Consider the following 143799-nt stretch of genomic DNA (forward strand, 5'->3'; position numbering starts at 1 on the left):
AGAGAAAGAGGGCAAATCCAGAAAGGCTGCCTGCCAGGGCTCTGGAGGCAAGGCCCTGCCAGGGCACTTATGCGTGAAGCTTGGCAGGGCGGAGGGGGGGCAGCCAGCGGGCGCTCGGAAAGGCTGCGCTTCAACTCCCAGCGGAGGCAGTCAAGGGCTTCAGGATGGAGATTTATTAGCGGAGCTGTGCTCCAAACCGCGGCATCCTGGCCCTGCAGACGGTTCTAAGCGAGGCCTGGGGGCTGCGGAGGCTGCCGCTTGCCCTTGGCGAGAACTGTACCGGTTTCCAGGGGACTCTGTCCGAATGGGGGTGTCAGAGAGTCCACGCCTGACCGCGGCTGCCCAGGCCGGCTGGTTTGGTGAGGGGCCCAGAGCAGAGCACCCCAAATCTTCACATCCTGGGTCCTTGGCCCCTGGGCCTTACCTCCCTGCTGGTGGAGGGCTTTTCTGGGCCCCTCTGTGTGCTGGGCCTCAGGACAGGGTTTTGCACCCTGTGTGGGACCTGCTTGGGCCGGGTCCTCCGTGGAGAGAGGGGTCCTGCTAACCTGGTGCCACAGGGCAGGAGGAGGGATGAGGAAAGGCTCAGACCCTGGGGCCAGGTGAGGCGTGAGTCCTCAGCGGAAGGGTCTCTTGTTCTCATAGCACTTGAAAGCCAGCCATGACAGGAACCGTGTGCCTGCACACACAGGTGTTGTATGGGGTTTTCTGGCAGGGAAGAGAGAGGAAACAGGTGTCATTCTCTGGATAAGCTGCGAAAACAACTGCAGCCCCTCCCTCAGAGGTCTCTCAGCCCGGTCTTCAGGGAGTACAGAGAAGGCATGCCCTTCCTCCAGAAGCTCCTCACAGGGTCAAAGGAAAGGAACGAGGAGGCCAAGCCTTGCAGGCAGCGAGGCCCAGGAATTCTGAGAAGTGAGAATTCAGAAGCAAGCTGTGCCTCTGCCTCCCAGGCCTTTGGCTTCTTAGGGCCCTTCCCATTTTGTTGATGGGAACAAGAGTCACAGTTTCTGTGGAGCCTGTGGGTGGATGCAAGGCAGCTCTGAGGACCCACACAGGTAGCATTTCCTATTCTGACCATCACCTCCTCCTCTCACACCCAGTCCCCTGGCGGGGAAAATGTTTCCCCAGGAATTTGTTTAGCTCAGCCTGGGATTAGAGCCTGAAGCTTGTAAGAGCTGGAACCGAGTCATCTTTCCATTTCTTCTTCAGGCTTCCCTTCCCCCTGCCGTGCGCCCCCCCCCCCCCCCCCCCCCATCGCTACCACCAACGTTGCAGAGACAAGGGCACCTCAGCATCCAGATGGGTCCTGTTTCCCTCAAGGATGGGCTTGTTCCAACTTCATTTCACTCCCTCCCCTGAGGGTTGTATAAACATTTCCAGAAGGATGCAGATAAGGAAAAAAAAAAAAGACCTTATATAAACACTAGATGGCTAGGGACCGGGAGATATTATTAGTTTCTTAGGACTTTGAAAATACCCAAAAGCTCAACTAAAGGCAAGTACAAATTTGCTTTCATTGTAACCTCTGTTATTGTTGCTAGGGTCAGTAATATGATAGAAGCAGGCATCTCAGGAGACACATGATACCGTCAAGATCACAGGGGGGCAGAGAGGGAAGTTGCAGAAATTTGACTGTGGTGACCTTACTGGCCAGTGAAGAATGGCAAGGGGTGGTGGTGGGGGTCAGGGTGAGGAGCTGTCTTTTCTCTAAATTAAGGAAGGCCAAAGGGTGATACAGATCAGAGAGTATCTCCCCACTGTGCCTTAAAGGATCTTACCCGGCTCCCCAGCCTCTTCTCCATGCCTTTCCCCCCCTCATGATCCTGTTTTTAACCAACCATTGCTTTGTGTTCCTAGGGGGCGCAGCAAACTCTTTCCCACAGCAGGGATCTCTCAGTGCTGTTCCTTCAATTTGGAAAGCTTCTCCCAGGCTGAGCTGACTCCTCCCCGTCAATTCAGGTTTTAGCTTAAATATTACCTCCTCAGAGGCCTTTTCTGACCACCCAGTTAGTGGGAGTGACCTTAGTGATTTTTTAAAGGGAGTTCTAAAGAGATATATTGTATTAGATTTCAGATTCATTAGATTTCATTATGGTAAGTGTTGTTGACTCTAAAATTAGACAGTTTTATGTAATTACTGCAAATCCTATAACATCAGTAATAAAGAGCCGTGTTTTGCAAATACAAACTCAAGTAACACAAATATTACACCTTCAATGTCTAGTAATTTTCCATCAGAGCCATCGGTTTATTGCTTTTACATAACCAGTCCTTATTCTATGTGTTTGGCTATTTGCTTTCTGTCCCCTTCACTGGAGTGTAAGCTCCAAGAGCTTATAGAATCAGGAAGTACTCAAAAACATTTCCTGAGTAAATGATTGAACCAAATTTCCTTTCCAGGGTGAATACAGCCTCAGGATGGGGGGGGGGGGGTGGCAAATTTGTCTTGTGGAGTCTCCCATTTATGTGTATGTGGGAAGTTCATAGTACAGCTTCTCCCTCCTCCTTCCCTGGGACCTGGTACTGCCTAGAGGTGAACTCAACCTCCTAATTTAGCTTTCCCTGGCCAAAGTCTAGTTTGCTTTGAATCCAATAACCCATCGTTGAAAAGATCCCTGACCATTTTGGGAGGCCAGGCTACTTTGCCTTTCTCTGAGACCAGAGGTTCTTAAACTTGAAAGTGTCCCAGAACCCCCTGGAAGGGCTGTTAAAACACAGGATCCCTAGGCCCTCGTCCCAGAGGGTTTTAGTCAGTAGATCTGGAGTGGAGCCCAAGAATGTACAACTCTGACAAGTTCCCAAGTGATGCTAATCCGCTGGTCCACACTTTGAGGAGCAGTGTCACAGACCTTAAAATCAGCACAGATGTTGACAAGCTAATGTTTGACCAGGAAGAAGCAGAGAAGAGTCAAAAGTTGCAGGGGATTGGCAATATCTTGGGGGTGGGGGTGGGGGTTGACAGGGATCATAGTCTTGGAACTTTACTGGGCAAGCCTTTGAGTTAAAGTAGCCGACCTGTCCAGGTAGCCCATTCCCCATCCCCATCTTTCACTTTATAAAAAGCCAGCCAATCGACCTACTAACTCCATAAGAAGTGTTTAGAAACATTGTCCTAGGAGAATGACCAACCATCCTGGTTTGGCTGGGATTGAGAGGTTTCCAGGGACATAAGATTTTCAGTACTAACACCTGGGGAAGACTTGGGCAAACTGGGATGCTTTGGTCATGCTCAATCCAAGTCTCTTTGTCTCCGATAAAAAATACGCAGAAAAATATCTCTGGTATAATGTTTATTTAAATAGCAATCTTAAAAAGGCTTTATACAAATCATATAAACACAGTTTGACCTTGTCGTTTATTTTTTACATTGAAGAATCACAGTAAAAGCTCTCAAGTTCCCATGATCTGGCTCAGCCAGCGAATGGTCGAATACCTTTAGCTGCAAACTCTGGAAAAGTTAATCTTCTGTGTGACAGCTTAACCTTTCCCCTTGTGTTCTTGTATTCATGCTCATTCCTCGGACCCTCAACCCTGTCAACTCCCCATCCCCGCCCAAGAGAGAAAGCAACCCTGTGGCCCTGTTGACTGCCTAGTCCGGGAGAGCGTGGAGGTAATGTGTCATTCAGTACAAGGCAAAAAAGGTCAATACTGTGAGTTGGGTTTCCCCAAGGGAACGATTCAAGGAGACGGGTCAGCTAGCCTACCTGCAGATAGAGAAAAAAAACGCACCAGGGTGCCCCCTGGCCGAGTTAGAATCAGGCCCCACTGTCTTTCTGTCTTAGGACAGCCCAGCCTCCGGTGTTGGTGAGGTATCTACATGCAGCCCCGGATGGCCAGCTTTCCTTTAGCAGGGCCCACCCAGGGCCTCAAACCAGCCAATGGTGAGTATGGTTCGAGGACTGGGAGAGGGATGCAGGTTGGCTTGTGGGTAACTTAGAGGCGAACTGCAGGCCGAAGACAGGGCTGGTCTTTGGGGAACTGTACAATGGCCCGCTGAGCATGAGCGGGCCAGGACCCCCAGGGTAGGCTTTTGAACTTCCCTTCTTCTGCAGGCAACTTCTGGAAATCCCTAGGACTCGCTAGCTTCCTGAACACTGAGCTACGTGGGAAGGTGAAGAGGAGGGTGGGCTAATGAAAAACTTGCTTCTGCTGCATGCCCAGCTCGGGGTGGGGGTGGGGGGGGTCCTAAAGCTAAGCCCTTGGGCTTGACAGCTTTACTTTTCACCTCTAACTACCACTGTGCCAACGAGTGCGAGATCAGCGGTGACACTCGGGCCCTAGGTCAAAGTCACAACAACATCACTGAGTCCCACATGACCATTCACATACACAGTAGATACAGAGAACTCAAAGGCTCGCAAAGACACACATATATGAATAAATAGCTGTCGGTTTGGACTCTCCCTCTCTGCATACAAAACACTGTGACATTACCATTTGAACTAGTATTTCTGTAAGTTAACATGTAAGGGAACCAGCCAGTCCCATTCACCCTTTCCCTTTCACCTGGGTAGGAGACAAATGAACTTGTGGGTGACCATAGCAGCAAAAATGGTCTGACGGTTAGTTTACCACTGATAAGCAATGGGCTGGGCATACTGGTGGGGTTTCAAAGGTATTTCCAGCACACAGGCAATCTTTAGGCATTACTACAAAATCAAGATTTGGATCTTGACGCGGACAATCTTATCCTTCACACGGTTTTTCTGATGCCTCCCCTTCTAGAGTAGCTGAGAGTCATCGAGGGCTATGACTGCGCCTCGGGAAGCAGGGCTCAATCCATTAGTAGGATCAGCGGTGAGTTGGGGGAGCTGGCAGTGGGGCCACAGGGGTTAGGGAAGAAGGGATGCCTTACTTAGAGGATACTCACTGATTTCTACATAGAGGGAAAATACAGTTTTCTTCATTGTTTCAAGGCACTTAATAAAAAATACATAAAGTGTGTGTGTGTTTGTGACCTAAGATAGACCTAAGAACATAGGTCTCTCTGGGGTTGAAGCAGTGTTGTTAGTGTTTTGGTCCGCAGTCCTTGCATACTTCTGGCTCAAATCAGCTCGCGTACATCCTACCTGCCTCTCCTGAAATGCTGTAAACCCCGAGGAGTAGTCAATGTTTACTAGCCTATAGGAGAGACTGATTCATCAAAACGTCTCTGTACAGTCTGCTTAGCCTTGGCTATGACATGATCACAGAGGTTGGATTTCCTTTTCCCTCTCCACTGTTCTCCTTTCCGTCCAGTGGTCTCCAGTTACATTTCACTGGGGGAAAAACATACTAACAGCCTGTATTTACCACCCCATCTCTGAGAGTATCAAACAATGCTATGCCTTGGGGACGAGACGCCCGACAAATGGGCGCACGTGCGTGTGTGTGTGTGTGTGTGTGTGTATGTTTTAGAAGAGCAAGGAGGAGGGTAAAGAAAAAGTAAAACCACCACCAGAGGCCCCACGAAGTAGCCTCACAGCCACAAATTCTAGGTCTAGATGTAATGAATGGCTCCTAGTCGCAAAGCACGTTAAGGCTTGTCCGCTTCTAACATGGAGGTGCTTCTGTGGATTTCTGACGTGTGAAGTTTCCTTTCTGGTTTGTTTTAAATCGCATATAAGAAAGAGCTATTCATGCTGACCCTAAAATGGCAATTTTCCCCTGGATAAAAAAAGTTAAAGGCAACAACATCCTACTTAAATGCTAGGACTGGAAACGGCAGCTTGTAGGGTTGGCTGGCACGAACCTACACAGCAAATCCCGTAAAGTCGTAAAACGATCAGAGGACAGGATAAGTTGGACGGCTTTTTTTTTTTTTAAGCTTTTTTTTTTTTTTCCTAAAGATGAAAAGTCTGAAAAGACCTTTTGCTTTTCAAGTGTTGATTAGAAAGAGGAAGCAGAGTACCATGACCGCCACTCTGCTTCTATCCTGGAAAAGTCATTCTCCTCTTCTGCCTCTTTGAGTTGCTCACAGACCAAAGAAATAAAATATAATAACAACAAACTCACAAACGAAATAGAACTGTGACCCCCAAAGAGATGCGCTCCCGTCTTAGTCCCAGCAACAACTCAGCCACTGCGCTTCTAGGTGGGTTGTAACCCCCTTCGCAGCTGCATCGCCCTGCCTCCCTCTACTCGTCTGTCTGTTCTGTCCACACCTGCGGTATTCTGGATCGGTTTGATCGACATTATGGCATTCAGTTTCCAAAGGGGAAAAAAAAAACAACGTAATCTTCACTAGCCCCTCTTGCTGGAATGAAGCGTCAGATGTGATTTGGGTGCAATCCATCATGCCTCGGAGCAGCACTTCTGGTGGTTCATCTTGACCTTGTGCTTGAGGCCGTCGTAGAGCTCAAAGTTGTAGTTCTCCAGCGTGGTGCAGCTGCGGGAGCTCAGCCCTGAGTAGGAGCAGGTGCAGTAGAGCAGGAGCCCCGCACACGTGGCCCCCAGGAGGACGCCCAGGGAGCTCATGGCGATAATGGTGATGAGGATGGGATCCAACGTGTAGAGCCAGCTCTTTTCTTTGTCGGCCGAAGGGGCACCAGACCCTGAGATCGGGGAAGAAGAGTTGCTCCAGTCCACCTCATACTCATCTGTGACACAAAGCATATGAGAATTGTGGGCACTGCCTCTTTCGAGGTGAAGTGACTGACACCCACCCCCCCGCCCCAGCCCGGTGTAGAGGTTCTTCAGGGCACAAGGACAAGCAGGGGGACCCTGGAAGTGCACTGGCTGGCGTCAAAGCCCAGCCTCACCAGGTCTTTGCTGTGTGACTTTGGGCAAGTTGCTTAACCTCTCTGCCTGTGTCTTCCCATCTATAAAACAGGGATACTGTTAAGGCTGCCTTTACTGGGTTGCTAGGAGGATTAAATGAATTAATAATTACATGTAAAGTGCTTGGTGTCCAGCACATAGCTAGTACTAAGTATTTGATATTTAAATAATTTGACTCCGACTAGGTAAGCTCAGATTTTGATGAAAGCTTCAGGGTGCCTTTGGGACACTGGGGTGGTCCCGTGATCTGGGCACGCTTCTTTCTTTGCCTCCTCACCCCCCACGTCCACTTGCTTCAAGTTCAACCAAAGGATAGACAGGCTGAGACTATTTTCACATGACAAGTTTCCCAATTTAGTATTGCTGGCCATCTGAGCAGCAGACTTTTTTCAAGCCACCACACTCACTTGACATACACCTTACCTTACTGTTACGGGTTGAATTGTGTCCCCCATATGTTCATATGTTGAAGTTCTAACCCCTAGTACCTCCGAATGTGACTTTATTTGTAGATGAGGACCTTGAATTTTTTTAAAGTAGGCTTTACACCCCGCGTGGAGCCCAACCCAGGGCTTAAACTCATGGCCCCGAGACCAAGACCTGAGCTGAGATTAAGAGTTGGACGCTTAACCGACTGATCCACTGAGGCACCCCTGGAGATAAGGTCTTTATAGAAACAATCAACTTTAAATGAGGTCTTTAGGGTGGGCCCTAATCTAATACGGATAGTGTCCTTATAAAAGGGGGAAATTTGGGGGCAGACACAGGTGGGACATTGCCTTGAAAACATGGAGATGACCATCTACAAGCCAGTGAGAAAGGCCTGGAACAGATCCTTCCTTCCCTCATGGTCCTCAGAAGGAACCGGCCCTGCTGACCCCTTGATCTTGGGACTACTAGCCTCCAGAAAGGTGAGAAAATAAATTTCTGTTGTTTAAGACCCCCAGTTTGTGGTACTTTGTTACAGCAGCCCTAGAAGACTAATACACTTATTATTTCCATAGTGTGGCCAAGGCATGACCACATCCACAGCTCATTTTGTAAGATTTCCTAATAATTCCACGAAGAAGACAGGGTACTATTATAATTTTTTAACAGGTGAAGAAACTCAGGGGCACCTAGGTGGCTCAGTTGGTTAAGTGTCCGACTCTTGATCTCAGCGCAGGTCATGATCTCACAATTCATGAAATCAAGCCCCGTGACCAGCTCCATGCTGACAGGCAGTGCCTGCTTGGGATTCTCTCTCTCTCTCTCTCTCTGCCTCTCCTCCCCACCTCCCATTCTCAAAAAAGAAAAAAAGAAAAAGAAAAAGAAAAAGAAAAAAGAAAGATGAAGAAACTCAGGTTTTTAAGAAATTAGGTGACCAGATAACTCACTTGAGGTTCCAGACTTAGCAAGCAGTTAAACCAGGAATAGGAATCTGGCTTTCTGTATCCTTATCCCCTGCTCTCTGTACCCATCATAGTGCCTCTTGCTGCTACACCTACTGTGGCCTCTCCTTTTAAGCCAGTTCCACAGCTTTGCCCATAAAAGGAGCGTTAGACGGGGTTTCGCAGGGAGAGTCTGCATTGAGTTAACAAGGTGCTGTTTGGGTTAGTCACTCTGTTTCTATAACTACACTTGAAGTGTTTGATTAAGGTCGGGTTAAAAGCAGCTGTTCTATAAACAGCTCTTCTTAAATGCATCAATCTTGGTCTAAAGTTGTTCTTTGAGAGGAACTGTGGTGATCTCTCTTGCAGATCAACTCTGGCACTCAGAGAAGCCCAGACAGACATGTGCTGCTCTGAGTCGAGGGGAGAAATTATATCTACATGTTTGCTCGGCGGCCCTCGAGTCAGGGCTCTTGCTTTATCCTCTTGAAGTATGTGTATCTGAAGTGGGAGAATAGAACTTGGACTAAATACAAGATGGGCATTGTAGAAAAGAAACCTAAATCTGGCAATGGGCCCCAACTTGGAGTCTTGGATAGTGTGAGAAAGGCTCCCCCCCAAGCCAGGGAACAGGAAACCACAGAAAGCCTAGGAGAATATTCACATTTATACTCATTTACTCAGGTCCTTTTTGGGAAGAGGTCAATGGGTTCAAGCAGCAACACATTTAGAAGAGCCTTGCTTTTACTTCTAAAGGGTTTATCCAGATTTGAAGTCCATCAATGTCGAAAGTTGCCTGAAGTAGGGGACCTGTTTCAGATTAGGCAGAAGGAACTCAATATACTTTCCAAATTTCTAAATTTGACCTTGACAAAGCAATTGATGGTTTCTTCACTGCTCTCTGGATTCTTTTCCCTTCTATTTCTGATTGGTAGTTCTAAATTTTGGCCTTCTCATACACCAGGCATTATTTTTGTTGACATCTTTATAACCAAACCTGAATTTCATGATGATCTGCTAAATCATAGCAATACTCACCATCAATTTCATCTTCATAGCCCTCTCTTCCATGTATTTCTGGAATGTCTACTATAATGAAAAAGAAAACAAACAAATCAAGTTATAACAAGTTCTATTGCCATGGCTAACAGGCAGAGATGCAGCCTTTCTGAGAGTGACTCCCCAGTACAGTGGGCAGCTAAAGAATCACATCTGCTTCTAGATCATTTAGTATGTACATTATTGGATTCTTTCCCCTTCAAATGATTTGTCTTTATTGCCAACAGCAACCAGAAGAACAGAAACAAAAAAGGTCTTTAGCTCCAAATAACTCCTCACTTGTGTTGTGGTAATGACTGTAGTTCATTGCCATTATAGGTCTGCATTTATCCAAGGCAACTTGGATGGCATGCCCATCATCAGTTGCTACAAATGTGAGGTTTATTTAGTGTAATGGACCCTCCTCATATGCATGCATGTAAGTAGACATATCCTATAAGGGTCTTTCTCCTCTGGCTTTCAAATAAACGTATGGTAATTCAACAAAGTCACATTTCATCATTATATGCTTTCATGTAGAAGTAGGACTGGAAAGAATGTCATAAGGCCTGTCCAGCTCCACGTATCTGTGCTAATATCTCTTGTCTTTCCTTCTCAGTTTACTTTTCCACTGGTTTTCTTTATGGCTTAGAATAGGTCAAACGTGGGCATCTCATCTGACTAGCCCAGGCTTGAAAAGAGCTAAATTAATTTATTGTGGATTTTCTCCAGTATTATCACTGTCTATCCTTTTCTTTTTTTATGATAATTTGGGGGGGTTGGGATGTGGGAAAGACAGTCTCTCTATTCACTATGCTGTCCATCTTACAGAAATCAGAGCCAATGAAAATTACTGGTCTAAAATGGCAAAACATCAACAAAGAGAATCAAATATGTGGTGATTTATCATTTCTTTGTTTCTCACAGGTTAATTATGCCTGCCCTGGCTGTCAGCTCAAGATGGCGTTAGCAAGTGTATGGACACGTTAGGAGTTATATTGAACCCTAAGTCAGGTGCATAACCTTGAGGTCAGCACTATAAACCGATACCCCAAAATTCAGGCTTAAGCAAAACCAAATCCCAAACAGCTAATACTATCAAACAAGAGGAAGAGAAGAACTTCACACTGGCCTGAACTTTCCCTCATCAGCACATCTCAGGGAAGATCTACTTGACCATGACATGAACTGAGGATTGATCTATCACCGCCACACTTGAAATTCAGTCTTTTCCTGGAAGCAGTGATTTTAGTCATGTTAGATAGAAGTCTTCCTCATCCTGGCCAGAGTGCTAAAGCACATTTTGATCCCCCTGGTTGTTAGTAAGGGATGCAACAAAACAACTTGCCAGGACCCCACTTGAAAGGATCAATGCCATGTGGCACTAATTTGCCATAAATCCAGCCTGTTTCTGGCATGTTTATAGCACAGCAACTGGCACCTGCAGGTCACAACAGCTTCCCCACCTCAATGCCCATCCCCTGCATTATTCTCCAGGACCCTACAATCCAGGCTGTTTCCTTGGAATCAAGATGTGACTATGAATCAACAAGAGGCAGGAGGTGTCTGTCATAGGGATCAAACTGAGCTTGTGAAAGTCAATCTGGAGATTTTTTTTAACCTTGTGAAAAAACAAACAAACAAACAAACATGGAAGAAAAGCATCACATTTCCATCCACTAATCGTTTTGATGGGATGCTCATATGTCTTAACACCTTCACGGTTAAGAGATGCAGAACATTGGATAAGAATATGCGAATCAGCCTAGTACAAAAACTGTGGGGCTCTTGCCAGTGACTTTTGGGCCAAATCCTGTTCTTGCTTTTAGGGATTTGGTCTCTGCCAAGGATGTGACAGATTCTTGGAGGCTAGAATGCCATTTTGCTCCATCTCACACCCTCAGGGAAGAACTCTTAGGACACTATTGACCGTGGCTGGAAAGGAGTAGATGTGCCATTGATCTTAAAGGAAAAGGGGTAAAAGGATGGTAATGAGTGTGAGTACATTTTGTCCCAGGAGATCACAGCCTCTTGCCTCTGGAGGTGGAGGACTGGATGAGATGACCTCCCAAGAATTGGTCCATTTCTAAGGTTCTATGTAATTGATTGCTTAGATGGGCCGAGATTTCTGCACCTGGTGAATCAAAGGCTACCTAAGGTGAAGAAGAACACTTTAGAGGCTTGACTTGGCTTTTTGTGTAATCACTGCTCCCAGGAGTTTGGGTGAGTGGGAAGGGTCAACAAAAGGATAAGTTAATCAACATTTTCAAAAGCGCATCTGTTCATCAAGGCTTAAAGAAAGAATGGCACACTAGGGAAAACCCAAATAAAGGGAACATTTGTACAAAAAAGCAATTTGCTTTGAGAGCAATTTTCTCTAGTCCCCTTGTTAATATTCTTGATATCTGTGATTAAGAGCTTTCTTTCTTAAAAGCCCCATTGCTCTTCATGGGCCGCCTTCCTTTTCTGTTAAGCCCAATAGGTAAACCTCACCTTGTTTCCTCAGGATGCTGGTAGGAAGGAGTGTGGCTCTCCCACCAGGTGCCTGTAGTTCTAGCAAGACAAGGCAAGGGTGGAAGGGAGGGAGAAATGATGAGCTCGAGGCACAGAGTAGAGGTAGCACCTCCCTGATAGCAAAAGATAGCACAAGCATGTAGGGACCAGGGACTCTGAACCGAATTGAATTTCTCTTTTTTTGTCATGAGGACAAACTTGGAGAAGACCTTCCAGGACCCTGGTTTAGTGAGTGGGTGTGTCTATGACTAATGGACGGACAAGGGCGAGTGGAATGGGCCACACCTCTAGGATCACACAGATCTGGAAAGGATCTTACCACCCACATGACTTCCACTTTCACCCTTTGTGCTCACATGACCCTATTTCCTCCGGGGCCCTGTATGGACTCAGTCTCAGCCAGTTTGACTCCAAAGCCTGAATTCTGACTCTTCAGTACTGTGTGAGGGCCAGAGGTGACCTCTCACCTCCACCCAGGTCTGCCTCCAAGTTCTCTGGGTATAGGCAGGACACTGCATCTATCAGCGTATAATTACTACCTTATTCTAACAGTAAAAACAGGCCTGCCTTGTCTCGGATCCTAGTTGACTGGATATACACTCTCTGGCTCTTTGCCTGCATCGCTCTCCAGACACTTTGATGGGAACTCAGGAGGACTTCTCATGAATGGGAAAATATGGTCTGAAATTTGAAGCTCATGTTTTCTGTGATAGGCATGACTCAGGGGGGAAGGCTGATTTGCCTTCTTCTTCCAAGGGTAGTCTTCATTACCCAACCAGTCAACCAATCCTCACTTATGAAAGAGGTTTACAAAGTGCCCAGGAGCCACACTGGGTTTTTGGAAAAATGAAGATGGATGGGACCAGGTGTCTACAGTCAAGGCCCCTCAGCATGGTTGGGAAGCAAAGACTTGTCCATGACAAAACAGTATAAAAGAACGTGGGGGCTTGTAGACAGGACGCTAAATGCTGCTGGCATCCAGGGTAAGGATTGGGCACATGAAGCCAGGCCACTGCCAGGAAGGAAAGCATTCGAGTGGGGAGGAGGGTGCTTCAGAAGAGAGGCTGCTGCACTGTGGCGGTTGGTGAGTTCGAGCTCCTTTATCTGTTTGATGGACAGGAATGGCTTCGAACGTGGCACCTGAGCCTTTTTACTCATATACTGATCCCTTGGTTTTTGGCTTGAATTCGCTTTTGTCTGCTCCATCAAGGAATTCAAAGAGATGGCCAGGCCTGGCCACGTATCTTCCACCTGGATTTCCCTACATGAGAGTCAGGTTTCTGCGCCTCTCCTCCACCAGCTGCTGTGAACCAGCACAGTGAAAGGAAGAAGTAAACTCATGAAGGACCGGAACGGAGTTTACTAGAGTTTAAGTAATCAAGTGAGCAGACTCACTACTACTTAAAAAGCAAACAACCTAATTCAACAAAACCTGGTTATTTTCATATTGTCATCAAAGCCTCAGGCTGCAAAGTCCCGTTTCCCCAGGAATCCTTTCCCTTAGCACCGTCAAGAGGTCGGTGAGGTACACAGTGGAGAGTGATTCAAAGTCTTAGTCCATCTCCTATAGTCCTGATTTTTCAGGGCAAGAGGCCCAGAGGGGCTAGTTATTAAAACACTCACTGACTGTTCCAGAACTCCTTCCACCCTAGAAGAGTCACGTATTTTCAAGTGTCTTTGTCAGTAAATTGCAACACTATGGCACAAAAGGTTAATGGCCATACCCAGTCATAAACCGAACCTACTCTAAGGAGCTATGTTTTGCCCTGTGGGGTCTGGAACACTGCCTGGTGGTGTCAGACCACACATGTTATGCAGGAGAAACACCCCCAGACACTCAACGTGCAGCTGGGGGATTCCCCACCGAGCATGATTTACGTCTCAAAGAGGAATGCTCTCTCCCAGTCTTGGCTTCCCATTCTCTCCTTCCCCACCTTACATGCACCTGCCTGTGCGCACGCACCCCCCCTTTATCTATCTTCCTCTCTCCTTCATTTTCTTCCATTTTTTTCCCCTCTTAAATTAAGATCCTTTGGTGTTAAACTGCTTTTCTGCAATTACTCTTAGAAAAATTTCGACCTTCCCTTTCACCACTACTGCTATGCTGTGGTCTACCGCGAGTGTATCAGCGCGGGTGTTGTTCTGTTTACTTTCTGCATCGTAAAAGGAGCTTCACAAGACTGCTGGGAAGTGAAAAGCCTGCCCCAAACCACTGGCTACTTTCAGATAAATCATTGAGGACAGTCCATTCCCGGGCTATTTGCATGGAGATCATCTCAGGACACCAAAATACACTGGTTTTCTTTGAAAAGTCCCTTCCACGTGAACTCTGAGCAGTGGAGTAAGAAGCCTGGTTGAAGCTGATGACAGATTTGTGAGCCAGAGGGTGTAGCAGAGACCCTCTAGGAACCGTGTAGTGTCCGCCCTGCTCTCTGTCTGAAGGAAAGGAGCATGGGATTTGGAGGAGCACTGCACTGGGAACAGGTTGCCTACTTCTCATCTGAGCTCTGCTATCCACCGCGGGTATGAGAGTCTGGGTGAGTCATTGACCCTCTGAGTCTCAGTTTGCTCCTCTGAAAGTAACCACTCATGTTCTTCCCTGCTCTAGTCTTCTATGTCTTACGGGAAGAAAATGAGAAAGGTCTGAGGGCCCTTCTGATGAGGGCACTCTCAAGAGGCTGCTGGTTGAGGTAGACAAGGTGACTCCCGTAGAAAAGAACCCCACTCTGCTCACCACTCCAGTCTTCACCCCAGGTCTGTCTTCTCCTAGGTTGTTGCTCCCTGAAGACAGCCGCCTTAAGGTGTGTGTGCAAAGAGAAGACCACGAAACAGACAGGTAAAGGGAAGCTGTGAGATCCCATGTTTCCAATACTGGTTCATTTGCCTTAGAAATCAGCCCTGCGAACTGGTAATTTAAAAAGTGGTGGGTAAATTGTGCCCCGAGTTTTAAACTTCCACCTTAACGGAAGCCAGGCTGATAAAACCAACCTTAACGTGGCCACTTAACCCACCAAAGTGCAACCGGCCTTCAAAGCAAGGATTGAAGAGTCTCTCACACCCAGAAAATCATTGAAATCATTCATTTTCACAGGCACAGGTGTCACCGCTTCTATTTTAAAGAGAATGAAATTGAAGAAGGAGGGTAGAAAAATGCAGTAAGTCATTGAACAAATCAGTGCTAAGGCGAGTAAGCCACATTTTCGACACCTAGTTTGGGGCTGTGATTTATGTGGGATAAGCTCTTGGCTACTTAGAACCCTTGCTGAATTTGATTCCAAGTTCTTGAAACCCCTGAGCCAGCTAAATCACCGGACTGTTCAGATGGGAGTAGTCTTTAGAAAATTCTCTCAGCCATTTCATTTTGATCCCAGCAGGAGATGTAACCCTGAGACTGAAATAAATGAGAAATAACGAAGGACTAGGAGATATTTCTTGGCCTTTTGCAGTGTTTAATTCAGTTTAACATTTAGTTTTGGCTGAGGGCCCCCCCCCCCCCCGCCCCACCCCACCACCTTAATTTCCCTAATTCAGTTTGTTCATCCCCAGTTGCTACAGGAGCCAAAAGTTCAGATGTTGATGAAAGCTATGCCAAGCTCCTCCATTAGAGAGTCAGGGTACTTGAGAGCCATTTATCCCTTGCTGGGTTTGGCTTGAGTTGAGAAACACCACCAGAAGATCCTTTATCATGGGTTTTTATCTCTTGGGCTTATAGCCAAATATATGCAAAGTCATGGAAAAAAATATTTTTTGGAGTTTTCAAATGGTTTCGAGCTGGAAAGCACAGGTTTGAGATATCTGGAGTCTGAACTTGAATTTAGCCATTATTTCCTATTATTTTTAGTTGAATAACTAGATGGAAACACTAAAAAGGGTTGGAAATACCAACTGCAAATGAGAAAGCTGTGAAATGACCTAATAATATTTTCAAGTGTGGAGGCGGATGAGCAGCTGAGGCCAGAATGGCTCCACTGAGCCCCAACGATGATGTGAAAATAAGAAAAACGCAGCCAGAGAAATATTTAGCTATAAAGATGGGATTCAGAACTGTGCAGGTTGGAAACACCCAGCAATGATGATGGAGGAACATTCTGGAATCTCTCCTCCACCCTAGGTCTTTGAAAAATCAGAGATTTTCTTCATAAGTACCAGTAGATATGTCAACAACAAGAAATAGATACGTGAACAAAAAGAAATTCTTCTTTTGTTGGCTACCTTCTCAGAGTATGAAGGTGCGAAAACCCTAAAATTTCAGGGAAATTCTCACATGTTCACATTTCAGAGAGCTCGCCCAGCGGGCTTTGACATTTCTTCTCTCCTCCAATCCTGATACTCGGGAAGTGTGCATGATGGGAACACCACTCAGGTGGAGTAGTTTCCTACCTCTTGGGTGAGTGAAAGAATGGCATCAAAGAAACAAAACCACATTCGCTTCCACTGTGAAAAAGAGATGTCTTGTCAAAGCCTCCCCTCATATTCTGTAAGGCCCTGAAAAAATGCCCTACGTAGCTCACCAAGTAAGCTTGCTCTACTTAAAAGGTGGGCTCTACTTCAGAACACAAGAATGAACAACACTGTGGTAAGAGGTTCGGGGTTCCAAAAAGGAACCTGTCTCTACCCACTCAAGAGGTGATTTTCCCCAGAAGCTTGCTGTTATCCCAGGACTGTAATTATAACATAAGAGAATAATTTGGTCTCTAGTAAGAACACAACTACTTGGAGGAAAGTAACCAATTGAGCTTTCGTTTGAGGGAATCCGCCTCCCCCCCCAACTTCTCTGGGAAAGAGTTTGATGAAGGGGTGGGGGTGGGGAGCAAGTATGAGAATGACAGAGGAGAGGAGAAGGGGCCACTAGGAGAGGGGGTTGGTGCAGAAAGGGGAGGCTGGAAGTTGAAGACGAACGATATCTGGCACAAAGGCAGAGGGGTGGAGACAGGTCCTCCTTGGGGAAAGAGGAGGGGATGGAGGCCCCGTGGCGAATTGCAGAGCGAGACAGAGGACGGCGTCGTGGGTCTGGACTTCCTATGAATGCCATTATTGAGCTTACACCCTTGGTCTGCAGTTGGCCGAGGCTAATGAGGTGCTCTGGGTGGCTGCTTTTACCATCCATGTCGGCCCCCACCTCGGTCCTAAGGCCCATCTTCCCACCTCAGTGCCAACTGTTGGGAACTGCCCAGGAGAAGCGACGGGGAAGTCCACGCGGGCCTCCTTCTCCCAGCCCCTCGGTGGCGGTAAGGAAACACAAAGGGACGAAATCGTTCTTTCACGGACTGTGCTAAAAGGCAGCCTCAGTAACTAGCAGGCTGGCTGAGAACAGGACTTCGGTCAAGGCCTCCTCCAGCTCAAAGCTTTCTCTGCACTGCCATCATTACTGGAGCCAGCCGCTCTCTGGCAAGTCAGAGAACTCTAGTCCAGGCCCTGTGTTAATGAGTCCTGCTGCCCGACAAAGAACGCTCTACTGCCGAAAGCCAAGACTTGGTATGCTACCACTCCGGTTCTGGATCAGCGCCCTCGCTTAGGGGTATGTTAGTTCATGATCTCTAAAGAGTTCAATTTTGCACAATTACACACAGAAGACAAAACAAGGCGTGTGCGTGTGCGTGCGCGCGCGTGTGTGGGTGTGTTTGCAGTGACATATTCGAGCTCATCCATATGTCATGCTCATGCTGCTTTCTTTCCTGAACTTCCCCCCAATTATCCACCTGAACCCCATGCCCAAGAGGCAGAAGTCCTGGGTTTTTGGCAGGGCGGAGAAAAAAGCCCACAAAGCCCACAAATGGCGGTAGACACTGTCCGTTACGCTCGGAGTCCAACTCCCATTACCAAGATCCCTTTGTCTTAGTGCACAGTAGAAGTCAGAGGAGCGCTCTTGGAGGAAAAGATGTTTTGACCAAACAGGCCCCTTGGCTTCTCTTCCACTCGCCACTCCTTGCTGGAGCCACTTGGGGCCGGCAGCTTTGCCTACGCACACACACACCTCCCACTAGAAAACAACCTCGCCTCCTGGTCACTTTCCTTGGGTCCCAGCAGCCCTGGACCTCCTCGGAAGAAAGCCCGACGCCACCTTTTGGCCCGGAAAGCCTGCTGTCCTGGGGACCGAGGCGGGCGCTTTGGTCCTAAGGCCCCAAGGATTGGAGACTTTCTGTCGACACGTGGGCCCTCCTCGTGGCTGCCGGAATATTTTAGTCTGCAGCACAATACTGTGCACTGACCTTAAAGGATGTTTTTTACATGAATTTTTTAGTAGGAAACATAAATAAATAACAGCAAGGCACAGTGCAGTCATTCTTTGAGGAAACCAAGTGGAACTCATTAATCATGGAGAACAGGGCTCTGCCTACAGAACCCAGGGATGGAATTAACCCCTGTACCACAGCTGCCACAGCTCTGGTGAGCTGCCACTTACAGTCAGGCCACATTCGCCACAAATTGACAGTTAAAAAAAAAAAAAAGTCCCTGCAATTAAAATTCCCTTCAGCTAAAACTATATAAAGTCTTCTCTTACAAGTGCTCCACCCACTCCAGGAGAGAGAGATAGCCCCAGAGATTACGTGGCCTGTGGCGATGTGGGAGGGGATAGAATCCAGGACGTCCACTAGTTTGTGACTCTCTCAAATGGGGACAGGTTCACTGTAAAAGGTTAACCTCAGCCACTTGAAGCATCTGGTAAAATGAATCGAGGCACACCATTTGGCCGACTCGTTCTATCGCAGAGAAACATGTGCGCAAAGATGCAGCCTCAAAGATGTTCATTGCAGTATTGTTTATAACAGAAAAAAAAAAAGCGGAATTAAATGCAACCTGAATGCCCACCAGTAGGGGAGCAGTTAATAAACTAGGGTACAATATGGAATGCGATGCAAGAGCTAAACACGATGGGGTAATCTGGCAGTGGGTACTGACGTATTGTCAAGATTTTGTGAAACGAAAAGGAGAAAGTTGTCTGACAACGGAGCAACTGTTGTGATACCATTTATGCAAACAAAACCGAATCCAACCAAACAGATCACATAACCGGACACAGACATACAGGTTTGTAAAGGTCTAAAACAAGGCCTGGAAATATATACCTCAAGCTGTTTCTCGTGATTACTCTCTTTGGGGAAGAGAGTGGGACTGGTTAGCAATGAAATGGACTTCTGCTTCTTCTGTATTACGTACACATTTCCAGGATGTCGTTGTGTATAACTTGTAAGTTAAAAAAAAAAAAAAAGCGAGAGAAACATCCAGCCAGTTATTATCCTAAAATTTCCCCCAACAACCTCTTTCAGGATCACTGACCACTCTGGTCCTAAGCCTCCAGAACAAGACATTTGCCCCCTTCCGCCCCCAGGGTGACGCTAGAATGTCAGTTGCTGATTTTTCAAACAGCCTTTCCTATTTCTTGGTGCAGTGCCTGTGGGCAGTCTTTTTGGGCTCTTGGAGGTCGGTGACGGCAAAGCCTAAGGACAATTAGAGTAGAATGATTCTGGGTCTTCTGCCCACTGGGCTGTGGGGGGAAGGAGGAATGGTTTCTGCTGGCTGCCCGCAAGCACCTAGATTCTCCATTGAGCCACACTATGCTAAAAGGGGTTTTGTTCCTTGGCCATTCTTCACATCTTGCGTCTCTACTGCGCTTAGGTCTGGGGCCAAACGGACTCCTCCACACGGTTACTGCAAGTGTATTCTGGCTGAGGCATGTGGCCTGACGCCTTTTGAGGGTGTAGGTTCCTGATTATATCTAACCTCTAGACATACTCCAGTGCACCTGATCTATGTCAGGCTTAATTAAGTCGCACACTATTCTTAGATTTTAATTTATTTACATAAGGCGATTCTTTGCTGACTCTAAGACCATCAGCTGGTGTTCCTCTCTCCCCTCCTTTTTCTCCGGTTGGATTGGTTTTGTGTTTTCTTTGGGCCATCACCGAAGGGGATGAAAGGCAAAGGACAGCTGGCAGAGCCCCAGTGATGTGCACAATTAAAGAGCGAAAGCAAGCCGCACCTACACCTTGGCTCAGATGTGTAGCCCACAGCATGGACAAACCACAACTTAAAAATGAAGCTCTTTTCACCAAAGATTACAGAAAGGCCACAATGTTTGTGCAAAACAACTGCAAAGTCAGTGAAGAGGGGTGATGGACGCAGACGCCGTGCCGCAGCAGATCGGCTGGGCTTGGGTTATCTGGGCTGGGAGGGTGGTGTCTTGCTTCAACAGCAAGAACACACATTTAAACCATCATAAAGGGCCAGGTGGGAGCCAAGGAAGACACACGGGGCCTTGACATCTGGTATTTATGATCCATGGAAACACAATGTCTGTAACATTTATGCTTGGGCTCGTTCTGAAATACCACACTGATAACAGTGCTGCACTTGATGCCTAAGATTAGAGTCCTAACAGTCGTTGCCCTTTTGGGGAAGAGAGAATGCTTCTAGAATTAGCCCTGGGACTAGAACCAAAGCAGGAAGAGCAACGATGAAATTCTCAACCATGGCTCTAAAAACAGGAACGCTAATGAAGCATAAGTGATGGCTGGTTTAATTTAGTCTGGCAAATTTGGCCCCAGGCCAGCTCAGGGAAGTGTTGACTGAGCCTGGGTATTTGCCTGAAATAAATACTTTTGAGAGGCTTTCATTTTATCCTTTACTAATGGGAACAAATGGCTTTAAGGAAAGCCAAAGATCATTTACACAAAATGGGTAATTATACTTGTCATTAGAGGCACAAACAATGCTCTCATCATGGACATTCTACTCTATTCTCTGGCATAGGACAGACAGTGACATCTATACTGAGCCATCTGTACTAACAGAGTTTCCTGTAGGATCTGAAAACCAAAAATCCTATTTCCTTTTAGCACCCCTTAGACAGGTTTTACGGATGTAAAAAGTATTCCTTCCTGGATCTGGGTTTAGAGGGGAAAAGTAGGACTCTGGTGGAAATAGTCTCTCTGGACAGTCCCTTTTCTTAGAACCTTTAAGGATGGTTCTTGGACCCCTGAGGAAGTCTCCTGGGCTGATGGAATGCTCTTAATACACCCCAGGAATAGGGGGTGGTGGAAAATCCTTCCCCAACTTCTTCTTGACCACCATTTCACTGCCACGTTGTACTGCCTACGTTTCCCTGCCAATCCCCCACTGATAGAAATATTTTATGTATTTGATATAACTAATCACTAATGACCCAAACGGGAGAACCAAAGAAAAATATGTGTCCACAAGATCTGGCTTTTAGGGTAAGTTTCCCCAAGCCTCTCGAAGTTTTTATGGAATATTCCTTTTATAAACTTCTCTAGCTGGACAGTTCCAGGTACATAGTCATCGTAGAATTATCTTCATTACTTGCTCCAAAATGAAGTCTGGAATATTTTGGAGCCTTGAACACGCCATAAGTTCCCATTTTGTCTGGGAAAGTGCTCATAAAGAGATCAATGTCCCCATGGAAGAAATGATTTGGTAGGCGAGGGGCATATCATGTCGCCGCTTCTTCTCCAAAGGAAGCTATCTGTCTCTGTAGAGCCAAGTACATGATTCAACTCCACTGGTCCCATTCCCCCTGGGGCCCCATGAAAGGCAGAGTCCAATCTCCAGGGATTTGCCATCAAGAGAAATTTTGTGGAATCACACTGAGCAATTTAGCACTTAGCAACTTTTGCAAAATCCCACACCAATCATAAAAGTTGGCTCAGCTGCACAAATTGGATAAAACTCCTAACAAGCAGTAATAAAAATAAAAGAAGAAAAAACTGGCATCCAGCCTCAAGGAGAAAACCCACCTACCTCCCACAGCAATGCCCTGTAGCTCAGAAGGCAGTGGTCAAACTTTGGAAACATCAATTTGTTCAAAGCCTACATTTCAACTTTGTTCTCATAGGCAAACAGGAAAAAAAACCCCAGATGTTTGTATAAAAATATCATCATTTTATTACATTCCACACAATACATTTTCAAATAGTTTCCAATGTCCACAAGTTATTTAGACACACAGGCAACTGAGCAATGCAAGAGATGTCACAGTTATAGGAAGAGGGATAAGAATAGGAAGTAAAAATCTTTAAGTTTTCTTGTTTTGTTGTTTTTCTTTGGTAATTATCGATTATTTTAGGTGTTTGCTTGCCTGCTATTTTTAGTTTAAAGACAAGATCTTTTTAAAGATGGGGTGTCAACGTCAGAAATATTACTGGATTTCCTATCCTATTCTGGCTTTAATCCCAAAACTGTGGGGTGAGGGAAAAGACAATTTCACTTTATTTTCAGGGTCCTGTTTTGTCAATGGCAATGCTATAATTTTTTTTTCTTTTTTCTGCCTTCACCAGCCATTAGGGGAGAGCAATTGTTAGAATAATATCAAGGAAGGGATTTTTTTTTTTTTTTTAAACCCCAGAGATAAGGGTTGCCCTCCTGGAGCTGTTAATATGAAACCTCTACTAAGGCAAAAACTTTACCAGCCCGAGCTAGACCTTCAATTCTTCATTCATTCATTCATTCATTCATTTATATTTTAGTAGTTGCTATCACCTTTTTGTCTTCTGAGAAGCAACTCTAAACACATGCATGCATGCATTCACCTGTCCAGTCTATTTTTCTTAGAAGAGAGTGATCCTTCCCTCCCTCCATGAAATACAGAATTTTGCTTTCTAAAGCTGCAAAGCATGATTTTATAGAACAGCTGCCCTTTTAGCATAGTACCTAGATAATACTATGAAAGTTGCTGGGCCAGAGGGGGGGAGAGAGAGAGAGAGAGAGAGAAGGAGAAAGTGTGACATCCCCAGCTGAAGTTCATCATGGGATTCACAAAGATTTGAGCAGTCTCATATTCTCAACTATGGCATGTACATAAAGATGATGCCACATGGGGCACCAGATAAAGACACAGCAAATGCACAAAGTTGTTGTCATCTTCTTGTAAAGAAGGGAAATCCTCAAGGGTAGATAGTTAAGTAACTCAGACAGTTGATACACTGGCTGGATTTTCCAGGTGTAATTTCCCGACACCATACCTCCACGGGGTGCCTACGGGGATGTCAATCATTTCGAGGGAATGCCTGGCCCCAAATGCACAGCTGGATGTGGACACCTGAGATAAAAAGCCCGTAGTGACTGGCATGGAATTCATCACACGGTATGTTGGGCTTGTGCCCCTCCTCCCTCTCGCAGCTTTGTTTTCCATCTTCAGCTGGGGTAGGACACTTGAAATCTCAAGGTAGCTCATGCTCTAGCCTTTCATCTTTTCTTTTCTTGGCAGAGCTTCTGTGGTTGAGCCAGAGTAGCTCTTTGAAATAGAATAAGAGTGGGAGAGCACCTTTCTTTCAGAAGGATGAAACAAACCAGATGCGAAAGTGAGCGTGTGTTGGAGGGACCTGCGAATATATTCTGAAAGAATGCTAAAAGTCTCTCTCTCCCAAGCAGCCAAAAAAAAAAAAAAAAAAAAATTAATATTTTGTTCTCAGAAGGTACCTGGAGGCTTTCAGCCCAGGCAACCATCTTTGGAGAGAATCTCACACTTCCCTGGTGGATTCCTAGCAGGAAGTGGAGAAATCAACACCCCCAAGGCTGAGCCCCAAGTCACTGAGCGTCTCGTTAAAATACGCATTTTCTATCAATGAAATTGACTTCATTATTGAATCTATCCTTTGTACAATATCATTAGGCAATTTATCTCTAACATCCCTCTCCCTGCGTTGCTTAGAGAGGACACACGGGCAGCAACAGATTTATCTTCATTATACCCTCTCCTGATGCAGCAACATCTGGAAATGCCAGGCCAGCCTAAGAAGGTGTATTTGCCAGATGCCATGAATGCTTTAAGGGGTAGCATTTTAAGGGTTGGCAGTTGACATTTAAAAAAAATGGTTACTTCTGAATAGCCTCAGAATATTTAAATAAGTCAGGTGAACAGTCTTATGTTTTAGTGGCTATAGATTCAGGCACACATTAACACCACGAAAGGAAACGATCCCTTTCCCCCCATATTTTACAAATGCTATTACAATGACCAATAGAATACCAAAGATTACAATTTTTAAGCTTCTTACTCAACTCCATCCCAAGTCGGGCACAGTAAACCCCCCAAGTGAGGAGACTTTGAAAAGACCACATTCAGTCCTCCCTGCTCCTCCCTTCTCTCCTCCACCTCTCACTCCCACCTTAAACAGGCTACTGCTTTTCCTAAGCCAGTCTCAGACTTGTTATTCTTTATGACGTATTCCAAGATTGGACTTAACTGATAAAAGCTACACATTCATTACGAGCTTCCCTTTCATAAGGCAACACGAAACAGATTTGCTTCAGGGCCGGAAGTAGAGATGATTCTGCACGCACTCAATGGCTGCCATCTTGCTACTTCCAAGACTCCAGGAGACATGACAAGGGGTCATGTCTGAGTGCGCTGGGGGAACTTTCCTCTTGGGTCAGGTGGATCGGGAATGGGATAGGGATGGGAGGGGCCACATTTCATTTCATGCGGCCTCGAGTTTTTTTGGGTACCTGGAGATGACAGTGGTAGCCAACAGAAACCCAGCCAGAGCTAGATAAGGCAACAAAAAGCTTCAATCTCTTCTCCAAGTAAACAAAACTAGTACAGCATATTATTTTTTTTGGAGAATGTACCCCCGGAGAAGTAACACAAGGGTTAAAGGGGGTCCTCTCTCAACACATCCACACACACTACCCCCCACCCCCACAATGAACCAGTCTCTCTCTCACGTCCACACACACACACACACACACACACACACACATACACACACACCCGACACAGAGCGATTCACACGCACATGTATATACTATGTACAAACGCACAGATCCAGGTTTCCTCTCCGGTCTCCTGGCAGACTGCCCACCGGGAGGAGGTATGGGATAAGGCAAGGGGAAGAAACAGGGAACCAGTCTCTGAAAGAAAACCAGCTGAGCCTTCAGTTGTGAAGTGCTGAGGGGCGTATCTCTTCTCATATTCCAAGATGCAGCATTAGAGGTGGGGGTGGTTGGTTTGGAATCAACAAAGGATAAAAACAAACCAAAAGAGAGAGAACCCAAGGACAATGGTCAGGATGAATAAAAGCACACAGGGTTTGGGCCCCCGGGGGGAGAGAGAGAGAGAGAGAGAGAGAGAGAGGAGAGACAGACAGAGATGTCTTGAGAGTCCACACAGAGACTAGGCGAGGAGAAAAAAGTGCAAAATCGAGGCAACGTGTTGGTAGTCTTTCTCGTTTGTTTTGGGTGCCGTCCTTGGCTTCGGCCCTCAGCAGTGCGAGCCGCGGTCTTGCTCTAGTTTAATGGTTAGGGTGGGCTCCACCGCCAGAGGGGCCCCGTTGGTGTAGTGGGAGGTTTTGTAGGTGATGGAGTGATCGGTCTTCTTGGCCGCATAGCGGAACCGGTGGTAGTGGAGCACCAGGGCCAGCGCGACGGAGACGAGCACCAGCACGGCGCCCCCGGCGGCCATTACGTAATACCAGTAGGCTGGGATGGGCTGCACGGGCACCGTGTCCACTGTGGGCTCGGTCCCTGGTAGGAGGGTGCCCCCTGGTGGAGAGACACAGAAGAGTGTTGCTAGGCTGAGAGCATGCAGACTACTCCAAAAATTAATTAAAAAAAAAGAAAAAGGAAAACACATACATGCTTTGGAGCGGATAGGGAAGGGGCAGGGGAATAAGAAGGTACTGAGTACTTCGCTCGTGAAAAGCACTGTTAAACGACTGACATCATTTCCTACTCGCAACCTGATGAGATAGGCACTGTTGGGCCCATTTCACAGATGGAGGTCTAAACAGAGGCTCAGAGAGGTTAAGTGACGGGGGTTATACAGCAAGCGATGGTAAATATGGGATTCAACCAAGAGCTGTATGATTACAAGGCTCTTTCCTTCTTTCTGTTAAACCGCAGTTACCCTACCGTAGACAGAAGCGTCATAATTCACACACGTACGGACACTCACAGATGCGCACAAGCAAGTAAATGATGCTGGAACGACTTCCGGGATTCGGGCAGGCTGATTCTCGGAAGGGGTGGAAATAGAGTATTTGGTCCGGTTGGCCAGCATTCGTAAACAAATGTATTAATTAGGCTGGCTAGACTTAAAGGTGAATTCCACTTTGGCTTGCCAAGGCTTCCATGCCCATCGAAATCAGCCTGGTCTTGTCTAGACAGGCCAGTTATCACTGTCAAGCCATGACTAACGCATCTTCATTTTTTTTTTTTTTTTTAATTGGATGGAGGATTTCGAAAGCTGATTGGAAAGACGTTGCAACAGAAAAAAAAATGTGGGCACACATGATATGGGTATGTTAAGAGAGAGAGTGAGTAAGTGAGAGCCAAGGGAGGGAGATCATTCTTAATCTCAGAAAAGACAGAGGAGGGAAAGAGAAGCTAGCAGAGGATTTCGAAGGCAACCACATTCGCTGGCCAGCCTCTGGTTGCCATGGAGATGATATAGCAGATTTAAGCCCAGGGAAACTCTGGGGAAAGACTGGCCGGAGTCCCACTTGATGCAAAACAGTGCTACAACTTGATTCTCCCAAAGATTTACATCAGATGAGAATCTGGCCCAGAATGGGACTAGGAGCTTTGGAGCTTGCCAAAACCAGACATGATCTTTACTTCTGAAAAATGATGTATGCTTAACCTATGAAAGCTTCCATCCCTAGCTGCTTCCATCAAGTGGTGGTGGCCAGAAAGACCCATCCTCTCTGTCCCTGGGATCCCTCAGGGGGACGCACGGCTGGGAGGGGCCGCTGCCTTCTTCATCCATCCTTGGTCCTACACTGTGGGTGCATCTCTACTCAAGATGTAGCCAGGGTGCATTTAGATTTTCATGCCCCCCCTGCCCCCCCCTACCCCCACAAGGCTTGGAGACCCTCAAGTGGAAGAAGTCCCTCTCCTGTTGATGTCTCCCTCAGGGGATGGACAAAGAAAGCGCTCCACAAATGCTCTTGACTGAAGGGCTTCTGAGGTGAAGCCTCCTATCTGTGGGTCAGTGTTGGCCAACTCCTCAGCCTGAACACCACAACGCCTCTCTTTGATTTGGGGAATAGCTGGGGGGTGGGTCAGACCTTCTGATGTGTCTCAGAAGTGGAAGCAAAATGAGAGCATTTTGCTGGAACTATCTTCTAGAGCCTGTCCACCTGCCCAGCCTTTAATCACTGGTTCCTCTAGTTTTAGGGATCCCCTTCTGCTAAAGTGCAGGGTTTGTTGGTGCCTCTTGGGCCACCAGGAGGGTGCAGTATCGGAAGAGCTTTGATAAGGATGTGTCACACAGCATATACACTGGCAGCCACGTCCAGAGCCCCACCGTCCCCGTTCTACCTCGTCCCCTTCGTTATCACCTCCTCTATTTTCCTTTATTCCCAAATCACTTGTCTTTTAATAATTTCATTTCTGTAGCTGAGAAAGCTCTTTATCTCCCTCTCCCCCTTCTGCCTCCCCTCCCTTTCCCTCTCTCTCTCTCTCTCTCTGTCAATCTTTGTGACCATATTGAAAATTACGCATAGAAACGGAAAGAGAAAGCAAGGCGCTGAAAACAGCTCCTTGAAAATGGCCAGCTTTTGAGTCACAGTGAACTGGTGGCAACTCATTATTCAGGTCACTAAGAGTATCTGCTGCCTGGCAACCACCCTGCCGTTGGATTTTCATGTGGGCTCAGAAGAATGCACGAGAAGCAACAAAGTGCATGGGGACGGGCTGAAGTTCCCCAGTGCCAACCCCCTCTTCCCAAAGGGCATCCTTGGGTTTGCTTCTGATTTCGATTTGGTGCCACAGTGAGAGCCCTCCTCTAATGAGAAGAAAGGAAGGTGATACATCCACAGGGATTCGCTCCCCATCTGAAGCACCTGATCATACACCACAAAGGGAGCAGCACAAATTTTTGTCAAGCCAAAAATGGTCACAACTGCTCACATTCCCTCCAAACCACATAGTTTCAGTTCAAAGGCTTGCTTTCCTTCAGTCAAAATGCTGGTTTTCAACATTAAATAACCCCCCCCCCCCCCCCCCCCCCAGAGCTCAGAGTGCTAGGGCTGGGCCTCAGTGCTACTTCTGAAGTGTTTCTTGTGATAGAGACAACATTGGGCCACGGCGGGGAGGATGTCAGGGCCCAGAAGAAGGGGAGATGGCAATACACGGGTTACACGTTCAGAGTCACAGCGAGACCCCTGGTCTCAGAGTTCTGTTCCGCTTTGGAAGACACACTCCACTTTAGGTATGAGACCCCTTCCCCTTTCCTACCAATGCTCCCCTCCCCCAAGTTATCAACATGAAGAAAATTTTCGTGACAAAAGCCATCTTATGGACAGTGAAGGACAGTACGTCAGCTCCTCAAACATTTTCCTTGGACATTTGTTTTGAGAAATGAGGAAGCATGCTATGTGAGTTTGTGCTTTTAATATGAAGGGAGTTAGAAAAGAGAGGATCCACCTACCAATTCTTCTCTCCTCCCCCCACAGGCAATTTTGGGTGACGCACAGTTGGGGCCAGAGTTTCTCAGAACATTCTCCAGCTAAAGAGACTTAACTCCCACAGACAGGTGGATTGCTGGTTTGGAATCTGGCTTTGTGGCAGCCTTCAGGGGCTATATACTAAGGCTCTGGTTTGCCAGACAGAGAAAAGAAAGGTGATAGATCAACAGGGGTTACATGCCCTTCCAAAGAGCCTTCCCAGACAATAGCAGCAATCCAATGGATGTCAGAGGGATGGATGGATGGATGGATGGATGGATGAACAAATGGATGAGAGAATGTATTTGAAACAACATCCAGAGTCCCTGGAAAACATTGACGACCCACTGGTACTTCACATAACAGTTATTCTTGGAAAGTGCTAGCAATTTTGCTGGCTCATATTGTGCCTCTTAGGTGAAGTTGCACAAAAGGTACCCCCCTCAGATAGATGTCACCTGCACCAGGTGCCCAGGTTTGTGAGTGCCTCTGTTTTGGCCCCACTTATCCCCTCAGTCATATGGGGTGGCTGGGCCATTGCTTTGTAACAAAGGAGCCTGGGCTGGTTCCCCGATATGGGAGAAAGAGGGTGGGTAAGACCTCAGCCTTGTCTAGAGCTAGCAATGTGCTGGACTGGAATGTTCCTTTTGATTGCAGTAACGTCTATCACTTATTCACATCCCTCCTCCCCCCCCCCTTTTTTTTACCCAATTGGAAAATGCCTTCAACTCTTGAACTATTTTTCTTTAATTACCATCCTCTAATTCTCCACAAAGTTTTCTCATTGTGTGAGATAATGAGAAACAGATATTTAAATAGTCAATAATTTCAAGTGTATTTGCAAGGTTGAGCAGGCTTCCATCTGTAAAAGTTCTGGGCCCCCTGGAGAAAGGGGCAATGCAAAGCCATAAGAATTTGAATTCTGGCAAACCATAAATTCTAAGAAGCCATGCATAGGAGGAGACTGAGGGAAAAGAAGACACCCAGGTAGTGCTCCTTCCATTCCTCTCGTGCACACAGGGTCACTGAATTAATAAACCCCTGGGAAATGTGGCCATAACAACAGCTACAACGAGCGGTCACTTTCCATGGGAAGGGTATTGGGCGACAGGCTTCGCACGAATCACCCTGTTTGCTCCTCGTGACCCTCAGACGGGAGACCCGAGAATCTGAGAGGATGAGTGATTTCCTCCTGGTTTTACCTGGAGGAACATTGAGGAAGAGGGCAGCGCAGCACAAAGCAAAACCCTAGCGATGGCTTGGAGCCCTCAGGAAGCCGTTGGAAAGTAGCAGCGTCAGGACCAGAAGCACGTGCACCCGATCCCCGGCCTGTGCCAGGGCCCCGGGGTCGGATGACCGCTCTGGCCCGCTGCCCAGTTTTGTCCATTCTGGAACACAGCCACCCTCTTCACATATTGCTTACGGCTGCTTCTGTGCTACAGCGGCAGAGCTGAGTACTTGCGACCCAGAGTCTTATAAAGCCCGACATGCTCTCTGTCCTTTTCCAGAAGAAGTGTGCAGACCCCCGTTCTAACCAAGCTGGGATGGGACAGGAAGTCACCCTCTCTCTTTCTGCCTCCAGCCTCCGTCTGAACCTGTCTGAGGACCATCCCGGTCAAGTTCTCTCTGAACCACTGTATAGAGAAAGCACGTCCTACAGCCAAGTTTACCCCATGTCCTCTGGACCTGGAGGAGTCACCCAGGTTTCCAAAAGAAATGCTCTGAAAGACCCCGGTGCCAGGCGGGCCATCTCTCCCAGAGGAAGGGATCAAGGCTCGCTGCAAGTAAGAGGTGGCCTCGCTGTGGGGAGACTTGGCCTGTCGGCCGCGTCCTAGCTGCACAGCTTGGAAATGAGGTGCAGGCGAAGGAGTATTTCAGACAAAAAGGCTTGTTGAATTTGTGAGATTAGACAAACAAACGAAAAAGGTTGGCGCCTCTGGAGAAGTTTACGAAAGACAGTAGACGAACGCGGCCACGTCCCCTGGCCTGTTCGGAAGAAGATTGTAAAAGTACAACGTCTCCCTGAGAAATGACTCTTTAATTGGCCTTACAAGCAGTGTCCAGAGGGGCCTTGGAAGGGTGCCACTAGGCTCGCAGAAGCTGCACTGATCCCCCACATCTATCCCAAGTGCCTCTGAATTCAGAGCTGTGGCTGGCTGGAGTTTCGGACACTTCTCTCTGGTGGCACTCTCTTCCTGGAGAGAGGAGGCGTCGGTGAAAAAAATGTCCTTCTCCCCTTAGAGAAACTGACTTTGGCAGCTGTTTAGATGAATGGCGAGCTTGCGAGGAGGGGCGCGTCGGGCCTCTGTGACGGGGGAGGCAGCTTGCACAAGCAAACCTCACAAAGAATGCCTCAGTGTCCCCTTAGGCAAGCTGTGGCAGCCAAGCAGTTATGCGGTTTATGCACATCTGATCTCCATGCTTCCTCGCTCAGCAACACCTAGCCTCAATCCGGCAGCTGGAGACGTAAGGGGAGGGGGGCCAAGGAGAAGGAATTGCACACCACAGCCGCCTTTCCGGAACCCTGGCAGGGCGTAGGAATGCTTCTCTGCCTTTCAGCCACGTAACCCTCACCGCCTCTTGGAAGTGCTTCTAGGAGAAAAGAGCTCAAGGGGAAGCCAAGGAGAGAGGGCACTGGGGGGGGGGGGGCAACCCCAGGTCCTGCGCCCTGGGATGGGGGGACGCTGCACTGATGGGCAATGCCTCTGGGAGATGGCCAGTGGGGAATAAGGTGGGGGGGGGGGTGGATAAAAAGGGAGAGGTAGTGGGAATTGGTCCAAATTGGTTTGGACCAGCTGGCACCAAACAAACAGAACTTAAAACGTGAGGCACACCCCGGCCAGCTCTGTCACTACCTGGGAATGGGTCTCTCTTAAGACTGCTCCCCTCTGTGCCCAGGAGACTGACTGAGATGTTCACTTTCTCCTGGTGTAATTGAGCAGGGCTGCAGAAAGTGAACCCTGAGCGAGACCCACGGCTCTCAGAACTGGTCTGAGAGCCCAAGCTCACAGCCGTTAGTTAGCAAGAGACACTGATGTCCCTTTTAGCATCCATCAGTGGCAGACCCAGTGCTTCTGAATCCTTTACTGTAACAACCACCTTCCCTGAGAGCCCCCGTGCCTGGGATTTCCACGGGCCTCTAATGGGTAGGGTACCAGACCCGGTGTCCCTGCTCCTGCGTTGTTCAAAGTCCTCAGCCTCTAACATGAACAAAACCTCTTGCATCTACTGTGAGCTCCTAAAAATAACTACTTGGTCAACAGCTACAGAGCTCTGATCATGGGCCCTCCACATTTTTACTGGCTTCTTTATTATTCTTTTTTCTTTTATGGAAAAAAGAAAGTATTGGTTAAGGGGAAATAATCCATCACCTTAATTATACCACTTTTCGGGGTTTTTTGTCCTTTTCCTTTGTATGGGTTTTCATTTGTTAAAGCTCACATTCTAGAAAAAGATACATGACGGCACTGTGCTTATAGCCGATGCTTAAAAAAAAAAAAAGAAAGAAAGAAAGAAAGAAAAAAAAATGCACACCAACCCGGGCTACATTGTTTAAGACGTGACTCATAACAACAACAACAAAAGTCTTTTTACAAATCACATGACAACGCAGCTTATTCACGTTCTCTTTTCCTTGTTCCTTCCCTCTATGGCTTGTTTCTCTTCATTACTGACTCATACCCTGGTTTACAATCAAAGTATACACACAAAGCAGAAAACACAAGGTGATTGGAATAAAAAAAATGTTTCATGGTGAGAAATGAGTAAGAGGCAGAAAAATGAAAGACACTTGCCAATATAACAGATCAAGAATACCTAATAAGACCCAGCCCAGAGGCTACTTCTATTGCATTTCCTTAAAGATTGACCTAGTCCACACTGGGCTCTCCCAAAGAATGAGACTGCGTCTGTCACATGGTTAATTTATAATGGAAAAGAAAAATAACCCAGATTAAAAAAAAAAAACAAAAAACCAACCACACTAACAATGTAACCATCTATGGTTATTAGGGTTGAACCACCAACTCTCTGCATCCTGCCTGCCCAAACCTGAGTTCTCTTTGTTCCCCTTTTTGAGAGAAAAGTCCAATTTAATCCCAGGACACCCAGGCTCCCACCAGGGCCAGCGGTGCCCTGACCAGGAGAGGAGCAGTGCACCAGTCACCAGGTTAGGCAGGGCAGATGGTCCTCCTTCCTTTAGCCAGTGGAAGGCTTTGCTTGAGTCAAAACACAGATTGCATGCTGAGGCCAGAGGGGTCTCGGCCCAAAAGAAGACCCGTCCTGGGTTCATCCGGCTACCGACTCTGAGTGCCACGTACAGCTTGACAATGTGATAGAAACTGTCCATGTTCAATTTCAATCCTGCTCTTGACTCTATGTTCCTTGGCCCAGTCTCTGCCCCCCAAGCCTCGGTTTCCTTCTTCCAAAGTGCTCGTTACCTCCAGAGACAACAGTCATGGGCCAATGCACACCCCCCGTGCGCTGCTTTTGCTTAACGCCCCAGATCAGCCCTTCGTGAGAGCGCTGGAGACGCTTACCTTCAAGTCACTAAGCCCTGTGTTTATTTTGGCTAAATGAGCACTGCGGCTCCGATGATATTTTATTTATATATTTTTTACAAGAGAACATGACTGGACTGTAAAGCCTCACGGTAAACACAACCTCAAGGAAGCACATGTGCCCCGGTTTGTTTATTCTCTTACAGAAGCAGAGCACTTAGCCCCCGTTCTTGTCAGTCATGGACCCAGACACGCGTGCTCACTCACAACCATGTCTGTGGTCATAGCTGCAAGCCTTCAGCCAGCCTTCCCGGGAGCTTTGAGTCTTAATCAGCAGGTTTCACTTCCCCAACATAAACATTACCTTGGGTCCTAGAGGTTAGAGCTTGAATTCAACTGTGATCCAAGTGATTCAGTTCGGATCTCAGCTTCCCTCCCAATGCTCAGATCCGCATTAGCATAAATCTCACGCCCAGAGAGCACCAACATGCACACGAATACTCTCCACCCTTTACAATGTGCAGCGGGGAGCGGGATGCCGTTCGGGAGGCAAGGAAGGGCGAGAAAGAAAGAAATTGTATTCTGTGTCCGTCTTGCATGCTCTGTTCTGCCGCTTTCTTCCCCACCTATTTGCTTAGAGGGTGAGGAGTGGAAAATGAGGCCAGATGATTTGGAGGCAACGGCGCATCTAGGTGGCAAACCGGGAATTCATCTCTTTCTAGCCAAGGAGCTGGACAGATTCATGAGAGCGAAGGTAACGAGTCTAGACTTCAGATGTAAAAATGACTTCCCTTACCGCTGGAACGCTGTCACCTCTGGGGTTAAGGCCAGCCAGTGCAAACAGGGCACAGGAAGCCTCACAACTGTTTGCATAAACCAGGGTATGAAAAACCCCTGTCCTCGGGTGAGGGCGAGTGTCTGAATGAGCTTTGCCGCCCCGGCCAACGGAAAGGAAGAACTTAGGAGTGGCTTCTAAACACTCAGCGTGGGGACCGTGGGCGGAAACGTGATCGGTACGAACTCACTGGAGCACAAGGAGGGCAGAGTGTGGGACCCACTGCACCCCCACAGGACAGGCGTTACCACCACCCAGGCTCTGAGGGTACGGCCATCATCCCCAGTTCCCCTCTCTTTACTGTGCTCTCTCCTTTAGTAGGGAGAACAATGGCCTGAGCTGGGTTTCAGTCCCCTATTTAAATGCTCTAACTCCAGTCAGCATATGTGCCTCCATCTTCCCTTTACCAGACACCAGCTCCAGATTTCTGCACCTTTTTCCCCTTAGGATTATCCTTCCTTGTGTCTTTTCCCTAACTTTCTGCCCTCGTAAAGCGGCCTGCCACCGTACCTCCCTGAGGGTTCATTGAAGCCACTGCCTTGGTGCCCTACAGCTGGAAAGAAACCATCTTCAGGCGAAAATAAATCATTGCCACCTCATTTCACTTTTAATTTACTACTGATTTTTTTTTTGTTGTTCACTCTCCCCCACAGCCTCTCCTTTCTCACCACTCATGCATTTTCAGCCTCATTGCTCCCCGTTGGACAATGCAAGGCTGAAAGGTTTATCTGTAACCTATTTGTCTCTATTATAGGTTTCTAAACTTTAATTAAACAGGAGACAGTGAAGATCTCAATCCTCTTTCCTGGAAGCTACAGGTGTGGTTGGTGCCATCTAGTGGCGGGAAGGTGTGGTGTCTCTTTTCTCGTGAGAGCTTTGTCAAATTTGGAGGTTTCTTCCCCATACCAAATTCACATCACATGGGGGGAAGAAAAAGACATGCAAAAAAAAAAAAAAAAAAAAAAACGTAATTTTTTTTACCTTTAAAATTCTCACCTGCAAAAGCCGATATGGGTTCTGGGGGAAAAAAGAGAAAAAATATTGAGTTAGACAAGGGGAAGAAACAATCGGGCAGGTAGAGGGTATGATGTAGATGACTTCCAATAATTTTTTTGGTAATACCCCATGGAAAGTGTCCTGTGTCCTCCTCATGCTCTAGACTGTGTCTAACATATCAGTATCACGGGGGCTGGGTGGGTGGGGAGAGATTCCCAGAGTTGCTTTGGAACAAAAAGTCCTTTATAGAGCAATGGGTCCCCAAAGCATTGTAATCAGTCACTTACCACTGATTACTTTCTCAGAGCCTGGATTATGCGTAGATGCCCAGGCCCGAGAGCTGCCTGAAGGGACTGGGGTGGTCCCAGGCGCTCCTGACATCATCAGGCACATACACATCGGGACCCACGTGCCAAGAAAAGCACTCGGTGAGTGATTACAGTTACTCTGCCAAGTAAAAGCAGGTCCGTTCCTTCTGGGGATTCCCTCTTGTTTTGGAAATGCCCATGGCTCTCATGGGAGATGGTCAGGATGCCCCTGGGGTGGCCTGGGTAAAATGTGTGCATCTTCCTTGGGCTGGTCGCTCAGCACTTCTGTCCAAAGGGACACTCATGGTGTCCTTCTTGTGCTGGTCACCTGGCATGTGATGTTTAATCTTACAACTCTGGGATCTTGGGCACTGAAGGTGTCAGCTTCAAAGCAAACTCTAAAATCTTACTTCACCTGCCATAGTTTGCCCTGTAATTCATTCATGTAAGAGAACAACTTGGGTAATTGTGTTATCACTCTGATATAACATATGTACTATTTTCGTTCACCAGTGAAGGCTTCCATTAAAAACATCAAACCTTTGCAGCATGTAATTCTGACTGGCAGTTGCTCTCAGCCTCTAGCATTTTCTTTGCTAAAAGCTGGAGTCTGACGATGGGGTCTTGGCACCCTGAGTCTCCATATACTTAATGCATGTCTATTTCTGAATGGGAACAGGAGATAGAAGACTTCATCCCATTTATACCCCTCCCATCCTGAATGCAGCCTAAGATACAACTACATTCATACCTCACCTCCTGCACAGACTGTTGCTGTTCTACCCCCTGGGTATCACTGGGTTTGAAAATGGTGTGATGCTTCCTCTTGTATATCCCAGCCCTTGGTATCTTATTTGGAAGAGCCACAAAGAGACAGCTATTCACGTACCCATACAGTTCTCCAGTGGGACATCAGTGCTTATCCGAATGTCATCAATGGCAATTTCTCCTGAACGTCCTTTTCCTATGACTCCTTCAAACACAACCTAGAAGCCAGAAGAACAAGAGCCATGGTTAACTGAGCTGCTTGGAAATAGTGCAAAGATTTCCAATTCTCTGTTAACTGCAGCTTAAAGCGTGTGCGTGCGTGCGTGCGTGTGTGCGTTACTGTACCTGGTACACACATCTGTTGACCACATGACTATGGTGCTTGAAATCTTAATTTAAAGAGTGGTTCAAATCAAACGTATATCTGAGAGGATTAAAAATATATATAACAAGGTGATGGACACTGTTGTCTAGTAATCAGAATGTAGAGATTAAAAGGACGAGAATCAGGACATGTTTACAGGAGGGTTGAAATGTCTCTAGCAATCTTGGAGGTTCCTTTCTCATGAATCTTTTAAATGCCCAATGCAGGTACTGTATTCGGAAACTCAGAGCACATAACAGGTGGGGGTAAGGTGAGAAATACAGCACTGGGCTTTGCCTTGGGGGCAAATTATTACACTATTACAACTAGGAGGGGAAGGATCTCTTCCTTCACCAATAGTTTACTGAACACCTACTATGTGCCAGGCACAAGGACAGTCACAAAATCTAATAACCCAGACCCTCTGCCCAGAGAATCTCACCATCTGGCGGGGGAGACAAAAATGCAACCAGGCACTTACAACACGAAGCATTCAGGTTTCTAAACGGGAATGCAGTTAGGAGTGCGGCGGAACTGGGGATAGCTTGCAACCTCCAGGGCGACTGCAGGCGGCACACAGAGGCCCCTCTGCTCTGTGGTCTTCAATCCTCCCTCATTCCACCCTCCCGGGTTCTTTCTGCAAACTAGCACATGTCCTCTGGCAAGCCGAGCGAGCAGTTGGCTGCCTCACCAGCCATCTGTTGCTGCTTCTCGTCTGGGGAGGAGCAGGTTAATGCTTTGGCTGGTTCTCAGTCACCTCTTCCACAGTGTGTCTACTCCTACCCAAGCCTCAGCCACAGCTGTGCAGACCCATCTGTGACTCAGTCTTTTGCTCCGTGGGGCAGAGATAATAGAACTCCACTCCTGGAGCCACTGGGAGAGAAACTACTCATTTGGGAGTCTTTCTGGTCGGCTGGCCACTGAGTGCAAACAGCAATCCTCCCCTTCCCACGTTCACTCTGGGACAGGTCTGGCAGGATTTTCCCCTCTCCTTGGAGTGCGAGAGGGCTGGGCAGTCTCCTTCCCGTGCGTGTAGAGGTTGGTTCGTGTTGATTTCCCTGGCTTCTGTGTCCCTTTGTCAGCCTACCTGATAGCAATCTAAACTAAAATGGAGAGAAGAAACATTTGTTGGGAAGATTTTGGCAATATAAAAGGCAATAGGAGGAACAAAGAACCAAGTCTGGATGTGGAGATAGGCACGTTTTGAATAACAAATAAGAGTGTCATTCAGTTGCCATGGCAATGTGAGAAACACAATGAAAACAGCAGTGCTTAACCACGTTCCCTAATGATGAATGGGCACGGCCCTTTGAAAGCCTGAAATACACATCACAAAGATTCCCTTGGATCTCTGCACCCACCTCCTGTCACCACCCTACCTGATACTCCATGTCATAGCTGGGCAAGATGATGCGCCCGTGTTTCCACTCGTTGCCCTGGTCCTCTCGGATAACCCAGAGGAGCTTGCTCTCCTGGCTGGCTTCGCGCACCACCTGCAGCGCCACCCCGCGGCCGCCCGTGGCTTGGTACTGGAACTCCATGCACACGGGGCTCCGGGGCAGGTGCACCGGAGGGCTGATGAGCCGCGCGTACTGGCCCTCTCTCCGGCCATCGCTCTGCAGCCGCAAGAAATTCCTGTCATCTGAGGGAAACAAACCCAGAGGTTCTTGGTAAACGCTTGGGAAAGAGACCAGTTTGCGGCTGTGGCCCCTCCTGGGGAAGCTGGGACCAGAGTTTAGGTGTTTTGTCGATTCATGCCTTTGTCCTCCAGGCCCCGTGTTTCTTTCTCAAGGTGCTTTCGGGGCTTGGCTGAGACGCCGCTTCCTTTCGAAGCCCCTTCTGGAGGCTCTATGTCAGGTTGGTCCTTCCTGCCTATTTCTCTGCGTCACCTTCTTTGCGCCTCTTTCGCATACGGCACTCGGGGCGGTTGGCCTTGTGTCTTGGCTGGTGGCATCTGCTCTAAGTCTCGTCTTCCTGAATTCTAAGATGCCAGGCCCATGTCTGATTCACCAGGGGCTTGCCCAAAGGGCCAGTGCAGCCCAATGAACTACATTATAAGGGGCCGAGGTGGCTGCTAGGCTGGAAGATGATTCTTGCAGGTGGTTTATGCTTGAAGCCTTTGTCATCTTGGCTGGGCACTGTCCAAATGGAAGACATTGAAAACCGTCTGTCTCCACCAGGGCTACTAGACGGTGCCCGGACTCTAGGGAGTATTCGGAAGCCCAGTGTCAACTTTAAGCACAAGAAGGGCTGGATGGCGGCTGCACAGGGATGAGTCAGGGACTCGACCCCCTACTCCCTTCCCTGTTGGGCTTGGGGAGGCCAGAGGTGGCCTTTTTCAGAGAGCCTGGCAAACAGAGCTCCAGCGAGAACAGGCACTGTCATCACTAATAAAGGCTATGTGTTTAATAGAGAAGATACGCATGATGGGAAATTAAGGTTTGTTTCGCCTGCGCAAATGTTTGGGGAAAGGGCCTTTCGGCGGATTAGTTTTCAACCACATCAGACACTGTGCAGAAGACTAAGTTCTTGTTGCCATTTGCAGACCTCACGCCCTGCAGATACAGGTGTGGGGGCCTGTATCTGCAAACCCACCTGGCACAGAAGCATTCTGGCCACTTGCACAGAAAACAGGCTGCGATTTGAGGAGACAGGCTCACTGCCTCCTTTTGGCCCTGAAACATCTTATGCTGAACACTTCTGCAAGATGGCAAGGGCACTTTCACACCACACAGCCAGCACACCAGACACTTCAGGATCATGTTAATCTGAGACATGTGAACCCAGCTTTTCTATTCACCAGAGACTGTGAATATCCCAGGCTTGTCAGCAGAGGACAGGAGAGGACTCCAGAGCCTTGTATCAACAGGTTAGTCTCTGGACCGCTGGTTTGCTGTTACTACTCCTGCTGACATCGCGACTCTAGCAAGAATGAGCCTGTGACAGTCTTCTTATCCATGGCCCCAAACCAGCTCCTTCATTTGCCCCCCTAGCCATTTCCCTTCCTCCTTCCTGGCTCCCCTAAGTCCCCTCCAGTTAGATTCTCTGGGATTATTGCTCCAGAAGCTACTCTCCCCGGGGAAGTCAAATCAGACCAGTTTAGGATGCATAGTTGGGATTCCAGTTTGTCTCCTTAACCATCCAGAACCATGTCTGTCTAATACCCTCACAACATGAGACTTCTGCAAGGTCAAAGTCAGCGCAGATGGCTAGGCAGCTGCCTACACCAGAGAATTTTAAAGCTGGTGATCTGCCAAGGGAGGAGACGTGGGCACTGCAAGCAGACACTCAAAGACCTTCCAAACCTAAGCTTCTCCTATCGGATCTCATTACGACCGCTATTAATGATGATAATTACAAGTCATACCTGCAGAATGCTTTGTGGATTCCAAAGCACGTCACATGCATTATTTCATCTAACCCCATGCTAGATACTTGTGAGCCAGATCTTCTTAATCTCGCTTCGGACAGGATGATGCAAATGAGGCTCAGGAAGGTTCAAGTGACGTGTCCAAAGTAGGGGGTAGCAGAGCTGAACCTGACGTTAGGTTTTCCACCTGCTTGTGGCAGGTTCTTCTCTTCAGCTGCGCCCCAGGTACCTGCCCCGAGGCTGGGCAAACAGGCACACTCTATTCAAGCCGGACTGGCTTCCCCACCCTGCACCCTGCTCCTGGACCTCCTTAGTGTCCCCTCTCACTCCCCTAACACCCCACTTTTGCTAGTTCTTCTCCTAACTCTTCTGGCACATTTCAACGAATGCTGCTTTTCTCTCCACAACTTGAGCGTTTGCTGACTGCACCGCTAATCTTATCTTGTTTTTATTTTTTTATTACTTACTTATTAAAATTTTTTTTTAATGTTTGTCTTGGGTGGGGGGGAAGGGCATAAAGAGGGAGACACAGAATCGGAAGCAGGCTCCAGGCTCTGAGCTGTCAGCACAGAGCCCGACATGGGGCTCGAACCTACAAACCTCGAGATCATGACTTGAACTGAAGTCGGAAGCTTAACCGACTGAGCCCCCCAAGTGCCCCGTTACCTTGTTTTTAAAAAGACTTGAGGCCATTATTCATGCATTTCAGCAGGGAACCGCCCACTACCTTGTGCTGTAATTTAACTGATTCATGTGTGTCTTTCTCATCGCTCCGGTTAGATGATTAAGTCCCGGTCTTACACATATGAGGGTTAATACTGCTCCTTCTCCCTGACATACATATGCCACTACTCAAGAAAAGTTTGCTCCCATGGATGAATGACAAGCACAGATAAAGAATGATACGAGTCTCTATATTCTCACGAGAGAAGCAAGAAAATCCCACAGACCCAGACAACGTCTTCACAATTCCCTCCCACTCTCCCGAGCCAACAGCCCCTTTCAAAGGTGAGGTGCACTGACAATAATGGGGTGACCTGTGGACACACCCTGGAGCCACCTGCGAGAAGCCCTCAAATGCTGCCATGCTCCAGTAATTTCCAAGCCCTGACTGTTTCTACCTCATATATAAAGAAAACCAGATTTCAGAGACTTATTATTCAGCCTTCTTCCTTCACAGTTTCACAAATAAGACCCACTTGCTGCTTGAAAATTGCTTGGCAGAAATACTGTCACTTGTGTGAATTTACATTCTTAAGCGGCAGGGGATTCATAGCATAATGGTTAGAATTTAGTAAGTAAAATGTGTGTGGAGGTGGAAAGAGCCGTGCTGGCTGGATTTGATCTGGGTCTGTTCTATTTACCCATCCTGTTGCTAAAACTTCAGGCACAATCAGGCCAAAGGTCTCACAGACTGCCGCACCCGGGACAGGGACGGAGCTAGCCCCCTCCTCCCCTCCTCTCCCCCCCACCCCCTCTCCCTCCACAATAAGACGATAATCGCTTCGCATGATTTAAAGGACCATTGGAAGACCAGGGAGTTAATGCTGGTGGCGTGCTAAGCACGAGCAGCTGAAGGATCATAATTCAGCGCTGACATCTAAGCTAATCCACTAGTTTGCAGAATCTCAAGACAAGCAGGCCTCTGAATTTCACTTAGTTAAATCATTTGTGCCCCACTTGTCTGTTAAGTGCTGTGAGCTTGAGGGAAGAAAGATGATATGTAAATTTAAGGAATTAGCAGTAGACATCAGTCAGAGGGACACGGAGCTGCAAAACGTCCCTGCCTGTCACTGAGAGAGGGCTGATTAGAAGCAGGACATCACGAAGGAATAGCTCAGACCAGGAAGAGCCCAGGGAGGGGATAAGAAACGCAGGGGCAAGAGAACTGACGTTCCCTGGGCACCTACTATGTGCCAGATGGTGCAGCGGAAGCCTTGTCTGCCTTTTCTTATGTGGTCTTCCCTGTGCAGTCTAGGTCTGTGAAACAAGTATTGTTTCCTCCATTTTCACCAGAAAGGAAACGGAAGCTCAGAGAATTGAAGCGATGTGTCCGAGACCACTGCTGGAGAGTGAAGTACTACATGAGCCCCGACTGGAGTGAGTAGAATTGCCAGGGCATGGCCTCTCATCTGGCTTGGAATCCTGGTCTAATGCTCACTAGTCTTTTAAAGCCTCAGCCTCCCCATCTGTAAAATGGATATAATAACAGCATTACTGGATAGGGTTGTGAGGAGGAGGAAATGGAACAAGCCATGCAAATGCCTTGCACAGTAACAGGGATATAGTAAGTGCTCAATAAATGTTAGGATCTTTGTCTCATGACACATACTGCCTGCTATACTTGCCCCCCATTTTTTTTCTTAAGAAAGAAAAAGGTCACAAGAGCACCAATAACCTGGAAAGACTACTCCTAGACTCACAAGGAAGTATGGTTTGGCCCGAGGGCAGTGAAGATGCTCTCTGGATTGGCTGATCCATCCAACCCCGGCAACCAGCCAGCTCCTACTTGTGCATCATGTGCTGTTTACCGATGTCTTTCCTGTCAAGATATAGTAGATGAAATAAAGTACTACATGATTCTGGAATGAGAGTGGGACCTCAAGAGACGGTTTAGATTGGGTCAGCCTGGCTGCCCAGAGGAACCATGCTGTAAACATCCCTAGAACAGCTGTCCACCCTCTGCTTGAAATTCTCCAGAGAAGGAGATTCCATAGGCCACATCGGCAATGTGTTTTCTGGGTCACAACCCTAACTGTCAGGGACTTCTTAAATTCAGTTTTAGGTTTTCCTGCTGTCATTGAGACACATGTCCCCCTTCGATCCCTGATGGAGCACGGCCAATTTCTGTCCTCTAACTTGGAAACATTTTCACCCGTGAAGAATTCAGACCCCTAGTGTTCGCTTTCTCGGGAAACTCAATCCTTGCCTCTTTACATGTCCACTTTCCAAGCCTTTACTTATGGTGGTAGGTCTATACCAACCCTCCTCTAAGCTAAGTGCGCTTTTAAGCCACGGCACCCGTATATATGTTCTTCTAGAACATTCTAATTTATGGCCTGCCACTGACAAACACGGAGGAAGTTTTAAGCACACAGTGGCCGTTGATGACTGGATATAGCAAGGGCTTGGCATGGTACGGGTGGGCCACTTTAGCGATTTACTTGGACTTCAAGGAAGAGCCCTGTGGATTGTAAAGAGGTCCCCAAACATGACAACTGACCAGCTAAGGACCAGCTCTGCCTCCTGGAGGCCGTCTTCTTGTTCTTGTAGCTGATGGCAGTGCTGTCGGCAATGGATAGCTTCCAACAAAAAGACAATGGAAAGGAAATATGTTCACTCGCTGAAAGAGAGTGAAGAAATAATGTCCCAGAGACCCAATCCCTCTCCTCCTGGACCTGACATATTTGGGAGGCATTTTGCTAAGTTCTTGACTCAAAACATCTGTTGTTGTCCGTGATACAGGGGAAAATAATCACACGGGAATGAACAACAGGAGTGCAAAAGGGCAGAGAGGAAGTGCAGAGGACAGGGCCATTCAGGCATTTTAACCTGCTGCTGTCTCTCGAAAGGGTCTCCTGACGTTTCACCTGGCGATTTATGGCCGCATCTGGCTTCAGCTGCATAAGTGCTGGGTGAACATGTGACTGTGTTTGGCCCGACAGCAATGGTAACGGTTGTGTCCACACCTTACCAAACCCTGAAGTAAGTCGCCAGTCTGATCCTCCTGGCTATGGCAAAGCCAAACACACCATCTGTCCAACACACACATCTCCTGGCTAGCTAGCATCTTGCCCTCCTACCAGAACAACCATCTGAAAGAATATTTAGTGCTGCAGGAGATGTAATCTCTCTGTATAGGTCATGCTTAAAACATGAGTCAGCCCCTCAGCTGGCCTCCCAAGGTCTGTCTATCTCTGCTAAGGTCCTCAAATTAACAGCCAGTTAAGGGAAACATTGACTTTGCATGAACTCAGCAGGGTATCTTCAAGGTTTACAATTGACCATTTTGTGGACATTTGGGGTTTTAGGTCTGGTCTTTGCAAGAGTCTTCTTAGAGCTGGTTTTTTGTTTGTGTGTTTTTTAGTGTGTCAGCTTTCATGAAGGCTTTTCAATTGAGGCAGTCTTGTTATCATTCTGCCCTTCATTATCAATCTGCACACTGCTGCGGAACTCAACCAATCAGGACTTTCAAAAAAAAAGGAATAACAGCTTCTCTTTACTGCTGTCTTTTCTATAAAGTCAGAGATACTTTTCTTCCTATTTTTCTTAAAGAAGCACCGCTATGCTTTCCTTTTCCAGTTGAAGTTATTCCTCGAATATTGGCTTTCTTTCAGCCAAGTTCTTCCTGGTCTTTAATTATCCATTGCAGTCTAAGCCTGAGAAGGTCCTGTGTCTGTATTTGCAGTGGCTGTGCCCCAGCCGAGCCCCATCAACCTTTTTTTGAAGGCAACTCAAGGTAATGCCAATGCAGCTTCTGGATTCTTTGCTACCATCGGTCCCACCTACCGGGGAGGTCTTTTGAGTTCAGGGAGAGTTGCTTTTTAATTCAGAGTCACTATTAGTTCCCTGTCAAATATCAAGCCCATCATGGTCAAGTTCAGTCATCAATTCTTTCCCATAATTTCTTTGCAACCATCTACTCCCCCACACTTAATCTTCTCGTGTACATGTTCCCCAGGGAACCATAGTTCTGGTCCTCTGCTCTCATGGAGTTTATAAATGGCCCAATCTGCATCAACACAGCCCCATGATACGTTAACAACTTTACCCCTGACATTTGATGGAATAGCTACCATTAATAAAATTTGAATATTTCAGAACACTGTATTCCTTATTCTGTCTTGAGCTTATTTTTGAATCCAAAGTAAAGGTTCTGTTTTCTCAATCCAATAAACATATAAATGCGAGGCAGCCAAAGCTCTGTCTTACCATAATGGTGTACTGGTACAAATAGGCATGGCCTGTTTTCTTCCTCCCTCCCTCTCTTCCTTCCTTCCTCCCTCTCTCCCTCCCTCCCTTCCTTCCTCCCTCCCTCCCTTCCTTCCTTCCTTCCTTCCTTCCTTCCTTTCTTCCTTCCTTCCTCCCTCCCCTCTTCCTTCCCTCCCTTCCTCCCTTCCTTCCTTTCTTCCTTCCTTCCCTCCCTCCTTCCCTTTCCTTCCTTCCTTTCCCTTCCCTTTCCTTGATTTTGCATAAGCTCCACACCCAGTGCAGCACCTGAACCCACAACCCTGAGACCGAGAGTCTCATGCTCCACCAACTGAGCCAGCCAGGCTCTCCTGCATATTTTCATTATATCACTTCCATGATTTGAAGCTATTGAAATAAAGAAATACTGTAACCATACTTCATGAGGTCAACAAATGCATAGAAGAACACACACTTAGGGAGACCAGACATTTAATACTTAAGGATTCTGAAGCTAACATGGTACCCTCTTTCTCTAGTCTTCTTGTCCCATTCCTGACAATAATGGTGATAATAGTAATAATAACAACTATTATTACTATTATCGGCATTCCTTAGTATTTACTTTTTTTGGTCCAATGAAATAGTTCCCACACTATCTAATGCTAAGCTATCTGCTTGCTTTCACTACTATGGTTGTTCACTGAGGTCGAATGGCTCAGTGAATAGCTGCCACTGGACACTGTCACTAAGGGACCGTAGAGAAGCCACGTCCACCTAATTACTTGCTTCCTGGTTTACGATGTGATCGGTTCCCCTCATGGGGAAGCAGGGTCAGCAAGGACCCCAGAGGTTACACATACGTCAATGCCAAAAGATGCCTGAGCTGTCTAACCAAGACAATTCTGCGATGATGGCCACGTTTTACATCTGTGCTGTTCAGTATATCATGGCCACCAGGTCCCTGAAATGAGGAACTGAAATTTCAGCTGTATATAACTGTAATTAACTAAAATGGAAATAGCTACTTGCAGCTCTAGACACGTGAGCTCACCATATCGTCTCAGAGTTTTTACCTTGTTCCTTAAAGACCTGATCATTCTCGACACTGGGTTGATGATCATCGCACTTGAGAATGTCTGTAGAAAATACTACAGCTCCCTTGGGGTGCCTGGGTGGCTCAGTCGGTTAAGCGTCCGACTTCAGCTCAGGTCACGATCTCGCGGTCTGTGAGTTCGAGCCCCGCATCAGGCTCTGGGCTAATGGCTCAGAGCCTGGAGCCTGCTTCCGATTCTGTGTCTCCCTCTCTCTCTGCCCCTCCCCAGTTCATGCTCTGTCTCTCTCTGTCCCAAAAATAAATAAACGTTAAAAAAAAAAAATTAAAAAAAAAAAAGAAAATACTACAGCTCCCACTAGGGAAGACATTTTCTGTGTCGTAGCTACACAGAAAAGACAAAGTGGCTTCTCAGAGGACACCGGACCGGTTCCTCTACAACCACCAGGGGTCACTGGATTCGGGACAGGGTTCCCCAGGGGCTGGTGTGAGCACAGTCCAGGCTTCCAAGCCACAAGCAAAGATCTCAAAGAAGGAATTCTGAGTGGCTTGAAAGATCATCTTGAAAAACAAAAACAGTGGCATGAAACCAGTGGGTGTCTTGTCAGCCTTAAGCAACTATTACCACTGGCCAAAAGAACAGAACTAATTGCTGACTTAAAAGGAAAAGAAAAAAAAAAAAGGCAAAACAAAACATGAGAAAAGAACTAATTCAGAAAATATCTAAGGAATGTAAATAGTTTCCACAGACACTTCTAATCAAACAGGCTGCATATGATATTTCAACATGGCTATTTCTTCTTCCTTTTCTCTCTCCTTGTCTATCCTAATGCCCCCTCTATACTTGATGGAGACACCTCCTTTCTTGCATGCAATTACTTTTGTTTATCTACCCAATAAGCGGGTAAAACATATGACACACTTCTCCTAAAGAGCATCTCCTCTTTGTGGAGTGGCGAAGTGTGGGGGACACAGGACTTTTGGGTTTGACTGGGAAGGTCCAGCATTTGCCCTGTCCCTGGTCAGCACAGCTGTTTCCTCTCTCCCAACTGCTCCCCTCGGGGCCCCATTTTTGTTTTTTTTGAAGAAAGGACCACCCTGAACAGAAAGGGCTTTCTATCCTTCCCTGCTTAAAGCCCCATATCGAGTTTTGTAAGGAGAAGGAAAATGGGAAACACAGCAGACGACTTTTAAAATCATCAGAGGATAGAAAGAAGGGTTCTGAAAAGAATGTCACAGTTTTGTTTCCTGGAGACAGGTTACGAGTGCCACTTTTTCAAACTTCAGGGGTTCCTCTGGAAGAGGGAAATAATTATTTTCCTTCTCAATATCTTAAGGGAAAAACAACATTAGATCTAGCAGTTCCTTATGGCCCTAATTTTCTTTTTGTCCCCATCCATCCAGCCAACGGTTGGAATTCTGCCCGTGCTTTGCGAGCTTGCTCTGAAAAGCCCTCCCAAACTGCAGGGTGGAATGAATCAACTGGAATGAGGACAAGAACTAGAATTTCCAACCGGTTGCCAGGGCAGTGGAGGGGGCACTCAGGTGAGGGTGAGACCCGCCGCAGGGGGAGGCCAAGGGCAGAGGGACAGAAGGACAGAGGTCAAGGCCAGGCTCAAATGGAGAGTGACTGAAGCTCTCCCAGAAGTGGCACTTGCTAACTGGTGGCCTTGTGTCCTGGACAGGGCTGGCCTCAGACATTCTTAGAGAAAGTCTGCTCAGAAGATGGCAAGGGAGGAGGCCAAATTTTTAGGGAGAATCTGAAGAGGGATGTTGAGTAAGAGCCAGTAAATCTCCCCATGCTGTGCCACCTACACCCGTTCTTTCAGAGCGCCTCTGCCCAGCTGCCCCCTTGTACACACCTCACACGATGTGCGTGCACACGCACGGCACTCATGCATACGAACCACGAACACACTCAAATGCAAACACACACACATGCGCAGGCAAACACACGTGTATACATATTCACAAACACCTACGCATAAATCGCATGACATTTGCACACACACACAAAACCCACAACACCCTGAGAGAGAAACACATATGCAAACACATACATACCCACATCACCCACAAGTACACACTGTGCGTGCATACACTCACGCATACCCCACAAACCTTCCTTATGTTGGGATGAAAAGTGGAGGTTGGGAAAAACAACCAATTAATTGGGCCGAGTCTCAAAGGAGAGGAAATGAAATGAAAAATCCAGGCTGGGTTATAAAAATAAGTATTTTTTTTCCAGCGTGCAGGAGGCTCATTATACTAATTAAACATTATTGCAGTGAACGAGAGGGGGGGGTGATTAAGGCTGGGATGAGGGTGAGTACTCTCTCCCGTTGCCCGAGGCCGTGGTGATCTTCAGGTATTAATCTCTCCAAGCACTCAAATGCTGAAGAGACAAACACTTGAAATATGAAAATGTTTTTCTCCAGAGCAGACACTGTGACCCTCCAGGAAAGCAAGTGCAGGCCGTGTTGGGAGGCCGGCCCGCAGAGCTCTCCTGGCGTCTGTCCCACTGCTGTCCCCTGGGGGACAGGGGACGCGACCAGTCCTTGGGGTTGAGGGGCTGCAGAGCAGCTCTGGGGAACCCTGTAGAAGGCGAGGCCCCTTCCTCCCTTTATTCTCTAGTCAGGCAACATTTGATGTACTAATTTCCAGAATTAACCCCTTTCCTCTCAAAAGCTTATGGGGCCCCGAGGTCCAGGCCAGGGGTGCAGAAAAAATGGAAACTGAACAAGCGGTGTGTGGGAGCCAACGTGTGCTGGCTTGCGAGAGCAGACTGTTAAAATTTCCAGAATTTTGCAAGGCAGGTGGTAAACGCGGTCATTATTACAAATTAAATTACATAAAGTTACCATTAAATAAATGATATTGAAAATGAAAGGCCATACATTCTCAAGACTCAACACTTCCTAATGATTTTAATACCTTTTATCAGTATCAATACTCCTGACGTCATTCATATCTATTCTAGCCGTCTGATGGCGAAAAACCATGTCGTGTAGTTCCTGTGCTTCCCAGCCCCGCCTCTGATCACGTCCTGTTGGCAGCTCAGCCACAGGAGGGCTTTACACCCCCAAAAGCTGCACACATTACAAAGCAGGGTTTTTCTTTGTCCTCAGAGTTGGTGGTGAGACCCTGACCCGAACGCCACTGTAAAAGCATGCTGCGGTGCAGAGGGTAGACGACCCTTGATTCTATGGGCTTCTAGGAGGGCTACAGGCAACCCCTCTCTGGCCACCGTGCCAAGAGGGGCTGCTAAGACCTGGCTCTGAAAGAGCGGCTGGACGATAGTTCAAGGACAGGCGTCAACACGCTCCTGGAGGCTGAGCGCCAGGCCACTCTACTAGACCCCCTGGGTGTGGCAGCATTTCGGACCCTCAGCTTGGTTTGCTACTGAAGCGATGATACCCTCGGAGAAGTATCAGCCAGGCTTGAGGCCAGGGTTTCCTAAGGAGGCATTTTAGGAACAACAGGCGGCTTGGTGTTGACAAGAGGCTCTGCCGTGTCAGCCGTGAGCGCTGGCTATGGAGACAGGGAGGCACTGACTCATCCCGTCTCCTAAAACCTCCCAACTGCTCTTTCTTTCTTCCTTTCCTTTCTTTTCTCTTGGCCTCTCTTGCTCCCTCTCAGCTTCCAGGCTGCACTGTAATCACAAGACAGGGCTAGAAACCGCCAGCCAGCTATGGTGTAGGGTGACGTTGTAAGCAAAGACTGTGGTGGTTTGTGGGCGCAGAGCAGAGGATTGCTCTGTGGTGGGGAGTTACGAAGCTTGCCGGGGAATCTGGGGCTGGGAGACGTGGAGCAGGCTCCCCTTACCTCCTTCACCGCTGAGTCTCTAGCCGGCTTACCTGGAAACGTCCGGTCGTGTGGGCTGGAGCTGCTGGCCCAGGTACTCCTGAGCCACTTGGCATGGTCGTACATCCAACCGCAGGGCTCCTCGGGGAAATCAAAGTTGCAATTGAATCCTGAAGGGAGCTGCAGATCTTTGTCTGAAAGTGGGGGGAAAATAACCCAAAGAAGGCAAATGAAATGGGTTCGGACAACAGCCACAGTGGTGCCATTGAAAGGGCTGGCAAGGCCTAAGTGGAGGGCAGAGAAAGAAGCGGCTCCCTTTGCTTATTCATTTAACTCATCTTGGCGATCGTTGGCTTTCGGGTCAGCCTTTGGTCTCATCCTTCCCAGGCATGAAAGCCAAGTCTGCCAGTGGTTCCCAGAGTAAGCAATTATAAATGAGGCCACCAAATGGCTTCGGGCTCTAATCAGGCTCTTCTGTCCACCTCAGAGAGCAGACAAATGTGAAAATTGCTGTTCCCTAAGTGCCAATGAAGAATGTCTCCCCGGTGCCTCAGTGGAAGGCTGGTTCCTGCCAACCTGGCTCTCAGAAGTGACGGGGCAGCCCATTAACATCCAGAGAGGCTGAAATGCCGGGGAGGTGCTGGCCAGGGCGGAGAAAGTGGGCTCAGAAACAAGGAAGTCTTTCACCTCCTGTGATAGGTCTTTTGTTCCAGAACACAGGGTCAGCCCGGCATCCCCGTGGGGTGCCAAGGCCAGGTAGGTGATTTGGCGTGTTAGGGCAGAACGAGGGGGCCAGACCAGCCGGCTGCCTAGCTCAGCACTGACCGGCAGAAAACATAATTCCGCACGGCACTGAGAGCCTGCAGGCCAAGATCCCAGGGCACTAGAGAATGCTTTCCTCGTGGACATGTCCAAAGTGGCCGCGCCGTGGCCTGTCCCGTCTGCCTCGTTGTTCACCTGTCTAAGCTCCCACTCAGCTCTAAAAACCCAGTGTAAGCTGGTGCAGATGCGTGATTGAGCGGGGGCGGGTGTGGAGGTGGGGGAAAGAGGAAACGGGAATCCAAATGTGGAGGCTTGCCGGCCCGTGGCCGTGGCCGTAGAGACAGCGGAAAAGTGCTGGCTGATGCTAGCAGCGGGGAGGAAGCAGGGTCTTTGGCCTTCTCACTTCCCTTCTCAGGGTTCCCAGAGAGGAATTTCCGTGGGGAAGGCCTCGAATGCAGGGTAGGAAGTCTAAAGGGAACAACAGATGGGTGGGAACAAATTGCTCACACCATGGGGGCGAGGAAGGCCCACCTCTGAGGGGAAGGGACTGCCACCAGGCTCCCGTTGGGCCGCCCCTTCCCAAGACACAATACTACACGTTTGCCTGCCCTCAGCCAAAGTCAGCTTGACTTGACAGGAAACACATGGAGTCTATTACAGAAGCATCAACCTGTGGCTTGGAAAAGTCAGCCCTTAGCCCTCGCCCCCCTTCTCCCAACAATTTCTGAATTTCTATTTTTCTGTTAAAAAATATGGAGTAATTCAATATACCATAATTCCTCTCTAATGTTTACACGCATACTGTAGCTCAGGAACCAAATTCCACAAAAAGACCTTTTGCAAAAACAAAAACAAAACAAACAAACAAACAAGAAAAAAACAAAAAAAAAAAAAAGAAAAGAAAAAGAAAAGAAACAGAGAAAAGGGAGGAACCATCAAAGAAAGCTAAAATGAAACAAACCACTATCAACGGGAAAATTATACGAAACTGCTGAAAGTCTGCGGCAGAACTCTGACATTTCCCTTTGGATTGCCACTTGGATAGAGCCCCGTCCTCCTGCCCTCCACCAAAGCTAACTCTGCTGATCCCATGCTGTCTATTAACTCCCTGTGCATTCCACTGTGAGCTCTCCAACTATCTGAAACACGCCTCGGAAGATTCTCCGAGTCTCTTTCTCCTCTTCACACAACAAAAACAAGTTCATTAAAATGTCAGAATCCTGTATTCAACTAACCCTGACCAAGAGCGTCCCCGCGCCCACACGATATACAAAAGCACATTCCTAAAAGCATATGCGTTAAATTATCATTTTTCAGTCACACAACTTCAGCATTTATTTTTGGCTTCCCGCCCATTCTGCTTTGCAGTCACTGTTTGGAGCCGTCCACTCCATCAGTGCGACCGCTCACACCGCAGTGGCCGGTGTGATGGCCTCGGCAGGTTGTGCCGTCCACCTACTGGGTGGGGGCTACATTGTGTGTCTCTGCCATTCCCCAAGTCCCTCCACTGGTCTTCCCTCATCTCATTTAATGAAGGTTTAATAGTGATCAGTAATGTACTGTAAATGGAGGCTGGCAAGCATTACATTCTAGCCAGAAACGCCAGGTGTTCCGAAATTTGTGGTTTGTTGGGAATGTCCTCACACTCAGTAAGGTGATGTTCTTTTGGGCTCTGCCAATTAGTGTTTTTATGGCACTCGGATGTGTTTACAAGATGAGAAAGGAGGTGACGCAGGGTGCCCAGGTGAAGACGCTGATCCGGAACCAGGAGGCCCTGTGATCTGAAGGAAGGGTTGAGGTGCCTTTGCCCATTCCTGCCTCTGTCGCTGACCTGGGCTCACCCCATGGAGGATGGGATGTGCCATTTGATGGAGCCATGGTTATCACGCTTTCTCAATCGGCAGTGTGCAAAGACACAGCGAAATTCGGTCGAGGAGTGGTTAACTGCTGTGTTAACCTGACTGCCGTGCTCCACAGACCGAGTCAGCCAGACGACCGTCAGATCTTCACCTGACTGGACGGTGGAGTCACAGCTCAGTAGCAAAAGGCCAAGGATTCTAATGAGGCCAAGCGAGGGCTGGAAAGGGAGCCTTCTCAAAGCAGGGGTCGGGGGTCCTCCCTGGATGGACTCTTACCTCAGCTGATGACCACTGGGTTTCCACTTATAGGCTGTACTGTTTGTTCCAATATCTGAGTGTTTCCAGAGCGATTGTAAATGGCCTCTGACCTCACACACCTCCCTGACCTCTGACCATGGGACGCCCAGGTCCCTGCCCCAGCCACAGACCAGCGGTCTCTGACTGTTAGCACCGTGCCATCCCGGATGAACCATGACTCTGACCCCAATTCTCACCGTCCTCGAAGCTGCAATTCTCCCCACACTCCGTGGCCTCTTCATCAATGGGATATGGGGTGGTGGTCTCTTCACTCTTCACAGTGGGTCCCAATGTCTCTACTGTGGGCTTTGAGTCTGCGTAATGGCAAAGAAAGGGGAATGAACACTGTGTATGGCAGTCTGCATTGAAACCCAGCAAGAGGAAGATGCCCCAAACTAAGTTTCCTTTTTATGTATTTATTTTTATTTTTTGAGAGAGAGAGAGTGCGTGCGCATATGAACACGCGGGGGCAGGGCAGAGGGAGAGAAAGAGAAAGAGGGAGGGAGGGAGAGAGAGAGAGAGAGAGAGAGAGAGAGAGAGAGAGATCACCTTAAGCAGGCTCCATGCCCAGTGAGGAGGCCAATGTGGGGCTCCATCTCAAGACCCTGGGATCAGCCAAAATCAAAAGTCGAATGCCTAACCAACTGAGCCACCCAGGTGCCCCTAAGTGTGGGCTTATAGAGGAGGAAGAAAGGATAACTACTAACGATGGACACACACACACACACACACACACACCGCTCCGGAGTCACCTCTGTGAGCTATCAACAAATTAGGAGCATTGTCTGAGTTGAGCGAGAATGGTCCCAAGCTGCAGAAACAGCCACGACAGAGGCATGGACACAAATCCATGCTCTTTACCCCACAGCAGAGGTCCTGGAGTCAGCATGAGAGGCCACGTGGGGCCATGGTGGACGTGGGTGAAGCTGACCCCAAGGCAGGCTAACCCGTGCTCTGGGTGCTCTGTCTACGACAGAAGCGTGGGTGATACGCACGTGCACGAAATGAACAGTGTCCCCCTAAATGAACGGTATCCCTCTAAAACAGTTTTGAGAAAATCCCGGTGTTTCATGAAATGAGCTTCCTGTGCACTGCCCCTCGGTGGCTCCTGACGTGCCTTCCTGCTGACTCACCCTGCTTTTACGTGGAAGGGATGTTCTCTTTTCAATCTTCTCTGACTCACACAGAACTTTTATGGAACCCAAGCTAACTGACTGATGCGGCCCACCTATAACAAGATAATCAGAAGCACAATAGCGAAGCCAAGAGCCAAGCCAGACAGCTGGGGAGGTGTAACTCCAGACATTGTTGTTCGTGTTTGCACGAAACTGAATGGAAAGGAATATGGACTCAAAGGGACTCATGCTCCACTTGGTGGAAGTAATTAGGCCTGTGCCTCTAGGTCAGGTCAGGGTGTGGCAAATTCAAATGCTTACTGAACGCAAACGGCTACTGTAAGCAAGACAGCTGACTGGGGGCCAGGAGAGTAGAGTGGGGGATAGAAGGTGGCAGAGGGGATCTCGCATGCCCAGTTTAAGGGCGGCCACCAGGACCGGCTCCAGCACCCTGAAGGCCTGAGGGGACGTGGCCCAATGCGGCCAGATCTTGCAAAAAAATTTTTTTTCCCACTCGAAGCCAAAAATCCCCATGGGAGATCTCTAGACCTGTCAGTGTTGGCAACTTATCCAAAGTATTATAATAAGGAGCATGCAGCAGAGCTTGGCCGGGCCAAACCTGGCTGCAGGCAGTCAGTTCTGACCTGGGCTCTAGGTGATTCATTCACCCTTCCATTCACTTGTCTATTTGCTCCCGCCAGTCATTCATTCAGCAACTTACTTATGAAATGAACGAAACAATGAGTCAGGCCCTGGGTGGGGCCAGGAGGGGTTCTGGTAAGTGGCGCTCAAGTCTGTGTGTTGCGGGGTGGGGTCTTCATCCCAGAGCTGCCCTCCAACGCGACTCTCCGAATAAGCTCATGCATTGTTCTTCCCATTTCTATACATGTTCCTTTGCACTATTGTACGTGATTAGGCACCTTTGTCAGGCACACTTCAGGATACCATTTAATAAAGCCAGGAGCTGAAGGAAATCGCTAAATACGCTGAATAGCTTTTTCACGGTCGACTTCCCACCTTTCTGCTATTAAATACTACGCACATAACCTTTCATACTTCCCTTTGCCGTATCTGCCTCTTGCTCACAGTAAATAGCAAATAACCTCGAAGCGTCCTAATTTGTAAGCTCAGATTTGTCACTGTGTCACAAAATCTCAAACTCGATTGTAAAGCAAACTATGGGCAGCAAAGCAAGAAGTAATCATTTGAAACACAAACAAACAGGTGAGCCCGCCCTGTCACATTACTTAGCTGCAGTGACTCAGGCCAGCCCTATTATTTTTCCTGCTATCCTTTCAGGGTAGGAATGAAGTGAACCAGGGATGAGTCGCTGAAGGAATGGGAAATTGAACAGCAGAAAAGCCACATGGCCTAGGAGAATAGTTTCTGGGGGATGTTAGGAAGCTGGTTGGCACGGATAATGTCAAATCCAGGGGTATGGGGGGCTGATGAGGCGAGAGGGCAGGGCGTGTGAAGGAAAGTGAGAAGGCGGGGCCGTGTCTGCTGTGTTTTGCTGGGAGCTCAGAGGTAACTGCCCATCAAACTGCAATGCTCCCCTGCAATTGAAACCAGATGTCAGAGACTTCAAAGGGAAGGAGGCTGGGCGGAGGGTAAGAAGCCCCAACTCTGATGTTCCAAGGAATGGCCAGGCAGGACTTTGAAATGAGAAACCTGTTGCTGACCATCACCAGGGTAATTTGGGCCAGGTTGGGGTAGGGGGGCAATAAGAGGAAAAGGACATTAGCAACTGTCCTGCCAGTCATAAAGCAGGGCCAGCCTGGGAGAGGCAGGGCACGGAAGGCCAGAGCATAGGAGGGAAGCAGGAGTCAGCCTCCAGCTACCTAAGCAACCTCTGGCAAGTAGCTTCCTTTCTCTGGGACTCAGTTTCCCCATCTGTGAGAGAGAGGTTGGCCTAGATCTGTGATTTTTGTTTTTTGATTTAAAGTGTGTGCCACACTCATTAGCAGGTTGTGGGATCAATGTGTCGGGTCATGGCCAGCATTTTTTGAACGTGAACTGTAATATTTCAGAGTACGCTCACATGGGGAAAATGAGCACTGATCTGGGAACCTTTCGTTCCGTTGTATTTACTCATTATAACAGGTTTGTTAGGTGCCAGGCAGCAGTCTAAGCAGCTTACATCCATTATTTTACTGAATCCTCATTACAACCCTGGAGGGTAGATACACTCTCATCATCCCCGTTTTTCAGCTGAGATAACCAAGATGCTGAGAGGCTAAGTAACTTGTCTGAGGTCATGCAGCCAGCGATCGGCAGAGACAGGGCTTCTACTTGGCAATCTGTGCTCAGGGCCCAGGCACTTAACAGTACGCTATAGCCCACATGCACACACTGTGTGAGTGTGTGCCTGCAAGTCAAGTGGATTGTGATACAAATTTTCAACCGTCGATCATGGTCGAAAATGTTTAAAAGCCCCTGGCCTACAAGCTCCTGGCTCCCCTGCAGCTCTAACCGTTTGATTTCGAAAAGGCCGTAAATGAAGCCAGCTTGTACCCCTGTTGGACGGCAGTTTTCAGCACCTGCAAGCAGACAGCTGACGTGCAGGCTGCAGCGAATTGGCCTTTCCCCTACGTGACGGGGAATAAAGTGTCTTCCCACTAAAATGTGTTCACTGGGGCTGCCTTCAATCCAAAGGTGAGAGAGGCTAATTTGGGCCTGATTTCCAGCCTGCGTGCCTCAATGGGGCTCCTCCTCTGTGCCATCATGGCCAGCACACGGGCAGCACTTTGCTCCCTGGGAGCCAGAAGCACTTCTCCGACATGCCCTTATTAATCCTTCCCGCTACCCTGCTGGGTGAGCTGGCGACAGGTACGGCACAGACAGGAAAATGGAGATACCTGGGGCTCTGGTGGAGAGAGGGAGGGTGGCTCGGCCTGTGTGCTGCTCCTGCTGGCACTGGGTTCATGTGGCCCCCCTGAGCTCCTTCTGGAGGGCAGTGAGCCAGCTCCGGGTGAGATCTGCTGCCAGCTTTGCTACAGGAGGTGCCCGGAGGGAAGGTGGGGCCTGACTCAGAAGAAAGGGGTGCTTTCCAGAAACCAGAAGCGTGGGCATGCTCGGTGGGCCTTATCCACATTAAGGAGAATTAGAGGACCCCCCTGCCCCCGCCACCACCAGCCTGGGCCACTGAGGAGGGGGCGGGCAGGAATGAACAAGACTCCTGCTCCACACCGGGAAGAAGTCCTATTCCCGTCAGCTTCCCTGCAACAGGGTCCCTTCTGAGCAAATAAATGCCTTTTACAGATGTGGCTTCAAAATGAAAATGAAGTCTCTTAGCCACTGACATCTGGAGGCCAGATTCAGACATAAACCGATTACTTTATTATCATGAGGGGGTTTTTTTCTTCCCTAAATCAACAGCCACAGCCTTCTGGCCTGAAGAGTCAGGGTCTAATTGAATTTGGGTGGGTCGTGTGTGGTTACGATTTGTTTTTGAGAGACTTGGGCTGGAGAGCTGAAACGATCCTTCAAAAAAGACAAAGCACATCCCTTGAGAAACTGTCCCGAGCCCAGAGGCTGCGGTGTCCGTGGTCTGAGGCAGGGGAACACAGCAGGGCCTGGGGTGGGTCAGGTTCCGAGCTGACAGAGCTTCAGCAGGGAAGGCTGCCCCCTCTGCCCATCCGTGTCATGGTCTGAGCTCCTCCCAGGGCATCCCGGGAAGCCAGGCTCACGAGACCCCGCGGGCGAGAGCCCTGGAGTGGAAGGCGGGCCTTACCTGTCCAGTCGCAGCCCAGCACTTCCAGCCGCATCCCAATCCCTGCTGGAGACCACCGCTCGGGGTACACCCGCACGTACTGTGCAGGAACGGGGTCGAATCTTCGGATGTCCGGGGTGTCGTAGTGCATGTTCCCTTCAAACAGCTGCAGGGGAGACAGGCCACTCAGCCCTTCTTCTGTGGGACGCCCTCCCCTCTCCCCCTCTTCTTCCTTCTCCCCTTCCTGCCCTTCTCCTCCATCCAGAAGGCAGCCTCATAGTTATCTCACTGGACATGACAACCCACAGGAGCTCCATTCTCAGACCGAGGTTTTGATTCAGTTGGAAGATGGCTAGGGTCCCAGAAACATGGAAAAGAGGGAGCAAACGCAAGTGGCAGTTGCCAGCTTCTGTCTTCTATCCTGGGACGGGAGACCGAGGGCTCGGGAAAGAATTAGGCTCCGAATAAGCCTTAAGTTGGACTTGGCTGGAGAAGTGAGTTTGAGGCTGCTTTGCCCGTTGTCTTAGAAGTTCTTGTTGCAAAGCTACAAAGTCTAGATGTGAGACCCAGCTCACTGATAGCTCTTGGGTCACTGAGGTCGCTGAAGGTAAAGCCATCCTCTTCTCTAGGCTAATGACAACATCGTCTCATCACACATTTGATAGTCTGAGACTATGTTCCTTAGTTTTGTTCAGCAGAGCCAATTCTCTCACAACAAAGCTCACCTGAAGCCCAGGTACCTGAATTGAGGACAGTATGGCTGCCCCGGTCAAAGGAGGGTGGGGGACCCAAACGAGAGCACACGTAGAAGCCACAGATTTAGGGTGATGCCAGTGTGGAGACGTGCTAGGGGCTGTGGCACCTAGGGACGCTGCAGGGCTGCCTCACTTGCAGGATGCCCACAATTCCCAAAGGGGGGCACTGTCATCGGGAGGGCCAGGCCCTGACCCTGGCTAAGATCATCTCCTTTCCCAGGCTCCTACGATGGTCCAGAAGAGTCAGGGTCAGCTCTCCCGGGAAAACCCATGATCCAACTTCTGCTCTGCCCACTACAGGTTCTAGCTACCAACTCCTGAGCCTTTCCAGGCTTCCAAATTGTGAGCTGGGTGTTTACATCAGCGCTGCAGAGCCTCCAAACCAGCCCGTGCCTCTGCATTAGGAATGGAAACATTTGCTGAGCAAAGGCAGCCAAACGGAGACACGTCATTCCCCCTTCCTTGGTAGGGGTCTGCTCTTCTGAGGAAAACGAGGGTAACTTGGCAGTTAGGATCAGAACGCCTGACTACCCCCAAGATTGACCTGGAGAAGGACAAAGGCACGATGTCTTTTCCCCTTGCTGGGGCTCCTCCATACCCCGTGTTGAGGGCTGACCTTCCTTCCCTGATGGTGGGAGGGGCAGGCTGCGTTGGCCTGGGTGAGTTTCTCCCGCCTCTCCCCAGCCTCAGTATGAGAGGTGGGAAGATCGAAGCAGAGTCAGGATTGGGAAAATACAAACGAGTGCAGTGACATTCAAAAACAACAACAACAAAACAGTTGTTTTTGGAAGTAATCCCCTCGTTTCTACAGTTTAGCCTCCAAAAGCTACATCCCGTTTGGACGTCTGGCCAATTCCAAGGAAAGTTCATGTGAAGGAGGGTATAAAGGGTATCACGCTTTACAGAAAGGCAGTGCTGAGTGGTGGGTAGGTGTCTGGGCTCCGGAGTCAGGCTGTGTCCAAACTGTGGCTCTCCACAGGTATACATCAAGCCTCAGCTTTGTCATCTCTAACACGGGAGCGGCAAAACAATCTCCCCCTCTAGAGATGTTGTAAGGATTAAACATGGCATTTAGCACAGTGTGTGGCACAGAGTAATGTATAAGTTAATGCTTGTTTTGTTAGAACACAGGGGTTTGGTGAAGACTGTCTAGTTGGGCAGTCAGCACCTCCAAACTGAACTTCTCTGTCCGGGGTAAAGTTAGGGAATCTTCCAGAAACGACCTACCTTCGGCTGCTGGGTCCTGGGGTCCTGGATGTGTTCCCAGTCTCTGCCGTTTAGGCTGTAGGAGACTTTGAACTTGCGCACAAACGCCCTGGCTTCCACGGCAGTGATGCTGTCTCCTCCACGAGCCCCCTGGATGATGATGCCCTTCACCGTCTTGGGCACTCCCAGGTCCACCTGCAGCCACTCCTCGCCCGGCTGGGCCTGAGGGACCCGGGGGAACCAACCCGAGCGGCTGCTGACGAGGCGGGCGGCGCTGGGGCTCCAGAGGTACTCGCGGGTGGAGGAGGCTGAGATCTGAGAATCAGGGATGAGGCCCGAGAGCATCCCCAGCATGTTGGAGCAGGGGGCATCTGTGGAGGGGAGGAACGTAACAGCTCGTGGCTGGCACCCTGCTTAACGGATACCACCTCCCGTTAATAGGGAGCTACAAAAGAACCCGACTATCAAACGCTGTCGGCCAGCACCGATTTCTTTGCATTTCAAGCACGGTGGTTAAGAGCCCAGACTGGCAACCAGACTGCCTGGGTCCACGTTTGTTTTGTCGCTTGCTAGCAGTTTGACCTTGGGCAAATGATTGAACTGCTCTGTGCCTCAGTTTATCTAGGTCTAAAGGAGGGCTGGTGGCAGAACTTACCTCTCGGGGGTTGTTGTAAGGATTCCATAAGTTACTACATGAACGCTCATGGCACAGGGCCTGGCACATCTCAGCGCTCACACTGTTAGCCAAGGGCTCTCGAATCCTCACCAGTGACACCAGTCCCCAGTGAGCCTCCCAGGGCAGTGAGCGCGGGGGGAGTTCAGCTGAGCCCAGAACTGCTTCCCGGGTGACCGCTTTCCCAACTGGATGGACACGTACCTAGGGTCAGGTTCTTGCTTCCACTTGTTATCACCGCTCGTTACTACCTTGCATCCTTTGCACATGCTGTTCCTCCCACTCCAAATGCTGTTCCCCTCAGTCGTCATCAGGCTAACCTTTACTCACCCCCAAGCTTAAGTGTCCCCTCCTCAGAAAGGCCATCCCCAAATTTCTAATCAACAGTCAGGTCCCCTCGGCCACTGTTTCTCGGAGCACCCTGTTCTTTTCCTTCCTACACGCATCCTAGTTTATAACTATCCAGTGCTTGACGACGTTATTATCTATGTTGCCCACCAGCCTGAAAAAGTGTCATGATGTTAGAGACCCCATCTGCTTGTTCACTTTTCCTGTCCACTTTCACTCCCAGTGTGGGGCCTGGGGCACAGCAGACCTTCAAAACACACTCGTGCCGCCAATGACCGAGTGGCTAAGACACAGATAAATGGCGTGTGGCAAGGCAGGGTCTGCAGTCAGGGTGCATTCGATGCTCATAAACTGAGTTCCAGGTGAAAGCGGACCTTCGGGAAAGGTCACGTGGTGCAATCATGCTATGGGCAGAGGGCTGGAGGGGGGAGCAGAGCCCAGGGCACCATCAGCTCCCCAGCCTTACTGGGGCGCCCCCTCACCTGTGACCCGGCAGCCGAAGAGCTCCAGCCGCAGGGCAATGCCGGAGTGCCAGGTCTGGGGCCGGACCCTGACGAACCTGGTCAGGAGCGGCGTGTGCAGCTTGTTCAGAACCACCTCCGTGGCATCGTTGTTGGCTTGGAATACCTGCAGCGGAAGACGGGAAACCGCCGTTGAAGTCCCGGTTTGTAGGCTGGCCACTCAACACAGTCCTTGAAGGCAGTGCAAAAGTTCCGTTGAACCTTATTTCCCTCCAGTTTAGAAAGAATCAGTGCGTTTGTTGTTTGGGGCTTTGTTAGAAGCCCCATGAAAAAAAAAATCTAATGGCTCACACTCCTCTCACGTGAAAACAATAAATGGTCTTCACAAAAACTTTTAAAGGAAAGGAAAATTTTGCCTCTGGCCGAGAGCAAGCAGAGGGAAACACGTTTGCCTTGAAAAGGAAAACGCTTTCAGGAGCAGAGAGAGGGAGAGGCACAAAAAGTGGAATATTCTTTAAAAATGGAGCCGAAAGGTCATCTTTTAGGGCTGGCAGACCCCACCCACTAGCTCGAACTTGATGCTCCCCCCTCCGTCATGGTGCAGGCATATAGGAATATTCACAGGGTATTTTCACAAAGTGCTTCAACAGTTGTCTTGTTAGTTACTTTGAGGCCTCCCTGCTCCATGAGCGGGTGAGAGCATGGGGCCACCCACCATCTACCCCTAATGGCCCTGTGTCAATCAACACTTTTTTGGTTCTCTCTGGTCTTTGTTGTAGGGTCAGGGTTGCAGACAGTCTCTCAGAGTCCTGCTCTGGCTTCCTCTCACTGTAATCCCCGCCCTGTAATGAAATCCATCCCTGTCCCCATCTGACCAATGCATCTCTTAGGGGAGGAAAGGCTTTTTGGGAGCAGCTTCTAAGCCAACATGGTAGGAGTAAGTCCTAGTTTACCAGATGGCCCAAATCAATAACTGCCATATGGACCTTATGCTTTTCTGTGCTCTCCATTAAAAAAAAAAAAAAGTAGCTGGTGCAAGTATATATGAGTTTCTCTTGGTTTCTCTGGCTAAGGGTGGAGGGAGAGACCAACCAACCGTCACTTCTAAATCATACCTGTCATAGCTCTAACAATCAGGAGACTTTGCAAATCTACTCACGGCCAACTCTGCAACACGTAGCAATTTCTTCTGGGTCGAGGGACTAAATACTTCAGCTCATGATACCTATAGCATGCCAGGCATTTGGGCATGACAGGGCTGGGACAAGACGATGGGGAAACTGGAATGTTTGAATACCCCTGAGCCAGACGCTGCGTAAACACAATTACCTCTATAATGCCCCAGAAGGTAAGTATTATTATTTCTGCTTTATTGACGAGAAAATGGAGGCTCAGAGATGTCTGTCTGGATCCAAAGCCCCTGCCATGTTTTTAGGCTGTAGGCTTGTGGGTTCCTATGTTGACTGTCATCTCTTTTAATAAATTTGCAGCGTTTATGTTGGTGGCTAGGAGTCTTGGAGCCCTTAAGGTCTCCAAGCATGGGCTGAATGGAGGTGGAGTTGCTGTTCAGGGATGTGTGTTTATAATCCTGACATAGAAAGCTCTAGGTCACAGCAGTGGGCTGCACGGCAGCTTAGAGCTAATTAACAACGTGGTTCTTTCTTTCCCATGAACTGTAACTAGGAACTCTGCCATTTGGCAACCTTGAACCCTTCATATTTCCCACTTGCTGAGGTCAAAAGTTAGAGCCATTTAATAGCACAGCACTGATGGCGGGGGGGGGGGGGGGCGGGAAGAGTAAGAGACGCTACACCTTTTGCGACCAGATGAGGGGAGGTGGCTCATTTAAGACAGATGGACGAAAGGCGAGGAGGAAACAGGTTTTCACTGGCCTACCATATTCAGTTTAAACCTCTTGTTCCTGGTGCTAAGCCCACCGACCCAGGGGAGCTCCCCCCGACAGCCTGCCCAGCTTGCTGCTTCCCTTTCCTTGCTGGGGAGCCTCCTGCCCAGCCCTGAGGCCAAGTTCCTTCCTTTGCTGCCTTGCTAACTGCAGGGAGTAAGAGGCAGAACTGGTTGACCACCGGTCTCTCTCACAGGTTTGATTTGGCTGCTTCCTTTACAGTGATGGGGGACAAAGAGGGGCGAGAAAACAAAACAAGGGAAGAATGGCCAGGGAAACAGGAGGAAAGAGGCTTAAGGTCAGACACTTGGGGAAAGGCCGATGGGGAGAAGGGGAGAGAGGTACCAAACCTCTGTGATCTTAATCTTGGAGAAGGATGACCGGAGGAGGGGACAGGGTGCAGGACGGCTCTGGCCTGGCCATGCCCACTCCATGGCTTCTTGGGTGCTTCTAAAGGACTCTGCAGCTCTGAGAAAGGAATGGCGGAACTGAATCCAAGAGAATGAGATGACTCAGTCCTCCTAGAATTCAGCATGAGGCAGAAGCTCTTGTTTGTTTGTTTGTTTTTGTTCTTTTGGCAAGGCAGGAGCAAATGCAGCACTTTGCTTATTTGGGGAGGGTGCTGGGAGCAGTGGGGGGCCACCACCAGCCTGCTCCCTGAGGACGGTGAAGGTGACTGTGTGTGGCCTCCATCCGGAGATGCTGAGGAGTTCATATGGGGGCGGGGGGAAGCTTGATTTGTCATGTGAATACAGAACTGGAGCGTTGAGTGGATTTGAACTTTAACACGGCTGCTAATCCACAACATATACACCACGCTGGTACCGTTTAGAAACACAGCACGTCTTATGTGTTTTTAATATCCAATTTTATCTTATCTGACCCCTTCATTTTTCAGCCTTGGCAGACAACAGTGCGAAACCTTTCCTTCCTCCCGCTCAGTAAGGAAATGACTGTGTCTTTGGACTGCCTTTGGGCGGCTGGCATGTGCGTGAGGCATGTGCGTGAGTGCGGCTGCACGTGGGCGTGGCCACGCGCACACGCGAGTGACCCAGTCTGGCGAGGGGGTTGGTCTTCCCCCAGAGGCACGAGGTCCCAGACTTTGGGTGAGCCCCCTGGATCTCCGCCTACGGTGGCCCCAGTCGGAGAGGGGACGAGCACGCGGTTTCTCTGCTGAGGCCACCTAGCTGACCGCTCCAACTCCGCGTCATTCTAATTCCGTTTTGCTCACTCTGCTCCTGCCCCTGCCTGGAACCACATGAAGCCTCATTCAGTGTGGCCTCAACTTATCCTTCTTGGTTTCCTGTTTGCCCTTGACTTTGTGCTCAGATCTGCCCCTGCTCTCTGGACCCTTTGCTGAAGGAATCCCACCTTGTTTGATTAAACCTGTGATACACCTTTCATGCTGAGTGTGGTGGAGTGGGGAAAAAAAATCCTCAGACTTCACTGAGGCAGGAGCCAGGACAGACACTGTGCTGCCGATTAACTCATAAGTGTGGGCAAATATCTCCACCTCCCCCAGGCCTCAACTTCCTCCTCTATTAAATGAGTTGATTTGTAAGGTCTTTGCTGGCCCCCAGATTCTAAGGCTTTCTGCATAAGAGTGTCCAACTAGAACTGCCCCAGCAATGTAACAGGGCATTTTAGTTGTCCATTGTCCCTTAGAGTCTGAGTGCTTTTGTAGACGAGTGCTGTGGGTTTTAATACGCTTCAAATAGTGCCCAAAACACATGATGAGTGCCCCACTCAGAGGGAGAGTATACCTTGTTGATGTTTTCACTCAATAACGGTTCAAATTATGAATAATGAAAAGTAATGAATAACAACACCTTAGTCCTTACATATTGTCTTGCACCCAAAGATACCAAAGTGCAATTTATGAAAATCCATTTTTAATGAAATATTAAGCAGTTTCTATTTCTCCTGACCCAATGGATTTACAAGGTCTCTATTTTTCTCCCTGCATCTTCCTATTTATAGCTGGTAAATGCTATCATATATTATACATCTTTATGACTTTCTCAATGCTTCTGTGGTTTCAGAATCACCCTTCATATGTTTTTTGATCAAATTCTCTGAGATGGATTCTTGGCATCTAGTCTAGGAGCTGCAAGGTAAGGGGTTGTGTGCATGGGAAATGATGCCAGGAAATTGGTTTTATTCCCTACTCCCTGCCGACTCACTGAATCACTATAGGCAAATCAATAATCCTTAGATACCTTGGTTTCTCCTTCAGGAAGATAAACTCAATAACAGGCTTGCAGGTGAACGCTAAAGTCTACCAGCCCTCCCTGCTGGCTCCAATGGCTGCACAACACCCAGGACAGATGTTACAGTGAAAGCTACATCACAAGTGACAAATGGGTCTCTGTTCAAAGGGGAGGGTTCAAGCTCTAACAGCCATTGACTCTCATGTCCCACTTCGAGGTCGTAACTTGACAGTAAGGTGTCCATAATGCTGAGAAGAATCAGTGGATCGTCAGTATATGGTACACACCCAGATAAGCATAAGACACCCAGATCATCAAACTGTGATAACATGATAACATCTGTTTTAAAAGCTGGATGTCACAGATGATATATGTTTTTGTTAATTTTAAAAGAAAAACTGGGGCGCCTGGGTGGCTCAGTCGGTTGAGCGCCCAACTTCAGCTCCGGTCATGATCTCACGGTTGGTGAGTTCGAGCCCCTCATCGGGCTCTGTGCTGACAGATCAGAGCCCGGAGCCTGCTTCCAGTTCTATGTCTCCCCCTCATGCTCTGTCTCTTTCTCTCAAAAATAAATAAACGTTAAAAAAAAATTTAAGAAAAATAAAAGAAAAATGCTAATATGGTTGCTTTACCACCCCAAAAGAAAACCAGAAGTGTATTCAAGTAGGGATACACAATTAGTGTATCCCTAGTTTTTTTAAGAGGTAAGGATAGCATTGATTGATGTAATTATTAAATTGTGTGTGTGTGTGTGTGTGTGTGTGTGTGTGTGTGTTGAACACATAGATTTCTTCAAGTGCATCCCTGTAAACCAAGTTTAAAAAGGAATTCAGGCACAAAGTGGTTTGGATAATCCATTTGGTGCCTCGCTGAATTCTGAACATAATCCAACACTTTCCAATTGATTCTTGAGACCTTTGGTTTACTTGCAGTAAGACAGAATCTGAGACCAGCAGCACTGCAAAGATTTTCTGATTTGCGCCTCTTGGGGGAGGGGGCACCTGCCAATTAACTTGGCTGCCACCCAGCATCCCAGCGTGGTTACTTTCTATACCCCACCCAGGAAAAGAAAATCAACATGTTTTGACCATGCCTACGAGCTCCTAAGGCGTGGAGTATACCAGTACGTGAAATGAAAGAAAATAATATATGTGATCTAATAGGAAACATCTAGCCGGAAGGCATCCCTGATGGTTTTGAGGTCATCTCTTCTCTGTTTTTCATCCCCTTTCTTGTTACAGCCACCGCTCCCCGCTGACCTGTCCGTAAGTCTTCTTTTAAGAGTATGCAGTGACTCTAGCAAAGCTGAGAACAAGTGAAGTGCTGGCCAGGTGGAGGCCTCTCTGGGCAGGGGTGTTTCCTGCCAGGCCCACATCCCTCGCCGTCGCCCCCCTCATCTCTGCCATCAGCACTCAGGTGCCCGGGACGGCGTGGATGCTTCACGTCCATCGCAGGCTTTGAGCTTCTTGGCAGAGAGATACGGTGCAGGCTCGCGGTGTGAGCCGGCTGCTTAACCTTCCTCAAGCAGGCAGGCCCTATAGTTGACACACGCGGGCTCTCGTCATGTGCACCGTCTCCCATCCGAGTAGGGCTTTGGTATTCAGTCTGCACACGCCTGTCTCTTCATTACCTATGGCATGACCTACAGTTTATTCCGATTTTGCTGTAAGTATCTGAACGTGGCCAGCTCCAGGGACTGCAAAGAAAGCAGGCAATTTTTCAAAGGCAACACAGTGCTGGAGCCCTGAGGTAGAAATTGTGCAGGAGATGTTCTTCTTCTTCCCTTTTTTTTTTAAAATAAATATTTCTCTCCGCTAATAAATGTTTCATTGCATCCAAAGTTCTCCTTTTCAATCTACTTGGCACGGACACTCAAGGAGGAGGAGAACAAAGCAGGCAGAAGGGAGAGGTGGCAGGAACGGAGGGCAGAAACTGGGGAAACCAGTGGCAGATTTTAAAAATTTCTCTCTGAAACAGCTGAATGGACTCATCCTCACTGCAGAACCAAAGGCCTGTCTGCTCTCTCCCACCCTCTTCCCTGGCATCTTCTCTAAAACCAGCCACCGGGCCTACACATAAAAATAAATTGTTAATCAATGAACACCATCCTGTTTAATTAATTTGTTGCACCAAACAGGCAAGGGGTGGGGGGCAGGGTAGGGGGGCTGTTGCACTCGGGGACAACGATGTTAAGGTAATGGACGCTTTTTTTTTCCTTTTTGTAAATCATGGCCCTGACAATTCTCTCTTAAAACTCCTCCTTAAAGACTATAAAAAAATTTTTTTAAAGCTGCTTTCATTCTAGTGGATGTGGGAACTTAGCCAGACACAGAGTCAGAAGGGATGTGTCTCATATAGATGTGTATACATATACAGATATGAGAGAGAAGTGGGGGAGACTTTAAGGGAGGGGAAGAAGGGGGGAAGGGCAGAGAAAATTCCTTAACCACCAAATGCTCATTTATGACCATGATGCCCTCCTGTCTCCTGCTCCTTTACTTAGGGCTGTTTTTGTCATCAGGCAGCTCTGCTGATGCAAAGGAGAAGACAGAGGAGCAGGGACATGTCATGGGGTGGAGGGCGGGGGAGGCCGGTTTCTTCCTGAGGGTGAGGGCGGAGGTGGGTGGGACGTGTGCATCCCATCTGTGTGTGCCTTGTGGGTCCCCGTTAGATTTACTGCAGGATTATGTTACCCCCATCGAGACGCCGAGCCCTGGAACACAGCATACTAACAGGATTAGGGTTTTGGGACTGGAGACAGGAAAGCACCAAGGAGAAGAGGAGGGGAGGGCAGCTCAGGGATTTGGGGCTAGAGGAGAGATGGTGTGGGGGAGAGTATAGCATCAGAGCAATGAAAGGGAGTGGCCAATGTCCTCCCGGGAAGGTCGGGAGAGAAACACAGGCATTCTCACATTGTCACATTTTTTGAGAAGGTGCCTTTAACTTGCAGGTGGGCAGAAGAGAGCGTGAAAGGGTATGGGAGTCAGGCTCCGGAGACTCTCTGCCAACCGCATTCCTCTTCCAGCGGAATCTCAGCAAATCTCCGAGCAGGGAAATGGTGATGGCAAAGAACCCGACAACCTACCAGATGAGGTGTTCACTCCAACGCTCATCTAGAGACGCTGGGGTTAGGGCAAAGAAGAGTTTTTCCAGCCCCAGCAGAATCACTACACCCTTTTATAAGCCCTGCTCACTCGCTCTGTCCCACTGGCCTCGGTGCACGGCAGTGAGATGGAAGGCATTGCGAATTTGGCAGGGAGCATCGTAAGCGCCAGGGAGGCTGGCCTCAGCTCCCAGAGACAATTCAGCACCCATGGGAGTTGGGTGAAGCTGGCCACAGGAGCATGATAGAAAAAAGGTTCCAAGCTTATGTGTAATGACATTTTCCCTTGGGCTTCCTAAGTGGAGAGGCTAAGGGTCTGAGCTCATCCCATGGCAAATGGATAAGGGACAAACTTAATTACGTAGGGCCCTGGATTCTTCTCAGTTATAACTGTAGGGGGCAGAGAAACCAGGGGACATGAATTTCGAAAGGGCATCGGCTCTCTTCGGAATATACGCAACCCTGGTTCGACGAGGCAACCATACGCATGGCTTCTGAAGTCTGAGGCTATTTCCCAGCTGACAGCTTGTGTCATTGTCGTCATCTCATACACAATAAACAAAAACTACAATGAAAAGGATAAGGGGAATGCAGTCATCCGCCAGGAGGTTAAAAAAAAAAAAAGGTATTTTTTGAAAACTGTGCGTTGTTAATTAGGGGAACGACTGGATCCCTCACAGAAGACTGGAGCCGAGGAGGGCAACGTTCGTCTCAGGCAGCTCCAGCGCAGGGGCCATCGGATGCAGGGAAAGGTCTGGGTGACTTATCAGGTCCCTTCCAGACCTCCGATCTTAAAGGAGGCAGATACATAACCCATGGGGCCTTGTTACTTTTTAAACTGATAACTTGCTTCTGCTCAAGAAGAGCTTTGTGGGTCTAATACACTAATTCCACCTGCAGACAGCCTTCCATCTACAGATCCCAAGGTGCTCTGCCAAGAGCTGCCGCAGCACCATTTCATTTGGGCAGGCGGAAACACTGAGGCACGGAGCCATGAAGAGAAATTTCCAAGGTCACACAGTGCATCCTCTAAGGGGATCTGAAAATAGACGCCGCATGGTTCCATCCGCCGACTGATTTGGGGGGTTTGGTTTCAGGACACCACTCTCTCTCCTCCTAAGTCTCTGATACTTTCAGACGGTTTAAAATTCTCAAGTGGCTTTCAAAGTCATTTGTTTTAATCCAGAAAATAAATATAGGGCAGATAATTTTTGAAGTGAGGTGTTTAAGTGTCTTGAAGGGATATGGCTGAATCAAGCGCAAAGCAACTCCATCTTCAAGATTCTAGGATGCAGCCCATTCTGTGATGTAACTCCAAGAGCCTGCCGTGCTGAGTCACACTGTCTGAGCCCAACTTCAGATCTCAAAACCAATGGAGGCTCTCCAGGAATATGCACACCTCTAGACCCTCAGACTGAACATCTAGGAAGCTGATTTCCCTCTGGATCCAAGACGACGGCCAGGCCTAGATCAGATTGCTGGGAACACCCTCCTAGAGATCAAAGCCCCAGGACCAGGTGCCTTTCACGGGGACTCCATGGTTCCCCACGTCCTGGGGCAAATTACTTTAAGAGCTGCGATTCCAGTCTTTGAAACAGTGCCACATTCTGAAGTGAATGAGGTGGTACCTGAAGGCTCTCTGATCCCGTTGGCGGCCACGATTGCATTAGTATGACAAGCTTCGTGCGTTTCCGCCACTCATTACAGGGTAATTCTGAAAATGCTTGGACCTCATCCCTGTCCTCCCCCTCCCATCCTCAGTCTGGCCATCAAGATATGTTTAGCACCCCCACAGACTCTCTCTTTGAGCCCAGATTTCTTCCAAGTACATCAGAACAGCCAGCAGCATTGTGACTAAGAGCAAGGTAGCCGGGGCTATGTCAACAAGGAGACGCCCACGCTTACCAAATAGGGGAGGAAGGAAGGCAAGGGCTTTTGCTTAGACACATAAGGGCACTGGCCTCTGTCCCTCTGTCCTGACACTAGAAGTCTCGGTCTCATTCCCTCCAGTGCACACTCCCAGAATCAGCAAGTCAGAGGTAAGTGGGGTCCTGGCCAAGGCCTCATGCCCCCAGCTACTCCCATCTCTCTCTATGCCCCTCTCTTGGTTTGTGTGCACATGATTGTGCCTATAATTATAGGCACGTACACGAACCTTCTAATACCGTATTTACAACACTATGTCAATGTTTGGGGTGTTATTAATATAGCTGGCGAAACCAAAAGCAGTCGTTTTCTACTTGTGGTTTCTGAAGAAATAGATCTGAAGCAATTTGTATAATCTAAGGGAGCACATGGGCTGGATATGGGCTCCATCAGGCGGACAAGCTCTCTGCCTTGTGGTTACGCCATAAATATGCATGAGGAGGGCCCACCCTATAGGAAAATCATAGGTTCCATATATTTATGGCATGTGTAATTGGATAAGGATTTGGGGATGTGCTGTACATGTGGCCTGCGTAAGTCGGCTGTGTTTTGCCAGGAGGATGCTCGCAATACCCCCCACGATAGCGGAATGCCTCCCCCATAGGCAACCTCGTCACGACCTACTGGGTGGGAAGAGACTAAGAGGAGGCTGCTCGGAGGCCGAGGGAGGCTGGAAAGAGCTCCCTGGTCCCCACTTCCTGGACAAGAGTCGTTTGGCCATAGGCCCAGGCCCTGCCTCAGCCCGGTCTGGGTCCAAACTGTAAACGGTGTGTAGCAAGGAGATAGCATAGCCATCCCCCACCACCTCCAGCACTCCTTCATCTTGTTTTTCTCCGATTTCCCCGATTCCCTGGTCTTTGGTACACCGTGTTGGTGCTGACCCAGGGACCCAGGAATGGAAATCAAGTTCCTACATCTCTGCCCCCAACGGCACCATCCCCTCCTCACACCCCGCGCACAGGCTTGGGTCTGCAAACCCTCCCTCCGCACCGTGGAGCAGAACAGCCTCCGCCTTCCCCTCTGCTATGCTTCGCTCACAGGTCCTGAATTGTGCTTTCAAGCCCACCACCCGGTACTGGCCGGCCTGGCGTGGCGCCCACCATCCATCCAGCGGCTACAAAGAGGAACCTAGTGGTAGCGACCAACCCAGACGAAGCCTCTTCCCCTCTTGCCCCCGACGCCCCTCCTCACCCCCCTCCCCTTCGTGGCATCAAATCAAACTGCAGCAGACTTGACAAATCTATTTGGCACGGTTCACTCAACTATTTCAACCCGAACAGCCCAGAGAGCCGCGCTGACGCCCCTTGAACGGTGCGGAATCTGCACGTTAAATACAGACATCTGGGAGACGGATCTGCTAATGGGGGAGCAGCAGAGATCACCCCTGGAGGGGAGGACGGGCAGGTCTCCCTCGTCACCCACCACACCCGCGGTGGGGCAAGGGAGCGTGGGGAGGGAGTGACGCCTTACTGGCAGGCTTTCCATTCTCCAGCCTCCTTCTAGGTTAGCCAGAGAATGAATTATCTAATGGGGAAGGGAAGGGGCTTTTCCTCTGCCCCAGCACTTTTTATGTGAGCAGGACGGATTCACTAAAAAACCAAACAACAACAACAAAATGAAAATGAAATTACCCCTTGGCTCCTGGGCAAAGAAATTTAGCCAAGGGTGAGAAGAGAAAGTGAGAGAGAGAAAGAATAATGCATCCAATATGAAAAAGTTGAGACTGATTCCAAAGGAGCCCAGAAAGCTAAATTCAATTCTCAGGAATAGCTTCCCTGCAGAATGAATACCAGGGATAAAGCCAGGGAGGACAGCATTCTGTCAAAATGTGCAGTGCTAAGGTATTTCCGAAAGCAGATTTCCTACAAATAGTGTTTTAAATAGCATCCCAGTCCATCTGCGTGCTTTTAAAATCAGCTTATGCTACAGTATCCCTCTGGCCAGCACTGCTTAGTCATTGCGCCTGGACAGGGAGGCTGTCAGGTGAAACTCCTCCTTCTCCCTCAGGACCCACTCCGACTCAGCGCGGGCCCTCGCCTGCCTGGCTCAGCTTCTAGGTTCCACCAGTTTCTTATTGAGCAGGGTGGGTGGGGAGAGAAGGCATGAAAAAGAGTAGGTTGGGGAGAGGACTCAGCCCATGCACCTAGCATCCAGTGCCAGCTCCGGCTTGCCATTTCCAAGCGATATTTGCAACTGAAATAAACAAAGTCAGTGAGAAACCAGACCTGGTTGAACATGTTAAGGTGAGGAGGTCCTTCAATTAACTACCTCACTTTCCCTATTCGTGAAATGAGGAAAGTGTGTGTGTGTGTGTGTGTGTGTGTGTGTGTGTGTGACACCTGGTAATATCTAGAAGCCGTGATTTTCAGATGAATGGTGCCACGTTACTATGGCAATTTTAATAATAAAAAAAAAATCCACTGCCTTAAAAACTCACATTTCCAGAGAGAATCAGTGCCGACATTACAGTGGAGTATTTTCTCGGTTCAAGGTTTCCAGTCTCCCCAGCGAGGGCAAGCAGCCTCGGGGCAGTGGTAGGAGACAAGGAGGCTGTGTTTGCAAACGATCTTTGGCCTCTCTAGGTGCGGTGCCACGTGTCCCATTTTGATCATTCACAGCGTGACAGACAGGGGAACCGTAGCGCTAAAGAGGAGGGTCTCTTTGCCTGTCCCCACTTCCATTCAGGGAAGGATAGGCACTCTCCTCCTAGAGCTGGGAGCCAGCGCATGACCGTGTTCTCCCCCCGCCCAGGTGAGACCACCAGCCACTTGCAATAAGCCCCCTATACGCTGCGTGCACCTTATGAGCAGTGTATCGCCAGTGCCGGCCCGGGCCCGCTCACCGGCAGAATGCCACGTGTCTAAGTAAGCCGAGCGCCGGCATTCATCCTTGTGCGCAACAAAAACCCCACATCACCCACACGGCCACACCTCTGGGGGCCACAGACACTGAAGACACCAGCTGCGAGAATTCAATGCCTTGCCGCCAAGCGTGATTGCCAGTTCAGATCCCATCCCTGACAAACTGAATTTCTCCTCATTATTTATTGTCCTCTTTCTTCTTCGGGACATTGTGAGTCCCTCTCAGGATTTGTGCCCTTTCATTTCCAGACCTCGGTAACTCCTGAACTACAGTTTCATGTGGCTTTGTGATTGTTAACCCAGCATGTGGAAGGGACTCAGGCCATAAATGCTCAATGAATCCTGTGCAGGGAGGCGCGGACTGGGAACGCATTTTCTCCTTCATTTGCAGTCAGAGAGCACTCCGCAAGCTTGCTCACTCTCTCTCTGCTGTGCGACATGCAACAGCAGCCTGGCTGTCGGAGAAACCGTGTTTTCCAATCGCTTTAGCATAAGAAAGGATATTTTCAGGGCCACCGCCTCCCACGCCTCCATCAATTATTTGAACCTCACGGAACAAGGCCTCCTCCCCTCTGTGGGGTCAACTGGAAGCTCCTCTGGTCCCAAGCCTCCTGCACCACCCCAGCATGCCTTTGAGGTGGGGATATGGGTTTTACCTTGTGGTTTTTGCCGTGCCGGTACACCATCCAGTCTTCACCGTTCGTGCTGACTTCCAGCTTGTACGATTTGACGTAGTAGCCATTCTGGGTTTCCCTGGAAATCGCTCCTTGCGTGGCAATGGCTGTAAGCATGGTTAGAAAGTGCAAATCCACCTGAGGGAGAGCAGAGGAGGAGTGAGGGGGCCGCAGCTCCTGACAGGAGGGCAGCATCTTGCTTTTTCTTCAAAGGACACAAATGGAATACCCGGCTTACAAGTCGTGTCTGTGATTCCCTCAGAATCAGTGCGATCAGTTATCAGTTTGCAATTCCAAGCTGGACGGTTAATCTCGACTTATTTGACACTGGATTGGACACCTTTGAAACTGTAACTTGATTATTTTTCTGCTTTTCTCTTCTTTGCAAATCTGAATGGACGGTAGTCAGTTTATCTTAAAGGGATCCTTGAACATCTAGAACTGTGACCCCTTCTTACTGGACGACAGCCCGCCTTAAGTAGTAAAAGCAGATGCTATTCTGAAGGAACAATGGCTAAATCCACGCCACTCCGCCCACTCCACCCCAGTCCAGTCCAGTCCAGTCCAATTCACTTATGACCCCCTTGTTGCAGCGTCTCAGCTCAGGGCTGCTTTGCCTCCCGTGCCCTCAGTCCCTCAATCCATTGTGTATTTAGTCACTCAGGTCACTAAAGGGTCAAAGGGCATGCAGAGTCTGCCCAAGCAATTAGGCTTATGCACCAAGTCCTGACCTTTCGCTTGATGAAGAAGATGGCCAACATTTGGAGGCACCTTTCTCCCCACAACGCCAAACCCATTTGGAAATTGCTTTGGAAAAAACCCAAAGGAATGCCATTCCTTTGCTGGCCACGGCGTTTCTTAATGGCAACCTCTGTGTGATCAAAATTTAGCCAGCACTCGCAGGTAAAATTTGAGTCAGGAAGCATTTATTGGCTACTTACTATGTGCTCAGCATAGTAAGCAATTCAAGAGAAGTATGCGGGGCTGCATATGTGTATGACAGACAGCTGGATAGCAATAAGAGAAAGTTTATGATTGAGGCCGAAAAATAAGGAGTGAAATCAATGGGACATTGATTATAAAGGAGAGCGTTCTGGAAGCTTTGCAGGATCAGAAGGGTTTTTGGAGAGGCAGAGGAGACACAGTTACAAAATGGCCGGAGGACTGTGCTGTTAGAACCTCTGTGGACTCCCTGGCAGTTTCTAAGTAGCCCTTCTCCCTTTCCTGCTGCCTGTTCCACAACATCCTTCTCAGAGCGGAGGTCACTGTGTCACATCAGAACTAGGACAGGATTGTCAATGGGTCACAAGGCCGTCTGGTATGTGTGTCATAAAAGCAGTCATTGCTCTAGCATGGACCCAGAAGCTGCTCTTCCCTGGGGGATGGGAGCTGGACCAGTCTGTAGTTTCAGGGTGATTATTCAACACAAACTGCAAGTCTTATTCAGAAGGAAGGCAAACAATAGTCTGAAAAGATGCCGCAGAGCATCTGGGCAACTAGAGTTTCATTCCCGGTAGTGACATTTTCCCATGTGTTCTATCTTCTCTGATAGCTATGTGCAAAACCTTCCTGGCAGGGCTCCCTCCAAGTAGCAAAGATCATGAGAGGCTGCCATGCTCAGCTAGCGACTCAAGTCTGCCCTTAGGAAGACGCCCTCCCCCTACCAAGTCTCTGATGCCTCCCTCTGCCAAGAATGAGGAAGATCTGGAACTGTTTATAGAACGTTCCATGGATATCTTTACTGAGAGGCAAACAGCACCCAGGCCAAACAACTTCTCCGAGGCCTGGTAAGTGTCACAAGGGCAGCGGCAGTGTCCATCTTACTTGTCATTTTTATCCCAGTAGTTAGCACAACACCTGGCTAAGTCTATTCGTGCCTGGCACATGTGTTTTTGGACGGATGGATGAATGGGGTTCTCGAGTAGGCTGTGTTTATTTTCTTTGTGTCCTCTGTCCGCTCCAGGCGAGGAGCCACCTCCCTTGTCCACCAATACACGTGCCCTCTGCACACCCTCTAGTACATCTGAGTGAGTACCTGGAGATATTCCTTGCTGGAATCCAAGTTGGGTGTCCAGCCATTGTCGTCACCATGGAGGCGGCTTTGCTGGGGTGTCCACCTTCCATCAGAGTAGGTAGATGAGGCACTGATCTGTTCATTGGCAATCCGGCCAGATTCCATTCCCAGAGGGACATTGCACTGGAAGTCTGGGGAGTGGAGATGGTCAAAGGCAGAGTTATGTCTCTCAACCTCGAACCCCTGGGACCCTCAAAATGTTGCTCCCTCTTAGGGGCAAGTCCTTGCAGGAACTCGCTCATCTTAAAGACCTCATTATACGCTCGCATTTTAAAAAACAACCCTGCCAAGTCACAGACTTTGACAACCCCTCTGGGTCTGAAAGAAACTAAATTGGGCCTAAAAGAAGTCAGGCTGTGGGTAAATAAGAATCATCATACAAATTAAAAATACAATCTAAAGCACAAGAACTGTTGGTGCCGCAGGCTACGGATGCTCACAGACACCAGATGCACCGATATTGAAATACAGGTAAACGTGTGATAGACCCGTGGCAATCTGGGTGGGCTGATACATCGTGGGAAGCTTGCTTTATTAATAAACACCCAGGAGGCACTTTTGCTTCTTTCTTTCACTCAACTGTCTCGAGTTCTGGCACAGAAGACAGACATCACAAAGCAGTAAATGCCTGTCTTTGGGACACCTCTCCACGAGCACAGGCGTGTCACTCCATTCCCCTGAACCACTTGCTTGGGCAAATGGACCCAGAAGTCACTGAGTCTGGCCATGCACCATTAGCTCAATTGCTGTCCTTCCCACGGATACCACAGGCACTGGTCAATATTCGTGTGTGCACGTGTCTGATAAAGACCAGCAATTTTTTCAGCTATCAAATCCATTCTCTAGCTCTGTGACTGAACTGGCCCATTGCAGACCCTGGTGCAATTTGCAGTACTGTTTTCCTGTCATTCAATCTTCATGGGCTTTTTGAAGAAGCGCAAAAGCAAAACCCAGAACAAAACTCGTCACCTTTCCGGCAGGCCAGGCTGCCCTGTGCGTAGGTAGGCACGCAATAAGCTGTCTACAACCGTGGCACGATTTCCCCAGCTCCAAGCAGCCTTCAAGTACGTCTTTAGTACTTAAAGTTATCCTTTGGGTTTCTCGGTGGAAATGGCAGCACATGTGGGGCACACATCCTAGAGGAGCTGATGTGAAGATTCAGGAGGTGGGAGTAAACGTTGATGGAGGCCGGAGACTCATGGCCTGGATGGGAAGTTCCAGGGCAGCTGGCGCCAGAGCTATACTTTATGCTTTGCACGGCACCTGGCACATAGCAGAAGCCTGGGAACTGTGTATACTGGAAGCGTGCAGTGAAAGTGCAAGCGTGTACCAGTCTAGTGAGAGAAGCTCTACCCAGGGCCAGAGATGTTTTATATATATATATATATATATATATGTATATATACACACACATATATATACATATATATGTATATATATGTATATATACACACACATATATATACATATATATGTATATATGTATATATATACATATATACATATATATACACACATATATACATATATATGTATATGTATACATATATATACATGTATATACATATACATGTATATACATGTATATATACATATATATATGTATATATACATGTATATATATATATACGTATATATATGTATATGTATATATATATGTATATCATATATACATATATATATATGAAAGAGGTGTAAAAATTACTCAGTTTTCTGACAATGGCCACTGAGGCTTAGAGAGGGAGAAAAATAGCCTCAGACTCAAAAAATGTTAGCACAGGGTAGGGGACTCTACAGAGACGTCCTCACTAACCTCCCTTCCGTTCACAGATGGGAAAACTGAGGCTTGCGATGGTTCTGAGACTTACTCTGGGAATAACTAATTCTTGGTACACATACGTACTTTGTAAAGAAAGGAGTACCCAGTCGACATCTGTTCTATTTTCATTAATCTCTGCCTAGCAAGAAGATATAGCCCCCATTCCCTGAACTCAGATGCTACTATAAATTCTGGAGAACTGCCCTCTCCTTTCCCAGAGGCCAGTCTGTCTTCATTACATGTCCTCACAGCCCTGATGGAAGGACAGGACAGAGGTTCCCAACTGCCCAACTCACTGTCTGGTGGCTCTTGATGGACCAGGTAGTAGCGTGCAGAGAAGCCATCCTTGGCCACCGCCATGTCTGTGTGAAAGGTCAGAGAGAGGATCCCAGTCGACGAACGGAGTTCAGAGGGTGTTTTGGTCCCACAGTACTTGCCAATCAGGGGGCCGACTGGACATGCAAGACAAAGACAAGTCAGTAGACATGGGAAGGTCAAACTCCATTTTCGATACATTTACACTTGCCACAATCACCAGTCACTCCATGGAGCATCCTTTGGGTATGCCTTGGCATAAAAGAATGACCAAAAATAGGTCTTAAGAACAACACGTAGTATTTTTCCTGGACATTAAAAAGTACAGTTCACCCTTGAACAACACGGGTTTAAAGTGTGTGGATCCACTTATACGTGGATTTTTTTTGGAGAAATACAGTACGCTCCTGTAAATGTATTTTCTTTTCCTTATGATTTTCTTAATGACATTTTCTTTTTCTCTAGTTTCCTTTATTGTAAGAAGACTGGGTACGCTACACATAATATATAAAATATGTATTAATTGACTGTTTATGTTATTGGTAAGGCTTCCGGTCAACAGTAGGCTATTAGCAGTTAAGTTTTTGGGGACTCAGAGTAATGTGTGGATTTTTCAACTGCATAGGCAGTTCAAGTATTGTTCAAAGGTCAACCGTACTTTCCCTGACCTGGCTTCATTCTGTTCTCTCCCTCTGTTCAGGGATGGGCCAGAAAGCTGTCATGATGATGCCTGTTCTACAGAAGAAAAAATTGAGGTTCAGAGAGGTCACATGACTTTTCCATGTTCATACGGCTAGGAAATAACAGAGCTGTGACTCAAACCTGAGTTTTCTGACTAAGTCCTAGGCTTTTCTCAGAAAATGAAACTGCTTAGCCATCAAGTCTCCCTTATAGTGCAAAACACTAATACTGACCACAAAAGGGAACAATTGGTTTCTTCACCAATACAGATTCTGCTCAAGACCTATGTTGGTCTCCCCCTGAGAAGCACCAGTTCCTCTGGGCCTTGGGTGATGCACCTTTTTGATATTTGTGATTGTCTTAATAATAGTAAAATCATAGTAATAATAATGGTGATGAAAACAGTTTATTTATACACATAAGACACAGAGTTTAAGTGACCTACCCAGGGTTGCAGAACTGCTCAGAGCAGAACCAGGATTCAAACCTAGTCAGTCTGGCTCTGGCATCCTATTGGGGCATAGTGGTCACTGAGTCACTTTCTCTGGAAATCCTGACAACTTGGGGTAGAAAAGAACATTACCGATAGGTTTTCTCATCCTCATCCAAGTACCTATTCACTCTCCTCCTATCCTTCTCCAAAAAAATACCTCCAAGAAAGGAAACTGCCTTCCTGTAATTTCTCTGAAATCATCCTTGGTGAAGAATACGAAGAGAAAGTCATCATGGGTCATACACAAACCCTAAGGAGCTTTGAAGTCTTTGTTCTCTCTCTCTCTCTTTTATCGTTACTAAAGCAATTCACAGGCAAAGGCAAAGCTCCTGAGAAGGGTCTCGTGACAGCGACATCACTTACCATGAGGAATGCCGTCCCAGATGTCCAGCCAATCGTATTTGCAGTCTCCTTCGCCCACCTGCAAAGGGTCATGCTCCAGGTCAAAGGTCAGAAACTGCAGGATGATCTCCATCTTGGGTTTGGCCAGGATGGTAAAGGTACAGTCCAAGTTGTGTGGGTACTTCTCGGGAAATCCAGGGGATTCAATGGTCCCGTTGGGGCTTGTGAAGTTTTTTGAACAGTCTTCGGAGCCTGTATGTAAAAGAGAACTGTAGCATTAAGAAAGGAGAAGAACATGCCTTTCTCTCCTGCCTCTGTCACATGGGTTATTTACATGTTGGAGCCCCAATCCCCCTACTCGTGACGTTTTTGTTTTCACTGGAGTGGCCCTTGAAGCAACATACTCTTCACAGCCACGTCTCAAGCCTTTAAGCCAGACTTTCTTTAGGAGAGAAATTAGGGGAGGAGAGCTGGCGTGCTCTACATAATACAGTAAGATCAGCAATTGAGGAGTTGGGGAGTGGAGGGGGGTTAGAAAGAAGTGTGTGTGTGTGAGATACAGGGAGGGAGAGAGAGAGAGAGAGAGAGAGAGAAAGAGAGAAAAAGAGAGAGATTCTCTTGAAAAGAGGAACAGAGCCTTCTTTCTCAATTACTCAGCTGCTCGCTCCAGAAATGTAAGTTATTTCAATCCTTAAGGAAGGCTTGCTGATTGCCAGCAGGGAAAACAATGTTACCCCTTATTTATTGCTGACCTCAACACTAGCCCCTATTGTCCCAGAGCCAACCCAGTGCCCCCTTCTCCCTCCAAGATCCAAGGTGCCTCAGGGGAGGGGCAAAGGGGAGCTTGGGTCTCATTCATGTCATGACTATATTAAAACGAGCTGCTCTGTAGTGGCCAGACAATTAACAATCGACGTTTGTAGCTGGTGGATCACAGCAGGGCGTTGGGGATGTTAAAGGCCGCTCCGGCAGCAAGTTTGGAAAAATGTGGCAGTGTATTGACATTTGGAAGGCTTCTGGTTCCTTTGTGGTAGGGATGGCCTTGTTTTTTCTCCGAAGCTCTTGTGTCTGCTTTCCTGGGACTCACGGAGGCGTTCTTATTAAATGCCGCACACATTCGCATCCCGGTGCAGGCTTGGACGGCAGCAGGAGCTCTAAGAGGATTACAGCCACCAGATCTGCTAATGCCTCTAGGTGGAGTCGCATTAAAAGGGCCCTCGTGTGCTTTCACCCAGCCACCATTGGCCAGCGTGGGCTTCCGACCAGCCCCGGGACGCTGGGCCCACGGAGCAGCACGGGGCCAGAAGCGATGCCAGTCAATTGCAGTGGATGTAAAGGCTGGACAATGGCCATTGATTTCACTACGCTCCGATTTTAAAATTAAAAAAAGCTAGCAGGATTTATGAGGAGGATAATAAGCACTCTAAGCATGAAGAAAAAATACAGAAATACTCGATAAACCAGGTGTTTACTGGCAGGAAGTGTCCTCTGGGGATCCCGCTGAAATATAACTGTGTGATGTCAATACACTGATCTTAGCCCGCAGCGATGTCTTTATCCGAGGCTCCTGCAGCAGGGCCCTCCGTGAGGCTCTTTATTGATGACGGCTTTCTGGAAAGCGCGCGTGTCTGACTTGGAAAAGGTGCCATGCAGATAAGTGGGAGAAGGGGGTTTGCAACTTCCTTTAGCATCAGACCGGAAATTCCAACATCCCTACCTGCCCATCCATCACCTCTGCCTTCAGCCCAGCGCTGTGCCCTGGCGGCGTGGGGATGGGGGATGGGCGAGAGCTAACCTTTTCAGCATTCCCAAGGCTCACTAAAGTGCCGCATCTCTGAGGCTCTGCACTCTGTCAGTCAGTCACGGGCGGCCCAGTGGGCAGCTGGGTCCAGAGGGCTGAGCTGGGACGGCCTTTCCCCAGTTTGTTTACCACTGAGCCCCCAGCTTTGTTTACTGCCAAGCCCCACGCTCCGGAGGGCCTCCTCAATGGTTTGGGATGAGGCAGTTTGGCAAAGCGAAGCCAGCTGGCCGGTCTTTGGGGGGCTGAGAGGAATCTTGAAAAGGTTAGTGTTTATTGCCATTGTGCAGCCTTCTCCATGTGGGTCACTTAGCCGGAGGAAATTAACTCTCTAGCCACAACTGGCTTCCAGAGCCGGAAAAGGCATCCTGACATTCCCTCCTCAAGTTTGCTGTCTTGTCATTCCTTCTCAGGGCAAGGGGAATCCCCACCCCACCCCACCTCGTCTCCCCCCACAGGAGCAGGGAATTTTTGGTGGAATCTTTCTTTGGTTCCTCCCATCCATGGGGGAAAATTCGCCCACAATGGACACCTAGTAAGTCGAAGACAGACCCGGAGAATGCGACATTTTAAAGCACCCACAGCTTCCAGGGTTCTGAGGTCCTGCACTTCACTGGTCAGAATTTTTCAATATGATATATATTCTTTTAACGCTTATTCATTTTTGAGAGACAGAGAGAGACAGAGCACGAGTGGGGAAGGGGCAGAGAGAGAGGGAGACACAGAATCTGAAGCAGGCTCCAGGCTCTGAGCTGTTAGCACAGAGCCCGACGCGGAGCTCGAACTCTTGAACTGTGAGATCATGACCTGAGCCAAAGTCGGACACTTAACCGACTGAGCCACCCAGGTGCCCCCAATATAATATTCTTATGGCAAAACAACCAACCAACCAACCAACCAACCAACAAACAAAAACACCAAAAAGAATATGTATCTATCTCTGACACATAGCTATCCATGGGTATATTCTCTGGCTTATTTTAAATGAGGAAGAAAGACAGTTTTATCCTTTTTACGCAGAACAGTCCAACTTGTCCATTAGAACGGTGCATTCGTCTGTAATCGTGCCACCTCATAGTTTGGACTGTGGTCAAAGTGTCAGAAAGCAGGCAGCTGGATGTTAAATGTGGGGGAGAGATCTCACAAGAGGGTGACGATCTTGGGACGAAAGGGGCGTCTTGCAGACATCTACCTAATCCAAGATCCTTTTCTGCAATGTGTTAAAAGCATCAGAGGTTAAAAAAAAAATAGCTCAGTCAACAAATACGCAGGTTCACTCAATGCTAAGATTGTCCACACAAGCTGGGGGATTTTGGCTGCAGTGAATGGTTTCATACCAAAGGACTCTGGTGTGAGAAGTGCCCACTCCATCTTTTTCCACTATAAATTTTACAATAACTCTGCAAGCAAAGGAAGAATCCACACGCATAAAGCTATTTAAAACACGGTGGTGGATTTATCCAAACTGAGCTGGGCCTGCCCTCAAAAGGTGAATTCAGTTCAGGGAGCGGGAGCAGGGGGGCACTCCAAGTTTTCTCTGTCTGTGGATGACCCCAGAGATTTCAGATTCTGCGATGTCTTTGGGCACCAGGAAGGAAAACCTGATCTTGAACTTTGGTCAAGGGAGTCTCAGAAAACGAATGAACAACAACAACAAAAAAAACCACCCACGTTTTCCAGTGATTCAGTTTCCAATGTTACTTTTTAAGTTATTTTAAAATTCCTTTCTCTGTTCTGCTCATGGTTTGGCAATTCGAGATCCTTTAAGTCTGCGAGCTGTTTCGGTTTGCACTTTTGTATGTGAGCAGTCTGGTAATATATAGACGCGTTTAGAAACCACTTCATTCAGGGGAGACGTGGACCTTGCACTCCAGCCACATGTCCCCCTTTTGCACCTGAATTGTGGGTTTGTGTCTGTCAGTAGAATTCGGCAGCTGAGCTTCCACAGTCCTCGGTACCATTATTTTGGGTATCTGTGTTTACAGTCCCAGCCCCCCCCCCCCACCCCCAGCCCCGTCTTTCTCTATGAATCTGACTAGCAAACATAGCTATGTTTGTTTGGATTTCTTCAGCATGTTCACGCATTTCTTTCATGTTTTGTGGATGACGTAAATTTTGTGTATTTTCTTCCAGGACTCCCACAGTGGAAATGTGGGTGCAGGGAGGGCATGGCATCTGGAAGAATGCTCATCTTCCTAGGCTTCTCAGCTTTGAATTTTGTAGCCCACGCATGTATGTGTTTTACACAGTGTTGCCCTTCATGCTGAGGGCTGTTCTTTCAGGCAGGCCTGATGGCAGGTGAGAGTGGCCCCCAAGAAGACCACTGGGCTCTCATTTTCTCTCTTGCGTTCCCCGGAAATATGGCTGTGGTTGGCAGGGCTCTCTCCCACCACAGGAACCTCTGTCCTCTGTCTTTAGGGAGTCCTCGTCCTTGAAGTAGGGTGCCCCGTTGGTCCATGCCTAAGCCACCTTCCATGGCTGGTGCCATGGTGTCGAGGCATCCGCAGACTATCTGTCCTCAAAACAGTACTGCTCAGTTATGATACACTCTGTGCATTTTAACTTTTAACATCAAAACTGCATGATGGATAGGGTTAACATTCATCCTTTCGGTGGCTTTCTGGAGAATACGGCATCATCCCTTGTGAAATACGAAGTCAGGAAGCATGAAAGAGACATGAACTTTAATGGTCCTGCTCACCCTTGTTCTGACTTCCCTCGGCCAGCTCTCTGGACGACCTTGCTTGGAGCTGTTTTCCGTTCACTGTCAGCACGGGAGAGCTGAGTGACAGCTTTAGCACTGGTGACCTTGCTTTCTAATTGACTTCCTGGATCCCCTGCTTGCCACGTCACTCAATAGAGCCCTCATTTTCACAACCATAGCACGTTAATCGTACCTTTACTTGGTGCTTACGCCTTCTGCCTCATATTATAGTTTTCCTTTCAGTCGACATATCTATTTACTTATGTTCATCCAACGACGTCTACTGTGCATGGGTTACGTGCCGAGGGTCTTCACGCGTGTTTTGCCCTCTTCTAGTGTTTTATTCCTTTCTGTGCTCTCTCTCCCCAACTTCTCCCCAGCAGAAGAGGGTATGATGAATGTTCCATCTGAGCTGGTGGCACTGACTGATCTGAATCTTGCGTAGGACTCTAGGGAATGTGGACTGAGGTATTCAGGAGCCTCACACCAGCCCCCGAGACACTGGACACCGCAGACTGTCAGTCCTTATGACCTCATGTGGGTGGGAAGCATGGCAGCCCGTGACAGACGGGCCTTCGTGAGACTCGTGCCCTGGGACAGTCTGTGCTCCCACTGGGGCTTGGAGATGGCTTGACAGAGTTCCCTCGGCCCGCCCCTTCATTGGATTCTTCGTTCTTACTCTCAGGCAGACAAATCTGACAAATATTTAGACAGAGTGGATATAAAAAGTGCTTTCAGCAGCTACCACTTCCTTTCAAGAACTGTTTAGTGAAAAGAAAATATATATGAATAGGTCCCCTTACACTGAACTCAAGAGGCGCCGGACTTGGGCCTCTCGACGACAAGGCGGACAGCCTCCCCTTGTACCAGACTCTGTCTACAAGTTGTAAAACGGAGGCTCAGGAGGGGCCGTGCTGGTAGATGGGGTAGGAGCCCGTGAGGCAGGGAAGCAGGCTGGGGGTGAGGGGAGAACTGGAGGGTGCTTCGCTCAGCCTCAAGATAATGAGCTCTCACACTGGAGGGAAGGGCATGCCGCTTAGAGTGCTTCAGCGTAGCTACTGAACTAGCGACTTATGAATAAAAGTTGGCTCAATCCAGTTATGGAAATAAGGATGGGCGCATGTTTTCAGGGCCACAAGTAATCTAAGGGGGGCCTCATGGAAAGCAGGCAGTCCACTTAAAAGAAGTGAAGTGTTCTCTGTCTCTTTTTCTCCTATCTTTCTGATTGCTTTTCAGGGGGCAGCTGTATCTGCATTTAGGAAGCAGGGGTTCAACAGGTAGAAGTGGTAAAACAGATCAGCAAGGGGGATTCCTATGAGCCACATTTGATTTTCAACGCTACTGGATGACCCCACTGGGAGGATCATACTAAGATCTTTAGAGACTCTAAATACTGAAAAGATTATGTCCTTCTGCCCATGAAATCCCAGATAAAGGCAACATTAAACCATGAAGTAATCAGGAGGACGTTCAGCTGACTTTTGCTTTCCCCCCATGAAAAAAACACACAGAAATCAAATTGTGATTTAAAAAACACACACACAGAAATCAAATTCTTTTCGAAAGTGGTTCTCGAGTTAATTGACCCTCCTACGCTTTGGTGCCACAAACAAATGCTTGCCTGCCTGACGGGCAGCACCCAGCGCTCTCTTGAGTTGGATCGTAAGTTAAACTGGGTTTTCATCTTGGGCTGTCACCAGGGTCACCCTGAACCTCTCTTCCAACTCCAACAACTTTTGTAACCCCTCCCATCCGTCTCACTGGGCTCCATCCATGTGCATATGATTCTCACACAGTTCCCTTACACAGTGCCCCACAGCCAGACACAGAGGGCAGCTAGCTACCCGTCCTCCCGGAGGTGCCCAGCTCCCCACTCTCCAGCCGTGACCACACTGACCTGTCTTGAAGATCTCATAACGCAGGGAGAAGCCTGCCCCCTGCCTGGCGTAGTCGGAGGTGAACTTGATGTAGAGCACGGAGCCCGAGGAAATGATGGTGGGTGGGGCGATGTTCCCACAGTGCTTTCCCAAGAGGTCTGCAGATTCACTGTCCCCATCCCGAATCTCAATGAAGTCATACCTAAGTGAGGATGATACACAGGGGCACATATGAGCAAAGATCACGCTCAGATGAAAGGGACCATTGTCTCACTCCAGCTCCTGTGCCCTCCATTTCCAGATGTTCAGGAGTTTCAGAATGATAAACAAAGGGCGTTTAGGTTTGCTCGTATAGACCGGTGAACCTAGATATAGGAAGTTGCATTGCCTTATTGAAGCCATGAACAGAATGGGCGCCTCAGTGGATGGCTAGGTTTTAAGGCCTTATCTTTTGCCCACATAAGAGCAGTAGCATCATTCTATCAAATTATCTCAAAACAAACATTTTTCCTTCCTTCCATAGCACCACTTTTATTTCCATCACGATCTCTCTGAATCTTAGTCTTTTCGTCTTAGCTCTGCATCACTGAGAGTTACTTAGCCCCTCTGAAATCAATTTCTTCATCTGTAAGATGAGGATAAAAATATCCAGTTCAGAAGGCTGGGCTGGAGATAGAATGAAAAGTATAAGTAAGGTGCTAGGCACCGAGCCAGGCACACTGGGGACAGTCCTGGGATATTTGTTTACTTTCCTGCCCTCTCTCCCATGTTTCCATTTTCTCCTGGGTCATCCCCTCTTTCCTTATCTTTAATTGTCAGTGACAAAGGCTCCCAACCATGGGCCCCTTCCCTCCTTGAGATGACTCTGCAAAGTTCACATCAGCAATGTCTCGTCAACAACACGTTTTTAAAAGGAATCAGCATCATATTAGATAAGGCAATAAAAACCTTTCTCCAAAAGCAGGGGGTGAATCCTCAGGGACCCAGAGTCTATGAGCAAATAACTATTAGCCTCAGCAAGCTGCTGAGCAGGCTGCCCTCCCTGTACTGAAGCTTGAGCTCATTTCAAATAGAATCAAACTGGCCCCAGGTTGGGGAAGACACCTCAAAGACATCCTTGGCTCGGTTCGTGGAATGGCACACGCCATTTTATCTGTACAGGCACACAGATCCAGCCTCGGTGGGTGCTCTGGCAGTCTTCACTGTGCCGACTCTGTGCTCCTCCTCTGGGTTCCCAGTAAACATCCCTGTCTCAGCGGCTGAGGTGGGAAATTCCTTCCCCACCAGCTCCCTGCAAATTGCTGGCCACTGCACGATTATTTACCAACAACCACCCATTTCCTTGTCTCTCCCTGTTTATTTATTTTCCATCAGTCTGTTAAAACAACATGTAAGACATTTCTTTCTGGGGGGGTAAAGAGAGGGCCTGGAAAAGCTACTCTCTCTGGGATGTGCCTGCAGACTCCTGCACACACACGGGTCTGTGGGAGCTGGCTGCCTGTAGAAGTGGCTCGTTTGAGCTGGAGTGGCCCAAGGCCTCCCTGCAGCCCCCAGGAGCCATATTTCAGATTGCACAGCCACTTATGGATAAATAGGCCTGTGAAGGAAGTATAAGGAGTGCACCAGGATTAGTGCAATCTGAGACCCCAGAGGGCTGGAATCCTACAGTCAAAAGAATTACAGAAGCTGGTTAGTCTGGAAAAGACAAGATGGCAGGGTTTCCCCCCCAGGAGCTCTGAAGAGACAGCTACAGATTGAGAAAGGCAGTGGGGGTGGGGGAATCTGCGATTTCAGTTTGGGAGATGATGCTGCCTTTGAAAATGTGCCTCCCCACTTCCAAAACCAAAGTGAAAAGACACTTAGTTTGTTCTCAAAGGAAATTCCCCAAACCCTCTGGAAAATCCCTCCTTAGTATTTCCACACTGAGGTAAGCACTGCTGGACAGTCACTCTCAGCTGAGTAATGGTGATGCCTGACCAGGGTACACAACGGTGGAGAAGCTGGCTGTGTTCAGTAAAGCAGACACTACCCAGTTCCCCTAGAGCAGTGCATGTATGAATCTGCGTGGAAGAGTCCCGTCCCCCTGGCCTCCACCCCCCCAGCTAATCCCAGAAGTAGAACTGGGTTTGGATCTCAATTCAGCCTTAATAGCTGGGTGACTTCAGGCAAGTTACTTCACCTTTCTGATCCTTAGCAATGGGGAAAATGACAGTAAAATGGGATATTAGAACCTTCCTCCTAGGGTTGTTGTGAGGTTCAAAGGACCAATCTAATCCATATCTAGTGTCAGTACCCAGCCTAGTAGTTTAGTGACTGCTCAATGAGTGTTCATTGTGATTTATTGTATTCCCACACACATTTCTGGGGTGAAGAGATACAGCAAGTGAGTAGAGGTGCAGTATAAGCGGAATGAACATCTGTTAAAACATTTTGGAGTGCATTTGGGCAGAAATTTGACAAAGTCTTTAATCCAGCAATTCTGCTGCTAGGAACTTTTTCCTAAGAAAATAATCAGACAATTGTGCAAAGATGTACATGCCTCCTTGTGCATGTATAGATATAAGAAAAACAAAAGTGAAGGGCACCTGGGTGGCTCAGTCAGTTAAGCATCCGACTTCAGCTCAGAATCTCGCGGTTCACAAGTTCGAGCCCCACCTCGGGGCTGGAGCTGCTTCAGATTCTGTGTCTCCCTCTCTCTCTCTGTCCCTCCCCCACTCACACTCTCTCTCTCCCCCTCAAAAATAAACAAACATTAAACAACGTTAAAAACAAAAAAGTGAAAAGATGGTTCGTTTATAAACAGCATCATATCTAAATGTCCAATGGGGGGGGGTGGTAAATCAGTTTTGTATTTATAAAGTGGAATACTCCACTGCCATAGTAGGTAATGCTGTGGGTCTAGATATTTTGTTCTTATGGGAAAAGGGCCATGCTGTATTGTTAGGTTAAAAAATAGATTTTAAAAAAAGCATGTGTTAAAAACATATACATATACACATTCTTACATATACGTAAAGAAAAATGTCTGAAAGACTACCTACTAAAATATTAACAGTAATGAGATATATATGGGTGGTGACATAATTGGTAATTTCTCCTTCCTTCTTTGTTCTCTTCTATTATCTGAATTGCTTACAGGGGGCTTGAATTTTTTAAAAAGCCACAAATATATAAAATAATGCTGCTTCCATTAGGATTTTTTTTCATGGTGACAGATGGTAACCACACCACGGCGGTGAGCATGGCAGAATGTATCCAATTGTGGAATCGCTCCGACGTGCACCTGAAACTGACATAACATCGTATGTCAACTGTACTTCAGGAATAATAAAGACAGAATAGAATAAAAGAAAAGGAAAAATAAAACAAAAAAAAATTTTTTTTTTCAAAGTGGGAGAGCTGAGAAAAATAACCCAGCTCTCAGAACACAGCGGATGAAAATGTAAATACCCTCATCATCATCACCACCGCCATCATCACCTGTCTTGCGGAACCGTGGTGGGGACCAAATGAGACACGGCACTGGGTCACCTACAATAGTGCCAGGGGCATGGCCCACACTCGGTAAGTATTTAAACACTTTTTTTTTTAAAAGACCACCAGATACCTCCAGTGTTTCTGTTGCCAGTGTTTCTGGAAAGGACAAAGAGAGGCCCTGACGTCCCACTGGCTGGTTCATTAGAAAGGGAGGGTTTTATCTGGTTGCCTAATCACCCATGGAGTAATTTAGGGGATTAACACAATCAGCGATGAAGTGGGGTTACCTAACAAACGCCATAGCTGTAAGCTGGCCTCAATTTACTCAGTGAATATACCACCCCAAGTCCTCTCCTGTAAATGCTGGCAGCTACGAATACATCCCGACGTATTTACACACGCAGAGAGAGTGAATGAAGGGATGCATATTTTGAAAAGGGTTCACATACATCAATCACATTATAAATTTTCTTTCTAGAGCTTGTCATTTAAAGGACCCCTCTGGTGAATCCTTTTGTGAAGCAAGTAATCAGCTCTTACTTAAACTCCTTAGAAAAACCAGATTTTCCTCTTAGGTTTGCTTGAGGGGAAAGGGACCCAGAGTTACAGTTGGGTGGCTAATCGCCGCCCCCTCCCTCCTCCCCGCCCCCACTTCCAGTGCCCGTGATCTGCCCCGTGGACAGGCCCCAGTTAACCACCAGGCCTTGTGGCTCAGCTTCCTGCATAAAGGGCACACACCAGATGACATGTTGACTTCACACAGAACGTCTCACTTACGTCCTGTGTGCCTGACTCATTTGGGGAAATTTTTTATTATTAGGGATTTGCTACAGCTGCAGTAAATCTCCTTAGAAATTTCAGTGTTGTCAGGTTCATTTGGAAGAGCTCACAGAGGATTAGGAAGTTGGTGGCCTCGGAATAAATATGGTTCCGCATCTAGCATCTGATACCCAGCGTTTGTTTGGTAAAGGAATCTGGGCTCTAAACTCGGGGCTCACCCCAGCGACAGTCAGGTAGGATAACCCGCAAAGCCGTTCCTCTTCGAACACATTATTCATTTTCCGGAAGAAAACATAAACCAGCTAACGGACATATTAACTACTGTGTTTGCATTTCATTATTCGTAATCTCCCTCAAATGAAAAAATTCCTTCCAAAGCTTTCACGCTACCTTTTGTTATTTTATTCATTTATTTACTTTGCTAAGCCCAAGTAGCCACTTCCACTCCTACCTTTCTCTTTCTCTCCACAATGGTTCCCGAGTGCCTTTTTACTTTTCTCCTCACAGATTCCGCTATCTGCATGTTGAGCATTTGTCGAGAGAACGTTTTCTGTCCGTTCGTCCTCAACTTCAAAGTCTTAATTTCTCTCCCCAAACCCGCATGTGGGGCGTGGGAATCTTGACGGCGGAATTAATTTTCAGAGACCACGGGAGAGGTATGAAAAAGCAACAGTCTCATCCTTCCTCTCATCACTAAGGCCAACAGGAAAAGGGGCTTTCTGCTTTCCATAACTCTATCCACACTTGACGCTTCCCAGCAGGCCACCAAAACGCTGGGTTAGCCAACCGAGCCCGTGCTAGAAGATCCACTACACATCAGAGCCCCTGTGCACACCCAAATCCTGAAGCCACAACCTTTGCCAATCAGTCAGTGCCTCCTTTTATGCGTATCATAAATGATTAAGACCGCACACTCTGCACATGGCAAGCTCCTTCCAGCCTCTGGGCCTTTGCACTTGCTCTTCTCTCTGCCTGTGATACTCTGCTACCTTTTTCTACGGCGGGTGCCGTCTCATCCTTCTAGGGGCAAATGTCACCTCCTCAGAGAAGCCTGCTCTGACCACCCTATTTCAGACAGCATACCCTTATTCTCCAGCTCACCACCGTCTTATTGCCTTTATAGCTATTCATCGGTACAGGTCTTGTCAATATACTTGTTTATTTCTTTAGAATCTGTGTCCTCACTAGATTGAAGGCACCATGAGGGCAAGGATCTCACCTTTGTGCTGCTGAACCTCTCGTGCTTGCACAGTGCCTGGAGGGCTCACAGTTTTTTGTGGAGTGAGTAAACAGATGAGGGACCTAAGGTTGGTGAATTCTGAAGAATTCACTCTGTGATGATGTTTCCTGAGGGGTTGACTACACTGGGTCCATTTTGTGGACTTTGCCTTTGTGTTCTAACACATTCCCTGAGCTATTCTGGTTTTATCTGGAAACCGAAATGTTGCCTCATGACTCGAAAACACGAAATATAACATTTTGAGTGGAAGAAACATCTCAAATCATGCTGACAGCATTTTCACTATTAGCGGCAAACAAATCAACTATAATTAAAATGCTGTCAAAGTGATTTGAGATTTTTCTCACACTTTCAAAGTTCCATATTTCATGAGTAGATTATGGAGGCCAGAGAATTTACCACCTCCTGGAGTGCCTTTCTTCTGGGAAGCTCAAAGACATCTACAAACACTGTCTTATTAATCCTTACATTAAAACCTGCAGGGAAAATAGGAGGAAAAAACAATGCTGTCATGTACAACTTCTCGGTGAAGAAGCTGCCTAAGACACAAAGAGACCGTGGGCAGGCCTGCAGGATGCTGAAGTCTCTGGTCCATTCAAGGCCAAAGGCAGGTCACCTGGTCTCCAGCTCAATAGTGAAATCCAGCCTCAATGTCAGGGCACATTTTTTTAAGTAGCAATTGTCATTTCCTGGAATTTCTCCCTTTCATTGGGGCTACCCATTTCATACGAAGCTGGAACATCAATGGGAATATCAACGGGAAGAAGTACCGATCATTTATTGAACATTTATTATGGGCTAGACCCCTGTTTAGATAGTCCTTGGTTTAATCCTCAGTGAATACACACCACACCCTGTTATAGCTACCACCCGTTTACAGATGCAGAAACTGAGGCTCAGAGAGGCCAAGTGACCTGCCCAAGTCTGAGGCAGGCTTTACCCCCAGGTGGTCTCACCGCTGGGCAAACTGGCCTCGCCTCCATTCTTTTGTCTCACTATTGGATAAAGATCTGAGCGCAGTAAGAATAACAGATTGCCACAGTACAATACCATTAGAAGGTACTGGGTATAAAGAAACCGCCTGGTTTCAGTTAGAAACTTAACAGAATCTTGCTCTTTTTATTTAGCTGTTTTGTTTAAACAAAGCCCACAGGACTTGCCAAAATTAATAGACAAATCTTACCAATAGAAGCAGTGAGCAGATTTGGAATTCATGGTTTCAAGATCCACCCAGCTCTGCTTTTAAGTGTTCAGATGGGATAACATATTAATTTTTGCAAGTGAAGTATTTTTATAAGCGCATATATACCCATATGTGAACATATGGTCCATCGAGTGAGAAAACAGTACCCTGTGTATTTATAAGCTCTTAAAGTATCATCTAGAGCATGTATTCTTAAGCCCGTGGATTTCCAGTAGGGTCCGCAGATGAGTTTCAGTAGGTGAGGGAACCCTACAAGTCAAACGCAGAAATTTTGTGTTTGTGTATGTGCACATTTTCCTAGGTCTGTGACAAAAATAATCTTAAATCACTGTTATACAGAAACATATCTGTCTATAAATAAGCGTGTGTGTTCTGAGAAGTGTAGTACATGGGCTTTGTGGGTACACCCATCCAGTTTCCAGCACTCATTAGTGGCCTGACTGCAGGCAAGGCATTTCACCTCTCTGAATCTCAGTCTCTTCATCTATAAAATGGAAAAAATAATAGTCCCCGCCTTATGGGATTGTGGGAAGGACTGCCAAAGTACATACAAGCCCAGAAGAGTCCCGGGTGCCTTAGAAAGTCACCGGGAGACACCGGCTATTTTTACTACTCCTCCTGTTTTTATAAAGCGGGGTGGCGGACGTGGGGGAGAGAAAGGTTACATACACGTGATGTCGTGGAAACTGAACACGTGGAGATGGAATGAAAAGTCATAATGGTAGAGACAGTCTCGGTGCCCCCCCCCCCAACCTCAGTGCTAGCAGTGGGGGGTTCTAAAAATCCTCCTTCCGTACAAATCCATCAATAGTGCTTCAGTCACTTGAGTTTTTGCGATTTCCTTTCCATCTCATGTTTCTGAGCCCAGGCTAAAATCAAACAACCTGTGCCTTTCTCCTCCCACCCCCCCCCCCCCCGCCCCGCTCCCCACCTACAGGTGGGTCTTGAACAACCACCCAGCCTCCCTCTTTTTGGTGAGTTAATGCATGTCAACAGCTCAGCACAGCGCCTGGCACAGAGCAAGTACTCAGTAAAGAAATGTTCATCATTACTGCCGCTATTATTACTGTTGTTATTGTTATCATTTGTGAGATAACTATGGGACTCAAACGGTGCCAAGACGCTACATCTGTTTGCGTATTTGTGTCGGTGCTGCTGCCTTTTTAACAGCGACTGTTGGCAGTTTCATTTTCTTCCTTCATTTCTTCCCACCACAAATCTCTGATACGCGGAGGTTATCCGCAGTCCCCGCACAGCCAGGGTCATCGTGCCTCTTTAGAAAGGAGGAAATCTGACCACCCAGCAAAGGAAGTATGTGAAGAAAATAACCCAAAACAAACCGAAGGAATGATTCCAGAAAACCTTGAAGGCAAGAAAATGGAAACTACAAATAACATCTATTTATAATTGCTGGTTGTTTTCCGCAGAAGCCATGGGATGATGGAGAGGGGCCCGCCGATCTCATTGTTCCTGACAGAGCAGGCTGCCAAGAACGCCTCGCGACGTGAGGAAGGAGGCCGCTCCAGACAGGGCGTCTGATAAGTCTCACTGAGGATGAACTTTCGGAGAATTAAGGGCACACAACAAAGCCTCCGGCACTTTTCCCCTGACCCCCTGGCTGAACACCGCTTCCCCCACTGACCTGGCTCCCCAGCAAGACACATTCCTGAGGCTTTATGGACATAGATCTGTTCCACTCCCGGACCAGCGAGCACTCTGGAGGCTGGCTTGGGTGGAACGTGTTTGCTTATGTAAGGACTGATTTTCTAGGCAAGCAGTGCCAATGTGAAGTTTAAGGCTGCTGGGCAGGCTCTTTTCAGCACGACGGTTGGGTCTTTTTTCTGTTTGCTGTACACGTCTATAAAATCCTCACTCTGCAGTTAGCTTAAAGGGCCCCTTGTTAGCATTTGGTAACGATACTAGAGTGGGAAGGAGGTAAGAGGAGCCCATAATTTATGTCTGTTTACCAGTAGGCTGGCACTTGGATGGGAAGGTGAACCCCAGCAAGGCCAGAGACTGCCTACACTGTCCTATGCTGGCCTGGGTCAATCAAGCTTGCGTGCCTCAGTTTGCCTCATCTCATAAATAGGAATCATGCCTCTGTGACTGGTATCCACTAAGGGGAAATCGGAGTACACCATCCCAGGGCTTGGCATGCTGGCAGCATCCTTGCATTTGGCCGGGCAGACAGTTCCCTCTGGAACAGGCGATCACTAACCCTGGCTCCCAGAGGGTCTAATTGTGAGAGCAAATCATAACCTTCCCATCTGTCCGAAAAATGGGAGCCTGCTGGGAATGAGGCACACTGGGCACCGGGGAATCAAACACTGCGTCAGAAAAATGTTTTTCTAAAGGTTTGGGCTCCTGACCATTTTTTCTATCCCCCCTTTGCTGGCATCCAGCCTCCATAACAAAACTTAGAAAATACAAAGCTTGCCTGAAAAATGTACCACGCAGAAATGCAAGCAGGGGACAATTTGGGAGTATGTGGCTGGTGTGATGGGCCCCGTCCTTGGATTTCACTCACTGCAAGCTTCAGGTTACAGAGTTCAGAGCCTCTCCGGGCTCCAGTGGCAGACTTGTCGCCATTGTGCAAAAAAAGCACCTTGGTGTGGAAATGACGGGCCTGCGCGAATGTCCAAGCAGGAAGGGCTGCTGCCACGCCAGGGTGGAGATTCTGAATATATGGCCAGTCGGCTGGAACGGCTTCCACCTCTCAAGCCGCCGCTGGCTAACTGTGCTCTCCTCGACGGCTGTGTTGTGCAGGCACTGTGGCCGCAACAGGCGCAAAAGCAGCCCCCTCTACCCGGTGCACGTGGCAGCATGCTCCGCTCCCCGTCACAGACACGGCCCTCTATTCTGAAAGAACTGGCCGGCATCTGTCAGGGGTGGAAGGAGGGAACGTTCGGGAATACCGGGTTCTCTTGGCCGGAGGTTCCACAAGACCAGGAGGAAACAGGTCTAGAAAGGACGCCACCTTCTAGGAGAAAGGGAACCAGATTGCAGGAAGTCTCCCAGCAGGATGGGAGCAGGCTGAGTCAGACCGTGAAGGACCTTTATACATCCTACAGCCGTCACGGGCTGCTTGCTTTGGGCAGGAGCTGCTGGCTGCCTGGCTGCACGGCCCTCATGCCATCGGGGGGCGGGGGGGGGGGGGGGGTGGGGGGAACGCTGGTGCCAGGGGTGAGCTGTGAGGGCCACACAAGGTAAGGGGCCTGGTGGGCAGGAGGGCAGCAGAGACCCCCAGAAGAGGAGTCAGTCCCCCACCAACACGGAACCCAGCCGCCTGGCCCGAGGCTTAGACCGAATCCCGAATCTGCCTGGACCTCAGTTTCCCAGTGGAGAAGACCAAAAATAAAACAAAAAAAACAAAAAAACCCCAACTTTCTTACCCTCCTACCACTCTCAAAGGGATGACACATAGATAAATCACTTTGAACTTTCAGATGAAAGGTGCTCTATAAACTCCAGGTCTCATCAACCGTAATTGTTACGGTAATTATTTTAATGATAATAATGATGATAATGGGAGAAGGGGGGGGGGCGTGGGGACGAAACCTCCTACCTTGAGACAAAGAAAAACTCTTCCATTAAAACCTGCATCACGATTCCTTCTGCTTCAAGCTCTCAACCGTCTCCTTCAAACTGCCAATTCCTGGGCTGAAATATTATTTACTCCTTTCCTTCCCAATAAAACAATTATTTGTTCCACTGTTCTCCCGCTCGCTCACTCTCCGGTGTGTCTGGCTTCGCCCTGACAGCTCAGCCATGGACTGTTTACATGTCTCGCTCACCTCCAAGACTCTGGTTCAGCTCCATTGACACTGAAGGCAGGAGAATTCTCTCTGTGTGAGGAATCAATTACTTCCGCTGACACTCTATTACTAACCCTCACATCTTCAGATTCCAGCTGCAGAGTGAGGCGGTGGGGGGATGGCAGAGAATTTGAAGAGGATGGCGAGGGGGGCTGGAGGGGACCGGGAGGTGGATGACAGGGAGGCAGAGGAGACCATCGACCGAGAGGCAGGCCTCCACCCTGTATTTAAAGTCACAGATCTCTCTCTCCTTGACTGCCCTTTTGGCATCCAGAGGGGACTGCATGGCAGAAAGAGGCAAAGAAAAGGAATAAAAAACAGAAGAGGACAGGAAAAGACTCGTCAAGGATGTCTAAGGAAATCAGAGAGGCCCCAAATACCTAAGGACAGGAACAGCAGGTGACAGCTCTAGGTAAATAAAGGCAGCTTTCGGTGGTGGCTTTCCAATCCCAGCTCTACTCTTACTGTCTATGAGATCGCTCAGGGCCTCGGTGTTTCCACCTGTTAAATGGGAACAACGGTAGTACCCGGCCCATTATATATACAGGCCGCCAGGATGCTTGGCTACAAAGTTAGGGGGGGAAAAAAGCATATACAATCGTGTGGATTTTATCGCATGAAGTCCTTTGCCAGCTTTCCAAACCTAAGCCCGGTTCACATGTTTTTCTGTCTTCTTTTTTAAAATTTTATTCTGACCCAGCTAACATTTTTCAGGGATTTTCCCTCTAGGAAAAAAATTCTGATTATGTAAATTAAATACAACCATCTACTCTGCAATCACTGAGATGAGTTGTGAGGCCCTAGGTTTTATAATGAAGGTCGATTATGGAAGCTCTTTTCTAGAGGGAAAGACAAGGGCAGCTAATATGTATATATTTTTTTTCGGGGATGATTTATCCAGGCAGAAGTACAAGAATGGAATTAAATTATCTATTGAGTTTCTCTTAATCCAAAGGTTTCAATCCCCCTGTCACCGAAAAGGACAAAGAGAACACATTATTTTCTATAGGACTTATAACTATAGGCAAATACACAAATCCCTTTTTAGAAAAATCTGATTTCTTCACTCGGTCTATTTCCTTCTCCTCTCTATCCCCTCCACACCCTGAGCTCCCACTGAATTTCTGAAGACAGACTCTCACCCGGTGTAATTAGCCGGGAGAATTACACGCAGTTACATGGGGTAAGATGCCTGCCCTCTGGGACCTCTGGCTTCAGAGAAGGTGCCAGGGTTGAGAGGCAGAACAAGTGGGATTGTGTATGAGAAAACCTCAAGTGATTTTCTCAATCAGGAGATAAAAACGCATTGTTAGGAAGGACATCCACAGCGAAGCTTGCATTTGGAGAGTTGTGATTGCAACATCGCATATTTAAAAACAAACTGCCAAAAATAACCCTTGTCCCAACTGCTCTTTAACCTTGGTAGGAGGAGGAGCACAGTCTGTGATGTTTTTTTTTTTCCCACTTCTTTAGCAAGTTAAGTTGCTGGGTGGAGTCCTTGGTCAAGGTTGGTGAGCTGGGGTCTGCTGCCAGCTGAGCTCCAGTCAGCAGGACTGTCCCGTTATTGCACCACGTACCTGCAGGGGGATCTGTTTCTGTCATTAGGCAGGGTTGTTGCAATACAGAAGAATATTGCTGCTCGTTGGTTCCTTGGGGGAATCAGAATATTTCTGTGGTTGGGCAGGCAGTAAATCTATAATAATGTCATGAGTAATCAACCTGAGGCTCTCTCCGGAGTGCAAGACACTCTCCTGAACCAGAGAATTTATACTCTGCTTCGATTTCCAGAGACTCAGGTGGACACCAGCCGAAACCACACCTCCAGTTGGGCAATGTGGCCTCCTGCCCTCTATTCTTAGGAAAGAGACACGTGTTCAGAGAGAGTACTGTGTAGGAGTAAACTGGCAAGTGGAGTTTAATCCAGTGTTTTCTGGACTTTTCCAGGCCAAACCCCACATTCAGGCATTAACTCAGGGTGGGGGGGGGGGCGTGGATCCCTGGATATAGAGTACAAAATTGTAAAGACGCTGGCCAGGGAGGGTGAGAGCAGCAGAGAGTCCTTAAGATCTTAGTTTTTCCTACTTCCTGACCCAGCCCCTTCTCCGAGATGGTAGACGCCTGGCCAGGAAATAAAATTCAATAGCATTGCTTAGGCACCTCTTCACTGAGAACTTTCGTTGTTCAGCAAGTCACAAGGATGGTCCTTCAATTACTGTTGTTCCCAAAGGCATCAGATTCTTTCCCCTTCTTATCTTTGGCATGATTCTCTCCACCTGGAGAGCCAGGGCGCACACACTCCCCCTCTGTCTGCCTAACTTCTTTGGGATTGGTGCAGCCATCGCTTCTTCCAGGGAGCCTTCCCTGATCTCCCGAGCCTAGGCTGGGTCTCAGTGCTGTGGGCTCACATTACTCGCCTATGCCGTATCCCCAGTCAGCAGGCACAGTGCTGCGGGGGTGGGCAACAGAGCATAAGAGCGAACAGCCCAGGTTGCAAAGTAGGGTACTCTGGCTTCAAATCCCTTCTCTGCCTTTTTCCGTGAATGGGACCTTGGGCCAGATGCTTAACTGCTTTAAGCCCAAGTTCCTTCTTCTGTAAAATGGGAAGAGTAACAGTGACTTCACATTTTTTGGAAGCAGGGATCAAATGAGATGATATATGTGAAGCACTTAGTAAAGTGCCAGGCTCAGGGGTGATGCTCCAGATGTAGTAGCTTTATCACGAGTAACCACATTTTTTTTCACTTGCTCCCAAACCCGAAGTGCCACGAAGTCAAAGAATACGATTTGCCATTGCTGCATTCCCAATGCTATCATCTCTCGTGGCACATCATGGGTGTTTAATAACTATGAGTGAATGCATCATCTGTTGCCATTTGGGTGGTGAAAGGCCGAGTCACAGAGAGCCTAGTGACTTCAGTGAGCCTGTGTCTCATCTTCCCGTTGTTACTATGTCACATCACAGGCTGGGCAAATGGGGAAGACAGCTCTGTCTGCCTTTCAACGCAGGTTCATGCCATGCTGACCTATGTCCTGGCATCTCAGATGTAAAAATACCAGTGAAACAATCATTTGCACGTGCCTGCTTGGTATTCCAAGACCAGGTGTCTAGAAATGAAGTATGTGGTCCATGCCCTTAGAGGATTTACATGCTCAGAATACAACATATTGACCGCATAGGAACCAAAGGCAAGCCAGCAAATCAAGGAAATACACAATGCTCCGGAGCTCGGCACTGGGACCCATAAAAGAACTAGAGGAATCAAGGAAATGGAGGGGAAGAGGAGGGGAGTGCACAGCTGGACACTAGGGAGGGGAGAGGGAGGAGGGTCCAAGCACTGGGCGCTCACAGATCTCATACAGATGTAAGGTTGTCTTTGGCTGTTGACTGGAATCAAGGCTGCTCACTGAGTGCAGAAAATCATTGCTGGCTGGGTGGGGAGGGGCTAGATTATTGAGGTCTGGTCTGTTCCCTCTGTTTACTATCGTCAATTTATCAGCCTGGGAAACCGCTACCTTTCAAAGATATCGCCCGCTACTTTAGTAGAAACAGACACATCTTCTAAGATTTAGAGGGCTCCTCTGGCCGTAAATAAATACAAGAGCACCTTGCTTATCCAGGACACTTAGCTAGAGGCCAAATGTCCCTAAACCTCAAAAATGCAGAACATGGGTGGCCTTCAGGGGATGGTTTCAGCCTTGAGCATCTCCATCGATGCCGGGGACCCCGAGCACTGCTGTTCTTATACTTTGTCCCTGGGGGTGTGCCTCAGTCCCGGCTGTGCCACGAGCTTGGCCAATGGAAGCAAACCAGACATGCTGGCCCTGGGGTTACACTGGCTTGGGGCAGAGCTGAGACCCCAGAACCAAAACTTCCCAATAGACAGCAAGACCTCCTGAAGCAAAATCTGTACAACACAATAAAAGAGTAAAACAAGTCAAAAGAGGAAGGGTCCAGGAGGCAGGGGTACACATAACAGGAAGTGACAGCAACAGTACTGATAGAAAAAAGCCACACACGTCCCCATGACAAAGTACAAAGATGCCCACACGGTGGCTAATTCATCGTGTATCCACATAAATAAGATGCAGGAACCTTGCAATGCAGTTATCATCACACTTTTGCAGACGAGGAAACTGAGCCCTGGGAAGTTGAAATGGTCAACCAACACTCAAATCTCAACCTGTCTGATCGAAATAGGACAGTACCTGACCTCTGTCACATAAAGTGAAGTTTACAATTAGAAGCCTGAATCATCAAGAAAAAGTTGACTCCCCTTAGTATTGGTTTTGTTTAAGAAGACAGGGAAGTGTGGCACATGATTTAGAATGTTCTCTATCAGAAATTCTTTCAAAAAAGGACATTAGAGCTTTAAAGGAGTATGCTTGAGTATCTAAAAATTCCACTCGGATTCAGCGCTACTTTTCAGTGCTGCGAGGTAAATAAGGTGGTGCTGCGCTGAACACACGTAAAATCGTTAGCGTAAACTTCTTGTGGGTTTTTTAGCAAAAAATGTTTTTTAACAAGACTTTTTTTTTTAACAAGCAATGTTCTTTCAGGTTTTCCTGGTGGTTTGTGCGCTTTGTGGAGCACGTTTTTGTTTTTACTTAAAAAAAATTTTTTTTAACGTTTATTCATATTTTGAGAGACAGAGCGTGAGTGGGGGAGGGGCAGGGAGGTAGAGGGAGACAGAACCCGAAGCAGGCTCTAGCCTCTGAGCTGTCAGCACAGAGCCCGACGCGGGGCTCGAACTCACAGACCGTGAGATCATGACCTGAGCTGAAGTCGAACGCTTCACCGACTGAGCCAACCAGGCGCCCCACGATGCACGTTTTTCAAGACACCCATCTGGAAATGACCCACTCTTAACGGGACCCAGACTCTTGGTTTTGGTTTCCTTTGAGCCCCTGGGATGGGGTCGGGTGCCACGCCCACATGAGGACTCATGAATAAGCTGTGTCTCACACCCAGGTGGGGGCTTTTAAAAGACGTATATATTTTAGATTTCAGAAATAGAGAAAGATTCAACTCTGTGTACATCTGTTCCTAAAGCCCTAATGTTCAGCCTCTTGTCTGATGACTCAGGTGAAAGGCAGTGGTATTCTCTTCCTCACCACAGGGAATGGGTGGCTTCTGCCTGTTTGCTCAGATGGCCCTGAGTCCTGCCTTTTGGTAACTCGGCCACATCAACGTGGCAGGGCCACCGGGGCCTCTGGTCTCTGCCCACAGCCGGTGGTGAATAGGCCCCAGAGCAGCCTGTGGGCGCTGGGGGTTTGGATGCCTGCTAACAGCCCGTGGGAGGAGTTGGGGACCTCACCACAGATGGCAGTGGCCTTGGATTGCACTGACTCAGGCAAAGTTGAGGCTTGTGAGCGAAAGTTTCCAAGCAGACAGCAGGCTTAAGTGGAACCAAATTAATAAGTGACCGTTGGGGGGAAAAGGTCTGTCTGGAGTTTATTCATCAACGGCCTTGACCTTTGGGTTGTCGATTTTAAGGGACAGAGAGCCAAGGGTCCAGGGGCCACTGGCCAGGGCCTATTCCTGGCTCACGGGGCAACCGCTGCAGTTGACCTCATACACAGGAGGGAGAGGGGAAAACATGAGGGGGAGGTGCTGGCCGCCGCCCTTTCTCCACAGTGGGGCTGGCTTTCTTCTGCCGCTCTTACTCACTTCCCTGTTTTGCAGGGGTGCTGCCACTGAGCCCTCTCACCAGGAGGACGGCTTTGGCAGTTTTCTCTTGGTAAGCATCCACGCTATGGGCCTCGAGAGCCAAGTCCAATTCGAAGCATGCACCGGAAATGAAAAGAGAAAGGAGTCTAATTTCCTTCGGTACTAAGTGCTTTCCAAACCCAGGAGCTCCCTTGGAACGAAAAGGAGAGAGGGCAAGAGAGGAGGAACAAGACAGAACTTCGAGGACTTCAATTAGGCTAATTGTTCCTCTCACAAGCAAGTGACACGAGGCAGTTGGGGGTGGGGGGGGAGGAGGAGCCCACTTATTCTGAATGCAAACGGCCGGGGAATGTTAAAAATACCTTGCAGAGTGAGACTTCAGAGAACCGGATGTGTCTTTCTAAATACAAAAATTAACAAGAGTGACAGGGAGACAGGGAGAGGAGGGGAAACGGGGGAGGGAGAGAGAATTAAGGATGAGGTTAAGTAGCGGAGGCTTGACCCCAACAGAGCCTTCTTGACAATTTGGCGCTGGGGAAAAGAGACCCCAGAAAGATTTTTCTCTGACCTTCCTGACCTTTTTGGTTCAAGCCAGAAGCATCCACGGGGGAGTGGGGAGGAAAACAGGAAGCTACTTAGTAGGAATGATAAGCCAGATGATAACCTGTAACTTGCCTGCTTCCCCTGCTCCAAGTCGAGTGCGAGGCAACATCCTTGTCCCCTTTTTGCTGCCAGAGACTCCAGCGACCTGAGTTCTCCCCATCCCTAGGGCTGAGTCCTGTGTGGGGAAGGTGGACCCTGCAGCCCCAAACAGGGCAGGAGCGTGTTTTCCTGGCCTTTCATGCTTCCCAACACGTGTTAAGTCACGCTCACCAGCTCCCCGACTTTTTCCTTCCCAGAGCCATGCCTTCTCCCCACTGCCACTATGAATATACATAAGACGACCTCTTAGCAATTTCCCTGGGAGATTTGCTGGCATAAGCATAACAGAATTTGGCCCTCAGTCGACAGAGGTGCTTAGTCAAATTTCCCTGAGCACAGACCCAAGCTCTCTGTGCATCACGCTTCAGTCCGTGCCAGCCGTCTGCAGCCCAGCCAAAGGCACCAGGAGCAAAGACACCCGACAGAGGAGCTCTTCTAACAGACACCCTTGCTAACGTCCACTGCGGGGAATCAGCAGGCTTGAGATGCCGTAAAAGTATTATCAGGCTGCGCATTTAACTCAGACAAAGAGGAACTTATGAGTTACCCTAAGTCATCCACTGGGTCAAGAGTAGGTCTGGGATTAGAAAACCCATCTTATGACTCTTCGTCACATGAGGCCTCATCCATCCTGGAAACCCTCGGGTTTTCCGTGAAGACTACCTCTCGCTAGGAGAAAGCCATTATGTAGGTGTGAAGCAGTCCCAGGAGGATAACGATGCCATCGATTCACCGCCTCACAGCCTAGCCCTGGTTAAAGAGGGGCCTGTCTCCTGCACAAGGACGCGCTGGCCTGGACGTAGGCCCTGCTCCCTTGCACCTTTCTCGCCCGCTGGCCCCGTTAACTTTTCAGTACTTGCAATACCTTGGTCACAAGGAATGTCCAGACTGCTCGTGAATCATAAGGGGACACTGAACACCCATCAGAGCACTGGCACATCACAGGTGCACGTTTGGGGCAGAACGTGATCGTCGGCACAGTCTTTTCTGCACGGAAAACTCGCGCTATTGTTTCAATGAGTAAGGACTTTCAGATAGAGCCCACTAGACGGTACAAAGCACATTCACATTCTTGACATTACAATGCTACCTTCCCCTTCCCCTTCATTTAAGGGACCTTGGTGTCAAGGAGGCATTTCTAAAGCGCTCACAGTTGTCCAAATGTCCACTTGGTATCTCCCAAGCTACAGATTCCCAAGGCGGCAGGGCTGACGTTGTGAGACCAGCTGAGCTGTCTTGGGTAACTGACAACCTCTCTGGGCTTCAGTATACAAGTCCTGACAGCACCAGCTTCCCAGGGCCACCGTGAGGACTGGATGGATTGCTATTTATAAAGCAATTAGAATGGAGTCTCTTAACTAAGTCCCTAACACTGGCTTCGAGACTCTAACTGGTGCAGCACAGACAACAAGAGTCAATGTGAATCTTCGACCTACCAGTGTAGCCTCCGATTTTTAACTCACTTGCAGCTGCTTCCTCAAATAGCAGCCAGATCCTTCGGGGCTAGTCTCCGCTGGGGGGGATCTGGCTACTAGTTTATCAAGGAAGCTGGTGGGGTTTCTGTGTGTGGTGGCAGCGGTGGAAATGGGGAGATCTCCAGGGGGAAAGTAAATCCCAAAGTCAAGAGCTGGCCTACTGTAGTCCAGCCCCTGCCTCCAGATGGATTTCTCCCTCACTGCCTCCTTTGAAGATGGGGTGCTACTCCCTACACTCTTCACTCGGGAAGGCTCTTTCTTCCATGCTATGGGATCCACTGGGCTTTTATTTCCCCTGAAGGAGAACCTCAGCTTGAGGTTTCCTCCCAACCCCCCACCGGTGTCACTGTTCAGCAGGTGCTGGGGTCGGGGGTCCTGCCATTAGGTGGCAGAGGTGGCGGGAGGGAGCCCCGGGAGGTGGTGGGAGTGTGGCTCACGGATGCCCAACGGCACAGCATGGTGCTTACTTGCAATCGTGCTTCTCAATTTCGAAGTGAGGGTTGAAGTTGAGGACGATCTTCTGGTTAGGTTCAGGGGCGTAAACAATCCACTCGCAGTTCTGGTGGGAGGGGTAATCCTGGGGGTAACCTGGGGAGGTGATATAGCCAGCATCTTTGGAATTCAAACGACCTCCACAGGCTGAGTCTGAAAGAGAAGGCAAAGAAGCCAGAGAACTTCAAATATGCTACAGCCTTCCACCCCCCCACCCCACCCTGGTTCTTTTCGCTACCAGTGGCTGATTAAAACCGTCTTACAGACCTTTTATGGCAGTCCAGAAGACTAACCTACTTACTCATTCAGTGGAAGAGATTATTTCAGCTCATCTTCCCCACCCCACTCACCCAACTGCACACACACACACACACACACACACACACACACGTGCTCACAATTGCACACACTCCTCAAATTAAAATATTCCAGAAAATGATCATAAATATACTTAATTACATGGTCTGAGATTAACAAAAACAAGAGAGCTGCAAACATAACATGCCCCCTGCCTTTTCCTGTCTCCCCTCCTTGGCCCGTCTTCTTCTGGTGCAAACCTCTCATCTCTATCTTTATCTCATAAATCCTTCATTTCATTCGGTGTGTCCCAGCCCAGCCCAGCCCAGGCAGCCAGAAGTAACGGCTCCAGGAACTGACAACAGTGGTTTTGTGGGGCCGACCCACAACCGAGCCTGGTAACAATTACATGTGATGGGGAAGGAAGCATTTTCAGCTTTGGGCCAGAACTGGCCCTGGAGGGTGATTTTAGCTTCTTCTTCTTCTTCTTCTTCTTCTTTTTTTTAAGAAAGAAAAAGCAAAAACCCCAAACATTTAATTCCACATACACCACAAATTTGATTTATTATTTCATTATACACCGAGTGGAAAAAATCTGCATCGCAGAATTCACTGGCTCTGACCTCAGAGTTTCGACAAAAGTGCTTTGTGCTTTTCTCTCGCTTTCTACCCACTGTCCCTCCTGCCCGGTCACCACCACCAGGGTGTGCTGCTGCTTTGTCCGGCGGCAAGCAGTAACCAGCCATTTGAAAGGAGGCTGCAGGGGATGTAACGGCCCCCACCTTCCCAGCGGTGCCTGGCTGGAGGTAAACAGCTTCACGTGAGCCAGGAGGCGAGGGGGCAACTTCAAAGGCAGACAAGGTGGGCGCTGACATTTGAAGAATCTCCTGTACTGGGGAGTGAAGTTCTGTCATCCCCAGGAGGGGTTCCTGGGGAATGGGGGTTTTGCTTAATACCACAGTAGAACAGAAGATGGGAAGGCACAAGAGCCCTGGAAATATTCAGAAGCCTCCTGGAGACCTTCCTGAGATGCATGCCTCTCTTAGCATCAATCACGATTTAATATCGCCATCTGCATGGAGCAGCATGGGCCCGTGAATTATGTATTACGGCTCAGCAGCCACCCTACAGGACGGGGTCTTTCTCCCGTGTTCACTCTTTGAGGGAAAGGGTCATGCATTTTTTAACTCTACAGGTGCACTTTACTATCCCCCATGTCTGTTGGCATTACTGTCTTCCAGACCTCTGCTTTAGATTACCAGCCTGACAGGCTTTAAATGCATAAAAGATGGGCACGCCGCACAATGGTGGTTGGGACACACAAATCCACACAAGTAGCCTTTTAGGCATCGTGCCTCCGAGAGCTCAAACTGTGCTGTGCTGAACTGCCCAGAATCTAATGGATTCAGGTTCCACTTCCTACTGGGTGGAAAACAAAAGCAGGCCATTTCCTCTGCCTAGCAGCGGCCACATCATCCTCTAACTAATGACCCCGCACCCTCCCCAGTCCAGCAGGACAATGGGCCCAGCCCTCCCGCACAGACAGAGAGGAGGCCAGCAGTGAGGCCCGGTGCCGCCCACTCCTCTGCAGCCAACCCCCACAGGCTGCCCCGGTGCCCGTGCCACCGCCATGTCGGGCACCCGACACCTTGCAGCAAGCCACGCTGTGGCCCATTGGTGCTGGCTCATTCATGCACGTGAAACTGGCTGAGAGGGACCCTCTGAGAAAGCAGCGGTGTGGGGGCTTCGATCACCAGCTGCTCTTACCACGCTAGCAGGAGAGGGAAGTTTCAACTGGGTACCCCTCCTCTGCCAGCTATTTTGCTGAAGAGTATTGCCCTGACGCACACTCACCCCAAACCGCGCTTTTCGCCTCGGACCTCATCAGAGGGAACCTGAGCTGAGCTCCTGTTTAGTAACTGTTATGGTTTCCACATCATCCACCCTCTCTCCCTCCTTCTACCACCCCTGCCCTGCTTCTCTCCAGCTGCTCCTGAAAGAAGAACTTCTCCTCCTCAATTTTCCACTCCGCCCCCCCTCCCCCCACCACCAAGTTCAGGCTTTTAGTAATTAGACCGGGCACACATCATCAGCAATAAAGACAGGAAACTTCCTCATAGGCAGGTTTCGTTTCTCATCCACACCAGGAGCAATCATTTTCCCACTCAGAAAACACTTTTAAATGATACAGAACCCATGGCTGGTAGTCTGTATTTTCCACGGTAAAAACTTAACTGAAAGATAAAGGAGTAACACATCTCTTTCTGTCCTTTCTTTATCTGAAGAAAATCAAGGTGCTTTATTAAAATTTTTGAAAACTCATTACAACATCTGCTTTGCTTTTGTGTGGTTAACCCTTTCGATACCCAAACATTTATAAACTCACATTCTTGTGTGGATGGCCCTCACACTCAGAAACACACCCAAATGTGGATATTGCACATATATCGGGTACGTAGACATATTAGAAAGTCACACTTCAGTCCCGCACACACTTTCACACCCTCTCATAAAATATCACACATCATTTGCGCAGACATATATCCACCAAGATAAATACTAGAATTTCTGTCTCTATTTTTCTTGGAGAGAACTGAATTCTTGAAATATATCAGTAAAACTTGTAAGGAAAACACACTTAATCCCTCTACACCTCCTCTTGATCATTGATATTTCATATCCAGGTTTGGGGGCCCTTCACTTCTTAAATACAAAGACACCCCCAACCGAAATGAGCTGGACTTTCTTCTGAAGATCTATACCATCTATTACCTTGGAGGCCTGTATTGTGTCCCCCTGTATTATGTGGAACAGCATAAATGCTCTCTGTCCGGTCTCAGAGGAGTCCAGCTCAGGCAAAAGAGAGTTGAACTCAAGGGCAAACCCCTTTAGGCCAGTCTCCACATACTGAAGGGGAGTTGACCCTGGTGAAGTTTGAGCTACTGAGCCTGTTTGGTGAGTTAACAAGGGACTTCTTTCTCCAACCCTTCTGTGAATACCTTTCACCTGGGGCAAATTCATTTCCCAAAGAGGAGCGGGCAAACCCAGGCCTGGGCTGTTAAGAGGGGGTTTTCTCCTACATCTGGGAGGGAAGCCTGAGGGATGAGTCAGCTCAGGCCAGATAAAGACCTCGGAGGCCCAAGAATAAAAGGATTAAAGTGACACCTCTAGATGTAATTGGAAAGAAAGTCCTAAAGTCACAAAGGCCTGATTTTTTTTCCTCCAAGATGAGTATTTAGGTGTTTTTATTTCACATATGAAATGTCAGATTATTTCGGACATCTGTATCTTTCTCTCTTTTTTTGTTTTTGTTTTTGTTTTCTCTTCCTCCGGTGCCCTTGTTTTGCTGGTCACCTAAGTATCATCTGATGCTGCCTTCAGGTAAACTGGCTCCTGATCTCGGTAAAGGGATTTTGTATTCATCCACTTAACAATTCTAAGGTGTTCTGCCAGCCTCGGAAGGAACTCGCCCTCCTACAGAACCCAATTTAGGACAAACCGTAGTTCCTCCGTAACATCAGATTTTTAGGAAGTCATAAGGAATAAAAGAAAATCTTAAAAAAAAAATCTGGTCACCTTCTAAGGAAATTCAACAGAAGTTGTTTTAAAGGAACACTCTATGGCTTAACCTTGACAGCGGGATTCACTAAAAGAAGCCTGACTGTTGTGAGTACTTTAAAAAAAAATTTTTTTTAACGTTTATTTATTTTTGAGACAGAGGGAGACAGAGCGTGAACAGGGGAGGGGCAGAGAGAGAGGGAGACACAGAATCTGAAACAGGCTCCAGGCTCTGGGCTGTCAGCACAGAGCCTGATGCGGGGCTCGAACTCACAGACCGTGAGATCATGACCCGAGCCGGAGTCGGACGCTCAACTGACCGAGCCACCCAGGAGCCCCATGAGTACTTTTAAATAATTAGAATGGCAATGGCTTACTTCAGGACAGGGAGAGACACCAGGTGACACCAGGAGACAGAAAGCTGGCAGTCCCACAGCAAAGGGAGAAAAATCAGATCACCTGGGTTAGCCGAACTGAAAAAAAAAGTCCTGGGCAAAAATGGACGTTTAGGACTCGCTGAAGGTGGGATTGGAGAGTCCGGCTGTTGTCGGAGGTGGGTCTGGGGTAACGAAGCGGGGTGGGGTGGTCTGAGAGTAGTTAAGAGGGGACACGGCACTTGGATTCTTGGTGACCTTCCTGGGTCTCAGCTTCCTAAACTGTAATTCAATGAGTGGGTTGAATGAAGTGGGATGAAGCGTGTAGTTTTAAAAATTCTTCTTAGAAGGTGTTTGTTTTCTCTTTGGATAAAACTCTACCCAGAACTCCAGTGTCCAAAGCAGAGAGAAGTGGAGCTCTCTTGGATGCAGGAGGTAGGGTGACGAGAAGGGGTGTTGAGTCTGGGCCCCGCAGTTCCCTCATCACCTCTGAGGGGCTTTCTCCGTAAGAAGATCGGGCTTCTTGGAACAGGACGTGACACCCACCAAACTAGGCATCAGTTCCCTTATTACTTTAAAATGCCTTGTGAAAGAGAAGGAGTAGGCTGATTGGAAGACACCTATTTCTTTTTCTTTTTAAGTTTATTTTTATTTATTTTGAGAAAGATACAGAGAGCAAGAGGAGGAGGAGCACAGAGAGAAGGAGAGAGAATCCCAAGCAGGCTCCACGCCATCAGCACAGGGCCGATATGGGGCTGGAACTCACTAACCGCAAGATCATGACCTGGGCTGAAATCAAGAGTCGGACACTTAACCGACCGAGCCACCCAGCCACCCCAAACATCTATTTCTTGTATGTACCTGAGGGCCATACACTTGGTGGAGAAAAGCAGTCGGTCTCATTTCCTATGAAAACACTGTCCTTTATTTATTAAATAATTTATCCTTTGTCCACAGCATGACCCCATCCTGTTTCCACTTCTACAGCATTTCCTTCTTTAAATTATTAGTAGCAAGGCAAAGAAGAAGCTCTTTCTCCTACTTGAAAAGAGAGACGGTTGTCACCTTGCCACTTGACTAACAAGAAGCCTTGTCTTCAATATGGTCTCACCACGGGCAAGCTGTGTGACCTTGGGTAAGTCAGTTAACACCTCTGAGCCTTTGTTTTCTCATCTGTAAAATGAGGGGAGTGATTCTAAAGGTCAGTTCCAGTTCTAAAATGCAAAGCCTGTATAATGAGGTGAGGAAAAGATCCTATACAACCGATAGGTGGAACCAAAAATTTAAAGACTGGTCTCCCCTCCTAGAGAACAAGACATTTGTTTAAGGTGCCACTTCTGCTTCCTCTGTTTGGTAAGCCTTGAAACAACCTCTAGGATTTTTCCGATGAACATGCCTGTCTTGCATTATGGAGAGTTCAAATGTCTCTTTTAATCACATTAGCTCTACTGACGTGAGTTTCTCTCCTTAACTAAGTCTGTGGCTGCATGCTTAATAAATAGTGTGGATGTTCAGCAGTGTGTGTGCGCGTGTCCACAACAGCGATGCATAAAAGGAAAGCCCAAGAAGAGTTTCTTCAAATCCCTTGCCTGAATCATCTAAGTCCTCCGCTCAGGGTTTTAACCAAATTTTGCTCGCTAACCCCGGATAAGCTGCTTTTTAAGAGTTATTTCTGGGAGCCGAGGCTGGATTTTGTTTTATTCAAAGCGACTTCAGTCTGTCACAAGACAGTCTCATAAAATCTGTATCTTGGCTTAAGCTGGGAAGAAATGAACCGATCCATCAGCCTAGGAATGTGGCTGTTTGACCACTTCCTAAGGCAACTGGGAGGGGATTCAATCTATTCAATTTATGGGGCCGGGTGCCATTGAGTGATGTACTCCTGAAGGCACAGCAAATGGAAATCTCTGTGAACTTTTGCAGTGATAAAGTTCAAAATCTGAATAAAAGAACCTCCGGGAGGACAGGATGGAGGGGATGAGAGAGAGGGAATGAGGCCAGCCTGTGAGCATGGAGAGAGGAGTGAGGAACCAGGCAGGCTTTTGCTTCGGAAACACTTCCCGTGGATTCAGAGGGGACAGAACTGGAAATTGGGTCTGGAAGTAGGACCTTTGGAAAGTCTTCCCCCCTTAATCTGGATTCTAAAAATGAACCTTCATTTCAGTGTTACAACGTAAGTTCGATGCGATGACCCCCTCTGACCTCGAATCATGCCACCTGTGGTAACCTTGTTATTTGTCATCTTATATCAGAAACAAATGCAATTCCAATAGGGCAGTCAATATAATAGCATTAGTTTATATTTATGTCCACTCTTTTCCAGCCCTCATTGCAAATGCAATTTTGATGCCCTTGATGAGAGATCTGGGATTACAATTCCTGACCATTTCAACAGACATTTGGGGAAGGAAATGGAAGAAGAATAATTTTGAGGTCTCTCCAAAAACCAAAGGAGAATAAAAGGTAATATAATATTTTTTTCCATTTATTTTGATTAACTGAAGGCTTATGTTGAAACATCAATGGCTCCCCATTGGTTAGTGAATGAAATCCAACTCCCGAGGCCTGGCAACGGGGCCTTGCATTTAGCCAAACCTATCATTTCCGACCTTCTTTGCAATCATTTCCCTCCACACGTTCTAAACTGCAGCTCCTGAGTGTTCCCCAAATACACCAGTGTCCATTCCTCTGCTCCCATCTTCCCCTATTACACCTTTTCCAGCTCTAACGCCCATCCATCCTCTCCCCCCGGGGTTAAAATGTGACCTCCACCCTTCCCTCCCTGGTGTCTCACACCAAGACTACTGTTCCCCCCTCCCTGTCTGGAACCTCAGAGGCGGAAGCTCTTTAATGTCCTTCTAAGGCGTGTGAGGGCTCCGGAAGGCCTTATCTGTTCTTCTCCACCGAGGCAACTCGAGGGTGTGACTCCTTCCTCCGTGAACTTTATAGGATCAGACTCAGAGTCTTACCCAAAAGTCAGACTCGGTGACGTTTGGTGAATTATTCAGTTACTAGCTGCCTAACATAACACCAGAAGCAGCCCTAGCTGCCACGGACTCCGAGGAAGCCTCAACACAATCATTCTGCTTCTCTAGTACGACTCTTCTTCCCCAGCCCGCAGCTGCTATTGAATGCGGAGATGTTTTTGTGGTGAACCGAGAGTTTCAGTTAACTTGTTTGGAACAATAATACCTGGTCATGAGGCAGGGTTGAGTCCCGTGAACCATGTCTCCAAAGACACTCTAAGCCTCCGCTAATAATGATGCAGGTCAAAGGATATTTACATCTTAATCCTAATGATGGTAAAAATAATTTATCTGAGGGTCTCTTGGCCTCCCTCACTCTTCCAGAGGTGAGTTCTAGATATTTGTTGTCAGTAGCAACAGGAAGATGCACATTACTTCTTCGTCACTAAGCTGTTTGCTGGTAACAGATTATCTCTTGCTGGGTTTCAGTTCCTTTCTCTCTACTTCTATCTCCCCATCTCCCTTCCCCTGGCCCCCATTATGCCTTTAGGGCACATCTGTTTTATTTTTTGCCTTTATCAAAGCAATTATTATTACGGCTCGGCCCAGTAATTTGCAATTCCCTCTATCTTCTTTGCTGAAAGACTGGCCAGAGCCCAGATCACTGGTTATCAGGATCCTTGGAGGCAGTGAGCAGGGTATCACTGGCTTTGTGCATTAAGCAGGCCAGCAGCCCCGTCCTCTGCACACTACTGGGGAGAGCTTTCCTTTTGTTATTCCCAGCTCCCCCACCCCTCCTCTTTTTCTGGATTAGATCCTGACTCTTTTATGAAGACCCAGAGGGAAATGGGATTATTAAGAGTCTTGCTGGGTAAAAGCTATTTTGTCTTTATGATGACTTTCTTGAGTTCAGCTGCTGAGGGGCTTTAATGCCAGAGTAGAAGTTATTGCACATTCAGGGGAGCACCGTGCACAGAGTGCTCCCTGCTGAGCACACCTTCTGTGATGAAGGATGGAAAGGGAGGAAAGGGGAGGAAAGGAAAGGGAAGGAAAGGGAAGGAAAGGGAGGGAAGGGAGGGGAGGGAAGGGAAGGGAAGGTAGGGGAGGGGAGGGGAAGGGAAGGGAAGGGAAGGGAAGGGAAGGGAAGGGAAGGAGAGAGATAAAAAATAAGTAGAGGCGAGAGCCCTGAAAGCAGAAGAACAAGGAGAGAAAAAAATGGCAACGAGGAGACGTAAATTTTAGACGAAAATCCAGCAAAGACTATTGCTCTCTGAAGAACAGTGTGAGTGATAATCTGAAGCTTATAAAATATAGACAAACGTTCAGTGGGGTAAGAGCCGAGAAAGAATAATTGTTTACTTATTAAAAATAACATAAACATACTACAATGGTTATAATGTGCTTCCTATGGTCATGAGATACAGTGATTAAATGCCTTTAGAATAGGCTTGATATGGACCAAATAGTATTCTATGTAATCTGGCATAGCACAAAACAAAACAAAAACCTATGGAGCAGGTATTACTACCAAACATACTTTACAGAAAAAGAAATTGAGGTACAGAGAGATTAAGTGTTCTAGACCACAGAGCTGGCAAATGGCTGAGCTGGATTTTAAACCTAGGCAGTCTGGCTTCTGTACCTCAGAAGCTGGGAAGCCCAAAGAAGGGCTCCCCCAAACCTCTATGTGACAAACTTATTTAGTGCCATTTACGGAAAGACAAATGTTTTGCCTGTGTGAAAACTCCCTTTTCTCTTCCTGTGCCAGTAATCTGTCTGCGTGAACAATAAGAGACGTGTTCCAGGCTGGGCTGTGGGGAGGGCGAGAAGCACTTAACACCTTCTCCACTGCCTGCACACGCTGGCACCCAGCTTCTTGTCATCCTGACTGTCTTTCCTGTGTACTGGAAACCAACGTATGTCTTTGGCTCTAGAGGGAGGGTGGTGTGGATAGATGTTTCAGGTCTGAAGCCATGTGTCACAACATTGAGGGGTTTTTTGCTGGCAACTCCCATTTGTCTCCTTTTCTCAACCCCACTCAACCCTATCCTAAATGCCACATTGTTATTGTTCTACTGGATAGGAGCAGCATTTTCAGAAACGGGGGATTTATTTTTATAGCACAGCTGGTCTGCCAAAGGTCACATAATTTGGCAACGTTCCCAGTGGTTAAAAATTAATTTCTTCTTATTAATACAACCAAGGTCCCATAGGATTGGAGCTCAGCCTTATCTAAACTTGACAGCTTCCTAAACCTTCAGAAGATGCTTTCTCCTGGAGGGCCAGTCAGGCTACAGGGCCACTGTGTCCAGGAATCCAGCCTCACCGAATCCTGTTAGGTAATGAAACCATTAAGCCCCTAGGCCATTTCTCATCAAGGCAGATAAAGCTTTAAAAAATGCTGTAGGCTCTCTAGGACAAACTTCTGCCGTATCTTCCATGAATGGGTTAATTAAAAAAGAAAAGGAAGAAAAGCGAATTCTTTCCCTGGAAGGAAAGGTACAAAGACTAACTTTTGGGGATCAAACTCCTATCTGCCATTCAAAGAGGGTGCCTCAACGATGATACGGTGGTAAACAATGGTCAAATGACAAAATACCTAAAATATGTTAATGATAACATAAACTACTGCCCAGATGTTACTTTTTCAAGTCCTTTTTCACCCACGCAAGAAATAGAAAGGTATTATGCTTTAAAAATTTTTTTTTAACGTTTATTCATTTTTGAGAGAAAGAGACAGAGAGAGAGAGACAGAGCATGAGTGGGGGAGGGGCAGAGACAGAGGGAGACAGAATCTGAAGCAGGCTCCAGGCTCTGAGCCGTCTGCACAGAGCCCAACGCGGGGCTCAAACTCATGAACTTCGAGATCATGACCTGAGCCGACCGAAGTTGGCCGCTTAACTGGCTGAGCCACCCAGGCGCCCCGGAAGGTGTTATGCTTCTGCTCCATCTTTTACAAAAGGAAAAAAATCTCAGTTCTATTTCCTCATCTTTCCCTCGACTTCTGGGGAATGTATTCTGAAAACTCTTACCAATGAACCTGGCTCTGAATTCAGTCAACCGAGAATTGTCCCACACTCTGGTCACCCAAAGTCAGCTCATTCTCTTGATTACTTTAATGAGCAGCTGAATGAAAGACACCAAGTAGGGGCCTCAGAATCACCTGAGTCCATGGCGTTTCTTCCCAGTGATGCCCCCAGACCCCTCCCAGCTCTTGTTTACATTCATGTCTCATTGCATATGAATTGGCATCTGGGCTCCTAACTTTTTCTGCACTACAAAGATAGGAACTGGCCTTTCTGGTTGCAGAATATGGACTTCACATGCAACAGCAGGGGATGAGAGCCATTTGGTAGACAGCAGGAGTCCTGTCTAGACAGCCTGGGGTCCCAGTCACTGGAGCCTTCCAACCTTCCATTTTGCCAGTTGTGTGCTCTGTGACTTAATCGGAGGGCTCTGCAGAATGGCATCAAAGTCCAAACCAGTGGTGCTGCTTGGGCATTCACAATTCCACCAGGCACATCTTGGACAAGAAGGTGCTTGCCTGGAACACTCATGGGGAGCTCTCTTCTTTCCGCTGTTTGCACTGTGTGTTCTGTTGGCAGTTGGTAACAGCTTCATTACCTCCAGTGGCTGTTTATGGGGTAAAGTTTACTGGGCACATGTTGAATGTGGGCATGAGACCAGTCCCCAGAGCATAGAGCAGGCTGTCTGTGTACAATCTAGGAGTTCACAGTTTTGGTTGCAAATTATTGTATCTATTCCTACCCATAGTCATCCCGCATTTTGGGGAGACAGGCTAAAAAAGAACGTCTGCCCAATAAGGGCGCCTAGAACGTCACTGCTTCTCATTTAGGATTTGTTTGAACCCAGACCTATCTCCCACAGACAATTTAGACCTCTTATCTGATCATCCATTCCGGACGCAAGGTTGATTGACCGCGTCTGCCCCGTGTCCATGGCAATGGTGTTTAAAGCCAAGCACAGATCAAAGCTGGGGGGGGGGGGGGAGGGTTGGCGGGTGGAGTGCGGGGGAAGGTTGTTGGTTATAGGGTCCGGGTTCTTTGGGCCCCAAGTGGTGAGGAGGGGCGTTGGGGCTGGGAGTTGCCACCATCTGAAGAAGCCCATTGTCAGGGCCTGAATGATTTCCTGAGCAAACCCCAGACCCACCCCCCATCAACTGGAGCAAAGGGGAGTTTCGAGGCCAGGCGCTGACAACGAGTGGCCAGCGCCAGGGGGCTCTCCACTCAGTCTGAAAACGAAAGGAAAGGAGGCGGAGGGAGGGCAGCGAGCATTGAGCACACGCCAGTAAACCAGAGTGTGGATCCCCTCCCCTTCCAGAGAAATTCAACCGGAGCCGCAGAAGCTGCGACAAGGATGAGCCGGATCCTCTAAGCTTGCCAGGAAAGCTGATTCCCACCCCACCCCCACGGTTCCCAGAGGAGCAACCGGTTCATTCCACCACCACCCCCCGCCAGCCCCTGGACGTTGGCTCCGCGGGTGCCCCCCACCCAGCCGCCGGGCGCCTGGGACCCGGTTGGAAAAACTGCGGTGCAGTCAGCCGGAGGCAAAGGGTGGGGGCAGCCGTTTAATCACCGCTCGCCTCGCCTCCATTAACTTGTATTGATATTAAAAAGAAATCAATCAGTGAAAATGAAGCATTGGCCGTGAATATTTTTTTCTCACGTGGAAAAGCAAGGAGCGAGGCGGCGGGGGAGGGGAGGCGGACCGCGCCGGCGACTGCAGGTTTCTCCCGAGCGGAGAGCCGCAGCGACGACTTAACTTTCTGGCAGTGGGCAGCGTGGAGGAAATGCCGCAAGCCTCTCCCTGGGGGTGTCCTTAGTCAGGAGGAGGAGGCGACAAGGCTGGAGGAGTTGGAGGCGGCCAACTTCTCCCAGGCCCGAGCCTTGGTTTTGCTTTCGCTGGGAATATTTTTGCCTAATAGAATGTTTATGGATCGTTCGGCTGTGTTTCTGCTGCTCAGCCCAAACAAATCGATGCGGCGTTAGAGGCGGCGCGGAGGGCTGGGGCGGGCTGGGGGGCCACCACGTCCCCACCACGTGGATGCCGGCGCGCCGCGTGCTCTTCACCTGCTCAGGCGCACCGGCGGGCGCTGGGCGCTACTAGGGGCAGTGGAAGTTGCGCGCATTCCCGCGGCTAGAGCTGGCTCCTTTCCGCCCCTCTCCGCCCCGGATTCCGAAATCCCACCCCGGCTTCCCGCGTCCCAGCTTCGCCAGCGTTCGGATCCCCTGCTCCGCCTCAGCCCCGCGGAGCCGGCCCGCCAGGGGCGGCGGGGGAGGGGAGAGATTCAGCGCGGAGCAGAGCGCGGAAGGCAGGAGGGGGCGCTCCGGTCTGGGTCCTCCGAGCGGCCCCGAGCCCAGGAGGAGGGAGGCAGGTCGGCGGCGCGGCTACGATCTGGCGAGGCAGCGTGGCAGAGAGTGGGGGAGCCTGATGCGCGCAGCCCGCGCGGCCTCCCTGCTGCCCGCCAGTCCGAGAGTGCCGCCGCGGCCACAGCCACAGGGTTATTTGCTCAGTCGCTCCCCCTCATGCACCTTCCGCCCTCCCTTTCCCCTGACTCCTTCTCGGAACGGGTTCCCGCCGCCGCTGCCGCCGGCTGGGCTCGGCCCCCTCCCGGCAGACGCGCACCGGGTGAGTCAGAGGTCTAGCAGGGCCTCGCCCTTTGCCACCCGCTGCCAGCTCCCCGGGTGCCAGTCGGGTGCTCCAACAGGAAGTCCGAGCTTCCCGCGGCTTGCTTTCGCCTTTTCAAGGGGCTGGAGAATATCCACCTAGGGCGGGTCCCAGCTCCGCGTCCCACGAGGGGGTCCCACCCCGGCGGTAAGGCTGCTGCGGCAGCGTCGTAGTGGATGACCTGCCCCGCGCTCCGCGCCTCTGGGCTTCTCTAGAAGTGACGCAGCGCGGCCCGGGGGAGGGTGGGAGGGGGTTCTGCAGAGAGCGCGAAAGGCAGGTGGCAGAGCGGGAGTGGGTTCGAGCGGGTGTCGCACACAAACGTACACTTCGCGCAGAGCTCGGGGACAGATGTGCGAACATCTGGGGTAGGAGATAGCCCCTGAGTCTTCACGACCCCTCCCGCTCCGCAGAGCACACAGAACCTGAAGTTGTGTGTTGTGAGTGTGTGTGTGCGTGCGCGCGCGCGCGCATGCCGGTGTGTGCCCCAGTGTGCGCGCGCTCGCCGGGGCCTACTAGAGTCCGTGCCTGAATACATAATATACCGTGGGCATCTTCCCCGCGTGCGCGCGCGCACACACACACACACACACACACACACACACACACAGCGAATCACACAAACATACATAATTTATGCAGCATCTAGGTCTGTGGGAGGTAATTTAATTTCGCTTCAAGCTGGGAACTTAGAATTAAGGCAAGAGGGAATGGGGAGACACAGGAAATCTCCCCGAGTGGGACCTGCACCCATCTCTTTGATAACGATTTGCAGCTGCCCCGAAGACCAGCTATGGCAGAGAAGGAGCAGCAAACGGGTGGATTTCGATAGCAAGGGCATTCCTCAGGCTTCCTTCCCCTCAAATAAACACTCAAGCTTAAATGGGGTGTGTTGGCGGTGACAACCAGAGCACCAGGCGCAAAGCTTCCCCTTTAGGCGCCCACAGGACCCACTAGCCCGCTCTGATGGGGGAAAGGGGGGGACGTGCCCAGGGAGCTGCTGCAAGGGGTTAACCCTACCACTGCGGCCATAGCCTTGGAGGTGCCTACCGGTAAGGGCACTTCAGCCAGGCTTTATCTCCTCTTTCTCTTTCCCCTATTTCCTCCATAGATGGTTTCCCCCATTCTCAATCACCTGTAGCAGCTTCCAAGAGTTTTGTCAGATTCCAGACACTGTTCTCAGAGGGGAGAGAGGTTCACCCTGGAGAGTGGTGTGGGGAAGGAAGGACAAGCCGCACTGGATTCCCCGCAACCAGAAATCCCTGCTCAGGCAGGGTGCCCCTTGCCAGCCCACCTCCCCGCTGCCAAATACTGGCCCCAGACTGTTCTGGGCCTTGCAGTCCTTATCTCTGCAGTCTGTCCACACACCCTTTTTGGCAGTGGTTGAGAACAAATTCCACTCAAAACTTTCTAACCACTTCACAAGAGTAAGAGACCTTCGAAGGCCACGCAGTCTGTTTTATCTAATACGGATTTTTAAAAGAACATGATTTACTTTCCCAGAAAACACACGGATGCAGGAAGGAGAGCAGGGACGACCAGCGCCTGGGTATCCAACAGCGCCCAGCCCAGCCCCAAGCCCCCAGCTCAGCCGCAGGCCAACTTGCTCCATCAGCCTGAGCCCTAGGATTCTGAGGCGTATCCACACAGTCTGCAAAGAATCCACAGCACTGGAAAACCAAAACTAGACTCTTGTCTTTCCCAAGCCCTTCAGTTAACATTGCTCAATGGAGCTAAGTGGAGAGAATGCAAATGATTTATATTTCACTGGCTAGGTTGAAGAAACTCAAGGGAGATGTGTTCTGCCTCAAGACAGGGGGAAAAAAATCCCAAAAACTGTAATGCAAAGGCTTTGTAGTATTTTTAAACCTTTGATTCAGTCCATATGTGACATCTGAACACCGCCAAATTCTATGTTTCAAAACACACACACACACACACACACACACACAGTGCTAGCAGGAGAGAAAAGTTGGGTTTTAGAAGCGGTGGTGGTATAGGGAGGGCCGGCTGGGATCTCTCTTTAAATTATTTACTATTGAGGGAGTCTCCTTCTATGCCATCCCATGTGCCCAGAATGAGCGGTTGCTTTTAAAGGGAAAAGCATGTTGAAATGAACAGAAAAAAAAAAAACAACAAAAAAACCCCACAACTTTTAGGGGCTTACCTGGTTGGCCTCTCACTTCGTGTCCTGAAAAGTAGAGAGCCAAGAAAACCCAGGTGAGAGGAAACATATCCATTTTGGAGAAGGAGGCTCTCTCCAGAGCTGGATTTGTAGATGTCTTGTATAATTTTAAGTCTTTGTGTTTTTCTCTCTCTTACGTTCTTCCTTACAGTGTCTTCTGCAAAGGTTTCTAATGGTCAGGGTTTCCCTCCTGGGTCCTGACGGCCCGTCTTCACCTTTATTCTTGCTGGATTCTCACCTAAGAGGAGGGTGGCTCTTGAAATCAGCAAAGCGGGAGCAAGCCAGGAAGGGGGGACGGGTTTCCTCTCTTAAAAACAAAACGCATCTATGTCCTCTCCAGTTCCTCAAAGTATCATTTCCTTTATCCTACAACATCACGAATATTTCCCGAAAGCCAAGCGTAAAAAAAAAATTATAATAAAAATAAAAGCCCAGACTTGCTTTGGGCATCACACGGCCCCCGGGCAGCTGTGTGATCTCAGAGGCGTAAACTGACACACATCTCCAGGCACCCGGGACCGACACGCGGGCGGAGGCACCGACCGCCGGACGGCCCGAGTGGGAGAGGCGGCCGCCCCGCTCTTGCCCTCGCCGGGTTCCCCTAGCGGGAGCCTCCCCAACGACTACACCCGCTCGGCCAGCCAGACGAGGGGAGTCCGAGGAAAGAAGCTGCTGCTGCGGCGGCGGCGGCGGCTGCTGCTGCTGCTGCTGCTGTTGCTGCTGCTGCTGGCGGGGCGGCGGCGGCTGGGATCGCCTGGGAGTGAGCGAGCCCCTCTCCGAGTTCGCTCGCGCCCGCCCTCACCTCCACCTCGCCCAGCGCCTCGCCGCGGTCTGCGCGTCTGAGGATGTGCCGGGGGCGGGCTGCGGGCTGGTGCCTCGCTCGCCTTCTCTGCTTCCCCTCCGGCTCCCCCCAGCCTTTTCAGGCCGAGCAGCATGTGGATGTCAGAGCCGCGGCAGAGCTATCCGATTACGCGCCGGCTCAGGGCCCGCCCCTTCTGTGTTCCTGATTAAAGAGGCAGCCGCGGAGACGAGCGGCGCACAGCCCAGCGCCGCGGCACCCGGCTCGGGCGGGGCGGCGGCGGTTCCCCCCCACCCCACTCCCCCCAGCCGCGGCCCGATCAAAGTTGAGGCGTCTCCTACCCAGGCTCTCCTCTCCCACCCAGCCGCTTCTCTCCCACCCGGCACCTCCCGCCTACCCCGGGCACCTCCGCGGCTGGCTGCGCCCGGCCGCCCGTGCGCACAGCCGGGGAGAGGGAGCGCCCCGGGGCACCTCCAGGGCGCAGTGCCCTTGGCCGCGTTGTCCCCGCCCGGGGGAGACTACACAGGAAATGGGGGAAATCCCTGTTCCCCCCCAATTCCCTGGCTCCGAGGCCACACACGTAGAACCCAGCACAATGCCACGCGCAATGGCGTTACAGGAGGAGTTGGGTGGCGTACGGTGTTTGGTGTGGGGAACCAGGCGGCAGCTCAGCCATGCGTTCGCACAGGCAGCAGTGCGTGGCGGCGGCACACACCGTCAGCCCAGGCTGAATACAACCCCAAACACTCGTGCGCTTACTACTCAGATCCTTTGTTGTGTCCCAAACATACTCCTGTCCTCGCCGGGCGAGCATTTAGTTCTCTCTGCGCACCCAACTTGTAACCAGCAGAAGGAGAGGGACTTTCCGCAAAGAATTTCTTCAGGCAATTAAACCCGGTTCTCCCTAGTCCTCCCCAAAAGTGCAGGTACACGAGGGCTTCTCCTCAAAACGCTACTGTAACGACTACCTTTTCCCCCATGGAAATGTGGTCACAGTGCGCAGAGAAAGAAAACCGCATTATGCCAACTATTTTTAAATGGAGGTGTGAAAACTGTTTAGAGGGAGTTGCAAGCTAACAGCTGGGGCAACACTTGTATCTTTGTTTCTGAGGATGGCTTTGCGGATTCCAAACTGTCTTGCTTCACTAAGCACCTATTACTACATTATCATGAAGACTCTAACAAGAACAGTCTAAATAACACTCTGCATATACCTTCTCTGCCACTCTGCGGATTAAGAAAAATAAAGTTTCGGTGACAAGAAGCACACACACATCCGACTACCCATTTATTTCTTTGCTTGCACTTGTGGATTCTTCTGGGTGGTTTTGCTCCTTATCTGGACTTGCCATTAGCTTTGTTTATCACTTTTAGTGTTTGAAAAAATCTGTAACTCCCACTTAACTGTTATTTACACTGAGATAACCAAAACAAAATTGAATCAGAAGTGATTTGCAAATAGTTGAGCCAAGCCATGGAGGGATTTTACAGCGCTGTGTAAATCCACTGGCTGCATATCACACTGTTAATCTTAGATGCCTGGTTTGAAAGGGCATTTAACAGAGGCCTAGTGAGTTCTTCCAGGGAGCATATCCCCTGGCTGGCCTGAAGGCTACCTTCCGTTCTTTCTCTCTTCCTTCTGTTCCTCCTTCTCTCCTTGGTTTGAGAGCACACCCACATTATTGAAAACTCCAGATTTACTTTTTTTTTTTCCTGTTTAAACATTAACTGCACAGAAAGATTGCCACTCATCAATATTTCATGGGGTAAAGAGGCAATCTGGATTTTGAACCTTCAGCAGAGATCCTGGTTTCTGTCATTGCCAAGATGCTAACCTAAGGACAAATAACACTATCTATAGTAACACAGCCTGAATACAGGAAGTCATTTAGTATCACCCATCCCCACGACTCACCAGGTGTGCTAAGCCATTCTAGCAAGTGTCCCACATGGAAGAATCTTGTTTCCGAGAACATTATGGCCAGAGTTTAGGTGAAGGGCACAGGGAAGAGGAGAGAAAAAGTACACTGAGGCCCATTGGGAAACCATAAGAATGACAACTTTGGGCTTCTGCTTTTGGGGTTTTAGGGTTGAGGGTCCCCATCAGGCTGCTTTGAAGGTCCTTGGTTACCGAAGGAGAAGGGTCAGTTCCAGTGCTCTGTTCCTGGACCTGATTCCCCGTATTATGGGTTTTAACTGTTCAGAGGTGTCCTAAAGAGGGAGCTAACTTATTTCCTGGCAGTCCTTGGGACCAGTGCTACAAGACATTCTGGTCAATACATTTGAGTGATCTCCTGCGGTTGGGTAGAGGGCTAGTCTGGTTCAGAGCCCTGGGGACTCCAAGCTGCCAGACCATTAGTATCCTCTAGGGGGCAGCACTCAATAAATAATGCTGAGACTACCCGCCAGCAGCACTTCTGGCTGCGCTTTTTCTTCCAGGAGCTCAAAACCCTTTTTCAGACCAGGGAAGAGTCAGAGTGAGACCGGATGGCCCCCAGACCACTCTGAACAAGGGCCCACGGGCCCAGGGAGGACTTAGAATTTCTTTAACCCAGGACTTCCAAGGACTTCCCAAGGACTCTTGGGAACTAAACAAAATTCCCATTTGCGCCTGATGGCAAATAAACCTTTAGGGAAATTCTCCCGACTGGGACTGGTTCAGACCTGCCAGCCCATTTTTGTCTAGACTTGGAATCTCAAGGGGTTGGCTGCAGTTGGTTTGGTTTCGACCGGAGGTTCAGGGGTGAGGAGCCAGGCTCCGTACTATTCATTATTTTGTGAGTCCACCGAGGAGCCTGCCTACCAAGAGACAGGCTAGTAACATGGACAGAAACAATGGGCTTGTTAACAGAAATACAGAACTCTCTAGAAAACAGCTAACCTAGTGAGGTTGAGATTCCTGGCAGCATCACTGACTCACCTGGGACATTTCGCATCATTATCCTTAATTGTGAAATAATAATAGATAATCCCATCCTACATTCCATTCCTTTGACAGGACGGGATATGGGGAGCATAAAACAGATTTGTAAAAGATGGTACGAGAAAGCTGTAACCTGGCCACACCCCACTGGAAAGATGGGTGTTCCCAGCTAGACAGTCCTACCCTCGAGGGTGCATCAGAATCACCCAGGGCAAGTAGGGAAAATTCAGATCTCTGGGCACCGTCTTCCTGCAGATCGGGTTCGTCAGATCTAGGGTGGTGTCTGGGAATCTCTAGTTTTAAACACACTTTTTAGGTGATTCTGATGCAGATGCTCAACAGGCCAGCAACTGAACACCTCCGCTCTGAGATGTTATATTTACCCTTAGCCTTCGATCTGTATGCTTCCATTGAGGGATACCTGGACGAGTAGTTCTCCACATTTTTTTTCTCGAGGCACCTTTCAGACAGGGGGCAGATGTTTCAAGGAAGACATAGGGGAAAGTCTCCGAGAACATGTCTCTTAAAATGCCAGAGTGGTGGTATTTTCCGGCTTTACTTTGTGACATTTATTTAGGAGCAACAGCAAAGAGCCTTTTGAAAACACCAAGAGCCTCACCTCACGGGGGCGGGAGGTTTGCAGGAACATGCTCAAAGTTGTGCCAGCGGATGGGGTTATGAAGCTGGATCTAGCCGTTTCGCCACCAACCCACTCAGCCCCTGGTTGTTACTAGAGTTTTGTTTCAGGTATGCTTTTCCATCTGTGTTCATCACATTGTACTTATTAAATGCTCATGGAAGCATGACTATGCAGGAGGTGTGCAAGCAAATAAGACACTTGGGTCTTGTCTCCTGGGATTACAGGATCTGAAGGCTCCAGAAGTTTCATGCTTCCACAATAGACACCACCTGTCACATGGTGCTCCCTCTTATCTGAGCCCTAACATCGACAAGCTCTCACCCTGAAAGGGGGAGATACGAGGCATAATTGCGTCCTAATCTGTCATTTGCTGCATTGCCCCAGTTAATATTTAGCTACATCTGTCTCAGAGGCAAAGCTTCAGTTAAAATGTAATAAGCCCTCATTTTTTAGTCTCGCTTTTGTCTGAAGTGAAGTCCAGGTTCCCGGTCGGCGGGGTTGTCTCCCACTCACTCTTTGAACAACGTTTTTCTTGTATTCAATGCATTTGGCTACTCCCTCGCAATCCGTACTTGATATTACCTTTGATGGGTTCCCCGAATCTTTACCGATTTCCATAAAATATCAGCATCTCCTTCACTTTAAACTGTATACCTCTCATCTCTTTCTCAGACACAGACACTAGATCAGGTAGGAGGGAACCTTATGAATGAAAAACAAGTGAGCAAAATGTACCAAGTTCTTTCAAATGTCGCTGGAATCCTCGGCCAGTTGCTCTCTCTACTCTGCTTGGCTTAGGCGTGTGGAGATCCCCCTCAGCCACGCCGATTTTTATACACCGGAGGCATTGGTGCTTCAGAGAGGACCCCGTCAGCCCTTTTCTGCAGAGCAGCGTTCTCCAATGCAACTTTCTGCAAAGAGGGAGGCACCGGTGCTTTTCCCATGCCTAATGAGCATTTGAAGTGTGCCTGGTGTGGCTGCATAACTGAATTTTAAGTTGTACTTTGTTAAACACATTTCCGAACCCCTCAAAAAATACAGATTCCATTGGCCTTCAAGAGCTACCTCATGAGACAGCTCAGCTCTAGATAATCACGTACCAGAGCTGGAGATTTCCCACCGCAGCCCGTAGACGTCCACACGCTTGTGAGTCTCTGAGACAACTGCACTTGTTCACCAAAAAGGGAATCCTAGCATCAGCAGAAGCATCATTTGAAAATGTTTGGTGTCTATTTGGCAAAGAGAGAAGGGCTGGATCATATTATTATCTATCATCCTGTGCTCCGTCTGTGCTCTCTTGGATGACTTTTCCAGAGCGCTCACCAGGAATCAGATACTCCGCAGTGCTCCCCTGGCTCCTGGCCTCAGCTCCAGGCCTCAGTAGAGAGAAGCAGGTTGGGGCAGCAGAAACCTGAGGTCAGGACAGATGGACCCTAGGTCTCTGCTGCCCTCGGGTGTCCTTGAAAGGTCTGTTAACTAATGCAGGACCAGTTTCCTCACCTGTAGAAATGAAGGGGTTAGTTTGAATGACTTCCATCCCTTTACAGGTTAGAATTTTGGCTAGGAATGTTTCCTGACTCCATCCTCCTTCATAAATTTAAAACTGTTTTAGCCCTAATTCCATAGCCACCCTCAGTAATTAAAATTAATAGCCATTTATCCCCCAAGAAGACATTAATGCACGGATGGGGCTTAATTGGATATTCCATTATCACAGTATTTACATTGAGTACCTTTTCTCAAAGAGTGAGTAATAGTGAGTATGTTAGGCATCGTCACATGGCTTTCAGAAGAGATATTTCTGGACAAAGCCTTTTCCTAGACCCTCAAGAAAAAACAAAAACAAGCAAGCAAACAAACAAAATGCCCCCAAACAAGAAACAGATTCCATTTGACAATGACGAAAGCCAAGAACTTATATGTAACTTCATGGCATTTATAGGTGTTGTGATTGACACATTTTAGGGTTATGATCTGAAATGTCCCACCGTTCAGGCAAATCTTATTCTGAGCTGAAAATTCCCAGTCTCTCACTAAACATATAGATTAATATTCTTGGAACCTTGAGTCTTCCACCCATGTGTGCACATTCTCATGCACACACACCCTATCAGACCCCCATTGATTTACAAGGGATTTTCTTTTTTTTTTTTTGGTTATTGCTGCTTTCAAATTTGTAACCTGTGACTTATGGTGCCTTAATTAGACATCTACATGTCAGGTGATTGTTACATTATGATGGCGATAGCTGCTAATTTGAGCATGAAAGTCGTGATGGAAAGGCAAGAGTCAGGGAGCTGACCTTTTGCAATTGAGGAGACTTCAGGGTGGGTTAATTCACACCCACCCTAGTCATTAGTTCCCACTCACCTCCTTCATATTTACTCCTACGCAGTTTACTGAGCTGCCAATCAACTTTAGTATCAGGATGGGATCCCTGTTGGGGAAGGAGGCTTGGAATGATGCTTGCTTTCTGCAAGGAAAGATGATTTGTAGAGGCAGTTTCCTTTTCCACCTCCAGACTTGGATTCTATTTGTTTTCTAAATTAAAAAGAGAATGAGTGGTACATGTACATCTTAAAAAAAATGTAAACAGCATAAAATGTATTCGATGAAAACCCAAGCTTCCCATCCACCCAACCCCCCAGTTTTGTAATTGACCACTCCGGTTCACCTCCCCATTGATACAGGTTTTGTATTCAATATTTTTCTAGAGCTGTCGATACTATATGTTTCCAAGTGAAAAGCAAAGACATATTTTATGTTTTTCTGCCCTCTTTTCCTTCTCTCTCTCTCTCTCTCTCTCTCTCTCTCTCTCTCTCTCTCTCCCCCTTAGCAGTAATGATCTTGACAACCATTAGGGGGCAGCTGTGACCAGAAAAGAAAACAACAGGAGAAAATGCAGAACTGAAACCCAAGAGGAAGGGATGGATGCACAAGGAAATGAAAGGAACACTAAGGAGAGACATCAGCAAAAGTAAAAAATGAAAAAGAAAGCAGGAAGATACGAAGGCAGAGCATTATGAAATAAAAGGAAATGGAGAAGGAAATTATATTAAAAAGCGAAAGGAAGTGTAACTGTAAAGGGAGGGGAAATTTACAATGGCCAGGGAGTTTTTGAGGGTTTGTTGTTATTCTTTTTTAAGCAAACCTGTAGAACCTGAACTGGCTCAATGCTAGCAGAAAGTAGGAGGTTATCTTTTTCTGAACCGGAAGGCATTTATCATACTAGACTTTACATTCTTAGGACCTGGAGGGTTGAGAGCACCCTCTGTCCCTTGGGGCTTGTGATGTGGGAGGTGAGGGTGGGAAGGAGTACTCCCCCTCCCTTACAGCTTTAGAAGCCTCAGAATGCTTTCAGCCCTCAGCAAGGCAGCAGAATTAGCCTGAATATAAAGGTGCAATTCTATTTCGCAATGCAGCAGAGCTCAGAAATGAGGGAATGGGTTTCTTTTGAAGCTGATGCCATAATCAAAGTGCTTTCAGGTGTAGTTCAGGCAAACCTCCCCTGGTTTCAGCAGGTTAACTTCATTAAAGCTCCTAGCTACTGCTTTAATGTTTTCTAGGCTTTCCCCCTGGGTACATTAGGCAGAAACAAGCCCTCACGGGAGTTCTGTACCCTGATGTTTTGCATTGTGAATGGAATGCAGGGGCAACATTTATGCTGGAATAATATGAAATGGAAAATTACTTCGAGAGCACAATAAATATGATCACTTTTAGCTTTGTCTCCTTTTCCCTTTCTAATCCAAACTTCCCATAAACTAGACAGGAGAAGCTTGAGGAAACCTGTTGTAGGGTCACCAGATAAGACATGGAATGCATGGCCATCCTATGTTTATTATTTGCTAAATCTGATTCAGAAGACAGAATACTCCCAGGCTGTCCCGAACACCGTGCTCAATGTCACTGAGCAAAATCCAATGAAAACTTTTGTTTTAGAATCAAAGGCACTTCCTCTCAATCTTCTGTCACAGTTGTTAGACTTATATATTTACTAAGGCCCAAGATGGGCAGGGGACTTTTTGGGCACGCTGGGGTTATTAGGGAAAAAGCCCAAGGTGCACTTGCCATAAGGAACCCTTAAACCCTGTGCCAGATGGAGCTGGGGCTTTCTCAAGGGGGCACTGGAGTTTTGATGAATTGCAGTCAGTCGCAATATGAGCTATCTGAAACAGTGGTCATTTTGCAGAATTTGGGCTTTTCTCTGTTGCCTAAAGTCACAAGCTGTCTGTAATCCTCCCTTCCGTTTTTTCTTTGACACAGAGCCCTGATGTTTAGTATCTAAGCAGCTTAAAAAAAATCATACAGGAAATTTGGCCAAACAAAAAACCCTCTCTGACCAGAAGCAGTTTGCTTCCTTTAAACAAGTCCCCCAAAGTTAAATTACAAAGCAAGTTTGTCTCTTTATTAGAATTTGGCTAAGAGCTAGGATGTAAAAACACTTCCCATTTGATTTCCCATTTGATTTGATCATAATTTAGAAGAAGTAAACGTAATTTTTGACCTTTCAACACATCTGGAAGTATGCCTGTAGCTATACCCGACTGACAGTATTATCACAAAGACTGAGGCTTCTTCAACACTGAGCCCCTCTAGCCCTTAGAAAAGGGGAGAGTGGCACTTCAGGGGTGAGGAGTATTCTAGGACAAGTCAGCCCAGTAACATTAATAATTAGGTTGACAATGTAAGACAGACATGTCAGAGGGAACTCACTCAGGTCCCTGAACTGGGTCAGGACACTTAGTTCCCGGTTCTAGTTTTTCCACTGAGCTGTGAGTGCCTTGTGTCACAAGATCTGTTTGCCTCTTTGTGATTCTGTTTCCTCACCCATACAAGGCATGTGGTTATTCCAAAGTAATGGCCCTATCAAATTATTCAGGCAAATCTGCACTTGATATAAAGCAGAGTCAGTTTAGAGCCCTCACTGATTCAAAAAGTATTTATTGAGCACGTAGTGTATGCCAAGCTTTGCATGGGGGGCAATAATAGTAAGTATTCAGTGAAGACAAGTATTCTCCTAGTGGGAGAGACAGATAACACCCAAGTCCACAATGAGCAGGATCACTTCAGAAGGTGGTTGTGAGTTTTGAAAAGGAAAACAAAGTAAGATAATGTGATAGCGAAAAACCAGCAGACAGGAAATCGGGGTTAGCCCTTCCACTAACCAAGGCTCTGCCATAAGCAAGTGACCTGACTCAGGCTCACTCTCTCATCCTTAAGACAGGGACTTGTTCTATACTGGTACCTTTCAAACTTCAGGATGAGATCCATTAGTAAGTTACAAAATCAACTTAGCAGTTTGTGATCAACTTTAAAAAAATGCAATAGATCCAAATAAAATCAGAGTGTACATGGTTCATGAAACTTTATATATATATATATATATATATGTATATATTGATTTTACTTATTATTGAATAAACAGTAGCATTTGCTCATCAGAGAAATCTCAGTGTTTAACCCAGTTTCAGGCACACGATTGGTGCTTGGTGAATGTTTTTTGAATTAATGAAAACATGAGATTTATGCACCAGGTCTTAAAGTAAATACAGCAACTTAATATGAATAAGCAAATAACTTACCAAAGTATCAAAATCATTTATTATATTTCCCCAAATGCCATTACAAACCAAAGTCAAAATTATATTGCCCTTGTGATGCTAAGAGCTGTCTTTTCTTAGAATTCTCAGAAACTCTGTTAAGATTTAGAAAAAAAGAGCTTAACGTGTTCTTCTCTCGAGTCGAGTAAACTGCCTTCTTCCCACTTATAACTATAATTCAATAAGGCTTTAGAATGTTTAAAGAAAGAAAAGCATTAGTGGGGAAATTTTTTTATTTCTTGTCCTTGGGGATCTGGATAATTCTGCCTTCCTAAAACTGGACTTGTGAGCTTTCATTTCTTAAGACAGCTTTTCAAAGCAGTAGTCATCTTACTGTAACCCAGATTTTTTCTCTTCATTATGGCTTAAATGGTAAGTTTCTGAGTGTCAGAATCATTTTTTAAAATTACACATTTGATTAGAAATAGATGACCCAAGTCTTCCTTCCTTCCCTGCCTGGATCCCTTGTTGACGTCCATTGGGATGGGAGAACCAGACCGAGGCGATCCCATTGAGGAATCAATGATACATCATCCTTAAGAAAGGCAAGAGTCAATGGACCCCGCTCAAGGCCCAACGCACATACCCGTGAGTTAATTTTCAAGTCCATTTCCTTAATTGCCTGAAAATCCATGGCCGGGCAAATTGACTCAGAGTTTAGGATTGCTACACCCAACCTTCTGTATCTGTCCCCTCCTGCCTTCCCCAAAGCAAAGCAGACACACATATACAAAGAAGAAACATCAGCATCCCAGTACCTCAGTCACATTGCAATTGCTTGCCCAGCTCAGGACAACTCAATGGTCAGGGTTGTTTCTAATATGGGCATCTTGGTTCAGGCAAAAATGTGCTCTTGAGCTATGGCATAAAAAAAATCACATGTTTGTAAGTCCAAGTGTATTATATATAATAGCACAGAAGGCACTGCATGAAGAAAGCACATCTTTTTGAAGTGAATAAGCATCGCACGGTTGATCTGTCTTATAGGTGTAGATTGATCTGGAACTTACTAAAGTATATTTGCTTGGAATCAGTTCTGAAGTCATAGTTTAAGCCAAAATGTATAAAAACCACGAAAGGCTTTTGCGCCATTTTATGGTTTTTATTTGTGTTATTTTTATTGTTATTATTGCTCCTGTTACTAATGATGAATTTTCCCAGGCCAGAGACATTCAATGTATTCACATTGCTTTTCTTTTCTTTTTTTCTTTTTTTTGCATTGCCAAATAGAAGTTATATCAAATCCAAACCCATCCCACGTATTTCTCTAATTCTAGCTTTTGTAGATTTTCTCCTTGTGGAATGTCTCATAGAATCATTTTAACAATGAGACTCTGGTAAAAAAAAAATATGCTAAGGCTCATAATCCTTTTTTTTTTTTTTTTTTTTTTTTTTTTTTTTGTAGCTGAAGTTAACCGTGCTCATCATTTTGGGACTCGACACCCAACCGACACTGAGAAATGGCAGCTTTCAGTTAAACAAACGCAAAGCTGTATTTAGGCTCTCTTGCAACATTGTGATGAGAAGAAATGAAAGCGTCTTCGGCTGCTATTTTTAAAATACTCACCAGGGCAATTCCATCAGAAATACGATACCTTATGATAGCTTTTATATTTTGAGCCTTTCTTTTCAAGAGTAACATGTGGGAGAAACCCCAGATCCAATGAAACCGATTTAAAAAAGTCGATTTGAACAAATGCTGCTGTGCTGTTAGAGTTATTCAAAAAAATTCTCAGACTCTTAAAACATGGTGGCAGGAGGATCATTTAGAGAGGAGGGGGGTGCTTACCGTCAATGGAAGGAGTGTCAAAGTCTGGGATCCTCACAAAATGTTTCAGACAAGACCCTTTACCTTTTGCTAATTGCAAAATAAACATAGGTCCCCTGCTCCAGAGTTGTGTAGACAGTCTTTCTGCCTATAGGTACAGGGATGTCGGCTTATTCACCACACAAAGAGTTGTTGGCTGAGGAGGAAATTAAACTCTAAACTCCTGGAAACAAGTACTGTACTTTCACCACAGGGCAGTGTGCAGACTTCAAACCCCAGCTCTCCCAACCTCACGTGGTGTGTTTACTCATGTGCCTGCAAAAGAACTTGGTAACAGATCCCTCCCCCAAATCTTGCAATAGACCACAAACCAGCATCAGCTGGCCGAACTGGGGTCTGTCACGAGGATGCTGATTGAAAAAAAATCCAAAGTATTTTTCACCACTGTAGTAAAAACCTGTCCCCCTACAGTAGCATTTCCTAAGCACCCAATTGCTTCTGGGGGTAGCTGGGACTGTGCAGAGAGATAGCGCCTCCTTCCGTCTATCTATGAGTGCAGATCACATGGGTAGCCTGTGAGCAAGAGAGGGAAAGACCCAGGCATGACATGCATAAATGCAGTAAGACTTCCGCTCCCGAGTGAGTGGTAAACTTGTTTATTGTTGGTGTGGCAGGCTCTCTCCGGGAACAAGCAGATGGGGCGGCTTAGGTGGGAAGAGCTACCGAATGTTCTTTCTACTCGCTCTGATGGGAACTAAGTTAAATAAACCAATTCCTATCTAAATGGGGACGAGTTGCCATTGTTTGTCATGTAACATTCTCAAAGAGAGAAATAGCTCAAATATCTCTTTGTCGGTATCTTGTTGCTTAAAAAAAAAAAAAATCACAGCGTTTAGCCCAAGGAGGGGCACGGTAAAGCAGAAAGAGCATTCTTTTAAGGGATAGGAAGTCTACTTTCTATCACTCGGCAGCTCTGCAAGCAAGGGGTGCTCGATGCGCTGGGTTTCTGTTTCTTCCTGTATAAAATGAGGGGGTTGGAATAGATAGGTCTCCCTGGAAGATTAGTCTTTCTTCTACTCCCTGGTCCTCTGAAGCGTCAGTTCACCGGACATTTGTATCCACAGCCCTCTCTCAAAGTGTGTTCTTTCGGAGGTGGTTAGCCGTACATGATTTCGAATGCTCATCCGTACTTTAGAAGAAAGAGCCTGGCGATTGATAGGTTAGCGCCCTTTGCCCCAAAGCAGCAGGGTTAGGTACAGGGGCAGGAATGCAAACATCATAGAGGTCAAAGGTCATGACCTTTTGGGGGTCGAAACCAAGACAGTTGCATACCTCAGTGGCACTAGAGTCTTGATTTGGGCCGGTCACAAGGTACTTTTCCGCTAGAGTATTTTGTCACCAGCCGCGGGTAGAGGTGCTCAGCATTGGGAGAGGCTGGGCGGCGAATCAGAGCTCAGGCCGGAGTTCCTTAAGCGACTGTAGAAGGACAACTTGGCAAACTGAAAAGTGAAGGCCCTGCTGCACATCAGCATTGTTTTGGAGATAATTTAAAAGGGTCAGTGTGTGCTAACAGACTTGGGCTGCTTCCCTGAAATATAGGGAGCTTAACCAGTGGTACGGAATCATGGACCAGCGATAAGGCACAGTGCAGGGCTGGGAGAGGCACATGTAGACATATGACTTCGAAAATGCTCATCTGTACATGGCCCCTTTGAGGCAGGAGGAAGGTCCTGAAGAGTATAAAGAAATCATGGTACTTTCGGAAGACAGAAGAAAATGTGGTGGTCGTGTGAGGGTGAGATTGTTCGACAGATGTGGATGGTGGTACCCTGCAGCCGGCTTCCATTTGACGGAGTCGCGAAAGTGATTTTACTTAGTGCTGAAAACAAATAAACAACAACAACAACGACAACAAAACCCCCCAGAATGGAACACACATACACACACTGAAAAATCTTGGAAGTGTCACCCTGGGGCTCATCTCTCAAGGATAAGTCAATAGAAAAGTAATTTGTATGTAAACAAAGGTTGTGAAGGAGACGTATCTCTTTAGCCTAAGAAGGTACAAAAACTTTGCTAGCAGGGAGAATATGAGTCTCAGCTATACACTTAGGGAAATCTATTGGCAGAAGATAAACTTTTGCAGTGTGAGATACCTGCTCTATTTAAAATGTGACCATAAGTGAAGGAATTCAGAGAGGAAGCGAAAGCAATCTGCCTCTTCAAGTCAAGCCCACACTATGTCTTTCTTCCACAAGGACTCGAGACTTTCCTGTTACCTTACCCAACAGAGGAAATGGGAACAGGCAAGAACGTGTATCCCTCGTGCCCCCAGAGATTTCCAAGGCATAAGAGGAGGCTTTGGGAAGCACTACAGCCTGGGAATGAAGGGGAAGTAGGGAATTTGGGAGGGCAAAGAAGACCCAGCCCCGTGTGTGTGTGTGTGTGTGTGTGTGTGTGTGTGTGTGTGAGAGAGAGAGAGAGAAATGAAGAGGGAGGTAAGGAGTGATGGGTGTGGCATAAAGAAAGGATAAGAAATTCTCTGAAGGACACTAAGGGCTTCCTGAAGAAACAGCAGTGAGGTTATGCCCCCAAAATCTGGACAGTGGAATTCTATGATACTGTATAGTTGGAATAAGCAGGTTAGCTCCTCTGTGGGACCCTTCCCCAAACTTTGCCACTGAGATAGGTTGTACCGTTGGTCCCAATTATTCACCCTATTAACTGCAAAAGGATGAGGCATTGCTCCTTTGTTCTGCGGGGTGCTGTGCTTTCTCTAAGGTATAGTGTATGTCTCCTCCCCTTTAATGTCAGACTTGGCCATGTAAGGTGCTTTGGCCATTGGAGTCTGAGTGGAAGTGACGTGTATAACTTGCAAACAGAAGAGCCGTTGTGTGGTTCGGCCACTGCCCTTTGCCTCTGCCGGGAGAATGGCATGTACCAGCCAAGGGTTGCCCCATCAGCCTGGATGCCAGCATGTGGAGGAAACGAGGAGCGGAGCTGAGCGGTGAGCCATGCTGACGTGTGCTGAGAGTGAGACACAGACCTTTGCAGTGAAGTCACTGAGATCCCGGGGTTATGACACCATAATCCTGTGGATGCAGATTATGCAAACCCACTTTACATTATATGGATGCTCGCAGTGATCCTGGAACCACGTGATAGATGCGATGGGACTTAGACCATTCTGAGCGGGGTGTGACCTTGCCAGAGGGAGGTGTCCTTGGCCCTGTGGCATGGGTAGGGAGATCAGGGGAAGTCTCTGATGATCACCTGACCAGTTAAACTGTCACATCAACGTTCCTGCCTGTGTTTCCTCTCCCCACAGGAGAGCTGCCGTCACCCTTTGGGGGGCCAAGAGAACGACTCTGTGACTTATTCACAAAATCCTTAAAGAGGAAATAACTGAAGGAACTGACCCAGAAAGGGGGAAGTTTGGGGCAGAGGGATTCCATGGACAGGGTGCAGGAAATTCCACTGAATCAGTGCGGGTGACCATGAGATGAGCAGTTTTATTCTGGAGGTGGGCGTGCAGGGAGAGGGAGCTGGGGTTCAGAGAACAAAGACCCTTGCTTTTTCCAGGAACCTTAAAAGGGAGAAAAACTGAAAGAGAAGCTAGACATGCCTCCGGTATTGCTACTGAGAGTAAAAAGTGCCATCTGATAGTGGCAGCGGGAACTTACCGGGGTTCCTTGTGACAGAATCCTCCCACAGACACACTTTTCTCCACTCAGTGGAAAACTCACCAAGCTTCACACCACCTATGAGGGCTTCTCCTGAACCATTTCATGAGGGAATTTTGTGCAGTTTCTTAGCTGTAGAGCTGAAGTAGGACTCTCTCTCCGTTTCACTGGACAGGATATGACAGAAGCTATATTGGGTGGGAGGTAGGCCTAGACGACCTCTCAAACTCTTCCAACTCCAACAGATTAATATTTATTATTCAGGGCTATAACTTATGACATTAAAATGTCAAAATTGACTTCATTAGGGCAAACAAGTAGAATTGAAACTGCGATGCAAACATACCATTTTATCATCTCTGTAAGCCACATCAAATTATTTATAGGAATGAAGCAGGGTATAAATAAGTGAATGAATGAATAAAACGTGACGTTGCCACCTAATGCCCCTTTCAGACTAACACGAGTGAACACTAGCAAGTTGTGAGAGGTGCAGGACCACGGAAACGGAACCTTCTTCCATCATGGGGAAAATGCTAATAGATTTGGGTGAGGAAGGAAAAGGACTGGTGGTTGTGTGTGAGGTTCGTGAGTTCCAACACTTCCACAAAATGCTGGAAATGGTTCAAAAGGAAAGTGAACCATTAGGTGGTTCCCAGCAGGCACTGGTGCATTCCAACAAGAGACGTGCCATTGCTGTGGCTTTACGTTAATTTCTTTTTCATCCCCAATGTTCATTTTAGTCTCCTGAGGGGAGTTCCCCCCAGTGTGACAAATTTTCCAATTTTGTAATGGAAGCCAGGAGAAAATGGAATTCTCTTTATAGAAATCCATTCTGTAGCCAACTTTCTTGAGGGGCATCTATCGCTGAAAGCAATTTCTCTCATCCAGTAGAGGTGGCTGAGGTGTTTAGGGCCGGCTAAGTGGATCTCTGACAATTTGCTCCTAGAGCTTGTGGGAGATTTAACAGCAAGGCCTTGTGGGGAAATGCGTTGAGACCTACCCTGTCCAGGCCATTCTCTAGCCGCTCTGAGTTCTGTTTTCAGAACAGCAATTTCACAACGGAGTCGGCAGGATGTGGGGAGGCGTAGCTGGGAGTCACTTCAACACCCCACGGCACGAGGTCAATTACCTTTTATATATCTTCAGCATGCGTTGGAATCTGCCTGGTAACCTGCACGCCTCAGCGAGGTAAACGGAAGACAAGTCAACAGACAAGCGTGGTGTCACGGTACGTCTCTGTCGCAGATCGGAATGGCCACAGAGGGTTTGTAAGAAGGGGAAGGTTGTCTCATAAGGACTAGAACTCACGTCTGGCTGGCTCCTTGCCCTGGCTTACATTCCAATATTGCCTCTTTGGGGGCACATTTGTGATTATGTAATGGCAAAACAAAGCGTTTGGTTGTAAATTAAATCCGTTTTATACTACGTAGTGACTTGCGTGCAGTTTATACCGCCGGGCTTTGATGCATTCCAATGTGGGAAAGGTGCTCTTGAAGCTTAACAACTGGCTCTTCTCCATCTGTTCATGTTCCCCATTTGACTCATCCCTCCTCTGTAAATACTCTCTGACTTGTTAGTACGTTGAACAAATTTCAAAGCTCTATGAATGAAGTGCATGTAGGTCAGAAGTTACCTTGTGGGAGCCTCGGAGGACTTACAAACTTGCCTTACCGTGAGGATCGTTCCATCCATTTGACGCTCATGAACAACTGTTTCTCATGGAAGCACAGGGATGCAAATAAAGATCAGATGAGGGCTAGTGGGGAAGGGAATTGGCGAAAAAGTAAACATTTGTGTCCAGACGGAGAGAGCAAAAAACCTACCATTGGGACATGATAAAGAAAAATAAATGTTCACGGAGGTAACTAGACAGAAAAGGCATTGACAAGCACAAGAAGAAGAGCTCTGTGGTTCTTAACCTTGATGGGTGTCCATGGTCTCCTCTCTCTGGTTTTCATAACAGCTTCCCAGAACACCATCTGTGACTTGCTGTGGTGGCGACACACCATCGTGGGCCTTCCTGATCATGCCACCTGCTGCCCAACCCCACAGGACAGTGATTCCGTGTGGAGAAACAAGCACCCGATTTCACAGGCAGAACAATCGGGAAAACTACGAGGTGCACCTTGTGTAGCCGAGGAGAGCTGTAGGATTCTGTATCTGTACACCCATAGTTGAATGAGTACTATCAGGCAGATTTCACTCTTAATAATGCCAGCTTACATTTTTTTTTGAGTATTTGCTATGATTTGGGCACCGTTCTATCTGCTCTCCTGGCACAAATCAATTTAATTTTCATGATCATGAGGTAGGCTTATTTTTTTCTGCCATTTTTACGGATAAGGAGAATGAGACACGGAGAGGCAATAATTAGCCCAAAGTCACACAATATATCATGATTTGAACTCAGGCCATCTGGAATCAGAGTTGGAGTTCATCGTCATGCACCCAGGTATACATATACCCCAATCCAGTCAACAAAAATCCTGTGAGTTAAAGCACACACACACACACACACACACACACACACACACACCAATGACACTCAAATGTTTTGACTGGCCTAACCAGACTGATGTCAGAATAAGAAAGTCATACTTTTGTGCCTTAGCTTTCCCTTAAATCCAGTGAGCAGTATGTCACAGCCAATACTGGTTAGTAAGTTCAAGATCCCACTATGTATCAGGCAGTGTGCTATACTTTCAGAGGTTCCAACCTTTTCCCCGAAGAGCTTTCAATCTGCTCATGGGACAGCACTGACCCTAGTGAGAATGATATGATGCAAATGGAGAGAATGAGATGAGAAGGGAGACTTCAGTTGGGGTGCGCAGAAGAGAGGGGGAAACCCAAGCACAGGAACTAACATCAGGAGAACAGTTATTGGTTACGCTGTGGATTAAATGATAAGGAGCAGGAAGAGAGAATAGATGCTAAACTTCTGATGATGCCTGACTTGCAAGGAGGCCGACTATGTTCTCTTTAAAAAGCATAGTCATCTCAAATCACCTTTTCTTGGGGCGCCTGGGTGGCTCGGTCGGTTAAGCGTCCGACTTCGGCTCAGGTCATGATCTCACGGTCCGTGAGTTCGAGCCCCGCGTCGGGCTCTGTGCTGACAGCTCAGAGCCTGGAGCCTGTTTCCAATTCTGTGTCTCCCTCTCTCTCTGCCCCTCCCCTGTTCATGCTCTGTCTCTCTCTGTCTCAAAAATAAATAAACGTTAAAAAAAAAATTTAAAATCACCTTTTCTATCTATGTTATAGATATCACAAAGAGGTTCACGAAACAACTGCTTCATCCAATTATGGAGTTTGGGGTTTTGTGACTCATCTGCCCCCCAAAATGAACTGATAAATCGTGTCTATTCTTTACTGGTAAGTTCATTCCTGAATTAACCAAACCTTTGACTATTACATAGAACAGATATTCAACCCAAATCAACTCAGATGAAATGGGAATTCATTGGCTCATCTAATTAGGAAATCAGAAGTCTAGGAACAGCCAGATCTGGGAACCCAAACAATGTTGTCAAGGCATTAAGCCATTGCCCCATATTAACACATGTGCCCCGAATAATCATTTCTCTCTTGCCTCAGAACGTCTTGGCTTTGTTCAAGTGGCAGGCAACTCGCGTCCTCCCAGCTTAGCAATTTCAATGGGAACAGAACTTCTCTCTTCCAACATCTGAACATTAATCTTTGAAAGTCTCCAATTGGCCATGCTTCAGTTGATGCCCATCCCTTAGGCCAGAAGATGGAGCATTCTGATTGGCCAGCCTTGGTCATGTGCCTCCTTTCAGCATGGGGTGCAGCTGAGACTCCACGCGTGAAAGTCCCACCATGGCTACACGGTGTTGGGGAGGAATCTTCACCAGAACAAGGAGACCAGGAGATGGGGATAGGGTCAGGAAGTGGTAAAGAAGCTAGACTGGTAGAACCAAACTGCCATAGTCCATCTGATGATGCCTAAGACTTTCAAAACCTTAGAGCTCTTCAGTTTCTCTTATCGGTGTTTCTTAGCATGAAGAAGTATGCTGCACCTACAGACGGCCATGCGATTTATGACTACGAACAAATGTATCTTCCTATAGTTTCAGGGTTCTCATGATGACTCGTCTCTTGCTATTAGCAGCCACTCACACTTGTCTAGCTCTCACGGATCACACAGCGCTCCCACATAAAAATGATCTCATTCCCTCCACACAGCAACACAAAAAGTACATAGGGTGGTCACCATTATTCCCATTTCATAGATGGGGAAGCGGGGCCTCAGCATGGGTAGTGGCTTGTGTAGGGTAACACGACCGGTAAGTGGACAACCCAATTGGAAACCTGGGTCTTCCAGCTCCAAGATGAGCAGAGGAGAAATCGGAAGTTTTATGTGAGTCTAGGGAACGTTTCTGAGGTCACACAGTGACTCAACCCCTGAAATAGGATTAGAGTTGGAAATCGTGATCTTCCCCCCAGGTTTTCATGAATAGAACTTTGGCTTCCTGAGCCTGTCTTAAACCTGTCCAGAGCTGATGCCAAAAAATTGTTTCGAAATGCATTTGGTGAGGACTCTGCAGGCTGATTTGTCTACAGTACACCCTGGAATGCTACACATGCACATTTGATCTCCAGGCTTCTTTGAAAAGGAGCCAATACAAGAGATTTGTGTTTGTGAATTATTGCACTTGTAATGAAAAAAGAATCACAATACATGCTTGAGATGCTCATATGTTAGATGTGTGCGTGGCTTCTGCATTGCTAACACAGCATCTAACTGCCCATCCTGTTAATAATGCCATTAAAATTTTTGTGAAAGGGAAGTTACCTTCTTTGGGGAGGTACAGGGTGGGAGAGGGTGCAACCTGTTTCTGGAATTACAGATGGTAAGGAATAGGATTAGAAGGTGTAGTCAGAACACTGTAACTCATTGCAGCTGCTAATTGGGCTCTCATCTGACAAGCACCTTATTGCTTTACAGGGGAGGGAGAAAAATAAAACAAGTAGCCCAGACAATTAGGGACCAAACAAAATTAAACAAGTCCTTATGGCCATAGGTATCGAGTATAGTGCTTTGCCTTACATTGTTAGTGACTCATGTATTATGAAGCACTTAGGGATGCTCGCTAATGGGGTCTCTCTCCCTCCTGGAGGGCGACTTGAACATTAGACTCTGTGACTCAGGTGCAAAAACTCTGCTGTATTAGCGCCAGCAGAATGATGCTTTCCTCTCTCACAGGGGTGTAGTGAGGCTTAATTAATTGTTGGGGAAGCACTTTGAGATTCTGGGATGAAAGGCACTATAGAATGATAATAATTTGCATCGACAAGGTACATTTCTTCAGTGGATTTCCAAGCACTTTACAAACATTAATTAATCCTCATAACACCCTGGCGAGGCAGGTAAGTTTTCCCAGGATACACAAAACAAATCCACCATGTTATGAGTAGGAGGGAAGCTATTGCTCTATTGCGATGAGCTCACTTTATTATTTATTCTTGTTGGGAACTTCCAGAAAGGCTGATGTGGACCCTGCTTCCCATTAGTCCAAACGGTTTGCCATTCGCTTTTGATTACCCACAAATATCGTATTCTGCTGGAGCGCTAATCATTCTGCTTGGGGGACACGTGTCCTGTGCAAAGCGAGTCATAAACAGCTGTCATTCCAATGGATATTAATGCCTATTGTCTCCCATTCTGGAGCTCTCTGCCTCCCTGGCGAAAAGAGAATGGCGGTGGAGCGGGTGACATCTGTTTCAAAGACGATCGGCAGCCATACTGGAGAAAATGCACCTGGCTTCCACTTCCAAACCCATGTAACCAGTGGCTTCTTGGCCTTTCTTTGTCACCAGCACATTTGATATTTTACATTCTGTTTTCTCGTCTCCATGCAGCAGGGGGAAATGGAATTGCGGAGGTGGCAGGGGGAGGGAGTTCTGGGTTGCATGTAAACAGGGCAACCAGCGTTTCCAGAATCAAGAGTCTGTTATAAATCAGCGGTGCAGAAGCAGCTCAAGTGTCAGGACCCAAACAGCTCCCCCAAACCCCAACCGTTCCGCAAATGAAATAAACCTAAAGAGGAAAAATAATCTTCCAGCTAGACAAATGACTTCAACATGCTGAGCGGTCAACTTGTCAGTCTTGAGTGGCTCTCCGATCAGGCCTCTGTTCCCACACTCCTGGCTTTAATTCTGCACACATTCAATGCAGCTTTTCAGATTGAAGAGGAAAAGAAAAAGAGCGATGAAACTCGCGGGCTGTCATTCTGCACAGGCGCGGCACTTTGACAGTTGTCCCCCCACCGTGCTCTTGGTGGTAAAAGCCCTCCCTCGCTTGTCTCAGCAAAGCCGCCCGACCAGCGCGCCTTGAGAGAACACACTATGCGCAGAGGCGGATCCCCTCAGCCATCGGGATGGTTGAGCACCCAACCCTCATTCGTTTACTCTGGGACGCTTTATAAATAGTTTTTATTTTCTCTGTGCTTTGGGACACGAAAAAAATGGGAAGTGCTGCACTGCTTACTGGCATTACAGATGAGTAAATGAAGTCCAAGTGACTTGCCCATCACTATATAGATAGTAATACCTGTGAGTCTGCCTGATTCCAAAGACTGAGTTCTCAACCACCATTCTAGGAGCTCCCAATCCTAGCTGCCCATTGAAACCAGGGGAGGAGCTTTAAAAAATACCCATACCTGCTCCAGAGGTTCTGATCGGACTAGTCAGGGTGGGATCTGGGCTTTGAGAGCAACTTGAGTTTCCCCAGGGGATTCTGTGTGCAGTATTACTGAGAAGCACTGGTCCAGACAGTATGGTTCCCGCTGTAGCGTTTGTAACTGAGGGATTCTAGTGGCCCTTGAGAAGTCAGTGAGGAGCTCTGAATCATCTAGCCGGTGTAGTAGAGGCCAGCTTCCATTTTCATTCACATATAATGAGGGCGGAAGATGCATTTGAAAGTAAAACGTCCCCAAACAAGCTGTAGACATTACAGCTTGTGGGCATTATGTCACAATGTCCAGAGAGCTAAACAATTTGAAGTCCTGAATTAGGTTTTTAAATAATTCGGTAGGTCACTGAGCAGCTTCCCTGGCTCCTGGAGTGGGGGTTGGAGATGACTTTGGGTTGCCTCCTTTCTTCCCATCCTTGAGCTGGGAAAGTTGCAAACCCTGTGCTGTGATTATTTCCTGAGACCGGGACCCTCTTCCTCACCTCAAACAAGAATGTCCCATAGCCCTTTAGTCTTCAAACCTCCTTCAGTGCCTGGCTAGGTGTCTGGAACCAAGGTGAGGGAGACGGGTCAGGTAGGGCCTCAGTCCCCTGCCCCATCCCTGTGTGACAGTGAGGTTTTCTAAGCTGCTCCCAATGCCTCTGGCTGGGGGTGGACAGAGGAAGGAATAGTGTCGGCACCTAAGGAATGGAAGGCAGTTGGGGAAGGCAGTGCAGTGCTGCTTCCAGGGGAGGAAATAATCTCCAGCCCCTCTAGTTGGATGATGGCTCCTCTTGGAGCAGACCCGGAAGGAAGACGAGAGAGTCCTCCCTGGGAGAAAGGGAGAGAGCCCATCAGCCTGCTCCATCACCCAGCTTCAGACTGGCTGCTGCCTCGGCAGAAGCAGCTCTGCCTCCCGGCCCCATGCAGCAGGAGCTTGGAGTCTCTACCAGGTAGGTTTTGTCACCTCCATTTTAGAGGAGAAGTAACAGGTCCAAATGGCGAAGAGATTGGCTCAGGGGATACAGCCGGTAATGAGTGCCAGAACTAGGCTCCCATCCAAGCTTCTGGCTCCAATTCCAATGCTGCCATTTCTGTAATTCAGCACGGTGGTTTGGAAAGAGGTTGGGGTGTGGATTCTTTCAGTTTGATACTCAGATGACCTTGGACAAGGCCCTTGAGGTTAGAGCAGAGATTACATGAAGTAACGATATATGTGGAAGTGTCTACCTCTGCGCTAGAAATGGCAAGTGCTCAAGAAATGTGGTGGGCGTGGTAGGGTGGGACTGAGGTGGGTAAAAACAAGAGTAACACTGGGCCTTTGGCCCTTAGGAAATTCACGGTTACGGGGAAATGGAGGACAAGATAACAGCAGTTAGGCCGCGACTCTGGAGTCAAACCATCCAGGTTTGAAGGCAGGCATATCTTCTTCCGAACTGTGTCACGTTGGGAATGTTACTTGTCCTCTCAGTGCCTCAGCGTCCTCATCTCTAAGATGGGCACAATGGCAGTGTATGCTTTAAAAGTTTACTGTGAAGATTGAAGGAATGAGCCCACGTAATGCACTGGACAAAGCCTGATACACAGAAGGCTTGTGATAAATATTCATTGTCAGTACTATGATCGAAACACGTAAAAAGGCAAACAGAAGATTTTGGTACCAGTCAACAAAAATAATGGAAGAAATGGCACAAAGCAAAAATGAGAACTTTCAAGAATCTCCTAAGGAACAAATTTCCTGCTATGTCTGGAAACACATGCAGGTACCATTTGTGGCCAGATGGCAACTGATCCAACTCTTAGTTGATCATAAAACAGAGTCCAGACGATGATGCCAAGTATTTCTTGAAAAATAATGGCGTTGTGTTCTTTCTCCACTTGCCTGTGGTTTGTTCTGGGCATCTTGCTGCAAGGTCAGGTCCTCTGAACTTTCTAGGTGCTCGCTAGGAAAAGTCTTTGGTATACAGTGTATTATTTTGCTGTTGCTACTGTAACAAATTAGCACAAAGTGTGGCCTAAGGCAACACAAATTTATTATCTTACAGTTTGGGAGGTCAGTGTGGAGGTCTAAAATCAAGAAGTCTAAAATCAGTGCTGCGTTCCTTCTGGGAGCTTCAGGGAGAATCTGTTTCCTTGCATTTGCCAGCTTCTGAAGTCGGCCTACATTCCTTGGCTGGTGGTCCCTTTCTCCATCTTCAAAGCCACCAGGGTGGCATCTTCTCTCCTCTCTGACCTCCTGTACAGATCCTTGTGGTTGCACTGAGCCCATGAGGATAATCTCTTCATCTCAAATCCTTTAACTTACATTTGCCACCTAAGGTAACATATTCGCAGGTTCAGGGATTGGGGTACTGTCAGTTTCAGGAGGCCATCATTCAGCCTGTCACAAGTATCTGTAAGTCACACACACCTTTCTCTTGCTGATATGGGCAGCTTTTCTTAGCTGATAATGAACATGAGCTATTGTGCAAATTCTCCACCCCACTATGGGTAAGGTGGGGGAACATGCCAATGGTGAGAGGGAATGAGAACCCTATCCATATAATTGCCATGGGAATTCTGGTGAAGAGCAGTAAGGGAAGGCTCTTGATGGAACTAAGAATGTTAAAATACCTTGGGAAAAGAACAGGTCCAAGGTTTATTTCATTTACCCGTAAATGCTCGTGTAGTACTTGAGGTGTGTGGGGCCTCTTCTAAGCACTTCATAAGTAGTCATTCAATCCTTCTAACAATGCCACGAAGTGCATTCTATTATTATTATCCCCATTTTACAGGTGAGGGAACTGAGTTCTAGTCAAGGTTAAGGGATATGCCCG

At 48.0% G+C, this 143799-nt stretch overlaps 1 protein-coding gene across 6 annotated transcripts; it reads right to left on the reverse strand.

The window, feature by feature from the left end:
* Window positions 1–3270: 3270 nt before the first annotated feature.
* Window positions 3271–119819, reverse strand: NRP2 (neuropilin 2). 6 transcript variants are annotated; one of them, XM_019446277.2, is made up of 17 exons: window positions 118859–119818; window positions 103787–103964; window positions 84979–85160; window positions 78601–78831; window positions 77045–77200; window positions 74891–75060; window positions 72838–72993; window positions 60200–60344; window positions 58718–59067; window positions 56757–56901; window positions 52106–52222; window positions 49044–49184; window positions 37234–37496; window positions 35612–35708; window positions 34415–34435; window positions 9165–9212; window positions 3271–6575 (listed from the first exon to the last, which is right to left on the reverse strand). In XM_019446277.2, exons 1-17 carry the CDS (start codon window positions 118929–118931, stop codon window positions 6271–6273), a joined length of 2778 nt encoding a protein of 925 aa, XP_019301822.2. In that variant the 5' UTR covers window positions 118932–119818; the 3' UTR covers window positions 3271–6270. The 6 variants fall into 6 exon arrangements, with proteins under 6 accessions (XP_019301822.2, XP_019301820.2, XP_019301821.2 ...); XM_019446275.2 differs by having other exon boundaries at window positions 9165–9215; window positions 34400–34435; XM_019446276.2 differs by having other exon boundaries at window positions 9165–9215; window positions 118859–119817.
* Between the last annotated feature and the right edge of the window lie 23980 nt (window positions 119820–143799).

The sequence above is a fragment of the Panthera pardus genome, unplaced genomic scaffold, assembly GCF_024362965.1.
Source record: "Panthera pardus isolate Hobbes unplaced genomic scaffold, ASM2436296v1 HiC_scaffold_10, whole genome shotgun sequence".
Taxonomy (NCBI): domain Eukaryota; kingdom Metazoa; phylum Chordata; class Mammalia; order Carnivora; family Felidae; genus Panthera; species Panthera pardus.

Excerpts from the sequence above, each read along its gene's own strand:
- NRP2 (XM_019446275.2), bottom strand. The coding sequence starts at position 118,931 with ATGGATATGTTTCCTCTCACCTGGGTTTTCTTGGCTCTCTACTTTTCA. Across the intron at positions 56,902-58,717 it reads CCAGGACCCAGCAGCCGAAG|CTGTTTGAAGGGAACATGCA; the intron begins GTAGGTCGTTTC and ends TCTCCCCTGCAG. Across the intron at positions 9,216-34,399 it reads TGCAGGTGAGAATTTTAAAG|TAGACATTCCAGAAATACAT; the intron begins GTAAAAAAAATT and ends TTTTCATTATAG.